The sequence below is a fragment of the Crotalus tigris genome, unplaced genomic scaffold (genome assembly GCF_016545835.1).
Source record: "Crotalus tigris isolate CLP2741 ecotype Arizona unplaced genomic scaffold, ASM1654583v1 scf7180000017551.9496454, whole genome shotgun sequence".
NCBI classification, from domain to species: domain Eukaryota; kingdom Metazoa; phylum Chordata; class Lepidosauria; order Squamata; family Viperidae; genus Crotalus; species Crotalus tigris.
In genome coordinates, this window is record NW_024096469.1 from 467391 (window position 1) to 611569 (window position 144179).

At 38.9% G+C, this 144179-nt stretch overlaps 4 protein-coding genes across 16 annotated transcripts; 2 read left to right on the top strand and 2 right to left on the bottom strand.

Annotated features, from left to right (window-relative positions):
- The first annotated feature begins 8250 nt into the window (after positions 1 to 8250).
- On the top strand, positions 8251 to 39359 carry PRPF4B (pre-mRNA processing factor 4B). Of its 9 annotated transcripts, XR_005556609.1 has the most exons (19): positions 8251 to 8406; positions 11117 to 12310; positions 17599 to 17769; positions 18379 to 18531; positions 21204 to 21285; positions 22754 to 22964; positions 24753 to 24826; positions 25213 to 25303; positions 25503 to 25650; positions 27079 to 27216; positions 30675 to 30828; positions 32931 to 33045; positions 33887 to 34038; positions 34326 to 34412; positions 35556 to 35651; positions 36222 to 36356; positions 36915 to 36960; positions 37461 to 37545; positions 38289 to 39359. XR_005556609.1 is itself a non-coding variant. In XM_039342688.1 (17 exons), exons 1-16 carry the CDS (start codon positions 8363 to 8365, stop codon positions 36321 to 36323), a joined length of 3012 nt encoding a protein of 1003 aa, XP_039198622.1. In that variant the 5' UTR covers positions 8251 to 8362; the 3' UTR covers positions 36324 to 36356; positions 36915 to 39359. The 9 variants fall into 9 exon arrangements, 4 of the variants coding, with proteins under 4 accessions (XP_039198622.1, XP_039198613.1, XP_039198600.1 ...); XR_005556608.1 differs by having other exon boundaries at positions 37461 to 39359; XR_005556602.1 differs by having other exon boundaries at positions 35556 to 37545; positions 38289 to 38334; positions 39181 to 39359.
- A 3090-nt stretch (positions 39360 to 42449) lies between these two features.
- Positions 42450 to 73432, bottom strand: FAM217A (family with sequence similarity 217 member A). Of its 4 annotated transcripts, none has more exons than XM_039342720.1 (7): positions 73302 to 73432; positions 49895 to 50003; positions 48627 to 48690; positions 48496 to 48521; positions 46053 to 46121; positions 45853 to 45932; positions 42450 to 43673 (listed from the first exon to the last, which is right to left on the bottom strand). In XM_039342720.1, the coding sequence occupies exons 1-7, from the start codon at positions 73316 to 73318 to the stop codon at positions 42845 to 42847; spliced, it is 1194 nt and encodes a 397-aa protein (XP_039198654.1). In that variant the 5' UTR covers positions 73319 to 73432; the 3' UTR covers positions 42450 to 42844. The 4 variants fall into 4 exon arrangements, with proteins under 4 accessions (XP_039198654.1, XP_039198645.1, XP_039198661.1 ...); XM_039342711.1 differs by lacking the exon at positions 73302 to 73432 and adding an exon at positions 52018 to 53098; XM_039342727.1 differs by lacking the exon at positions 48496 to 48521.
- LOC120307721 (uncharacterized protein C6orf201 homolog) lies at positions 61089 to 74594 on the top strand. Its single transcript, XM_039342766.1, has 4 exons — positions 61089 to 62386; positions 68985 to 69165; positions 72957 to 73202; positions 74042 to 74594. The coding sequence occupies exons 1-4, from the start codon at positions 62116 to 62118 to the stop codon at positions 74094 to 74096; spliced, it is 753 nt and encodes a 250-aa protein (XP_039198700.1). The 5' UTR covers positions 61089 to 62115; the 3' UTR covers positions 74097 to 74594.
- Positions 73215 to 99186, bottom strand: ECI2 (enoyl-CoA delta isomerase 2). 2 transcript variants are annotated; one of them, XR_005556625.1, is made up of 11 exons: positions 99028 to 99186; positions 90028 to 90190; positions 89620 to 89718; positions 86584 to 86766; positions 81654 to 81723; positions 80267 to 80369; positions 79216 to 79336; positions 77957 to 78046; positions 77014 to 77157; positions 73947 to 74060; positions 73352 to 73487 (listed from the first exon to the last, which is right to left on the bottom strand). XR_005556625.1 is itself a non-coding variant. In XM_039342748.1 (10 exons), the coding sequence occupies exons 1-10, from the start codon at positions 99099 to 99101 to the stop codon at positions 73332 to 73334; spliced, it is 1203 nt and encodes a 400-aa protein (XP_039198682.1). In that variant the 5' UTR covers positions 99102 to 99186; the 3' UTR covers positions 73215 to 73331. The 2 variants fall into 2 exon arrangements, 1 of the variants encoding a protein (XP_039198682.1); XM_039342748.1 differs by lacking the exon at positions 73947 to 74060 and having other exon boundaries at positions 73215 to 73487.
- Between the last annotated feature and the right edge of the window lie 44993 nt (positions 99187 to 144179).

Genomic DNA, 144179 nt, shown 5'->3' on the forward strand with positions numbered 1-144179 from the left:
TTCATTAATCCTGTCATTTCTCATTACAGTCAGGTATGTACATGCTAGAAAAGCATAGCAGTATTATGGCCAAATTAACATGACAGCAGACAAAAGGCATCATACATATAATTGCCTAATACTTTAAGATTATTGCAAGCTTCTGTCCAGGATTGCACAAAGATGGCTCCTAAAATCCCACTGATTTCAACTAAATTTAACCAGTCCACTCATATATATGACCACTATCTCTGTAAGCGTCATACCAATTGCATCTGAGTCAACCCCAGACCTATGCAATCACATGACATTGATTGGTTTTGAGAGTGGGGCCTTTTTTATCCTATGCTAGTTTATTTACATGAGCACCCAGATAGTGTTCTTTTTGCAGTGTTATAATACTGCTAATTTTGTGAGAATCCCATTCTCTCATCAGCAAGAATTTAAGATGGAACCTGAGGATGGAACCTGTTGCCTTCCCACTGGGAATAAAAGGGAGAAAAATAATGAATACCATCTTCTTCCCATTTAAAAAAATAATGCAAATTTACTTTCTAAAAATGGATGTAAACTTTATGTGTGTATAGGAAAGGTTCTGAAGCTTTTGCCATCTGGGAAATTTCTTAGTTTTTGTGGAACTTATTTCTTTATTGCAAAGGAGGTACAGAAGTTATGTGTGTATACTATACATACTGTATTTGTACATGTGTATTGGTGTGTGTTTATATAATGGAAGACAATCCCAAAGAAACTCTGGATCTAATTGACAGAAAGACTAAACCAGTGGTTCTCAACCTTTCTAATGCCACGACCCCATAATACAGTTCCCCATGTTGCGGTGACCCCCAACCACTTATACATCACTGGGTGCCAGGGACGTGGCCAAAGAAAAGGGGGAAAAAATGGCTGACAGCCTTGTTTGGCGACCCCCGTGAAATGGTCGTTCGACCCCAAATGGGGTCCCGACCCACAGGTTGAGAACCACTGGACTAAACTATACTATATTTATTAAAAGTGAATAATTAGAAACAATTAAAATGTACTATTTCAGTAGCATTACATATAGCAGTGGTGGTGAACCTATGGCCCTCTTCAACCAGCTGCCCGCTAACTGGCCAAGGTTCCACATGGGTGGATGCATCCCAGCACCCATGCGCCCGCTGGCCTCTGTGTGCAGGAGCCGATGGTGTCAGGCAGCCGCCGCCCTGGCCCCTACCTCACCTTTCCCTGTGACAATGGCACCCCGCCCTGCCTTGCCTTGCCTCGCCTCACCCCACAAGACAAGCCTCCTGCCCACCGCCTACCTGCCAGAGACCCCCTGGATCTCCCCCAACCCTGCCCAGCCCCCATAGATGTCCCTCCCCACGAGCAACATCAAGATGATCACACCCACATTGGCCACACCTACCCAATCTGCCATGACCACCACAGCCACGCCCACCTAGTGGGCCACGCCCACCTGGCACCCGGTGATAAATAAGTAGGTTTTGGGTTGCAGTTTGGGCACTCGGTCTCTAAAAGATTCGCCATCACTGACATATAGCATAAAAACATGCATTTGCTGTATACTGTATTGTTCCACACTTACATGAACTCAGATCAAATTCTCCGGCTGTTCTGCTCCTCCTCGTCACAGTCATATTCCCTGTGTCTGCCTGCCTGCCTGCCTGTGTCTGCCTATCATCATCTATTTTCTCTCTCTTCCTCTATTTATATTCAGTTAGACTTTGTGAACAAGCTGCTAGGATGGATGGAGGTGATGAGAAAGAAGTACAAAATATATTGTCTTCTCCAGAACTGTCTTTTCTCAAAAACAGCTCTGCTTTCAACAGTGGCGTGAGTGAGGCTTTGACGTATGAAAATAGGTACTTCAATTGCCTGCTGAAACCTGTGAATCCAAGAATGGCTGGGAACAAAAAAACATTTTCTTAAAAACCTACAACTTCACTTTTGGGGGGGCACTTTAAAAAAAACTGTTGACTCCAAGCTGGGGGAATCAAATGATGGAACCATCTCTTTTCGCACAACATTATGACTGATCTGACTGAACTGCACTATTTTGGCAAATCATGGGAAAGACAAAACCATTGCTAGCCATTAAATAGACATCCCTCCTCCAGGTAAATGAGAGTTGTAGCTAAGTACTTAAGTGTGATGACTGAAACAGCGGAAGGAGGATGGAGACTAATTCTCCATGACCATGTTTTTTCCATTCTGAAATTACTCAGAAATCCCCACTCTTAGCTGCAATTTCATGAGAATAATAAAATGTGCACTGAAATGTCTCAGTGCAAACAGGACTTTCCACAGGTACATAAAAAAACTGCACCATGCATTTACAAAAGGGGGATTAGATAATAATGTTGCAATGCAAACTTGTCATTTGACCCCTTGTGTCAACAGTGTAAGGGTATAGCCGGAAGGTCAGGATTTCTTTATCATAGAAAATCCAATTATGAAAAAGCAGAAGCATAGAATATTGCTAAAATGGTAATTATGGAATATTTATCAGAGCTGGTATTGCATTGAATAGAACAGGATGCTTTAGAAGCATTTTGGGGAATAGATACACAAATTTCCTTTCCTTCTGTTATGCAATTTTCTCTCAGGCAATTTTCTCAAATCCTTTGGAACATGATCCATCTTTTTTTTTAAAAAATATATACTCCTCGAACTTAAAAGGAATGTCTGAAATTTCCAAGTAGAATTGTTGCCCAGATGAGAAACCTATTTCAATTTTTTTTTTGCATCTGTATTTCCAAGATCACCCTGTGCTGTTGCCCATTCAGAGATGCCACGCGGCGCAGACTAAACTTTTTGTGGTCTTGCTCCACCTTTCAGTGTTTACTGTGAGTCTATTTTTGCTTATGATTCTCCTTCAGCTGAAGCTCCCTTGCCTCCTCTCCCATTGCAAATCCTCCCAGCAGATTTGATGCCTTAGCAAATAGCAAAATTTGCCTTTCTTCTTTCTGACATGAAGGGAGTTGACCAGGGAGGCCTTTATAGGAGCTACATTTTTAAACAAATAGATTTGTTTGAGTACAGCAACAGTTACCCTTGAGGTTATTTACTTTATAAAAAAAACTTTAGTGATGCAATTGTAGAAGAGAGATTGCTTTTAGCTGCATACAAAATGTAGTAATTTCAATGGGAGTTTTTTTGTGTGTGTTGTTACATTAATTTACACTAAGAAGGAAGTGAGCAGACTGAATGTAAGCAAGATTAGGCTGAAAACAAAAACATTGATTTAACAGTTCTCTAATTTCCAGTATGTAATTCCTTTGCCTCCATTCAGAAAGGGATATCAGGCACTTCCGGTTCCAGTTCGCGGCGACTCCGGTCGTGTACAAGAGACTTGTCTCCCCACCTGCTGTGTTTCCTTTGCCGGTAGACCCCGAAGGGGTTGAAAGTCGCCCTGGAGGGGCAACCATTGAGGAGGGGGCTTGCTGGTGACTGCGGGAAAGCGGCAGCTTCTCCCGCGGCCCCAGCTGATTCCTTAGGGCCGACGGAGTAAAGATCGGCCAGTAAAATGGCCGACCACTCAGCTGCACTAGCCGAAGTGAAAAGAACAGCTAAGCATGAAGAAACCACTGCGGAGAAATCTGGGTGAGATTTTTTTCCCTCCCCCACCTATCCCCAACTATTTTTCCTGTAAAGAGCTTGCTTTTTGGATGACTTCCCTGTTCTAAGAAAGCGGCATCTGTCTATTTGGGGAAAAATACTTTAAAGAAAACTACAGAACAGCACTTATTATATTTTGAACTTTTTGGATATTGGGCATCCCTGGAAAGATTTGTAATATACAGCATTATCTTACTTACTATACTGAAGATATTTGCTTTTTTCTGTCTCTTTCTTCTTCATTATTAATGAGATAAAGGCTTTAAACGTGCAAAGAAAAATCTTTCTATAGCTCACTGAGGACATCTTGTGGTGAAAATATTTACTGCAATTGTAATGTCTCTTCTTTGGTGTTTGAAGATGGCTTTGACCTTCAGAAATTAGCAAGAAGAAAAGATAAAGGCTTGGAAACAGCTGTGGGTTGTGTTTGTGATTTAAAAATTGTGGAGGTGGATGTATATGGACTCTTAATAGTTTCCACAAAAAGATTAAAAGACTCTTTTACTATGGAAATAGTAGACTTTTACCCACAGCTTGACTATGAGCTGATATTGGAAAAAATATTGGAAATGACAGAGGAGATGAAGTTATGGAGAAAAACTAAAGATCATTTTGCAGAACCACAGGCTGAGTCTCAAACTTTAAAAGATCAACCTATAGGCCAAGAAGAAGCCTATATGCAACAGTGTACACAATTTGAAATGGAAGAAGAATTTACTGATCAATTGAATTCTGGACTGGATTATGAGCTGATATTGGAAAAAATATTGGAAATGACAGAGGACATGAAGTCATGGAGAAAACCTAAAGACCATCTTGTAGAATTACAAGCTGAGCCCCAAATTTTAAAAGACCAATCTACAGGCCAAGAAGAAGCTTATATGCAACAGTGCACACAATGTGAGATGAAAGAATTCACTGAACTTTAGAAAAATTCTGGACCCAACATCCCAGATTGAGACTTTAAATGACTACTTTATAAATCAACTAACTATTACAGAGGAGGATATTTCACAAGTACAAACGATGGAGAACTTTGAAGATCCAAAAATGACTATAAGTGAAGTACTCCCATTGCTAAAACCAACAGGAATTGACAGCCAGACGCGATCAATTGAAAGTTATGACAACTTGGATAATCAAGCTGAAATCATAATATGGAATAAAATGGACTATATTGCCTACATGAAACTGGAAGAAGGGGAAGAGAATTTTGATCAGATCGATTTGTTGATAAACACTACTACTCAAATACTGAGGTTTGATGACATAGATGCAACATTACGGAAACCAGTTTGGTATAGAAAATTAGCAGCACAATAGGCAAGAAGCCCAAACTGACAAGATTAGCTCAGATAAACAAAACATCTAGGATTTGCATTTCCCCCTCTTGCCTGAAGATCCAGCCATGACTCCCTACATGACCCCATAGGAATCTGGCAACAGCCATTAAAATATTAAAGGACATATTCTTATACAAGAACAGGCATCTCAATCACAAAGTCCCAAAGAATGTATAAAAACCCACCCACTCTCACCCCAGAAACATGCTGCTGTCACTGAAGTTTCTAGCTACCAAATAAAGAGACTTTCTTTCCTGCAGCCTGCCTCCATTTTATTTCAGCGTCTTTCTCCCGGCTTGGAACTGGACCTGATTTTTCCTCCAATACATGATATTTCATTAAATGACAAAATAAAGTGTTGTGCTTGTTGGACTAAGTAAATCATAAGCACAGGGAAGAGTGCATTGTAGCACTTGTTACCTTGCCAATATGTATGTTAGGTAGTCCTTTGTGGTTGTTAGCTTCTGGAAAGTTCCCTTAACCTGCCATATTTCTCCCATGGTATAATCACACAAAATCCCTTTCTCTTTTTTCTTTGTTAACATTGATATTGTCTGAACTGTAAATAAAGTACGTTTGCTTATATGACAATGGGGTAATTCTTTCAGAGGTTCATTGGCTCAAGGAGGGAAAGAGAAAGGAGAGAAATGACAATTCAAAAAAAGAGCTGAGACCAGTTAAAAGTAGTAAACGCAAGTCTATCCAATATCATTCTTTACCACATCTTTTGCTGCACTTCATAAAACAAGCCACACAAAAATTATCATCCTGCAAGCTCCACCCCTTTCATATATGTACTGTATGCGATATCATGACATATGTATAAAAGGAACAGAAACTGTTTTCATTATTTGCCTCTTGCCCTGCTATACAGTAAATAAATTCTTAACGTCAGATAATACTTTTTTTTTATTTGAGGAGTTACAAAGTTAGTGGAGTTTTACAGGCTTTGTTCTGAAAGAACATTCATTCATTATGAAGATGCTTTTGTCCCTCTGAATTCTCTTTGAATGTCTTGTGTGCTAACTGAGCATAATAGAAGTAAATATTAGCGTTGTAAAGAGACAACAGCTATTAAGACTAGAAGGACACTCCAGGAATCCAATTTAGACAACTAAATGCAATTTGTACTCTGCGTTCTAGCTTCTTTCTTTCCTTTTACAGTAAATTGAACAAACTTAAATATTATCAATGTAATTTTACAAAATCCTGTATGTTCCTGTCTGGTTTTATGGGATATTTTTCTTCCCTTCCTTTTTTTCTGTTTTCATGTAACAAAAATTGAACTTAAAAAGATAACAAGCCTGTTATCTTCTGAATACATATTTTAAGTGAATAATATAAATATACATAACATGTGCATACATATGTAATGCTTGTATAGATGAATATACAAAGCACTATTGTATCCTGGAATTTCTGAAAAATTCAACTGCAGCTGTTTTAATTAAAGAACCCAAGTGCTAGATTTAGCTCAGCGCTGATTCTTCATCCTCTTTCAATCATTCCTTTATATTGGAAAAACAGATCAGGATACTCTCTAAGACAGTGGTTCTCAACCTTTTTAATGCCGCGACCCCCAACCAGTCGTAAGTCGAGGACTACTCAACCGGTCGTAAGTCGAGGACTACTCAACCGGTGCAGCACCGTTTGCAGAAGGGGACTTTTGGCGGGCTCAGCAGGGCAGAGACAGCCTGGACATTCCTATTGGCTTTTGAAAGCCAATAGAATTAGACTCTATTCAAGAGAGTCTATTCTATTGGCTTTCAAAAGCCAATAGAATAAACGGGAGTAGCACAACTAAGGAGAAGGGGAAAAAAATGGCGGACTGCGTTGTTTGGCGACCCCTGTGAAATGGTTTTTCGACCCCAAATGGGGTCCCGACCCACAGGTTGAGAACCACTGCTCTAAGATATCATGCACACAAGATGATCCAGGGCAGAGAGGGCTTTCCAGCGTTTTCCAATTTAGAAATCCAAAATTGCATGCAGGTGAAAAACTGCCTATCAAAGTTTTGACAGAGAGAGTAGAAATTGCTTCAGAACAGGGTTCTAATTAATTTTTATATCAATCTTAACACAGCAAACTACTGTTAAAATTCAGTTTTTTTTAAAAAAAATACGGTTTATGATCCAAATGCGCATTGCATCCATGATTTAATAAAACAATTAAATTCATGATTTAATAAAATCCCATTAACTTTTGCTGAATTCTAAGCATCACTTGTGCCTTCTTCACAAAATAAATTTACTATATATTTGAAGAATATATAAGCCCAAAACACTGAAAACACATCCTACAGACAGAGCTGCTAAAAAAATACTAAATTATTTTATGCTGTGTCAATCCAAGGGCCTTTGCAGTTTTACTGTATTCATTAATCGACATTTGTGATGTGGTTGCTGGGAGTCAAAAACAACTTAATGACACTTTAAAAAAATACTATCACTTCAATCATCCCTGGACTAGGTAAAGACTGATCAACCCCTTGAGACGATAATCAGCAGCAGAAACCTTTGTTACTAAAGCATTGTGTTGGGGATTAAATTCATGTTAACTATACCACTATTATATTTTGCTTTGCACATGACTTATGCCTGTTGCTAGAGTGTGTTCTTTATAGATGCTCCCTATAAACAGAATGTCCCATTATTGCCCAGGATGTATTAAAAAAAAATACATATTTTCTAGCTTTCTGTTTTCATTGGATCAGGGTTGCAGGAACTGGATATGGCCAGTCTAGAGAAAAGGACTAGGAATGACATGATAGCAGTATCCTGGCATTTGAGGGGCTGCCACAGAGAAGAGGGTTATTCTTCAAAGCACCAGAAGCCAAAACAAGAAACACTGGATGGAAACTAATCAAGGAGAGAAGCGACCTGAAATTAAGGAGAAACTTCCTAAAAGTGAGAACAATTAAACTATGGAACAGCTTGCAGTCAGAACTCGTGGATGCTTCATGACAAGTCTTTGAACAGCCATTTGTCTGAAATGATAGGGTCTTCTGCTTAAGCAGGGGCTGGACTAGAAGACCTCTAAGATTCTATTTCTATTCTGTTCTGCCATATCCGGGGTAAGAACATTCATAATTATATGCGAAATAGAAAAATGCTCAACGGCGTCAGGGGGTATTTTGTTACATCGGACACGCCGCACTTTGTCACATGAACAAAGAGCCGGAAGTATAGTCACCAATAAACCCATAGTCGTCCGATCTCCTATTCCTCGGAAATTAACCCCCGTCTCCAAGCTCGCGACGTTTACCTTATTTCCGGTTTCTGAAAACGACCAAACAAATATTTCCGCCTTCCCCTTCTGTCGCCCTAGGAGGGTTGTGTTCCTAGTGCGCATGCGCCACTCTCCAACCTCCACACCGGGCACTGAGCGGTGGCGGCGAAGAAGGAGTTTGGGAGTTCAAAATGGCTGCCCCGACGTTGGTGGAGTTGGGAATGCGGGGGCACGGGTAAGGCTACTTTTTTTAAAGATGAAAACTAGGCCTGGCCTTGTTAGCCACGCTTCACTTACGAGGAAATGGGAGGAAGCAAGAGGCGAAAAGCGAGCGGAGGGCCTAATACGCGCCATCGACGAGCTGTTATAACGGTCGCGAGGCGGCCTGCCTCGGGCCCGACCCCGGAGTTCTCGCTTCTTCTCAAGTACGGAGGCCGGCCTTCCCCTTTGCCCGGCCCGTCATCTTTAGTCATACGGTTCAGACCTTCCTGTCGCTTTATCGTTTCTCTGCTTAACTGGGAGATGAAGACCATACAATATTTGGGAGTCTCGGTCAAGTCTTTGCTTTCGCCTGCACGGGCTTGCTAACTTTTAATGCCCTCCGCAGGATCTTGTGATTAGAGTGGAGGGGGGAGGGCATGTAGGAGAGAAACGACTCTCTGAAAAGAAAGTCGTCTTTGTACTCTTTAAATCTTGTGTAGAAGCATGGTGCATGCGTGAGGCCCTTTCTAAATATATCCCCAAATGTGTACGTACAAATGCACAGAAGGAATGATCTTAACGAGTGATCGGCCTTTTTCTTATATATAGAAGAAGGATGTAACAACAACAAAAAATCAAGAGCAAGTTACATGTTCATGTGCACACTTATTTCAAAGTAAATTAAACAGGATTGAGGTAAATGGGACTTGGGTACAATGGAAATGAGAGCCTCCAGGAACTTAAAGAGGGGTTTTTTTGTTCATCAACTGTAAGACTGATATATTGTATCTCTGTATTTTGCTTTTCACTGTTTATTCTAATGTGCTTTAGGTAACAGTTTGCTTGTAAGTGAGAAATATTACTCTTTATGGAAGTTTGACATAAATTGTATTATTCCCTGTAAACTATAGTGGACTACAATAATGTTGTGTAGGATTAGAGGAATTTGATACTTCTCCATGATTAATTTAACAAGTTACATTAAGACACAACAAGTGTGTTAGAGACCAGTGTATATTATCCCACTTACCATTGGCTATAATGTTGAAGATTAATGGAGTTGGACTCCAACAGCATAATGAGTTGGCTAGTATTAGATTCTAAGGTGCTTTGTGCACAATTTTATGGATGAAAATTTGCCAAATTCACTTAAATTGACTGGGTTTCTATAACTATAAACAATTTTAGATATAAAGATGACATACTAAATAACATTTTGACAGTGAGATAGTATAGTGTCTAAATGTTAAACTTCAGCTTCTTTAAAGTTCTATTCCATTTGATTAGACAATTGATAAATACAGTGAAACAACTGCAAATGCAATGAACCAAATCTGCATTTAGACTTCATCCCTCAAATAATGAACAAATTAGTTTCTAATCTGTCTGTACAGTTGTTCATTCTGCACGTGCCTTGGTGTTTTTCCTTTGCACATATTGACATTCTTGTTCATTGTTCTTGAATCACTCTACATCTAATATTTAAAGATGGAGAATGGCAGAAGAGATCCTGAACTAAGCAGCACCTTCATGTCTCTTTAGTGCTCCTTCTGCACCTCCTCAGTGATACAAAGATGATCTCTTGCTCCTCACCACTTGCCTCTTCAGCTTCTTTTCCATTCCTTTGCCTATTGCCCTCTGTATCCCTCTCCAGCCCATCCTGTAGCACCCCATTTGGATTTTTTTTTTAAAAAATCAACCTAGACTGATTTGTTTATTAGACATAAGTCATTTTATGCATGGATAGTGCATGCTGAATTGGACATGTTTACACTTATTAAATTAATTGCTGCTTTCTCTTTCAAAGCTAGATTCTTACTATTGTTTTCATAACTTGTGCCCATCATTTGGTCAAACAAAATTTATCTGAGGGCAGGATGGCATAAATAGAATATTTGGGAGAGGGAATGCCTATTCATTTCCCTTATTGTTTTCTCAAGTGGTAAAGATATTGATAAAGTGAGATTTCTGATTTAAAAGGGTAATCTAGATATCTATTCTAGTCCTTCTTTAGGCTTGAAAGCCAACTGGGTGACTTTGGGCCAGTCACTTTCTCTCAGCCCTCACAGCATTGTTGTGGGGAAAATAGGAGAAGAAAGGAGTGTTAGATACATTCTCTGCCTTTAGTTGTTTATAAAAATAATAAAAGGTGAGATATAAATTCAAAAACTAAAAACTGATGAGAAAAATGTTATAAGAATTTTGTAAACCATGTTTCAATATTAGAAACAACAGATGAATAAGCAGTTAAATCATATGTAGTTGCAAAGTATTTTAAATATGTCAGTCTTTTGGAACAATCACCTGTAAAACAAGCACCAGACATCTTAAGCGCCAGGCTTTTCTGAAATAGAACTTATTGATTCCAGAAAACTTTCCATTGGCATTTGTTAAAGACTGGTCGGAGAATATTTTTTACTGTCACAAGATATCAAACCTGATTCCCTGGCATCTCATTTACTCTTTGTCATTCCTGCTTTTTGTGTGAAATTCTAAATATTACATCCATATAACTGGAAACAATTTCCACCCGTTTTCTGCATATTTTTCCATTTGGATTCTATCATATAACATTCATTTATCTAAACAGTAGAAATGAATATATGTATGTCCAGCAGATCATTTTGCTATCTCTGCCTAAAAATGATTTAAATTGTTTAAATATCTTAAAATTGATTGGAAAGTATAGCATATTTTGTTGATTTAAATTTATTTAAATTCTGATTTTTGAAATATATTTACAGAATTGAAGAAGCTGATATTTCTGAGCGAAGTGCAAATGGAGAAAATGGAGATATTTCAGAAGGAGAACAACCACAAATTAAACATAGTCGACATAAAAAAAAGAAACACAAACATCGAGGCAAACATAAGAAACATAAACATTCTTCAGAAGAAGATAAGGACAAAAAGCATAAACATAGGCACAAACATAAGAAACATAAACGAAAGGAGGTCGCTGATATCTCTGATAAAGAAGATGGGCCAGCAAAAAGAACTAAAATTGACTTCTTAGCTCCTCTAGAAGATTTAGAGAAACAAAGAGCATTATTAAAAGCTGAACTTGAAAATGAGCTAATGGAAGGAAAGGTTCAATCTGGGATGGGATTAATATTACAAGGATATGAGTCAGGTTCAGAAGAAGAAGGAGAAATCAATGATAAGGTGAGAAATGGAACTAGATCTGCAAATAAATCCTCAAGCGTTAAGGGAAAGCTTGAGATTGTAGACAATAAGAGTTCAAAGAAACGCAGTAAGAGCAGATCAAAAGAACGAACTCGACACAGGTCTGATAAAAAGAAAAGCAAGTCAGGAGTTGATGGTATAAAAGAGAAAGCTACTAGGAGTAAATCAAAAGAAAGAAAAACTAAAAGCCCATCTAAAAGAACAAAATCTCAAGATCAAATAGGAAAATCAAAATCTCCAACCCTCAAAACCCGCTCCCAAGAAAAAAATAGGAAATCAAGGTCTCCTCCTGAAGATAAAACTAAAGCAGAAGATAAGATCAAATCAAGAGACCGTAAAAAATCTCCAGTTATTAGTGAAAATAAAATTAGAGATCGTAGCAAAAGATCCAGGTCTCCAATAGAACAAAGAAGCAAATCCAAAGATAGACAATCAAGATCGAAAGATCGAAAATCCAGGAGATCTGAGACTGAAAAAGAAAAGAAGCTCATCAAATCACCTTCAAAAGATATGTCATCAGGTAAAGAAAACAGGTCTCCTAGTAAAAGACCTGGTCGTAGTCCTAAAGGAAGAAGTTTATCCCCAAAACCACGAGATAAACTAAGACGCAGCAGATCACCTCTGCTTAATGATCGGAGATCTAAACAGAGTAAATCACCATCTCGAAATCGGTCTCCTGGTAGGAGAGCAAAGAGCAGATCAGCAGACAGAAAAAGAAGAGAATCAGAAAGGAGACGTTTTTCTTCTCCCAGGTAATACTAATGAAAAAATAATAATGGTTTAGATCAGGGCTTTTCAACCTTTTCACCCTTTGTACCACTTTTAGGATAAGGCAATATCCGAGTACCACCAGTCGCCTATTAAGGTGTCAAAAACTTGATGACCCAAAAAAAAAGGGAAGAAAGTGATAAAGTACAGGTACAGTTCGCTTAGTGACTGTTCAAAGTTACAATAGCACTGAAAAAAGTGCCCCCCAAGCCACAACCGAGCAAGACGCCTGCCTGCCTACCCGGCGGCGCTCTTCCTCCTGTCGGACGTTTCCATTGTTGTGAGCATTTCTGTTGAGGATTGGCAGCGGGGGTGGGGTGGGAGTGTGTTTGGTTTTTATTCCCCCCGTCTGCTGGGTGGTTGCAGCAGGTCTTGGTCACTTCACATGACCCTGGGACACTGACCATCATAAGTATGAATCAGTTGCCAAGCATCTGAATGTAAATCACAAGACCCTGGAGATGCTGCAACATTCCAGCTGATCGGCACTTCTTCTGGGCTTAGCAGTAGTGCCAGGATCAGCGCCGAGCTCCAGCTGGAGCCTGGTGCTGATCCTGGCGCTTCTACTGAGCCCTGAGAGCCCTGAAGAAGTGCTGATCCTGGTGTTTCCGCTGAGCCATGACAGCCCTGCAGCCCCAGCCATCTCTCACTCAGGCTTGTGCGATGCTGCCACTGGTTCAGCTCATTCCCCTCCCCCGCTACCACTTTTCTAGGATGGCTGCGTACCACCTGCCAGGTGCCATTGTACCACATGTGGTACCCGTACCACTGGTTGTAAAGCCCTGTTATATTGGAATATAAAAAATCAGCAAAATTCATATCACTTCCTGGCTGTTTATTGTATTTCAAGCTGTCCATGAATTTGTAGAAGATGAATTCTGGAAGTACCTAAAGAATGTGCAAAATAAAAAATAAATAGTTACATATATTTGATCTGGCATATATCAAGATGGAAGCTGTAAGAAGAACACTAATTTATTATTTCTGGGTTTTCGTTTAACAATTACATTTGTTTATAGGATGCAATAGAATGGGTGAATTGGCAGTCAATAGAAAACCTTAGAAAGTGTAAGCACATTATTTATTTATTTTTGTAGTGTCAGTCTGACTTGTATTACTATGAACTGACTCATTTTCATTGATTTCTGCTACAGTGCTATTCTGTTATTTTCAGTAACAACTACTTGCCTAATGGCTACTATACAAAAAATCAACAGACTGAAGATAATTTTGTATAAGAATATATTCTGCTAATCAAACTCAAGAAGCTGCATATCTATGGCAAGAGTCAGTTTTCATTGAAGGGATTAAGAGAAATGTATATCATATAACTGTCATCAAGTCTAGTTATGTTTAAGGTATCCTAGTTAAGTTTAAGGCTATGTCTAAGGTAACTTGTACATATATTAGGATGGGAAGGATTTTTTTTTTTTTAAGAAATCAGGATAAAAATCCTATTCTCTTGCCCTATGCCCCCAGTCAACAAAGGTAGTGTAAAAGATTGTAGAAAGGATAGGCTGTGATGTCTGCATTGTGCTAGTTTTCATATTTTTGTGGGATTCAGTGAATGCAAATGGTTATAAAGGAGCTACGGTACTCTTTTTGATAAGGGCAAATTGCAGAGGCAGCACAATTCAGAGAATAACAGAGGTATCAGAAGCACCTGATCTGGTCCTAATTGGCAGATAAATTGCTAGGTTGTATGATAATCTGAGGTGTGGTTGTATTGTTCAGAACGGAAAAACATTGAATATAGTAATAAATATATTTGTATTTTGAGAATTCTAATTTGACTGACATACCTTTTCTTAGAGAAGACATTAGGTTTGTCCTCTTTATTCCTCTGTATTTGTAGTTTATAAGCAAACTGTAAATGGATTAGATAACTATAGTTTAAATTAAAATATTTTTAATAAACAATCCTCAGGCTGCTTAGTAAATTGGAATCTAATTTTGTATTTGTGTTGCTGTACTTTTATTTTGGGAGTTAGTTCAGTGATATCTGTCAATATGTTTACATTAGCGTGCAGTCTTTGAATATATTAATATGTCTTCTGCATTTTAAAATGCAGAATTTTTTAAAAGAATTTCAAATTCAATGGAATTCATTTCTGTGTATCTTTAATTGTTGTGAGATGTAATTCACAAAAGTACATGAAAATACTGTGAAAATCAGTTGAAGCAACAGATTCTTAGATTTTGAATCTTTTGACTGAGTTTTGGTGAGGCATAGGTACAGAGTCAAATCTAAAATACTGAGTTGACATAAAACTTTCATATTTAACAGAAACAATATCAGTAATCTTTTAATTATAATTTAAGATTTTCATGAGTTTGTGTGGATTATAAATAACCATAAGAAATGCATTTTATCTGTACGCTGTTTGTATACTTTTATGATAACTTTTAAATCAGATTTTATTAATTTGTTATTAAATAATTAAACTGGGAAGAACTGTTGTGACACTTACGGATTTACAGAAAGGAGATAAATAAGAAGGGATATGATTGAGGTATACAGAATTATAGATAATGTGAATAAAATAGATAAGAAGAAGCTATTTTTCCTTTCCCAAAATTCTAGAATCAGTATCATGAAATTGAATACTGGAAGAATCAGCACAGAGAAAATAATTTTTTTAATCCAGTGCATAATTAAACTTAGAAAATCATCAACTTGAGAGTTGTACTAGCTATCAGCTTGGCTGGCTTCATAAAAAGGATTGAACCAATTCATTGAAGTTATAGGAAATAGGGCTATTAACCTTGGTGACTATGTGACTGCCTCTCAAGGTCATGTGCTGTGTGGGAGATTATTAAGCTTCTTTGCTCAATTGGTTGGCTGCTGTAAGAAGAAACTGCTGGATTAGATGGGTCAGTGTCTGATTTAGCAGGGCGTCTCTGTTCTTATGTTGAAGTCCATTTCACAAATACAAGAAATTTGGATCCGATTCACTAAGTTTAATTTACATCTAAGCTACAGTAATGGTTAAGTACAAAGTAGTCATAAATAAACATAATCAAATGCTTAAGGTATTCTCTTGACTAGGATTATAAATTATATAAATTCCTGTAGAGGAAGAAACTTCTCAGGGATGAGAAGCTTTTGAAACTTGGGGAAAACAAAATGTTCAGGCTTTCCTTATGTCACATTTTATACAGTATGATTAAGCTTAAGTATACTGAATGTGAGAAAGCAAGTTAGCGTCTGTTGAATTAGTTGCAGTATTGCTAGAGGCAATAAAATAGGTGAGGATTAAATGTAGACAGCAGCTAATACTTTGCTAAAATTTAAGACTGCTGAAATATGTTGCGTAATATATGAAGGAAGTATTATCTGATTAGGAGATTAAATTTGCTCATAATGATATGCTTTGTTTATTGCAAGAATCTTTTTCCTAATTCTCGTGTAAGTAAAATATTATTTTTACATTGACTAGTGTACTACATTTTAAATATAGATGCTACTTTTGTTCCATTTATGTCTTGAAAAGTAGTGGATAGAGTTCACACTTTTTTGCTTATATAAATATACTATATCTTCAGAATCATGTATATTGGTGAAATGCAATGCAATATATTGACAAAAAAGAATAGATTTCTTTGCTGAGGAAAACAAAATATGTGATAGTTAAGGAATGTTACTTTTTTGCCCCCTCAACCCACCCCTAAACTATATATTGGGATTTACCCTAAACAGCTTCTTTTTTAAATCATTTTTCTAGGGAAACGAAATTATTTTAATCATTGTAAAGCTATCATAATAGAGTCTGGCTTTACTTTCATAGCTTTAAAAAACCTTATTCTTAACATTTAAAAATATTTTTCTATAATTATTTGGATAACAGTGGAGCCTGTTGTGCATTTTCACTTTATTATTTCCAGACTAATTTTCCAACTATAATCTGCAATTAGGTAAACTAAGCAGGGATTCTTCCTTCTGTTGCCCATTTTTACTAATAGCCAGCAGGGTAGGAATAAAATCACAATTGGAAGTTTAAAATATATTGTGAGTAATGATGGAATAAATCCATTGCTTGAGATTTAAAATACATGTTAAAGGGAACTTTCTAGTGAATGTTGTGCAGCTTAAATGCATATACTCAGCAGTTACATTTTTTGCTTAGTCTCTGGCTGGTAGAACTTGGTCTTTCTCTACCTGGACCTTTTGTGCAGGTAGGCTCTAGTCCCCAATCTAGGTTTCTGGATTGTAAATGCTCCATTTGAGAAGCTTCTCTTAAAATAAAACTGCTGATATAGATCCAGCCTCTCCATCTCAGGATCAGCCAATATTGTCAGGCTTTCTAGATTCATTTTAGATTGTTAGCCACAAGTGTCCTCTATCAGAGTCCTCCTGTTTCTTTTCATGGAGGTCTGTTTTTTCTTAATCTGTTCAGCAGCCTCCATAAGGTTCTGCTTATCAGCTCATTAGAACAAAGTGATTGTTTAGTTGTCTGGGTCTTCATGACAAATTCACAAAGAGACATACTTCCTCTGGTCTGTCATACACATTAATAATTTTAGTATTGTTGGCATCACTGTAAACGTCAAAGAAAGAATCTATACCAGCGGTTCTCAACCTTTGTGTGATGGCGACCCTTGTCACACGGACGCGCCGCGCATGCGCGCCGCCGCCCCTGAGGGGGAAAAATGGCGGATCGCGTTGTTTGGCGACCCCCATAAAATGGTCGTTCGACCCCAAATGGGGTCGCGACCCATAGGCTGAGAACCGCTGATCTATACAGTAGTGATACCTTTGCTTTATATGTTTTAAAAATATGTCCCCCTTTTCCCCTAATACCTACATAAACACTAGTGCAGAAGGTTCAGATTAATGTATATGAAGATGCAGTTTAAATATTTCATGCAAATTTAGGTGCTGATATATCATGTTGTTTCATTCTTTAGAAGTAACACTGTCTTTAATGTTATTCTAGATCCTTGGTTTTAGAATGTAATATAGGAGATAAGTCTTGAGTTATATTTCATTCCTTGTCAGTTATAAACATACCTCAAAGCTTGTGAAAAACCTTCCAGCCTGATAACCTTTAAAGCTTTTGAACTACAATTTTGTCAAAACTCAGATGGTTAATCATCAGAGAAGATGAGATCCTAAGTCTGAATTAGGTAACTAAATCATCCTATTCTTCAACATTTTTCTTCTGTTTAAATTCATCTGTTAAATATTCTTTTCTAATTTAATTCAGATTGAACTTTTAAAGTAGCTTTTATCTAAGATTATAGTTCCTTTTTCTTTTTTACCTGTTTCAAGAACACGAACTAGAGATGACATCCTCTCTAGAAGGGAGCGATCAAAAGATGCCAGTCCGCCTAGGTGGTCTCCTTCAAGAAGAAGATCCAGGTCTCCAATTCGACGAAGATCTCGCTCTCCACTTCGACGTAGCCGGTCTCCAAGAAGGAGAAGTAGATCTCCTCGAAGGAGGTATATAATCTGTATAGTTTATAAGCAAAGTAAATACTGTACAACATTAGGGGGTGGATTCTCCCCATCTGGTTTCCACTTGCCATCACAATAAGTTTGTATTGCCCCTCTGAAGCAGATTGTGAGAATGTGGAATGCACTGCAATAAGGAAGAGTTATGTTATCTTTTGTTACATGATGCAATACTGTATGCTATCTGTACGCTAAAAAATAACGATTCTTTTCTAGGTGAGTTTACTTTTTCCAGTTTCTTAGCTGAAACTTCATTTCAGATTACTCTATATTCCTTTTACCAGTAAATGTTTGAATAAAAGTACATTATCCTAATACGGTTGGCAAAATAGATAATGGTTGTTAATCTAGATGTTTTTCTATAGGTTCTGCAGTTTCTGATTGTCTGCCACACTGTACCTGAAAATTTTTGAAAGACATCATGATACCCTGGTGTAACAGCTATATCAGAAAAACTTTACTATGGTATCTTTATCAGTGATACATATTTGTGCCCTCTTTTAAATAAATTTTAGCATTTGAATTGTAAAATAATAGTATCAAACAAAATGAATATGTTAGTTATAAAAGTACATATTTTGTTAAATCCATTTTCAGAGACAGAGGTAGACGTAGTAGATCTCGTTTGAGAAGGCGATCTAGGTCACGAGGTGGCCGTAAACGACGGAGTAGGAGCAAAATAGAAGATAAATTTAAGGGAAGCCTTTCAGAAGGAATGAAAATTGAGCAAGAATCTTCATCTGATGACAAGTAAGTATTTCAATATCTCATATATAGTGTGATACTCTGGAATGATAAGACGCCTTAAGTCATTGGTTCTCATCCTTTTTAATGCCGCAACCCCCAACCGGTCATACGTCGAGGACTACCCAACTGGTTGTAAGTCGAGAACTACCCAACTGGTTGTAAGTCGAGGACTTTCCCTGCCTGGGAGCACTGCGCATGCGTGGTGCCGCCCCCTGTGCCGGCCAAGGCATAGCTGGCAAGCGGCAGAGATGGCGCAGGGCGACCACCGGCTGGGCCACCAGCTGGCCCAGCCCAAGGGAGGTAAGGCACCCGCCGGGCCCCACGCGCACCAGCAATCCTCCCTGCGCCCGCCGGCCTCCCACCCCCCACCCCTGGCCCTCTTTTACTTACATTTTTAGTAGTTGCTTAACAGGGAGGGGTGGAAACTTCCAGACAGTTTGCCTTCGCTGCAGACAACTTGCAGCACCGTTTGCAGAATGGGGCTTTTGGCAGGCTCAGCAGGGCAGAGACAGCTGGACAATTCCTATTGGCTTTTGAAAGCCAATAGAATTAGACTCTCTTCAAGAAAGTCTATTCTATTGGCTTTCAAAAGCCAATAGAATAAAAGGGAGTAGCACAGCTAAGGAAAAGGGGAAAAAATGGCGAACTGCGTTGTTTGGCAACCCCCGTGAAATGGTCATTCGACCCCAAATGGGGTCACGACCCACAGGTTGAGAACCGCTGCCTTAAATTGTGAGTTTAAGCTAGTATGTAAAGTATCTTGTAATGGATTTGCTTCTGTTGCATTAGTCCAGTGGTGGCGAACCTATGGCACGCATGCCAGAGGCGGCCCTCGCAGCCCTCTCTGTGGGCACGCATGCTGTCACCCCAGCCCCGCCTCTCCCTACGGGCCCCTCCTCACCATCAGCCCCCCTGGAGGAGAGTCGCCCCTGGGCGCAGCCCACATGGAGCAGCACAGCCAAGTACATAGCCGGGCAACAGGATAAGACTGCCCTCGCACCCCATAGCATGCAGATGATTCTGAGAGGCATGGGCGGAGGGCGTGGCTGCCATGGCGCTGCAGGGCTGCCTGGGTGATCTGCGGCAGACCATGGATGCGGTGCATGGCCCTGCGGTCGGCTGGGGCAGGAGACAGGTGTGTGCAGAACAGGCAGGGCGGGAGGTAGAGCGGGGGTGGGGGGCGGATTTTGGGCACTCGGTCTCTAAAAGGTTCGCCATCACTGCATTAGTCATTATGCTGTTCCAGTGTGTTGTTTTTTTCACTAAGATGGGATAGAAACATGGTAGAGAAAATGATTTTTTTTCAGTTATTTTAAAACTCTAGAAACTGGATTGGTATTGAAGTGGTTTAATAATGTAACTGAATATTTATATATTAACTATAAAAAGTCCTGGGAACAGGTGAAGTACCAGATGATTGTAGGAGGTTAGATGTCTGTATTGATACCTTGGGAAAACGTTAGAGTAGATCATAAGGAGAGCTCTTTGTAAACGCCTTAAAAGCAGTGCAGTGGTCGGTATGGATCTGTCAAGAACAATTCTTGCTAGACTAATGTTATCTTACATTGACCCCCCCCTTTACTAAATTCTAAAAAAATGCCACAAACTGAATATATCTTGATTTTATCAAAGATTGATCAAAATATTAATAACCACTGTGTTTACTTTGCGACTGCCCCACAAAAAAACATAAAATAGGGTTATTCGATTAACAACTACCATAATTCCAGGGTAAATTACGGTCGTAAGTTGAGGACTATCTGTATAAGGGAGACTTAAAGGTAATCAGCTTAAGGTCAAAATCTCTACTATATAATGAATAATTTGGTGTGACTTGTAGTGGTTCTTTTTCAATGTTATAATGAACATTGGACAAAAAAGCCAAATAATGTTATGCTCATAACTGAATTGAATTAACACTGACAGAATATTTTTTTCCTTCTCCCCTCACTTCTCAATATTCTAAGCTACCTAAATAATAGAATGATAATAATTTTCAATCATAACACACAAATGTTTATGTATTGAAGTAACACAATATATTAAGATTTGTAATAACATAATAAAAAAGAGAAAATTGGTATTGCAACTTTCTAATAAAATGTTTTTTTATATAAGAAGCAGTGTTTTTTTAATATTGTAAAAATTGCAGAAATACAGAATGATCTTTGCACATTGTTGATCTAAACTTTTTGCACTACGTTAAAAATTGAGGGAAGGTATGCAAAATAATGATACAGAACAGGCAGGGGCCATTCTTTGTGGTTCCTTCTCCCATATGATAGGAGGAGGCTCCAGGACCACTAAAAGGAGATACAGGTCCTTCTTGTGATCTCCTCTAAATTCCAGTTCCTTGGAATTCCTTAAAAGGAAATAATTCTTGTCCATAGAAGTGTAGAACTTCCTGATAGTGTTGGAGTTGAGAACTATCAAAGTGGACATGCATCCATAGTGGAGAAGATCCACTTTCTCCTCTAACCAGCTTTCTTCAGGAAGAGTTTCTAATTAAGAAGTTTTTAAGATACGGTAAAGAAAAATAGCTGTTGCCTGACGACAGAGATGAAATTTTCTGTGAACTTCAAGCCAGGAAAGTTGAATGTTATTTTGGAAATACACATTCTTGTATCAGTACATGTACTCCTGAGCTGTCAAATTGTTAATTTATATAATAATAGCCTTGAAGACTTTGATGTTGAAGAAGAAGATGAGGAAGCTCTAATAGAGCAAAGAAGACTGCAGAGGCAAGCAATTGTGCAGGTTTGTTATATTGCTATATTCTTTTCAAACCAGACTAAAGTTTTAAGTAGGCTTATTGGAAGAAATGTCATTTACTTGCGTCATCTGGGAACTGTCCAGAGTTTGCTATAAGACGGGCAGTTATATGAATGCTTTAAATAAAACATTTTATAAATTCAAGATGTCATGTAGACTAGTTTGTAATTGTCAGGTGTTAAAATAGTCATACTATTCAAAGTAGTAATGGCTCTTGCTGATGTTTGTTAAAACATTTATAATGTAGATCCTTTTTTAAAAAGGTGACCTTTCACAAAAGAAATCTTTGCAATTAATGAAAACTGAGAAATTAAACTTATATTACTATTGTATGTAGAGCTAGATGTCTACCCATTATGGATAGAAAAGAAGCCTATTTCCATGTTGAATCATTGTCTTATTCATTTTATCAAGACATTAACTCAACCAGCTGCTATATGTTATTGCAACCAGTGGAGTAATATAGTGAGCTTCATACTCACTATATACTCACTATAATATAGTGAGTTCATACTCGCTAGAATGTGTATAGATACTAAAATGGTCTTGCATTTCCAAACATTTTCTGACATAATTAGTTGCTACTGTGATCTGCCCACATATGTGGCAGCTGAAAGGAAAGCAGTTAAGAAGAAATACACTGAAAAAAGGGCTTGCATAGTAAATGCCAGGCTATTGTATACAGGAGTATACAGTATTAAGTGGATTTCTAAGTCTAAAATTGGCTGAATGGATATTTATTTGTTTTATATATCAAATTTAGAGACCGCCTATCTCGGTCACAGAGTGACTCTGGACAGTATACAACTAAAAATAAAAATAATATATTTTAATAAGAGGAGGCAGTTGAAACAAGAATAGAACAAAGTTAAAAGTCAGGGGGAGGGGGTTTTAAGGTGCTAACAAACTTCAAGGTTGTGTGCTCTAAGTGAGTTGGAAGAGCCAGCTATTCAAACTGTCCAAAAGAGTATCTGCTAAAGTAGAGCTTTAAAGCACATAACTAACTCCTTGATTTGGACCTGGAAGTGCAACTTACATAACAAAGAATTACATGCACATCCTGGGGTGCCCACATTTGCATTTGCAACCACATTTTGAACCAGCTAAAGCTTCCAGATACTTTTCAAGGGTAGCCCCATGTAGAGTGTATAGCAGTAGTCCAAGTGGGAGATGACCAGGGCATGAGTGGGTGAGAGAAGGGCCTCCCTATCCAAGAAGGGGCGTAACTTGTGCACAACATGAAGTTGATTTGTTTTTTGTAGCAGACTCTTAACTCTTGGGAGGTTGCTGTTGGGCCTCAGGAACTCAGAAAAAACAGAGATATAAAATACGGCTATATAGTGCAGGAGGGGCAGTGAATAGAGTCTTTCATAATGCTGGAGGAAATGTAAATAGCATTTCTATTTATCTCATTAGCAAATGCAATATAAATTATGGCTTTTTTCTTTTTTAGAAATATAAGTACTTAACAGAGGATAGTAATATGTCCGTGCCATCTGAACCAAGCAGCCCTCAAAGCAGTACTCGCAGTCGTTCCAACTCACCAGAAGGCATTCTTGAACGGGTAGCAGCTGATGTTAAAGAGTATGAACGAGAAAATGTGGACACTTTTGAAGCCTCGGTGAAGGCAAAACACAACCTCATGGCAGTTGAACAAAATAATGGTAACAATTAGAGTTTTTAATATATTCTGAAAGAATAATTATCAAACTATCAACAATAAGATATTTACATTAGGACAGCTAAGTAAAGCAATGTATGTTCTTACTTTATAACTGAATATAAACAATATTTTTGTTACTTGGAGCTAAATAGAAAATTAGCTAAAACATTGTGACTGAAGCCACTGATGGATTTGAGATACTCTAGACAAAATTATATTCATCTTGATAAACCAAGTTTGTAGACTTTCAAGATTCCTGTTCAGTCTTTAGCACAATAGATGAAGTCTACTATGGTGCTGAAGAGACTTCTGTTCATGCAGTGTGATTTTCTCCTTTCAGTCTTCTCCCCTTCTTGCAATTTTTTTGTCCTCAAAAATGTTCTGGATGGGAATACCTCTGAAGCACGTTTTTGTGGCATATAGGGTTGCAAAAGATAAGGGAAACTGCTACTTGTTTCTCTTAGAATTGAACAAATGAATTTCACCTAGTTTAATGTCACTTAATACAGTATGTACACAGTGTACATATTATATCTAAACAGCACCATGTATTAGCATTTCAAAGTGTATTTAATACTGTAATAATAAATATAGTGTTGTGTGTTTAATATTAAGATTTCTTACAGTTAAAGGAAAAGTAGAAAATTGAATTAGATGTTCATCTCTCTTAGCTGGTATGAGTATGTCAGCTCACCGTCATCCTTATATCCTCAAAAAGCAGAGAGACTCTCCCATATGAGTGATAGATTGATGTACATTACCTAGTTTTATTGACCATATCTGGGTATATAAAACATCCTGCTCGTTTAAAAATAAGATCTAGAAAACCCATGCTCCACTGGGTCATTGTTTCAGAGAACTTCGTTTCCTAAACAGAAACCAAATGACCAAAAGCAGGCAAAAAAGCAGTGGGAGCAGGAACAATTTCCAACTTTCTGCTGGCTTGCCCATTGAGTTTCCTTGTGGGAATCTGGCAGAGAATGTTGAAAACCTAACCCTCCCCTTCCCGACAGGCAGGTAAGTGGCTGCTACTAAGGGGGGGGGGGGAATGGAGGGATTGCGAGACTGGCTGGGAAACTATGATGGAACATTGAAAATGAAGAATATGTGACCACAGCAACACTGCAGCAGCAGCCAGGAGCACTGAAGTAGCCACAGGTTTTCCAAGTTTCATTCCCTTGGGAGTCATGTATACAGGATTAGGGGCACATTCTGTAATTTAGCCCATTTGAGGTGCCTTGGTTTAAAAATTGTTACCCTATGATGCACCATTTCGCACAGTTCAAGATAACGACGAGAGCTTTAGTAGTTTATACATTGCAGATTTTAATTTTGGTATTTCTAAAAGTCGAAACTGTGTTTTGTGTAGTTTAAGCTGTAAGAAAAACTGTTTGGGGGATTCAGCTCTTAATTCCTATCATTTCTTGAGTTGAGGTGGCACAACTTTCTCCGTTCAGAATAGTAAAATTAATCATCTTAACTTTGGTGCTAAATGAAAAGCTTATTTTTCAGTCATTTCAAGCCCATAGATTTTAACTGACCATTTTGGTAGTGTTTATTTATGGACTGTTGGTTTATTTATGGATTGTAATTGTGTATATGTCATCCAAGATGATCTCAGATTAGTTTGTGTGTGTGTGTGTGTGTGTGTGTGTGTGTGTGTGTGTGCACATACACGTACGTATGTATATGTATGTGTGACACAACTACAGCAATATGTATTATGTACAATTGTTTATCATTTCATTTTCTTTCATTCTAAGTCTAATTATATGAATATTTATTTAAGGTTCATCTCAGAAGAAAATCACAGCTCCTGATATGTTTACAGAATCAGATGATATGTTTGCTGCATATTTTGACGTAGGTGCAGTAATAGATATATTTTATCATAGTTTTTAAAATGCAATACTGTCCTAGTGAAACAAATATATAAAAACCTCTTAAAACTCACTAAATTATTTTTAGAAACCGTTTAGATTATGGTTCATCAACCATCTTTGTTGCAGTCTTGAAGGGGTTATTTTCAATTTCTCGGTGGCATATAAATTGGTAAATATTAAAATATTTTTAACTTTAATTAAATATGCAGTGGTATTTTAGTAGAAGACAATGTGATAGTGTAGGTTGCTTAATATTTATTACAAGGGTGCAATTAATGCATGCTTACGTTTAAGCCATATGTTTTGTATTCAGTTATTCAGATATTTAAAACGTGATGAAAAAGCTTAAAGAAGTCTTTATTTCAGAGTGCACGTCTTAGAGCCGCTGGCTTTGGGAAAGACTTCAAAGAAAATCCAAATCTCAGGGACAACTGGACAGATGCTGAAGGATATTACCGTAAGTACAGCCGCTAAATTTCCTTTACTTTATCTGCTGAATAAAATTGGTAAATTAATGTGTTTCATTATTAAAGTGTCTTCACTCTGCAAAACTAATTTGTGTAAATTGCAGTGCTCCCACCAGTTCTTGTGCTTTGTTTTGAACATACAAGGCATCTTACATGCTTTTCTTTTCCATTCCCTCCTCCCCCTTCCAGGTGTTAACATAGGTGAAGTGCTAGATAAACGCTACAATGTATATGGTTACACTGGCCAAGGAGTTTTCAGTAATGTGGTTAGAGCCAGAGATATGGCGAGAGCAAACCAAGAAGTGGCTGTGAAGATCATTAGAAACAATGAACTTATGTAAGTGAGAAGTTCAAATGCTTTCAACTGTATTGAAACATTCGATAACAGTAGCAAATGTTAACAAATATAATGGAAATTCTGATGAGCAGGATTTGTTTATTTAAAAGGTCACGTTTATCAATTATATGTATAATTAACTGAAATTAATAGATTGCAGCTGTTAGGTTTAGTCACTAGAGAACAAGGGTTTTTCATATACTCCATGCTTAAATCATTAATATATCAAATGTTTTCCATAATTTAACAAATAGCATGTGGGAAAATGGGGATTATTTGGCCTCTAAATATTTCTGACATTTAATTTATTCGCTAAATAGTGATTTAGCCACGTTATAGGAAAAATTGAAATGGTCTCTATTTCCTTAACTTCAGTTGTTCTTTATATTTAATTTATATGGTATTTGAAGGGAACCTTTGGCAGCTTTCTTATCTTTCTTAGTATTTAAGCCAGAAATAAGTGATTTCAAAATGCAACAAAAGTAAGATGTTAGTACAGGTGTGCACCGAATGGAAGTTATATTTTGTTCCAAGCCTGCAATAAACCATCAATCCTAGAAGCTTGGTTGAGCCATATTGGGTCAATTGCAGTTTGGCAAATTGAAAATGTGTTGACTTTTATGGTTATTATTAATTTTTCCCCAGAACAAGTTGCAGTGGAATCCTGCTTTAACTGTACAGGGCAAGTGGGGCAACACTAGTACATATCTTCCTCTGCTATCCTCAGCAGCTTCCACCAAGCCAGATTTCACTGATCTGCTTCCTTTACCTTCCAGTGTCTTCTTTCCCATCACTCCCACATCTATTGCCACCACTCGTGCTGTGCTCAGTAAAGAGCAGATTCTCAGCATGACATATCTCATTAGCTTTCCTACCCTTACTTTTGGCAATTTTCTCCTCCCTTCTCTGTCTCCCCTCAATAGCAAGCAATGCTCTTAGCCTTTGTTTTCCCTTCCACTTAATCACACTGCCACCTCTATCAGGAACAGCCTGTTCTCGTTGATAGCCAGAATAAAGCAGTCCTATTCCGTTCTATGGACCAAAAAAATGTGATGTGCATTTTTTTATCTCGGACAATTTCTATGCTTAGAACACTGTGTGCCTAAACATTTTACACATCCCCAGATTTTGCTACATATAATAGGGAAAGAATATATAAGAATTAAGATGTTATTTCCCATGTTTTTGCCCATGTATCTCTCATGTGTGCGTGTGTGTGTTTCAGAGCAAAACAAAAAACAAAACAAGTGTGCCCAGAATTTGCATTTTTATTAATTGATTTGGTTTTGAATGGATATGAACTTTAAATTTGAAGTTTTTGAAATATTGATGGAAAACTATAACATTGAAAATTACATGATTGAATATAGATGGAATAGGATTTTGCTTTTTGTGTTCTATTATTGTGATAAATTATATTTTTTTCAGGCAAAAAACTGGTTTAAAAGAACTGGAATTCTTGAAGAAGCTCAATGATGCGGACCCTGATGACAAATTTCATTGTCTACGTTTGTTCCGACATTTTTATCATAAGCAGCACCTTTGTCTAGTATTTGAACCTCTCAGGTATGTATCAGAAAGTAAACTTAACCCATTTAAAAATAAATTTTTATAAAGCTAAAACCTCTTCATTCATAACATACTGATTTGTGAGGTTTTACACTGTTATAATGCTTTAGAAATAGTTATTCCCCCAGTTTAATGATGATTATTATATTTAATAAATATATTTGAGGTTGAGTATAAATCTGTTCATGTATTCACAGTTTAAGGGTATTAACAGTTTAAGGGTCATAATAATTTAAGAGAATTTTAAGTCTTCAACTTATTGATTAATATAGAGGATATTATCATAGGCAGTTTTAATCATTAGTATTATGTAGGAGACAATAAATGCTCAGTGGTTATAATCACTTTCAGATTTTAGTAGTTTTTTATCTAATAGTTGTAATACTTGGATAATAAAATATTAAAGTAGTGAATTCTGACAGAGAAGAAACTAGTGGAAGACATAAAATTTCTAATGACATTTGAAACACTTAACATCCTCTCATTTCTGCACAAATATAGAAGCAGTTTGTCAATTTGAAAGGATAATTTGTTTTTTTTTAGCATCAAATTTCTGCTCAATTTCATTTGAAGTGGACATTGAAGAATAACATTCTGCAGTTGCTAAGAAACATCCATACTGTAATTAATGCAAATAAGTTTTCATAATCACCCATCTGTTGCTTAGCTGCTTGGTTTTCATACAAACCCAGTTAATGAACTTAGCACACCTGCTCTTTTCAGTGGTCCTTTGCAAGTAATTTGAGGAATAAAAAACACTGTAAATGGTTTAAAATATATTTAGACCAAGATTTAAAAAATATTATTTTGCAGAAAATATTATTTAATTAAAATATTATGTTTTATTTTGTAAAAATGAATTTTGTATATTAGGTTCCGTGCTCGTGTCACAAAAGATAAAGTATCTATCACATTTGTACAGCTGGCCATCTCGCATAGTATCCATTCATTTATTACAGTCCACCCTGCCTACCAAAAGTTCCTCTTGTGGATTAATTGACCTTGCAGTTCAGCATGAAATTAGTACAGAATAGGGAAAGATTTAGCAGAACTAAAGATGGAAAAATCTCCTGAAAGTTTGAAGCAATTGGGGGGAAAAGCCTTTCCTCCTAGAAAAATAAGTAAAAACATCCTAATATGTACTATCCTTTTAAAAAAAATCAAAATGCATACAGATATAAATCAATGCTGATACCATTATCTATCCCAGGGGTAGGCTACCTTGGCTCTTTTATGACTTTTGTGGAATGGCTCAAGAATTCTGGGAGTTGAAGTCCACGAGTCATAAAAGAGCCAAGGTTGCCTATCCCTGGTCTATCCCATTCCCAGAGTAGTGGAGCCATTTTGAATAGCATCATTTTATACATTCTGAGTTCTTCCAAGTGCTGTGATTTAAGAGAAACCTCCCATATAGCCAAGCGCAAGATAGTTAATGTTTCCAATATTATGGGTTTAAATTGAGTGGGGATGATTCAGAATGGGAGGGTTACTAGGATAGTTCACAGTGGATAACATGCTTACTTGGTGAAGAAAGGAGAATGACTGTTGCCATGAATACTAGTAATGCCGCTTGATATTATAAGCTGTAAATGTGAAAATTGCTGCCAGTACTGGTAGGTATCATTTAGCAACCACAATTGAGAACAATATCTGTACTTACAATCCTGTTTCAGCTTTGCTTTGCAGATCTGCGAAGATCATAAATGTGGACATCGGTTGCAGTTATTTTTTTTTAATCACTGTCATAACTGCAGATGGTCACTAAATAAGGCAGTGGTTAAACAAAGCCCACCTATGAATTGCAGTGTTGTATTTTTGTATATGTAAACTCTACATAAAGTAGTCCTCGATTTACAACCATTCATTTAGTGATGCTCAAAGTTACAGCGGCACTAAAGTTAAGTGACTTATGATTGGTTTTCACACTCATTTGTTGCAGCATCCCCATGGTCACATCATCCAAATTTTGGCGCTTGGCAACTGGCAGGTATTTATGACAGTTGCATTGTCCCGTTCATGTGATCACCATTTGTAACCTGGCTCCCGACAAGCAAAGTCAATGGGGGAAGCCAAATTTGCTTAACGACTGAATAAGTCACTTAACAGCTACACTGATTGGCTTAACAACTGTGGCAAAAAGGTCGTAGAATGGAGCAAAATTCATTTAGCAACTGCCTTGCTTAGCAACAGACATTTTGGGTTTAATTGTTATAAATTGAGGACTACTTGTATTCTCTTGTGCTCTATTGATGTGTGTGTGTGTTTGTAGATAGAAAGACAGATAGATAGATAGAATGCTTCAGCATGCATCTAAAACTGGAAATTTATTAGTTTTGTACAGGTTTGTTGGACATGGTTTCTGCATGTGTATCCCATAGGTCCTTTGGTTTTTAATCTTCGGAATACATTCAGAATTGCAGGCCTCTATGTGTTTCTCAGTGTTATGATTAAAAACAAGCCACTTGGGCAGTTTTTGTATATGTCAAAAATAATCAGGAAGAACTTCCACTGCTTCTACTGGCTTGGGGGACAGGGGGAATAAAGGAGCAAATAACTTGTTCTCATTTCCTTTTTTCTACGGCTGGAATTCTCAAAGGACTTCTGGGAACTCTAGATGCAGAACATTTGAACTCTTGAATTTTATTTGCTCAAGTAATAGTCAATGGACAATGTTCAAGTGCAGACAGCTCTCAAGTAGTTACGATAGTAAATGAGCTTGGCAATTACAGTCAAAAGTCATGACTGTTGTAACTGGACCAGATTTTACAATCTTTTTGTGGACGTCATTAGGCAAATGCTGCAGAAATTAAGTTATATTTTTTTCTGGAAACTGGAAGTAAACTCTGGGTTCTGGAAAAATTCATGGGACCGTGAGCTGCTATAAACAACCACAAATACTTTCCAGTTGTCAAGTGGCCAGGTCACGGACAAACCTTATAACTTTGGAACTGGGTCATAAGTAGCTTTTGGAGGTCTATCATAACTTCAAGCAATTGCTAAGTTAACCAAGTCGTAAGTTAACTACTTGTAGAAAGTTGTGCTCATTTTGTTGTGAACTTGAAACAAGCTATGTAGTTTGCCATGTGTTTGCAGGAATTGAAATGATGTAATCTTTCAAATTAATAAATTTTAAAAATCATTTTATGGAGTAAGGTATCAATAGCAATATATTAACACTCTCCTTATCTATCTTATTAGCAAATGTTTCATAATTCCATTCTAGTTTTGTTACCATTTTATCAGAAAAAAAGAAAAGAAAGGGGATCCCTCCAGTGTATTTCCAGTGCGGCTTTCTATCTCATAAGAAGGAAAGCAATTCAGTAGGGAACACCTGGAGCAATCAGAGGTGTTTTTCTGCTTGTGCAAAATATTTATAAATCCACTATGCTATAATTTTAACAAGTACTAATTCCTCTTTCTATCTCTTTTCAAAATTTCATTGTATTGGTTCTCAGCATGAATTTACGAGAAGTTCTAAAGAAATATGGAAAGGACGTTGGTCTCCATATCAAGGCTGTGCGATCCTACAGTCAACAATTATTCCTGGCATTGAAACTTCTGAAAAGATGCAACATTTTACATGCTGATATCAAACCAGACAACATTTTGGTAGGTAATCTCAGTTATAGTTCTATACCAGTTTCTTTGAAGAAAACAGAAATAATATTTATGTTAATTTTCAATTTCTATGAGAATGAAAAACCTTTATCTTGCAAAATATCTAAAGATGATATTTTAATATAATAAAAAGATACATTACAATTGACACTTGGTCTAAATTTAATGATTATTCTGTAAGTTATTTAAAATAACTTTTGAATGATGGTTCTTCCTCCATTAGCTGTAGTATTACAGCTGAATTGTCATATCAGTTGCTCTCATTGCCATACTGTCATTGACATTGTCTCTGTCTTTCTCTCTCTCCCTCCCTCTCTCTCCCTCCCTCTCTCTTTTTTGCACTACCAAGACAATCTAGGATTATCAGTGTGTGTCTATCTGTGTCTCGATAGTCCAGTGATGGCAAACCTATGGCATGCATGCCAGAGGCGGCATGCGGAGCACTCTCTGTAGGCAGGCGCCATCGCCCCAGCACACGTGGTCTCTAAAAATTCTCCATCACTGGCCTAAGGCCAGCCAGCCTGGAGCTGCCATTGGGGAGCCCACCATCCCACCCACCAGAGACCCCCTGGATCTCCCCCAACCCTGCCCGGCTCCCACAGGTGTCCCTCCCCATAAGCAACATCATCCCGGCCATGCCCACCCAATCTGCCATGGCTACTGCAGCCACACCCATCCAGTGGTCACACCCACCCAGTCTGCTAAGCCCACTGTAGCTGCACCCACTGAGTGGGCCACACCCACCTGGCACCCGGCGATACATAAGTGGGTTTTGGGTTGCAGTTTGGGCACTCACTCTCTAAAAGGTTCACCATCACTGCGATAGTCTTTTAAAGATACTTGAAAGAATCCTTTTTTCTACTTGGGTTATTTTGATCCAAGATGATTTTCTTACAGATGCAGATATGAGCGCATATACTCCTATTACACACCGATTATTGTTTTTATTTATTATTTAACTTATTTGCATACTTAAAGTATAGTGTACATGAAGGAATTAATATTCACAGTGAAGAAATGATAACAGTTCTTTACATTGAAAGCTGTATATAACACTTCTACCCACTCTTTGAATAGTTCTGCAAGTCAAGCGCATATGAAACAGTGATTCTTATTACTTTCTGCATCTATAAAATAAGGAGCACCTTCTATTCTTGGTAAGAATAGAGGAATATATTTTAGAATATATTCTTGAAAATCTTAATAGGACAAAAACATTTTATATGTTTAAAATATCTATTATAAAAATATGCTAAGTGTATTGATTATAAGCACTTTTAAATTTTAATTGTATATTGTATACATTGGTTAATTTAATAAAAATTCAGTCTTTGGGTGTGATATTCGGCCTCCTGCATATTTAAAATGTCTTGTAGACTGAAATTAGGATAATGGTTATCCAAGAGTGGCGCATTCCAAAGAAACCCCACTACCACCTCACCCATTTTTTCCTTCAGATTGTGCACATCACTCTTGGGGGAGTCCAGAGGTTTTACTAGAAATTAATCCTTCAAAACAGAAGCAGAACATAATGTTCTAAAAAAAGATATCCTTTTCAAATGTGCACATTATAAATTGCTTCTTGTTTAGAGAAGTATTTTCAAGAAAACTGCTGGACAATTCCTCCAAAAAGAAAAAGAATTGGCATAGGCCAAAGGAAGAAGAGAATGTTTGAGTTTTCTAGAGTGTTATTTTCCAATAGCTGTCAACTTTCTACACCTCTTTTGTATAATGTTAATTACCCCAAAAAGAGGGATTTCTAATGAAAGTGCAGAACTTTGATCAGATGATAAAATAGAAGAGTATTTTGCCCATTGTATTTCAAAATGGAAAATGTGGAATGGCTTATGGTTTAGAGTATTGCGACTTCATTTTTTCCGTTGAATTATCAAATGCATAAAATTCCACTTGTTTTCAATAATGTTGCTGCAAACACCTCTTTAATAGGAAATGTATCACCTTTAATATATGGTAACACAGTCAACTTCTCAATATTTTGATATCCATATCTATACGCACGCATGCGCGCGCACACACATGTACAAATGGACCTTGCTATTTTTATCCATCATTATTGCTTTTGCTTCTTTCAGGTGAATGAATCAAAAACCATTTTAAAACTTTGTGACTTTGGATCGGCTTCACATGTTGCTGACAATGATATCACACCGTATCTTGTTAGTCGATTTTACCGTGCTCCTGAAATTAGTAAGTTGATTTACTTTGACTTTAGCTTCAAATTATTAATTTAGATTAATTTAACTTTTATTGGAGTGTTTTGATTGATACCATTGGTGCGATATCAATAGGTATGATCCTTAATATGAAAATGTCTTTAGAAATTGGAATTTGAAGCTTAGATTACAGCTGAATTGGAAGGTAGGGGCCACTTTAAAAAAATCTCATGGTTTGGGGGTTTGGCCTATCTAATCTCGTTAAGACTTTTTTTTTCCTTTGTTGAGAATTATGCCACCATTTTTGCCTTTTTTTCTAAGGATCCTTATTTGTTTTTCCCACTCTTTTTTTTCCTCTTGGTTAATTCTCTCCTCACAACTTGATTCATCTATCCTTTTTGGTCCTTCTTTCTGTTCACTGGAGAAGTCCCTGCATCATCCAATATACTAATATCTGCCTGAGACATTAGGAATTTAGCATGGAACTTTGCATGTGTGTTAACGTATTCTTATTCATCCTGCTTTTTCTGATTGAATGAAAGTCAGAGATGCATATTTGAAACAGTATAATGTGATTCAGACTTTGCTACATCATGCAGTAGTATTTTTACCCAACCTCCTTTCATGTATCACTTAGCAGTTGATTTTACAAACAACAGTATTTCCGTCACTTATTTGTAAATGACAAAATAAGGACGAAACTTGAGGAAAATTACTGTTAGTGACACAAAGACACTTATCTGAGTTGATAACATACAGAAATACTTTAAATATTATAATTATCTTTTCTGCCAGGCTGCTTTTAGAAAAAATAATGACATTTATTGTACTTTAATATGACCAATAGCTTGTAATCTAAAATTGTTCTCCTTCAGTTATAGGCAAAATCTATGACTACGGTATAGATATGTGGTCTGTAGGCTGTACATTGTATGAACTTTACACTGGGAAAATATTATTTGCTGGGAAAACCAATAATCATATGTTGAAACTTGCTATGGACCTCAAAGGAAAGATGCCAAACAAGGTAAAAAAATGAAATCCTTGTAAAAAATCAACAAAATTAGGTGGGTTTTTTTCCCCTTGAAATATCCAATACTTTCTGGAAGGATGGGATAGACTTGCTTCAGTTTTCTGGAGTTAAACTTATAGTGTATGACAGAATGAACAAAACTTCATTCTAAAAAAAAAACGTACTGAAGTTCATTTTTGTGTTCACCAGTCATTGAAGTAAATGTCCTCTTGGGTTTACTGTTTGTAGGATAAACACTTAAAGCTACATTTTAAAAGTTTTTTTAATGCTATTATTTCCAGATGATCCGAAAAGGGGTGTTCAAAGATCAGCACTTCGATCAAAACCTCAACTTCATGTACATAGAGGTAGATAAAGTAACAGAAAGGGTAAGTAATAGTGTAAGCAAGATTGCTTTCTACGGCATCCTTAATTAAAATTTTGCATGAAGGTGTTAACTTAACGGTGTATAAGAATCTTCCACAAACAAGGGTCTTTGGTTTACAGAAAATTGTGAGGTATAATAAAGAATTCAAAACATACTGGGTGTGCCTATGTTATTAGAAGGGTAAACCTGAACTGACCAAAAAATGTGTTTGGTTTGTTGCATTTATTTATGAAAGATCCTTCTGTCTTCTTCATGCTATTATTCTTAAAGTTCTAGGTTTTTTAACCCAGACATTATAGGAAACAGGTAGCTATGTCTCTAGCCTACAAGGAAATATACTTTATGTTATGGTTCTGCTCCTGAAGTTCTAATGCTGCACTTAGACTCTGAAAACATTTAAGATCCAAGGGGAAAAAAAAGATACGTTAAAGTCTGGTTTGTAGCACCGGTTCTCTATGAACCATAGTTCTGTAGAATACATTTGGAGAGAATAAATTGGAGTAAAGAGAACGGATTAAAGGCCCAACATATTAGTCGTTTAGGGTTTAAGCAAATACAAGGAGTCCTCAACTTACAACTGCAATTGAGCCCCAAGGTTATGTTGCTAAGTGAGACATTTGTTAGGTGAGTTTTGCCCCATTTTACAACCTTTCTTGCCACAGCTGTTAAGTGAATTAAGTTAGTAGCACAGTTGTTAAGTGAATCTGGCTGTCCCATCGACTTGTCACAAAATGTCACAAAAGCTGATCACATGACCCTGGAACACTACAAGTGTCATAAATATGAACCAGCTGCCAAACTTCTGAATTTTGATCACGTGACCTTGGGGATGCTGCAACAATCATAAGTGTGAAAATTGGTCATAAGTCACTTTTTTCAGTGCCATTGTAAATTTTGAATTGTCACTAAACGAACTGTTGTAAGTCGAAGACTACCTGTAGTTATAATACTGTGGAAGTTTTGTTTTCCCCTTCCTGTTCTTCCAATTAACAACACTAGGACCACGGTACAGTTATTATTGGCGAAAGTGTTTTGCTTTCAAAAGCCAAATTTCAAAAACTCTTTAACTGGACTGGCCATTTCGTATTCTTGATCATTTTACTATTATTTTGAAAATAAACGCTGGATGCCCTTGTCTTGGTAGGAAAAAGTGACTGTGATGAGCACCATTAATCCAACAAAGGACCTGCTTGCAGATTTAATTGGGTGCCAACGCCTCCCTGAAGATCAGCGCAAAAAGGTTCACCAGTTGAAGGACTTGTTGGACCAGATCCTCATGTTAGACCCAGCTAAACGGATTAGTATCAACCAGGCCCTACAGCATGCCTTCATCCAGGAGAAAATTTAAATCCAGTGAAGATATTCAGAGGGTTTGAATAGTTAATATACAAAGACTGATGAAGTTTCACGCAATTTATAAATGTACATATAACATATAAATAATTCCCCTGCAAAATTGAGGAAGAATGATATATTTCAATTAACACAAAGGTGGATTATTTCTTTTAGAAATGTTAGAGTAAATCTGTTTGTCTCTCATGTGAAGATTTTTTCACTGTAGAATTATTTTAATTGCCAAGACTGCACAGGAGTACAGTGCTAAAATATATGATTGCAGTTCCTCTCAATAATACATGCACACATGCGCACATGGACTATATATATATATATATACATATATATATAAAAAAAATCTGTGATGAAATATCAGTAAGACTGGGTGGTTGATTTTGGTTTTTAGGAAATTTGGCTTCATTTTTGTTTCTGAAAAATGGCCAGCATAAATGCTGTTTATATTACATTTTCCTAGGTGTGTGCGTGCAGGCCACAGCAGCATGCCCTTGGTGTAGTCAGTGCCGAAAGGGGTCTGTTCCTTCTTGAGCCTGCCCACAGGGATGGTCTCCTCTTTTAAAGCAGGTTGCGTACAACTTTCAGTACACTGAAGGTAAGCTAAACCATCAACATCACTGGTGTTTAAGATGTTAATTGTACTGGATCAACTGACGAACAAGAGTCGGTCACTTTGTAGCAGAATTCCCTGCATGCTTTATAAAGGAGATATACCTATATATATAAATATATATATATATATATATATATTATTTTCTGGCATTACAACTGTGGCATAATTCCAGCTTGTGTTTGATCATCACATTCAAAGGAGAAAAAAAAGTGGAGGAGTATGCACTTGATGGAGAGAGCGCCTTCAGTGTACTGTTTATATTACTTTTTTAAAATATCAACTTGCTACATAGACTTTATACTTTTTGTTAAATACAGTTCACGATGGCATAAAACCAGTACTTAAGTCATTTTCATTTACTAACAACAAATGCTAAGCTCTGGTTCCAAAAGTCCTTATCTCCTCTTGGCCAGATAGAAAGCACCACAATTAATTTTTTAGCTGTTTGTATGTCATTTGAAAATGTACTGCTTTATGCTAAAGGTGTTTTCATTTGTTCATTGTTTTCATTATTTGTGATCATGTTGTCTTTCAATACAGGCATAAACCTTCCACTCTTGAACAAAGCAGCTGCTTTTTAAAAGCGGTAATTGCTTCTTTACCTTTTATTTCTTTTGTAAATGAAACTTTAAGAAATGTGACTTTAAAGTGTTGTCTCTTGCATAAAATAGTTGACATTCACTTATTGTAAAGTGAAGATTGTTCTGCTGCATGTAAAGTGGACCATGCAGATTTCTGTATGTTTTCGGTATGCATCATTAGATAATAAAGTCTTTTGTGAACAAGGCATTGGTAGCCCTTTTTAAAAGATTTTTGTCTCCAGTGTTGCCGACTCAGGTAAACCATAAGAACTTTCTTTTTTGATAGTCCTTTAATTGAAACAACTCCTAAAAGATAGGATCCCCTGAAAGAAGTTTTAGATTATTAATTATTGACAATTCAGTATAAATGCCCCAAGCCCCCTGCAGATATTATCTGCTTTCATTGTTAAGAAATTTATTCCTGTAGGTTATTGAATTAGATGCAGGTTTTAACTAATGTTTGTGCTGTTTTTCTTACTTTTCCTTTTTGATGGTGCTGAGAGAGACAAAGGAAAGCAAGTCACAGGCCACTCAACGCCTACTCCAGGGGGTCTGGTTTGCTGAGACACCATCTTCACCTTCCTAACAAGGTTATTTCTGACAGCATGTGTAGATAAACATTTAGCAACGACTTAAAAATAGTTTGTTCATCATGAAGATACCCAACTGAATCAATGTTTGTCAACCCAATATTTTTATTAAAAGCAGTTCATACAACAGATGAGTCATATATGTTGCCTAGCTAAAACCTAGATGCTTTATAACATTTTGAAGTTTGTAAGTAGGATTTTTTTTTTTTTAATCCGAAAGGCATGTTCTTAAAATGAAGTCGTATTTAGTGCAGCCAAACCTATTGGTTTTCTACTGGGATGCTTCCTAGGAGCTGTTCCCTACTATAATAGAACAACAAATTGCAACAGTAGTTGATAATATTATCTATTTTGAACCTCAACGCTCTCTCTCTAATGTTACTTAAAAGTAGTAAATGTGATTATCAACTTATTTAAAATGTTTCTTGTTTGTGCAGGAAACAGAAAGCAACTTCACTGAAATGAAGATATATATTACTTAATAGACTTTTGCACACACAGTAAAGGGGCATGCTGTTTTGACAATGCTATCAGCCTCCCTTGCGCATCTAGTGGCAGTATGACACATGTCATAAAATGTGATGGTCTTCTCCATGTCCCTGCTTCCAAATAATAAAGACAGTTGTCATGGCAATTCCAATAGCAGCTACATCCCACACACACACTTATGGCTACAAAAATTGTAAACTTTCCTTAAAAAAAACAAAACAAAGTTGCTTGTTTACTTATTCTTTGTGTTATAGGTGCCGTTCAAATGAAGATGATGGCAACCAGAAGACATGAACAAAGGTTTCTGTTCTCTAAAAGATATGCAAAACATTCTTACGTATTTTTTTTAAAAAGTTCTTTTGTTCACAGCTGACAAATATAGTCCTCGTTTACACTTTCTCATGCTGGCAGTTCTTAACATAGTAATAACTGTTGTGATGTTTTTTGGTTTTTGTTTTCTTTACAAAAATATGTTCAATTTTTGGATGATAAGATTTTTATTGTAGTAAAACTGAGATAGGCAACTGATCATATTTTAAGTCTATTATAGTCTCTCCATGCACACATTCAAAATATAATCAAATGCTGTTATAGAATTGCCGACATACTGCTTAAGACTTTATAATGGTACAGTTATAGAGATAATATATTAAAAGTATATTTGGGCTGCCAACTATTAATACTCTGTGACACTCTGTTAAAGTGACATAAATTCAGTCCTTTTGTATTGTTTTAAGCAACCCAGTATGTGAATCTGGATGTCTGTATGAAGAACCATCTGGATTCTGGTTTTGTTAAACTCTATGCAATCGAATCCAATCCATACTGTACTGGTAGTTCAGTTTCTGCCTTGTCCACCAATCCTATTTAGATATTATGAACAAGGTGGTTTCACATGGAGGCCTATCTAAGTTTAACAAAAGATCCTCAAAGTGAGGTTGTGAAGAAGCATAAGTGCTGTTTAAAATTCCTAACTTCTGTAATAGTATGTTAGAGTTGGAAATACATTTTAAGTACTGTATGCTTTATTCTGTTTATTGGTACTTTGTGCTACTGCATAGATTGTTATAATAAAAAATGTTTAGGAACAATTTTGGTAAATGATATTGAATATTCTGCTAATAATATGTTTCCCTTCCTATATAGGGTAAGTGAAAAATTTGTGACAGAAATTTACGTGGCTTGATGTGAGCTCAAGAAGCTGAACCAGTCTGAAAATTCAAGATGATAATGTCTTTGCCACTGAAATTGACAAGCTGTAACAGAGTTTTGAATCAGCATGAAACAGAATTTTTCTTTAATAAAGTTTTATTTTTTATTTTTAACATTGCCTCTGATAAAGCTTATTTTTCAGTTTCTTTGTTTATTCTGTATTCTAATAGGTAGTAATTCAGTAACACTTTGTATCAGCAGCCTGGTAATACACTACCAATTTATTAATGGATGATAAAGAGGGACAGGTCATGCTGTTGATTTACTGTTTCTCTGGTGATTGCTCCTCCACTCCCCAGTGAGAGAATTGAGATATTTTTTTACAAACTAATCATGCTCTCCAGCTCACTATTCCTTAATCTGTGCTCCGCCAGTATTTATTTATTATGTTTGTGCTGTCTCCTTTAGTCAGGAGTTCAAGGTGCACGGCATAAGGAATATAGAATAGGCATTCCTTTCCTTTGGCTTTACAAGAACAAAAACAACCTTTTGAAATAGGTTGGACTGAGAGAATTGTTGCCCAAAGTTGCCCAGTGAGTTTCAGTGAATAAAGATGGCCTAGAACCTGAGTCTCCTTGGAGCAATTCAACTGCATGGGCTTTGTGATATACTGCCTAAACTTTGTGACACATTTGGGAAATTTTGGAGCTGAAATCCAAACACTGGGAAGACTCAAGGTTGTTAACTGTCGTTTATATAAGTTCTAATAAAATGGAATAGATTTTGAAAATAAATTACTGTTTTCAAAAAGTACTAAATAGCAACTAAGTACCTGAAGAAAAATATGCCTGAAGGCCAATCTTACTGTATAAAATTACATTTTTATATAGATGGCAAGGCTCAGTAGAAACAAAGATGTGACTGTGGTATTGGGTCCCTCAAAATGTCAAAGAAGCTTGTAAAAGGATGCAAGCATTTTAAGAAGGTGAGCTTGTCTTTCCAAACATCTCTACTGAATATTTTTTTAAAGCACGACAGTACTATCTGGTACAGGATTCCAGTTCATGAAACATGGAACATCATCACAATGAATTAAATGTGCTATAAGCCGCCGCCTTTAACATTTTTCTAATACTCAACTTGAATACAAAATATAAAAAAAATATACTGCTTATAAATATTGGAGGTGTTTTGGGTAGAAATTTGATGACATGGCTCTTTAGGAATTTTTAAACAATTCTCCACATAGCCTTCCAACATGGCCAGTAATTAAGAATGCCGATAGTTGCATCTTGGCAACATCAGGAGCACCAGCTATGTTCTCCAGGTATAGCAGTTAGGTATAGCAGTTAGAAATTTCTATTTAATTGGAAGGTTTAAAGCCACAACACCTATCTTCACTTCCTGTGTATCAAGTCTATTTAAAATTAACTAAAAAGACCCGGCTCTATTATTTTTCTTTGTGTAGAAATTATTATTATTGCTGTCTATGAAAATAGAAGTAGTGCAATACTGTGAAAATAACAAGTGCTGCAGAATTCACATATGAACTCATGTAGCAAAATATAACAGTGCTGAATGAGTGACACTTATGATAGGTTCTCAAAGTTCCAGTTATTGTAGCACCTCCACAATCATGTGGTCGTGATTTGGCAACTGGCTTGCAGTAAAATGGTTGCAGGGTCCCAGAATCACGTGATCGCCACTTGCCATCTGCTCAAGGTTGCAAGTCACTTTTGCCAACTTTTCTCCCAAGGGACTTGCTATGGATTACAATAGCGGGCCCCAACCTTTGCGGCTTGGCAGCCTGGCGCTGGGGGAGGGGAACTAGCGGTGGGCCAGTGTGCACGCGCATGTGCACAGCTCAACTTGCATGAGTTGTGGGTCAGCATGCAGCTCAACTTAAGCAAGTTGAGCTGTGCGCACACTGGCCCACTGCTTACACAGCCCAGTTGTGAATAGGCCACTACCCAGTACTGGGCTGCAGCCTAGAGGTTGACCCCTGGATTACAAATTCCCAGGGATTTTGTACTCCATAGCATTCTGCAACACTAACCAACACACATGCTGTAGCGTTTCCACAGCCCCCTTTATGTGTGCCATAGTGCTTGTTCAAGGTACCCCCCCCCCAGCACTCATTCCACCCTGTTCTTGCCACCTGCCTACAACATTTCCTGTGGCATCTGCACCCCTCCAGCCATTCTTGCCTGGAATTCCCACCTCTTCCTGCAGTTCTGAGGTTACAACTACAGCCAGGACTGCTGGGATTGCCACCCAAGCAAAACAGTCACATGGTATTGCACTTTGCAACCACATTGCAAGCAAGGCAATTCTGGTCCCAGTTGAAGTAGCCACATTTAAGGCTACAGGTAATCCTCGATTTATGACAACAGTTGAGCCCAAGTTTTCTGTTGTTAAGTGAGACATTGAGTTTTGCCCCATTTTATGACCTTTCTTGCCACAGTTATTAAGTGAATCATTGCAGTTGATTACTTAGTAACCTGGTTGGCAAGTGAATCTGGCTTCCCCATTGACTTTGCTTGTTAGATAATCACAAAAGGGGATCACATAATCTTGGGACACAGCAATGATCATCAGTATGAACCAATTGATAAGCATCTGAATTTTGGTCATGTGATCATGGGGATGCTGCGAAAGTTGTAACTGCAAAACGGTCATAAGTCACTTCTTTCAGTGCCATTGTAACTTTGAACGGTCACTAAATGGACTGTTTTAAGTTGAGGACTACCTGTACTGCAAAAGTCTGAAGAGCACCGTAATTCTAATGAGTAGCAAAAAGGCATAATATTTAGTTTTCTCTAGGAACTAAATACGTACATTCCCAAATAGAGAGTAGCTGTACTGGAAGTGCATTTATATAGACTTAATGATTACTGTTCTTCATACACATTCAGTATTAATTTCTCAGAATGCAGAGTTGCATATTCACTGTCATTTGAAGCCTACAGTATGTGTGTTCTGGGTCTATGCTAAGCATGCCTTTGTTGAAGGCATTCTGAAACAATCATAGGATTTAATTTGATGTGTTCTTAATTCATTATTTAAAACCAAGAATTTGCAGATGCTTTTTAAGCATTCCTGGGTTCTCTCTGTGCTCAAAGGCAGATTCAGAGTCACCTAAGGGTCATACAGATATAAACACTACTAAGAGTCAACAATTTTAAAGAATTAATACACGGGTTGTAAAATGATTCTAAAAAAGGAATAACAACATCTGGTCAGTAAAGCAATAACACTTTTCCTCAAATACAGCAATTTTTATTCTTCAACTTAATGTTTTATTTCCTCTTTAAAACAGAATGAGGCGATCACTAAGCTGCAATATATACCTTTCAGATGGGCTGTGATTCTAGATTCATAGAGTAGTCCAACACAGTAATGTCCATGCCACCTGTTTTTGCTACTCATTTGGACCGTCTCTTTAACAATAATGTCTATCATTTCATCTGTGGAAACGATGCCCATGTAGCTCATCAAAGAACATAATCTTATGGAAGAAACAAGCAACTAAATCTATTGCTACAAAAATGTTTCTGTTCAAGAATCTAGACACCTCATTCCTATTCACCTACCATCATCCCTTAAAACATGTTTTTTCCCCTTAGAATGTTGATGCATTTAAGTTATTACATGATGCTTACGACGGCTTTGAGGATGAACGCATAGAGGTTGCAGAATTTTTGTGACTGTGAGAGTGTTGACAAGTGCATTTTATGTCTCTTTCTGGCCTAAACAGGCAACATAAGCAATCAAGTGGCCTTGGCTGTTTTGATTGGTGTAACTCTTTTGTAGAAATTGAACGATTGCTAGCAGTCGCAGCTGCAGAAACAGCCTCTTTTTTCTTTTCTCTTAAGATAGTTAAGTGCTGTAACCTTTCCATTTCTACAAGACGCGAGACAATTTTATCAAGTGAGTTATTAAGTGGTGGATTTATAGATGATTTCCAACTATCTGATTTGGATAAGGACAATTTTTTAAAATCCAAATTATTATAGGGTGAAGGAAGAAAATCAGGGTATGGAAACTTGTCGTTTTCAAGTAAAGAGGGAGCATCTTCCTGGTCCATGAAAGGGTCTGTCTTTATGTTAAGATTTAGAGTTTTGAAATATTTCAGCAAAGCTATATTTCTTTTCTCACTCTCGGTCACTTCCTGTTCTTCTACCAAAAGCTTCTTCTCTGTGTGAACACTTCTTTTTTTCAATTTCCATTTACTTGCTGAATGTATGTCATCACTACTACTATCCGTAGCAAGGTAAGAATCTGAAGTGATAACTTCATTGGTCTTTTTGAGAGAGTCTCCATCATCTTTTCTGCAGTTTTTTCCTAATGTGGTCTTCTTAGTTTCTGAATAAGAAACAGGGTGATATCTCTTTGTAAAAGAATGTACCTCCGGATTAGTAGTGGCTAAATGTATAAGACCATCACTGGAGCCAGATGACAGTTCTGCATCAGGTTTATTGAAGTCTCTGAAGAGAAAATGAAAGAAGCTGAAATTGTACTTTATACACTGTCCTCCTGCAAAAAAAAGCATCACCAAATCTGTGAAAAACTACAATTGCATCTGAAGTGCCACACAGAATAATCTGAAGTAAGAGTGACACTTATCAATTACATTTTTCCCAGAGAGGGCAAGAATCAAGCACACAAGTGACTGGAAATATATGGTATCCCATCTAACTTTATCAAAGTTCACGGATCAAAAGAACTCTCTGATCACAGGGCAGGATGCTGCTCCAGTCACCCCTACAGATACCCCCCCCCCATAAAAAAAACATGACTTGGCAAATCTGAGTAACTCTTATCAGCAAAATGTTATGCTTGTCTGTCACAATAGCCAGGTCAGAGAGCAACTTGTTTTTCATTTTTTTTAATAAGGTAATTGGCCTCTCTAAACAGCATTGCAGGATAACAACCTAGGGATACTATAAAGAATGGAGGAGAAGTCATAAGGGAATAATAATAATAATAATAATAATAATAATAATAATAATAATAATAATAATAATAATAATAATAATAATTCAAATTCGCCATTAGTCAATTGCAAAAGTCGCCCTTACTAGGAACTGCTTCTATCTTGCGACAATATCTGTAATACCACCAAACATCCACATCTGCCTATCCCAGGTCCTTGGGAAGGATAGGTAGACAAAAATGCCAAATCCAGTCTGAACATCTGGCTGACTGTGCGATGATTAATAATAATAATAATAATAATAATAATAATAATGATGATGATGATGATGATGATGATGATGATGATAGGCTCCTTGGGTGCAATCCCAAAACAACTGGAGCACCACTTGAACACCATTGGCATTGACAAATTCGCTATTAGTCAATTGCAAAAGGCGGCCTTACTAGGAACTGCTTCCATCCTGCGACGATACCTGTAATACCATCAAACATCCACATCTGCCTATCCCAGGTCCTGGGTAAGGACTCGATAGGTAGACAAAATGCCAAATCCAGTCTGAACATCTGGCTGACTGTGCGATGATCCATAATAATAATAATAATGTTTGGAGAGACTTTGGAGGTCATCTAGTCCAACCCCCTGTTCAGGCAGGAAACCCTATACCATTTCAGACAAATGGCTGTCCAGTCTCTTCTTAAAAACTTCCAGTGTTGGAGCATTCACAGCTTCTGGAGGCAGATTGTTCCACTGATTAATTGTTCTAACTGTCAGGAAGTTTCTCCTTAGTTCTAGGTGGCTTCTCCCTTTGGTTAGTTTCCATCCATTGCTTCTTGTCCTGCCTTCAGGCGCTTTGGAGAATAGCTTGACTCCCTTTTCTTTGTGGCAGCCCCTGAGATATTGGAACACTGCTATCATGTCACCCCTCGTCCTTCTCTTCATTAAACTGGACATTCTCCTCCCTTACTGCCCCAGTTATGTTTGAACATGATTTCAAATTTGTGCTCAGTTAAGTTTACTTTTTTTCTTCTTCCAGCAGTGCTCTAACATCTTTTTCTACTGCTTCAACTCTTGCATGTCACCAGGATGAAGGGAATTGCTGCAAGCTTGCCTAGAAATTTCTTAAGGGCCCACAGGACACCAAATAGGTACAGAAACCACCCGGGCTGAGTCATCTTAATCAGGCTATTGGTACTGTGGAGATCTTGAGTAGCCAGTTTCGTCTGGACTAGCAAGTGATTTGCCCTCCACAAAAGATATATATAGAAATGCCCCTCCTACTCGACTTTCTACATACCAGCTCTCAAACAAAAGTGATTGTGTGAATAGTCACCAATGGAGACCCTAAACTCCCCAATTCTGCTTAAACTGGCCCTGAGAGCATGGCAATTCAAACTGCTCAACATAGGGACTTTTAAGATTGCTATTAATTATTAACAATTGCTATTAAGAGTTAACATTAATAAATAGCAGCCATTCATACAGAGAATTGCTTTTCTCAATGTCTATCATACTTGTTTTTTCGCAATTAATTTTTTAAAAAAAAATCCTGTTGGCATCATTTTGCACATACCAATCCACTCAGAAAAATAATTTCCAAAGAGTGTTTTAAAATGAGTTCAATGCTTGGCAGTTTATTAGTGAAGATGTTGAGTGGAAAGCATCTTGCTTGTGCCCTCATTCTATTTAATTTCTTTTTTTAAAAAAGAAAAGCAATATATTTTTTTTACCTGCTCACTGAATTATTGTCTTGATTAGGAATATGGTTCCAGGAATGGAGTTGCCTTTGTTTGTTGCTATTGGAATTCAGCTGAAAAATGCAAAACAGTTTTAACAAAAATACGATTGGTATGCAACTTGGAAAAATAGTTGAAATTTAAGCAGTTGAAAGTAAATTGCATTATGAAAGAGTTTTGCAAACTTATACTACCTGTGCTGTCCTGGAATTTTTTGACATGCTAAGAGTTGTCAACTGTTCAACTGCAGCTTTATAGTGGTCCTATAAAAGAACAGAGTCACTGTAATATTTATAAAACAAAACATGCATTATAAAATGCAGTAACTATTTTGAGCTATGTGTTTCATTGTAGTAATCAGTGCTCAATCATTGCAGGGTGCAAATATGGCTGACTGCCTTCGCAGCGTTTATTCTTTTTATACAGTCTTCCAAGCAGCAAAAGTTTAACATGGCAATAGCATAGCAATAGCATTTCATTGGTTAAACTCCTTACCAATCCTTAAGGATAGAAAGCCAGAGGTCCAAAACAGGCTGCAGTTTGTTGCAACATCCTGTTGGTGTAAGCTAGCTGATATCAGGCAGGTGAGGTCATTGTACCAGCCTGGGGTAGTTTCCCACATTACCATGGTGATGTGAAGGGGTGAGATTATGTAGAGAGAAGAGGCAGGCTTTGGAGGGGCAGTTTGCTGCTCACGACCTCTACCTGGCCCCTATCTCTACATCTCATCTCAAGCCTGTACATAATTCCACGTGTTGGCCTGTGAAATTCCACAGATGTGCAACTCATACTTAAATATTTTTGTGGACTTAGCATAACAATTGTTGCTGAAATTGTTGGACTTACATACAAACTACAATAATTGCCTATTTACTGGTGAATCAGCTTAACATAACCTTAATACCAATGCTAAAACAATTCTATCGCTAAACCAGAAGGTTCCAATCACAGAATGTTTTGAATGGTGTCCAATATGATTCCTTGCCAGCTGGCCAGAAATTATGATGAAAATAAGGCTGAGTCTTTTCATCTTCTTCAAAGCTTCCCTTTGCTCTAAATTCCAAACAGGACTGGGGGAGGGAGGGGGGCATGCAAAGGCTTAGAATACATTGGACTCTTAGTTTCTACTGCTTATCTCCATCCTCACCCCACCTCTTTGGAATTTTCCAGACTTTAAAACAGTTGGCCTCAAAGGCTAGCATACAGACAAAGAGGGCAATAAAATATTGGATTCACAGAAAGGGAGAATTGATACGACTCCTGGGGTCCAATAAGAGGAAGCAGGCTTCAAAATAAACATGCATGGGACTAGTATTTCGTGGAAGAACTGGAAAACCAAGATTTAAATGGTTTAGAGAACACTGACGTCAATTCACACCTGAATAATGTATGCAATACTTTCTTTGAAATAAAAATGTCCCACCAATAATCTTGCAGCTGTTATAAGGTTCAACATCAAATTAGTTTCTTTAACATCAACATCTACAATAATATCCAACAAAAATAATTGCGGAGTAAACTTAATCTTTTTCTTAAAAATCTTTTGAATATTCCACCAAATCTTGATCCAAAAAGCTTTAATATCTCTACAAGTCCACCAAATGTGGAAATAAGTTGCATCTAAATTTCCACATCTCCAACATTTAGGCTGTAAATTCAGATACATGCGGGACAACTTTTGGGGATCCAAATGCCATCTATAAAACATTTTATAAAAATTTTCTCTCAAATTTTGCACTTGAGTAAATTTTACATTTCTAACCCAAATTGTCTCCCATGTATCTAATAAAATCGGCTCTTGAATATTTTGCACCCATTTGATCATACAATCTTTAACCAACTCTGTTTCAGAATCCAATTCTATTAAAACATTATAAATTCTTTTTATATGAGCTCGACTTTGATCTTTAATCTGTTTTACCAAATTCACATCCTCTAAAGTAATTCCAACCTTTTGATCTATACTCCACCTCAATAACGATTATAATAAAACTAAGAATATACAATATTTTCTTGCTTCAACTCATTTAAAGGCTTTAATTGCCAATGCTGCCCAACCAAACTAAATAATTCCTTATAAGAAATCTTATCCAAATTTACTCCCCTAGATACTCCCTCGATCATGTGTCCTGTAGGAAGTAGAATTTGTTGCCTACTTTGGAATGGATACTTAAAGTGTCTAATTTAGCAGATATGGCGAAGATCTCTGCCTATTTGAAGGACCATTCACAAGAAAGATATATTATGGTTTGGAGAAGATGGATTGATTATATTCAGAAGAAATATGAAATTGAAAAGTATTATCTTGCTTTTGAGTAGATTTTAGATAATTATTAATAGCTTTAATTATATTATTATTTTTGACTTAATTTGTTAATATTTGTATTGATAAGGAGTTAAAGTGTCTTATGGTTTTGATTGATAGTATAGTTGGTTTATGTTAGTTGGATTATATTTGTTTATTCTTTTGTTTTACCCTGTAATCAGCTCTGGGAAATGGGGGGAGGGGGGAAGGGGTGGGGGGGTTTATATTGTAATAAATTTATAAAACTTTTAATAAAAAAAAGAAATAAAAATGTCAATTTAGCATAGGTCGCTATAAGATTATTAAAGGAGTTTAATATTTTTTGCCCTTACCTTGTAAAATGTGCTTGTAAGAATGCCTGCAAAAGACCAAAAGTAACCTTTATTTATCTATATAAATTGTTTTGTAATTTCTTAACATAAAGAACATCTACACTCGAACGCACCTCCTGTGGAAAGCTTACCTTCTGGTGAATGAAATTTCTTTTCAGCAGAACAGTCAGTTTCCAGACCACAGACATATGATTCCTGTAATTAAGTTCATGTTTAGTTTTACTAACTGCATATACATAAACTATACATTTTACTTGTATTATTTTGGTAATAATAATACACAGTTACCATCCACAGTTACCCTGAAGTTTGTTGCTCTAATAAATTAAACATTGCTCCAATAGCTAAGGTGCATTCTGAAAAGCACTAAACAGTTCATTTGAGCCACATTTTAGGAAAGGTTATTTTAGAATGTAGAACTAACCCTATTTAATTATATCATCTTAAGTTTCCCTCAGGTTGAGTTTGACTCAATATGCAGACATGTCCTTTTGGGGGGTAAGAATACAGAAATGGTTTGCCATGGCCTCATTCTGGATTTTCTTTTATTTTTTTATTTCCCAGTCTAATTACATATAGGTAATTCTATAAATGGGAGAGTTCAAATGTGTGATAATACGTGTGCATGTAATTACGTTCATGTGCATGTAAGTCACATGAAATACAGCATATAAATGAATTTGACTTATTCTTATGAATTTATTCTTATGAATGTGACAAAATATTTTTTCAATCTTAATCTTCATTTTATTTATTTCTTATTTATAATTTTTCTTGCTATCAACAAATATTCAACATATGGTATGTGCTTCTGAAAAAAAAGTTTTCTTTAAAAACAATGCCCAAACCTTCAGAACAATGTGCTTGGTTCAGTAGAGTATAACAGTGCCTGCACTATAGAAAAGTATTCAGTTGTGACTACTTTTGTTCAATTGTGGTCTTGAGATTTGGGTATATTTTGCTTCTTCAAAATGATAATGAAGTATATTTATAAAGCCATACAGCACTTTGAATTCAGTTTTAGGACAGATGTTCCAGCAGATTTAGGAGTACAGATGTAGCATTTGCCTGCAAGTATTTAAAACAACCACATCTTTTCCTAGGATTATATGGCAGTTCTGGTGGGTAGCTGCGTGTTCCTAAAGCAGGGGTTCTCAACCTGACTGAGGAATTCTGGGAGTTGAAGTCCACAAGTCTTAAAGTTGCCAAGGTTGAGAACCCCTGTAAAGGTACAATCGCTTTGAGGACTTGTAGATAGCAGGTTCTTGCTCCCATGTGTTCTGAAGCACTATAGCTCTAATTATATGACAAACCATCCATTTATCATTAAACAGCAGACATGGTATAGAATGGGTACTGCATATAAGATTAGATTCATTTGATAATGAGATTCATGTACCTGGTGAGATAAGGTGCTGATTGGCAGCATTGTCCCATAAATACCAGGAACAGCTTCTTTTTTTCCCTTCAGATAGGCAGGTTTGTCAACCCTGCTTTTTTCACCCAGCCTGTATGCAGATGAGAATTAGGAAAGACAAAAAATATATACCTCAGGATGAGCAAGAAATGAAAATAATAATAGATTGTTAATATAGGAACAAAGGACAGAGCTCTGCCAAATTATATTTTACAAGGTTTAACATGCCAAAGTTAAATTAAAAAAAAATACTCTGGAATAGTGAGAGGATATAGAGAAATTATGGACAGGAATGACAGACTGCAAAGCAACAGTAAGAGCAGTTGTTAAAGATCAAAGGGAAAAAAGGCAAAATTGAAGGTTTGGGTTTTTTATTCTCTAAAACCGAGATATTCTTTACTTTAGCCCTCTGAAAGAGACATAAGTCTTATTTCTTCAGGAAGAAGAAGCCGTTTCTATGTTTCAGCACAGTAGAGGAGAAAGTCAGATTTCAAGAATTAAAAGGGCATTTATAAAGGGCTATCAAAGTCTGGAAGTTATTTTGGAGAGAAAAAGAAGCAGAGCTCTTAGTGTTTGTTCTTAAAGGCAATAGTGTATTTAGGTGGTATAATGGATGACCAGTCGGGCTGTAAGAAACTTAAATGAATCAAGTACATCATAATCTTATAAATGATACCAAAATAGTGGGAGGATATATGTTTTGCCTTACAGGGACACACAGATGCTATCTAAAATGGAACATTTAATTAAAAGTGTATTAAAGGATTGGAAAATCATAACCCTGCAACAAAATGGCTTCTGTAAAGATATGCTGTTGCTTTCTCCTGAAATTGCTGAAAATAGATTGTATATTTGTTTAGAAATGAATTGGGAATAAAAGACAATATATTGTGTGAATGGTAGACTAAGTAAGTAAAAGAGTTGTGATAAAAGTACAAATCCTACTTGATTTCCTTGGCTGCTTGAAAGAGTGAAAAAGAGATTACTGTATTTAGAAATGAATTCATTCAGAAAAATTAGATTGCAGTGGTCATACTAATCGGAAGAGGCAGAGCTAGAAAAGAAAGGACAATATGGCATCTTAAGTACCAGGATAATAAACCAGCAGCCCCAGATATTTGGGATTATAATCCTTTAATATTTCCATGCTTGTTGGAAATGAGACTAGCTATACTTCCAAATATGCAGAAAGCACAAGGTGGCTTATCAGGTGGAAAGGTAAACCTTTAATTTTATAATATCTCTGTGACTATTTTTAAAACACAAATTATGAAATTAACTGGGATTAAATGTACTTTCTGACCAAAATACTTGTTTACATTCTCATTTATGTTTGTCTATATAGATGCATCTTAAATATGCATGCCACATGTAAAAACCTGAAAGTGGGCAGTATAATATGGAGCAGCTGAGATTAAATCTATTCCTCCTTACAACCCTGGTTGATTGGATCATGCTTGAAACAAGTGATCCTTAGACACACCACAACAAGAGATGTCAGTCTCCTGTCAAGGTAGTGGTTGAAGTCCCCTTTAAAGCTAGAGACAAAGCATTGTCAACTCCCACACATAGTGCCCTCTTCCAAGTCAGAGTCGCCAGCAGTGCTTCCTAAAAAACCCCAAGATTTCATGCTCAAACAAACCTAGATTCTACATACACACACACACAAGATAGCACAGAAATCGCCACACATCCGTTTTAAACTAACCTATTTTTACCTATTTAATCAGGGTTTCAGACTCTGAACACAAAAACTCAACAAAAAAACCCAACATTTGTATTAAATTTTTACCTATTTAATCAGGTTTCATACGCAAAAAAACCCCCAGGTTCGACACACACAAAAATAACAAAAACACAATAACTCAGTTTTAAACTAAATTATTTTTACCTACCTAATATTATGTAATGTATAGAAAAACATTAAATTTTAAAATAATATTACAAAAATCTAGAAACCTAGCTAGAGCAAGCGCAAAGCAAGGGCGGTCCGACTTGGCCGTAAGACAGGCAGGAGCACCTCTCGTTGGGAAGCGCGCATTGCTCGAAGCGCGCTTGTTTGGGGTGTCGGGGATGCCCACCCGGCCTTCGCCTGCGTTCCCTACCCTGGGAAGTTTGTGAAACTTCGCTGCGTTTCTTTCTTAGGAGGAGAAGAGGGCGCAGACCGCCCACTCGCTGGGTACATGCTGGGGTAGGACGCGGCGGAGCGAAATTTGGGCTTAGCGCCTTGCGCCTCGGCCTTCAGAGTGTGTTGCGGGCCGCTACTCGCCATGGAAATAGCTCAGTCGCCGCCGCAGCCTGCCAGGACCCTCGGGTTTCTCAAGGGCGAGGTGTCCGCCTGCTTCCTTCCCCTGGCGTCGCTTTTCCCCCGCGCCTCTTTCTGGCCGCTCGCTCTCTTCCTAGTCCTGATGGGGCGCATCCAGTTGGGCTCTCTCGGGAGAAAAGAGCAATGGCAAAGGGTAAACTCTCTCGGGCCGATATAGCCCTGCTCGGGTTGTGTGAAATGCTCCCCTCGCCTGGTTAGTGGGGTCATAATGAAGGCAACTGTAGTGGGCCTGACGCAGTGTGGAGATTGTGCGGTGAGAGATAGGATTCATTGCGAGCTCTTACAGGCGCCTACATCTTTGGGGAGCGATCTGCCTTTGGCAGGGAAGTCTTTTAAAGTCTGTGCCATAATCTTTGGGGGGGGGGGGGAACAAGACAATGTTTCGTTGTTTTTTCCTACAACAGATTAGCTCATGCTATTAGCTCATGCAAACCCGATGTAGATATGTCGGGTTTTTTTCCTCTCCTCCCAACTTCTTGATTTTTTAAATCAAAATGTCAGCAGCCTGGACTTTCTCCCTTTACCAAAAGCAGCTAAATAACAAAAGATAGAAGAACACTTTGCATGAAAAGGATCTGTAAGTAAAATAAATGCTGCTTTTATTTCAAACAAATTTGATGTGTTAGTGTAAGGTCCCAGTCCCTTGAACTTGAGATACCATATCAATCTAATCAGATAATCCAAGCGGAGACTTCTTCAGCAAGCAGCACTTTATTTGATCAAATTAAGCAGCTGGGTGGCCAACAATCTGGAATGCTGGCAGAGTTACATCCAGAAGTGCCACTAATTAGAAAATTGGTAGGATTGCTTTATAAACTTTGTTAGCCAATGAAAATCAGACAACAGAGCCATTACATAATAACAACAACAACAACAACAACAACTGGTGTGGTAGCTGATGCAGTACAACAGCATCTAGTTGAAAACAATCTCTTTCCACCTGAGCAGAAAGGAAACCGCCCCAATAGCAGAGGAACAATACACACACACACACACACACACACACACACACACACACACACACACACACATTGCTTACTGGTGTACACCGCTTAGAGAGTGCTTGCACTTAAAGCGGTATATAAGTCTCATAAATAAATAAATAAATAAATAAATGATCTTGGAAAACTGTAAGAAAAAGAAGACCAACCTGAATGTGGCATGGATTGACTACAAAAAGGCATTTGACTCTCTGCCACATGACTGGATAATCAAGTGCCTAGAAATAACAGGAGTCAGTAGAAACATCAGAAAATTTGTGCAAAGATCGATGGCACAATGGAAGACACAGTTGCAGATCAATGGTGAGAGACAGGGAGAGGTTAATATCAAGAGAGGAATATTTCAAGGAGATTCATTGTCACCATTACTATTTGTTATTGCACTGTTTCCTCTGTCAACAATACTGAATAACTCAGGACATGGCTATCAAATATCAAAAACATCTACCAGACTATCCCATCTCCTTTACATGGTTGATCTGAAGCTGTATGGAAAAACATCATCTGAAATAGAATCGCTGCTCAACACTGTCCGTATATATAGCCAAAATATTGTTATGGAGTTTGGCTTGGACAAATGTGCCACACTTAACTATCAAACAAGGAAAAGTAGTGAAAACTGAAGGAATCAAGATGCCCCACGAAAATAACATTAAGAGTCTGGATGAGGAAGATTACTAAAAATACTTGGGTATCCTTCAAGCTGACAACATCAAGCACACTGAAGTCAAGAAAAAGATTAGAGGTGAATACATCAAGAGAGTGAAGAGGATCTTAAAGTCCAAACTCAATGGAGGAAATACCATAAAGGCAATCAACACCTGGGCAATCCCAGTCATTAGGTACACAGCTGGAATAGTGGACTGGACTCAAGCAGAACTAAAAGCAATGGATAGGCAGACCAGAAAAATAATGACAATGAATCATGCCCTTCATCCACGCAGTGACATTGATAGACTTTATCTAGCAAGGCAAATAGGTGGGCGTGGAATGCTACAAGTACATCAGATGGTTGAAGAAGAAAAAATGGCTTTGGAAGAATATCTGAAGAACAATGATGAAGATGCACTGAAATTATTATATCAGGAAGGCTTACTAACTACTGGAGAGACCAAACTGGCCTACAAGAAAGACCAAATGAAGAACAAAATAGAGGCATGGGAAGACAAAGCACTACATGGCCAATACATTAAAAAATAGCTGGGAAAGCAGATATTAACAAGACCTGGCAATGGCTAAGAGCAGGAAAATTGAAGAAAGAGACCGAGGGACTAATTCTGGCTGCACAAGACCAAGCCTTAAGGACAAATGCATATAAAGTCAAAATGGAGAAGACAGCAACAGACAGTAAGTGCCGCCTAAGCAAAGAAGCTGAAGAAACAGTGAACCACCTGGTAAGCTGTTGCAAGAAGATTGTACAGACTGACTATAAGCAGCGGCATGACAAAGTAGCAACAATGGTGCATTGGAAGATCTGCAAAAAATATCATTTGCCTGTAAGCAAAAACTAGTGGGATCATAAAATAGAGAAAGTCATAGAAAATGATAAAATTAAACTGCTCTGTGACTTCAGAATTCAAACAGACAAGCACCTGCAACATAACACCCCAGACTTAACAATTGTCGATAAGAAAGACAAAAAAGTCTGGATAGTGGACGTGGCAGTGCCTGGAGATAGCAGAATAGAAGAGAAAGAACTGGAGAAGATAACAAAATACCAAGACCTACAAATAGAAATAGAAAGACTGTGGCAAAAGCAAGCAAGGGTAGTACCAATAGTCATAGGCTCCTTGGGTGCAATCCCAAAAAACTGGAGCACCACTTGAACACCATTGGCATTGACAAATTCGCTATTAGTCAATTGCAAAAGGCGGCCTTATTAGGAACTGCTTCCATCCTGCGACAATACCTGTAATACCATCAAACAACCACATCTGCCTATCCCAGGTCCTGGGTAAGGACTCGATAGGTAGACAAAATGCCAAATCCAGTCTGAACATCTGGCTGACTGTGCGATGATCCATAATAATAAAGTTGGAAGGGACCTTGGAGGTCATCGAGTCCAATCCCCTGTTCAGGCAGGAAACCCTACACCATTTTGGACAAATGGCTGTCCAATCTCGTCTTAAAAACTTCCAGTGTTAGAGCATTCACCGCTTCTGGAGGCAGGTTGTTCCATTGGTTAATTGTTCTAACTGTCAGGAGATTTCTCCTTAGTTCTAGGTTGCTTCTCTCTTTGGTTATTTTCCATCCGTTGCTTCGTGTCCTGCCTTCAGGAGCTTTGGAGAATAGCTTGACTCCCTCTTCTTTGTGGCAGCCCCTGAGATATTGGAACACTGCTATCATGCCCCCCCCCCTCCTTCTCTTCATTAAACTAGACCAGGGGTAGGCAACCTCGGCTTTTTTATGACTCATGGACTTCAACTCCCAGAATTCCTGAGTCAGCATAGCTGTCAGCATAGAGTCATAAAAGAGCTGAGGTTGCCTATCCCTGAACTAGACATACCCAATTCCAACAACCGTTTCTTATACGTTTTAGTCTCCAGTCCCCTAATCATCTTTGTTACTCTTCTCTGTACTCTTTCTAGAGTCTCAGCATCTTTTTTACATCGTGGTGACCAAAACTGGATGCAGTATTCCAAGTGTGGCCTTACCAAGGCATTGTAGAGTGGTATTAATACTTCACGTGATCTTGATTCTATCCCTCTGTTAATGCAGCCCAGCACTGTGTTGCCTGTTTTGGCAGCTGCAGCACACTGCTGGCTCATATTTAAGTGTACGCTCCCTTATTCCCTCCTTCAGTATATCCCATCCATGTACATGTTTCCCACACTTGCGTGAAATTTCTCTGGGGCAAAAGCTAATTACAAAACGCAAGAAAGCAACAGTTAGACTAAACAATTTCCCTTTGTTCCAGAACTCTTCATTAGAATGAGACCTTCAGAGAGAATTGGAAGAACAACTGCTGTAAGACCTTTCCTTAATCTGTTAGGGAAGAACTAAATGGGTCATTATGTCTTGATGGGGGTGAAGAAGGAGAGTGCAAAAGTTGGCATGAAACTCAGCATTAAGAAAACCAAGATCATGGCATCCAACCCTCTCAATTCCTGGCAAATAGATGGGGAAGAAATGGAGGTAGTGACAGATTTTATTTTCTTGGGCTCCAAGATCACTGCAGATGGGGACTGCAGCCAAGAAATTAAAAGACGCTTGTTTCTGGGGAGAAAAGCTACGGCAAATCTAGACAGCATACTAAAAACAGAGACCCTGCCAACAAAAGTGCATATAGTCAAGGCCATGGTTTTCCCAGTTGCAGTGTGGCTGTGAAAGTTGGACCATAAGAAAGGCTGAGCGCCAAAGAATTGAGGCCTTTGAACTATGGTGCTGGAGAAGACTCCTGCAAGTCCCCTGGACTGCAAGGCGGATCAAACTGGTCAGTTCTAGAGGAGACAACCCTGGCATCTCTTTAGCAGGCCAGATCCTGAAGTTGAAACTCAAATACTTTGACCACCTAATGAGAAGGAAGGACTCATTGGAGAAGAGCCTAATGCTGGGAAAGATTGAGGACAATAGAAGAAGGGGACGACAGAATGAGGTGGCTGGATGGAGTCACTGAAGCAATAGGCGTGAGCTTAAATGGACTCCAGAACATGGTAGAGGACAGGAAGGCCTGGAGGAACGTTGTCCATGGGGTCGCGATGGGTCTGACATGACTTCGCAATTAACAGCAACTAACAACAACACTTGGATGTCATCATTACAACTAATTCGTCCATTTACCAGCTTCTGGGGAATTAAGAACAAGCTTAAAGACAAACCAAAATCAGAAGGAAAGGTTCCTCTGGGAAAACTCAATTGAGTTCTTATTTACTTATTTACTTACTTACTTACTTATTTTTGTATTAAATTTATATGCCACCCATCTCACTGTTGAACAACTCTGGGGAGCTTACGTTGGCAAAACAATGCCTGCTCACAGCTCAGATCTCAATATCTGAGCAGTTCTCAGCCATAAAACATGAACTGGATGTGCTGAAAGGTGATACAGAGGGTTTATTTTCAAAAGCATGAAACTCAACTTTTTATGCTGATCAAAGCTGATGCTACCGATCCACTTAACCCTCTTATCCCAGGGCATGTATACTATTAAAAATCAAGAAATTAAGGGAAAAGTAAAACAATCTGGCAAAATGCCACAGTACCCAAATATTTGTTCTAATAACTCTGTAATTCTTGCTAAGGCAAAAGGGATAGACTTCACACATACTAAAGCATCCATGGTTGTTTCTAAGTATTTATATTCCCCCTTTTAAAACGTGCTGAGGTCAATATCCCTCTCTCTTCCCCCCCTTCCCCTATCTTTCTGTCTCTCTTTCTCTCCTCTCTCCCCCCCACTTCAAGTTGGCAAGAGAAGCAATGGTGGAGCTGATTCCTCACTAGAACTCCTATCACAAAGAGCTGTTTTGCATTCCTGGCAGTTTATGTCACTCCAAATATTTCTGGGTATCTTGTCCAGCATTCATACTTTATCCCTGGACTACCAGAGCCTCTGACACGGTATGGCAAGAGAGGCAGGAGGAAGAACAGAGCTGCTCCATGCCCCAAGGCAAAACACTGAAAGCTGGGCAATGTACGCTGGCATAATTTTCCTAAAAATTTGAGTCCAGAAGAAAGGGGCATTGGCCGCGAGAAAGAGTCCTAAAATGTTAGATCCAATCATATGTGCAATTTAGCATTAAATATTGCTTAAATTAACAGCGAGTCCACTAGCGGTCAATAAAATATTGCCAAAAAAACACAATTAGTTTTAATACTTTTAAAAGCTTTTATCACCATTTTTAAAACTTACATACAGTGTTACCAGAATATAGCTCATCCTTTGCAGCATAAAATTTACTGAATAGTGGGTTTTTTTTTTCCTCAAGATTAATAGACTGGAATGAAGTCAGGTGCCATAAGTAGTGCACGTTCCATGTTTTTCTTCTGAGCTTTTAAAAAACTTTTCGTCCAGTTGATCTTCTTCTTGTGCCATATCCATTATCGGACGTTGGCGATCATGTTGCCGATCCTGTTTTTATCAGCAGCCGCACGAAAAAGTGCTGCTGAGTTTTGTCCAAACCAATCCCTTAGATTTTGAAGCCACGATGTTCTTCTTCTGCCTGGACCTCGTTTGCCTTCACTCTTTCCCTGGAGGATTAAATGGAGTATGCTGGGTGTTGCATCACATGTCCGAAATATTCTAATTTTCGTTTTTTAATTGTTTTGATGATTTCCCTTGGCTTTCCCAGGCGGCTTATCACCTCATTTCTTGTCAACCCAGCTTATACGTAACAGCTGCCTGTAAATCCACATTTCAAATGCTTCTAGTCTCTTCTGATGGTCTTCTGTCAGAGACCAATTCTCTACTCCATAGAGCAGGATAGAAAAAATATAGCATCTGACAAGCCTGATTTTCAGTCTTGGCTTATGTCATGACTGCAGAAGACCTTTTTCATTTTGAAGAATGCTGTTCAGGCTTTTTCTATCCTTGTCTTTACTTCAATGGTCATGTCCCAGCTTTCATGTAAATTGAAACTGAGGTTGCGTGATCCTTTCAACTATTATTACCAACAGGTTTACCACTTTAAGGAGTTTGCGATAGTTTCTTTTGGAGGATAAAGTGATTTACGCCTTGTCATGTTTCCAACCAAACTTTAAAGAAATGAATATGTGGCTAAAAACTAGATATTTAACCAACTAAATCTAACCATATGTAATTTTGTTATAAAAAACCCCCACAAAATCTAAACTTAACTAATATTAAAAAACTTTAAAACTAATTAAATAACTTAGAACCTAGATAAAAAGGTGCAAAAAAAAAAAAAGATCACAAGACTAGAAAATTGATGAGCACTGAAAATCAATACTGTGAGTCTCTAAGCTCACTAAGCATCAGCTTTCCATTTTACAGTGTTAATATGTCATCAATCACCAGGACATTATGATGCAAAGTACAAAGTATAGATGCAGTCTGAGCAAAGCAAAATAAAGTGAAATTAGCAGTTTTTGTGACTTGAAAACTATGCTGTTGTTACTGTACGTTTATCAGTTATGGTCAATCTTAACTACATGGTCATATTTAGATAACAATGTTTAGTGCTGTAAAACACCAATCATTACATTATTTAGGAGAACAATACATACTAATTTTGAGAGAAGGCTGAAGCTCTATTCCACTAACACAGCAGTTCTCAACCTGTTGGTCGTGACCCCATTTGGGGTCGAATGACCATTTCACGGGGTTCGCCAAACAACGCAGTCCACCATCTTTTCCCCTTTTCCTTAGCTGTGCTACTCCCTTTTATTGTATTGGCTTTTGAAAGCCAATAGAATAGACTCTCTTGAATAGAGTCTAATTCTATTGGCTTTCAAAAGCCAATAGGAATTGTCCAGGCTGTCTCTGCCCTGCTGAGTCCGCCAAAAGTCCCATTCTGCAAATGGTGCTACAAGTTGTCTGCAGCGAAGGCGAGCTGTTTGGAAGTTTCCACCCCTCCCTGCTGAACAACTACTAAAAATGTAAGTAAAAGAAGGCCAGGGGTGGGAGGTGGGAGGCCAGCGGGTGCAGGGAGGGTTGCTGGCACGCGTGGGGCCCGGCGGGTGCCTTATCTCCCTTGGGCTGGGCCAGCTGGTGGTCCAGCCAGTGGTCAGCCTGCTCCGTCTCTGTCACTTGCCAGCTACGCCTTGGCCAGCACAGGGGGCGGCACCACACATGCACAGCGCTCCCAGGCAGGGAAAGTCCTCGACTTACGACCAGTTGGGAGTCGCGGCATTAAAAAGGTTGAGAACCACTGCACTAACAAGACACATGAGAAACTCAAATAACTCCTTAAATGAGAGCACATGTGTTTCTTTCAGCCAAAAAGAAATAAAATTGCTCCCCTCATCTAACAACAAGAAAACAACATCTCTACATGGAATCCATCTAAGAAATCTACAAATTCTGGATGTTGATCATGGCCATATTTATATTTATTTCAACAACTTTTACCTGCTCTTAAATTTTGCCAAAATAAGCACCAAAAGGAGGCAGTATGTGTGTGGGGGTGGGGGGGGGGGCAAAGCGTTTGCCAACAATTAGAGTGAGGAAGCAGCCCCCTCTCCTTCATTCCTCCTGACCACATGATCAAGAAGCAAACTTGCCTCAGCACACACAGTTGGAAACTTGTTGCAGTAGTTTGACCAACCCTTAGATTTGGGGAGATGAATCATCTTTCACATCTTTTGAAACCACCTCGGGTACCTATTGCAGTGGTTGAGAAATCCTGCATTTGAATCCAATGATTAGAAGTCTTTTTTACAAAAGGGAAGAGTACTAAAGTGTGGGAAATCAGCCCCCCCCCTCCAGGGAAGGAAATATTAAAAAGGTAGAATATTATATTTCCTCAAAGGATCTTAAAAAGGCAGAAAAACATGCCCAGTCTTTTTTTAATAGCCCCAAGTCGCCTCCCCCAAGCAGAAACCAGCTCTGTAGAAATGCAGGTATCATAATCCTTTCAGAAAGACTGGTACCAGGAAGCTTAGAGCTGATGGAATTAGAAAGACAAAGATCTCTAGAACTAACAACCCCTCACTCAAAAAAATCCAACACAGGACATAGCCATCAGCCACAGCCCTAGGGAAGCAGGATATGACCTTTAGGACATAATAGGATTAATCCACCACCATCAGAATACCAAAAAGGTACACTGAACCTCAGGTCAAAGTTCCTGCCACAGGAACAACTCCAAACACAAAAGCCCAAGAAGGTATAAAAACCCACAACTCCCTGCTCCATGTGGTCAGCTTTTCCAGAGCCATGCTTCTGTCTGGCTTTGCTCTTCAATAAACTATGACCTGCTTTCTTAAGCAGTCTCCATTTTGTTTATTCCCAGCTTGGACTGGAATCTGATGATGATTTTTCTTTCAACACAAGTATTTTAAAAGAACTAGCATAAATTGGTTTGCTAAAAAACAAAAGCTAGAAAAACATTTCAGTGTTTGTCATGAAATTGCATAAAAAGCTTCTTCCAAAAATTTTTCATCTACTTAATTAGGTCTTTTTTTAATCAGAGCCATGACTTTGCGGAAGAGTAGAGAATGATTTATGGGCAAGCACACGACCAAGGATGTTGTGATCTGCCTGTCTTTTGTAAGACTTTAAAGACTTAGTTTCTAGATGTTCACTTCACCTTCCTTCCCATTACCCCATGTTTTTATTTTTGTTACTTTATGGGAAAAAAACAGTGGTATGATCAGAGCTTAAATCACTGTGGACAGGTTCAAAGGACCATACTCACTTCCATATTGCCCTTATTTAGTCTCCTTCCAGTGTGGACATGTATATGTATGTCTCAACTGAAATCTGAAGTAGCTACACAATCAGAATTCCAAATGAAGTCCTATTTTTATGGAGACATTGTAGGATTTCTCTATGATTATGGAAAGCAAACGTCTTTATTTGTATGATACAACTCACTGGAGGAAGTTAATTTAACTCCAAACAGGATGGGGGGGGGGATCCGTTTGGGAGTAAAGTTAAACCTCTCTGGGTTAATGGGCTTATTCATTTGATCTGGCTTACTCATTGACATGTCATGTTAATTCTTGAAAATCCAGTTAATCATGTCAAGTCAGCAGTGCCATTAAGTATATTTTGATAGTATAGTTTCTGTCTCTCATTGCCTGTGACATCACATTGCTCTTATGACACCCAGATTACATAGTGGTAGGGGCAGGGAAAATGGCTTTTCACCACCAATATAAAGAGTTTGATAGGCAGAGAAAGTCAGGCCATTGTGTTTTATATTGATAACAACTGCTTTCCTTTAAAAACTATTAAAAAATCAATACTTTTCAGGATGTTTTTTTGGAAAAGATCTTGTCTTCCCCTCCCACAACCAGCCAAAAATCACCAAATATTAAGGAAAAGAAGCTTGGCTTCAAGGCTCAGGCCTGTGACAAAATCTAGTTTGAACTTACCATCATTAGTCAACTCTCAGAAGCTGAAACACTGTGATAAGATGGACGAGATAAATGAAGTATTCCTAAAGCTCTCTATGCTTTACAACAATTTACCTGATCCACTGAGAGATATATTGCTTCAATGTGCATGTGAAGATCAACAAAAGTGTAAGTTGTATTACATATATCCATTTTAGAGAATATTTCTACATAAAAATATGTTTGCCAATGTTTGTATAGATTGCAATTTCTCAATTTTAAAGAAACTTGACTACCTGTGAACATACTTGCTTCTTGGGATAGGAAACAGGTGAGGTAGAAAATCTAGCAGGTACAAAGTTTATTTTTTTTAAAAAAAAAATTGATTTAATGGAATCTAAAACCCACTCCAAGCCTGGAGGACTCTGTGTGGTGGTGCACAGGAATGAATAAAATCAGAAAACACAAAATCAAAGTTAAACTGAAGATAAGCATGCCACAACCAGTCAAATGGATCCCAATTCTCCTTGAAGTAAAACTTCTTTATTTCCAAAATATCAGCAAAGTGGTGCCTTTACATACTTTGGAGGGATGGGATGGAAATGTAATTCAATAGAATGGAAACTACCATAGGGGCACTGTCTGTCCCACATACTCCTATGTGCCTTGAATGTGAAGCAGTGGAGAGTTTCAGAAGGCTTCTCTGGATGACTGAAACATATGAGTGGTTTTAGGTCTGATGTAAGTGTTGCCTAGTTTATCCTCCCAATACTGCACCACTTAGGACAGGGGTGTCAAACTGCTGGCCTTCGGGCCAGATGCATCATAGTGAAACCGCGCCCACCCCATTGCCGGCAATGGAAAAAAAGTCGCAACATGTCGCGACATGTCACGTGACGTTGCGAGTTTGACACACCTGACTTAGGACTTTAAAGATAATGACTACAGCAGGATTTTCAGCTGGGTTCAGAAGCCTACTATGTCCCAGTGCAACAGTTTTAATAGAGGCACAATTCTGCACTGGCATCTCCAGAAATGTGTTGAAGCTTCAGAAGCAATTCAAAATTCTGCTCTAAGTAACATTTGGCCTCACTTGACTGGTTGTGGGATGCCTATCTTGAGGCAACTTTTTGCCTTTTGTTGATGCTGGTTATGATGTGACTTGTAACTTAGCTTCTGGATCATCTCCAAAGGCAGCACCATGTAAAGCACATTGTAGTAGCCTAATTGGGCATTCATAGAGGTATGAGATCATGGAACATGAAGATTGGTACTATTGCATTAATTTGGGGGTAAGGCAGATGCAGTTGTTATTATGGAGTTCATATCGACTCTAATTGGATATGGCTTAAAGCAAAACAATACTATTTCAAAATTGCATTGTTGTAGTTTTTATTTGGCTGACTTGGATTCTGAGATAGCGACTGCATTGAGTTTGTTTGGCCTGTCATAAGAGCTAACTTCTTAATAACTGCACTCTGAAAAATTGTATCTACTTTTAAATGCTAGCTTGAAGAAGAAAAAATAATGTCTGAAGTGGGATAAAAAAGGATTATATTTCAATAAAATTAATCTTCTCTTTCAAGGAGAGCTTTTAATAGTGCCCAACTGAAAAATCCAATTCAGTGCTTTGGAAGAAAAGATTAAGAGGTTTTTTTTAAAAAAGATTTAATAGCAGAATAAGAAAGAAAATATTTGAAATTAGACTGAAAAAGAAAATGGAGAAACCAACAGCAAATGACATTGAGTTATTTATTTTTTAATTGAAGGCTCTAAAAAGCAAGTTACTATAATCCTTCCTTTCCTGTTTTTAAATCTTATTTATAAATTATAAATTTAAGTTAGTTAAGTGCAGGTTAAAAAATGGGTCTGTTTCACATTCATCCTTAGTATATAATAAAAAAGCTATCATACAATTAAATGTAAGGGCACGTCCCTTCCTCCCTTCCTTTCTGTCACTCTGAGCAGTCAATAGCATATCAGCCAATTAAACATTCAATACAATTAAAAACCTGTTTTTTTTAAAGAATCAAGACACCCATTTTCAGTTTGTGCCAAAGGCACAATGACACAATTTAAAAAATGTTTTAACCAGTGCTTTTTCTGTAAGAAAAACAGTGCCGGAACTCACATCTTGTTAATCTTTTATTTACCTTTCACATGTAGTCAATCACTGTACACATACCCACACACGTCAGCTGTGTAATGAAACATAACGGAGCACACGACTACATGACCAATCACAAGCCGAGCAGTGTCACAAGCCAAACAACTGGACGAAATATGCACGTATTGGACTCGACACACAAGCAGCCCGCATGCACCATTTTAATGATTTTGCCTCCGATCTACTATGCTTGACAGGGAGATTCAAGTCCATGTGGACCAAACATCAAATTTTCAAGTTACTTTTAAAACTTGGAAAATCTGTCAAAAACAGGTGCCGGAACTTTGTTCCGGTGAGTTCTATGACAAAAAAAGCACGGGTTTTAACTTATTTTCAAAAGACTAGAAATGTAATGCTGTACTTCTAGAGCAGGGGTAGTCAACCTTGGCTCTTTTATGACTCGTGGACTTCAATTCCCAGAATTCCTGAGCCAGCTTTTCTAGAGGCTGGTAATTCCATAAATTGGAGGGCTACTGCTGAAGGGACTTGCCCTCTTGTTCACACCTGATGTACCTCTGAAGTGGAGGGATTGTCAGCAGGTCATTCTGCAATGAATAAATTGGGTGTGTAAATTCTACAATGGCAAGCAGATATATGATATATATATATATATATATATATATATATATATATATATATATATATATATATATATATATATATATATATATATGGTGAAAATATAAACTGAACACCAGGGTAATAAAAACTGTAAAAGTTTTTAATAAATTAAAACTATAAAAGTTTTAAAAAGCGCCAAGCTTTCGCCGTCACCTGCCGGCATCCTCAGGGCTGGCGCGCCAGAGAATGAGAAGGTCTTTTATAGGCGTGTCAAGGTTTGCGCCCGGCTCCTTGATCTTGTTATCGGGCCTAATTGGTTCAGCCGTGTGCAATTAACTTGTACTTCTTTTCTCTTTTTGGTTGCATTTTTATCCTCATCCATCTCCAATTCTCCCAACTCCGGATTAGCCAGATGGCAATTCCAGTTATTTCGGTTGCCTTTATGTTCTGACCTCCCCTCAGGCTCAGGTAGTGCACATTCCACGTTCCTTTCTCCACCGTATCTTGTCCGGTTGTTACTTTTAGAATGGCATTCATTTCCGGTCTCAATACTTTCGTTTTTAATGTGTCCGTCATCCTGATGATCTCGTAAGTTGCTATGGGTCCGGTGCAGCGTGGGGGGGTATTCCGCAAGGTGGAGGGGTCGTCTCTTATTCGTTGTCATGCCCAGCTGTCTTGCGCGTGTCCTACTCCGAGTACTCAGTCCAGGGGGTGTGTGTACAGCAATCAAGCCGCGCCCCTCCTGGTTGCAGCGCTCTTCCTCAGTTCTCCCCTTTTTTACGTTGTTAAAAGCATTCGCGTGTGTTCCATGGGAGTCCTCAGGATCGTCGGGTAGGGGGTGTGACGGCTCGATCTCCCGCACCCTGCCGCTCTCCGATATTCCCTCCTCCTCTATAACGGTGTGTGAGAGTTCATCGTCAACCACCTCCCGTGGTTTGTCCTCATTGGAGCTGATCGTTCCGGCTGCACGAGGGGGTCTTCTCCTCCTTTCCGGACCAACCGTGATGTTTCTTTTGATGTGTAGGCAGGCCGTTATGTTTGGCGGTTCACCCGCACTTCCACCTGCCGTATCTTCCCTCGTCTCCTCTTTGCTGTCAGGGGTCCGGACCTTGGTTCTTATCACCCCCCTGATCCTCTGGGATTGCAGCAGTCTCACGGGGGTGGTCGAGGTATCTCGCGATTGCTTTTCTTCCTCTGAATTACACATGATTTGTTGGGTAGTTCGGGTGCTGCCCAAGTTGTTATTGGGCCATCGGGGGTGTTGCTGCTGATTATTGGCACTCCATGATCTTAAGGCCAAATAGGACGGACATAGGTCAATATGCCTGTTAATGGACTTGCTGTCCGAGAGCCATGCCTCTCTAAGAAGGCGGCCCCCTTTGGTACTATCATTTGCCAATACACTGACGCCACTAAAGTTAAACTTTAAAGTTAAAGGAACACCTATGGGGTCGCCGATCTCCAGTGTGGTTGCAGAGATGGTACTCCAGCAGCTAGAACACATAGCGATGGCCCAGCATCAACCAAAATTTTGGGCCCGCTATGTGGACGATACGTTTGCGGTCATTAAGAAACGACACAAGACTGACTTTATGGGCGTCCTGAATTCGGTATACCCAGACATCCAATTCACCATGGAGGAGGAAGATCAGGGCAGTTTAGCATTTCTGGATGTATTAGTGCAGCGCCAGGTGGATGGATGTCTAGCTACCAGGGTATACCGAAAACCAACATGTACAGACAGGATTCTCCACTTTGGGAGTAATCACCCGATGGCCCATAAAGCCAGTTGTGTCAGGACGCTATTCAAATGGGTGGAGACACACTGCAGCACCGTCAGAGCTAAAAAGGAAGAGAGAAACTACCTCTTCCAAATATGTAGACGTAACGGCTACCCGGCCAAACTTATTAACCAGTTCAGGAAATCACCTGGACTCCGGAGTAACCCCGTATCTCAAGAATCCATGCCTCAAGCCACCACACGCATTGCCCTCCCCTACATCCATAATGTATCAGAAGCCACAGCTAGGATCCTGGCACCATATAAAATACAGGTGGCCCATAGACCCAACCAAACACTGCGGGCGGCAATAATGCGCCCTAAGGACCCGCTCCCCAGCATCGAAAGATCGGCAGCCGTCTATAGGATTGACTGTATGGACTGCCAATGCAATTATATTGGGGAGACTGCTAAACGCATTAAGACCAGGGTCCATGAGCACGAATTGGCAGTGAGAAGGAGAGATTGTCACTCCCAAATATGGGCCCACACGGTGGATCTGGGCCATAAGTTTAACTTTAGTGGCGTCAGTGTATTGGCAAATGATAGTACCAAAGGGGGCCGCCTTCTTAGAGAGGCATGGCTCTCGGACAGCAAGTCCATTAACAGGCATATTGACCTATGTCCGTCCTATTTGGCCTTAAGATCATGGAGTGCCAATAATCAGCGGCAACACCCCCGATGGCCCAATAACAACTTGGGCAGCACCCGAACTACCCAACAAATCATGTGCAATTCAGAGGAAGAAAAGCAATCGCGAGATACCTCGACCACCCCCGTGAGACTGCTGCAATCCCAGAGGATCAGGGGGGTGATAAGAACCAAGGTCCGGACCCCTGACAGCAAAGAGGAGACGAGGGAAGATACGGCAGGTGGAAGTGCGGGTGAACCGCCAAACGTAACGGCCTGCCTACACATCAAAAGAAACATCACGGTTGGTCCGGAAAGGAGGAGAAGACCCCCTCGTGCAGCCGGAACGATCAGCTCCAATGAGGACAAACCACGGGAGGTGGTTGACGATGAACTCTCGCACACCGTTATAGAGGAGGAGGGAATATCGGAGAGCGGCAGGGTGCGGGAGATCGAGCCGTCACACCCCCTACCCGACGATCCTGAGGACTCCCATGGAACACACGCGAATGCTTTTAACAACGTAAAAAAGGGGAGAACTGAGGAAGAGCGCTGCAACCAGGAGGGGCGCGGCTTGATTGCTGTACACACACACCCTGGACTGAGTACTCGGAGTAGGACACACGCAAGACAGCTGGGCATGACAATGAATAAGAGACGACCCCTCCACCTTGCGGAATACCCCCCCACGCTGCACCGGACCCATAGCAACTTACGAGATCATCAGGATGACGGACACATTAAAAACGAAAGTATTGAGACCGGAAATGAATGCGATTCTAAAAGTAACAACCGGACAAGATACGGTGGAGAAAGGAACGTGGAATGTGCACTACCTGAGCCTGAGGGGAGGTCAGAACATAAAGGCAACCGAAATAACTGGAATTGCCATCTGGCTAATCCGGAGTTGGGAGAATTGGAGATGGATGAGGATAAAAATGCAACCAAAAAGAGAAAAGAAGTACAAGTTAATTGCACACGGCTGAACCAATTAGGCCCGATAACAAGATCAAGGAGCCGGGCGCAAACCTTGACACGCCTATAAAAGACCTTCTCATTCTCTGGCGCGCCAGCCCTGAGGATGCCGGCAGGTGACGGCGAAAGCTTGGCGCTTTTTAAAACTTTTATAGTTTTAATTTATTAAAAACTTTTATAGTTTTTATTACCCTGGTGCTCATTTTATATTTTCATTATGAATATTCCCAGGGTTCATATTTTTAACCTTTTTAATCTCATATATATATATATATATATATATATATATATATATATATATATATATATATAATACATTATGTAATAATGATGTAGCTGGAGTTGCGCTTTGTAAGACTTAAAAGTGATGGCTAGTATTTTGAATTGAACTTGGAAGCTGAGTGGTAAGCAATATAGTAATTTCCAAATAGAAGCTACCCTGTGCTGGTAGGATTGATGTCCAGCACTTTAGTCAGCTAAACTTCCTGTGCTGTGCCAGCTGTAGCTTTCGGATTGCCTCCAAAGGGCAGCCCCACGTAGAACATGTTACTGTATCCAGCCGAATGGTGACCCAGCTATTCCAAACAAGACCAACAAAGGCACAGTTTAAAGGCCAATAATAAGCAAACCACCAGAGTATTTTAAATTGTAGACAATTCTCCCCTTCTCTTCAGGTTATAAGGTTTCCTACTTTGACAATTTCTCGATGAATCTGATACCTAAAGAGGCATATTGTTCGCCACCGCCAAATCATATGCCTCTAACAAAAAGAAAGGTTTCTAACCAGATTGCCAATCAACCTAGAGCTTTTGGAGTGTATAGAGACGATTTGCCATTAGCAACTATCATTGCAAGGTAAGATACAAATAAACAATTCTTTTTATCATTGCATCTCCTATACGCCATTCAGTCTCTATTGTTCTTTTTCTCTAAGTTTCTTCTTTCACCTGTTACTCCAAATCCCTATTACTTTGCTACAGACAATTTATTTTCTAATACCAAACAATATTAGAGAAACAGGATTTACTAACCTCTACAAAATATAGTATGACAAGAGTAGAGAATATTGATGTACAGCTTAGTGTTGAACTGTTGTGTCTGTGGTGTTTCTCTATGATTGGCTGTCTTTCTGCAGCGTTCATTACCAGCTAAGTATCAGCATCAGGGCGTAGAAAAATAAAGTTTGCTGACTGTTTACATGTAGTAGCTTGCCCTGCCAGTCTTGGTTGGAATATAGATTCTTCCTTGAAATTTCCTTGATTAAAGGACTATTTCTTCTTTCATTGTTTATCTGGGCTATTTTTTGTTTAATCAGATGCTGGTTGTTAAGGACAATGTTATTTGACTTTTTTTTCTTGACTTTTGGTTTTATCTTTTAAATGGTGCTTTATTTGTCTGTTGATGGTTGATTTATCACAATACAAAACTCTGAAGAATTCCTAACATTTTTGGTTTTGAGTGATATAGACGTTTCAGATTCTTCCTAAATTCACAGAGTTAATGAGTAGTATAGTGACTGATGATATCTTGAGCAGATATGCCTATATTAACATCAAGGCCTAATCCAAGAAAGATGAAGAAATGGTTAACGGATAAAGCTAAAAAAAGAATTTCATTTCTTTGCAGGATGAATAGGTTGGGGAATTGGTATGATGACAACAGTAGTAGATATGGGGAATGGATAATATTTTGGATCATAACATCACTAAGATATATACAAACAGGTCAAAAATAAGAATACTGTCACATACCGTTGTTTATTTTAATGGGTCATTTTAGTAAAACAGAATTGTATGTAAGAGCTTTGCAATTATGCTGGCTATTAAAAAATGAAGTTGTCCAATAGTCTTCCTCTTTCCCACAGAACCAGTCTGTCTTGGAATCTTAGTCTCAGCCCTCCAAGTCTTTTTTTTACAGCTCATAACAATACTTTGTAGGCACTGGGGGAAGAAAGGTTGTGCACTTCAGGAAGAAACACGCCTGGTAGTGGCCCCTTTAATATTTACCTTACTGTTAACATGGTGGGTCTATCAGCAACAATATGGCCTGTTAGGTTGAGCTGCCTCTTGTTCCAAGCAGCACTATCTTCCAGAAACTTGACTTAAAGCATTGAAGTGAGTAAGGCAAACCATAACAGGATAAGTCAAATTTTCACCAGGAAAATACTACATGTAGAAAGAGTCCTTCCTTCCTTTTTTCTGCATGTGATCTCAGTCTCGATCATACATCCATACTTATTCTTAGCCAATGACAACCTTGTTTGCGCCTTTTGTTCTCACGTTATTTTCAGTTTTTACTGTTAAAGAAGCCACCATGGAAAAAACCTGGGATATGTTCTTGGCTCTGCAATAAAATCTGAATGGCATATGTGCCAGCCATAATTTGTTTTTAAACCGTATTCATATGACATACTAATATGTCATAAAAACTGTGCAAAATACATCAGAGTATAATGAAGTTGTACAGGTAGTCCTCGAGTTACGAATGTAATGGAACCTGCCCATTCCATTAGTAACTCGTGGCAGTGAATCTCGTACCTCGAATGAGATTACTCCCTGCTTTCGCCCATGCATTCGCTAATTGAATGCGTGGGCGAATGCGTGGTTCGTTAACCACACATGAGGTATCTCAGGGTGGGGAAGGTCATGGAGGACCTAGTGATGGAACAGACTCCCAAGGCCTTCCCGGCCCACCAAGATACCTCGTGCTTCCCCCCCCCCTTCCTGCCACGCCAGACTCACTTATTTTACAAAAATTCTCTCTGCTGTGGTTTCTTTCCCTTTGAGGGAGAGACAATGGCTTGGAAATGCTTTTTGCGCTAACAATGGAAACTCCTGGGTGCTGTAATATCGTGCGAGTTCAAAAGAGATCACGGCCCCAGAAACTTCCATTCTGGGAGGGGGGGGCGGAGTATTTGCTTGCCTATGGGGCAAAGCATGGAATCTGAGTCAACCGGATGCAGGAACCAATACTGTCCATGGCCTGGGTGAGCTGCTTGCTCATATGTGCTGGCCTTAGTTTGAGGGCAGGAATGAAGCCTTCAACTGAGTGTGGAGGCATTGTGGGGCGAGTCCCCTTGCACCTGCATCCAAGCTGCTGGTGGGGGCAGCCACATGAGCAGCCATGATTTCCCCTCCCTCCCCACCCAGCCCGCCCTACTCCTTGCCTGACCAGCCGGTAGCACAATCCTAACTGCTTTCTCCTTGTCATTCTCTCAATTCAAGCGGCGGCAGCAGCTTGAGTTTCTCCATTCTGTCCGAAAGAAAGAAACCGGAGGTGCAGAGCAGGATTGCTCTCAAGAAGACGTGGGTGCGCTGCTCAGTCACGTGCCCCGACTTATTGAGAGAAATCCTGCTCTGTGCCTCCACTTTCTTCCACTTGGACAGAGTGGAGAAACTCAAACCACAGGTGGTGGCGGGGCAGCCACCTGAGTGGCCATCTCCCCTCCCCACCCAGCCTGCCCAACCTACTCCTTGCCTGACCGGCCGGTAGTACAATTCTAACCCTTCTTCTCCTTGCCGTCCTCCCAACTCAAGCAGCAGCAGCGGTTTGAGTTTCTCCACTCCGTCCAAAAGAAACCGGAGATGCAGAGCAGGATTGCTCTCAACAGGAAGTGGGTATGCTGCTCACTCATGTCCGCTGATGTTATTGAGAGCAATCCTGCTTTGTGCCTCTGCTTTCTTCCACTTGGACGGAGTTGACAAACCCAAGCTGCTGCCGCTACAATAGTTTTTATCTGAACGGAGACCTGACAGAGATTGGAAGCTCTGTGTGACTGCCAATGGGGCGCTTCAGAAACAGAGAGGACGCTCTGTTTCTGAAGTGCCCCACTGGCAGTCACACGGGGCTTCCAATCTCTGTCAAGTCTCCATTCAGATTAAAAGTGTTTCAGCGCCTATGGGGCTATTGAAAACGCAGGGATCTGCTGCATTTCCAAGGGTCCCCTAGGCACTCAAACACCTTTTGTCCGAAAGGAGATCTTGGGGAGATGGGGAGCTCAGTTTGTGAGCAAATGCAATGCTTGAAAACGCAGCGAATCGCTGCTTTTTCAAGCATTCAATTTGTACACAGATGGAGCTCCCCATCTCCTCAAGGTCTCCGTTCAGATAAAAAGTGTTCCGGTGGTGGAGGAAAGGAGTTTTTTTGGGGGGGAGGGGGAAGTAGCACAGAGTTTATGCCGAAAATGAGAGTTTCTGTGGTCCATGATCTTGCAAGAGTTCAGGCTCCTATTCTCTGCAAAAGAAGATGGGTGCCTGAACTCGTGCAATATTATGGCATCCAGGAGCTTCCATTGACTCACCTCTCCTTCAAAGGCAGAAATCGTGGCAGAGAGGAGAGGGGGAAGCAGTTGTGGGGAGCGGGGGGGGGGGGAATAGGATGAATGTTGCAGAGCCTCTGCAGTCATTTGTAAGGGCGAACAACTGCCATGGTGCTGCAACATTTATAATTTTCGGATTTTCTCATAAATACTAGGAGGCGCTTATCGCGCAACTTCAAACGAGCGTTAAGTGAACGCTCGTAACTCGGGGATTATCTGTAAAGTATTAATCCTTGTTGCATGCATTTGAAAAACAAATATTTGATAATCTTTTTCTAATACAGATAGTGCCATTATTTTGTTTTTTGTTTTCCTTTCTCCACAATAGATGGATACCAAAGACCATGACATTTCAATATGATCATCAATCAGCTGTTCAAGAGCTTGCAAATTTTGGTGATATTGAATCTCTTATCCCTTGTGGAAGACAAACAATCATTGTCACATTCAAAGAAATTCATTCTGCGTGCAAAGCAGTGAGTGCTTTCCCGCCTAATGGCCCGAACAGACATCTCCAGTGCATTTGGCATCATAAATTCATGTCAAAATACAAAATTCTAAAAGAGAAAAAAAGGTAAGCTCTAGCCAGAATGTAGGGACCATCTGGATATATATATATCCAAGGTATTCATTTAATGACAATTTTTGTAGTAAGGGAACAGAAGCAACTTACAGCAATTTATTTTGCATGATTGGGTAGGGACTAGAGTTTTGATTTCTTCTGCATGAAGCTCATTACAGCATTCATGCATTCTTCAGATAGCCATCTTTCGATGAGACATTCACATTCTTGAGAATTAACTTCGTAGAGCTTCTCTTTTTCCATGTTTCGCATTAGCTGCTTGGAGACTGCCAAAGTCTGAAGAGGTAAAGAAATAAACAACATCTGGTTAACATGGACCACAGCAAGCCCATTTGCTAACCCAGGATCAAGGAGAGGATTTAAGTCAGGGGTTCTCAACCTTGGCAACTTTAAGACTTGTGGACTTCAACTCCCAGAATTCCTCAGCCAGCTTTGCTGGCTGAGGAATTCTGGGAGTTGAAGTCCACAAGTCTTAAAGTTGCCAAGGTTGAGAACCCCTGATTTAAGTAGAGAGCTAGAGCACAAAGTCAGGGCCTGCCTTCTGTCTCCTCTCTGCTCAACCATTTTCCCTTCAGCTGATTTCCAAACCCCCCCAAAATCCCAAGTGATGGATGTAGGGAATAATTAGGTGCTTATTTCCCAAATTTCTATGCTGCATAGCTTTCTAGGGCAAGAATACGGTTGGATCACAAATTTACTTAAAATTACATGCATTATACATTAACAATGACAAACCTGGTTATTGTTTCATAAATGAAGCAGATTACATGATAGATTTTATCCATATGTTACTGAAGAAATTATAGTGGAAATTGTCTTTCTGTTTATAGATGGTCAACAGCTGTCCCTCTACACACAAGTGAAAATCAGCAAGAAGGTAATTAGGACAAATAAAATTGGTCATTCCATATCTTTCTGCCTCTAATACTCATTTCTCTCAGTATATGTTAAAATCATCCACAATACAAAAAAAAAATCTCATTTGTTTAGTGTCAAAAACTGCTGTAAAAGCTTTTTTTTTAATGAGATCTGTATTCTTTAACATAAAGAGTCTTTCATATAAAGAGTCAAGCAGCTATAACTATGGTTTAAATGCAACAGATTTCTAATTGCAATTCTCTTTGCCTCCACATACATACAGTCTTTCTCTATAAATACTTAGAAATAAGTTATAATTGGTTCTAAGAGATTTAAACCAGATAGGGCTGTATAGAACTGTAGCATGGATATAATTCATGGTTTGTTTCAAGGGTAAGATACATAGGCCAGTGGTGGCGAACCTATGGCATTGGTGCCAGAGGCGGCACTCAGAGCCCTCTCTGTGGGCACGCGCACCGTCGCCCCAGTCCTAGGCCTTCAGCTGGGTTTTATAAAACCTTTTCACTTTAGGCCTCTGCCGCCGTGTGCAAAAAAAAAAAAGTTCAATTAGTCAATTTCAACTTCTTGCGGGAAAAAAAAATCTTGCAAAGTTGGAATTTATTGATTGAACTTTTTAGTCCCACCCAGTCTGCTGTTACCACCCCAGCCATGCCCACCCAATGGGCCACACCCAGCCAAAGGGCCACACCCACCCAGCACTTGACGATGCATAATTGGGTTTTGGGTTGCAGTTTGGGCACTCAGTCTCTAAAAGGTTCGCCATCACTGACATAGGCCATGATTATGTCTGAAAAAATGTTAACAGACACAGATGCTTGTTAAATGGATAGTTTCAAGCTGTCACTATTATATACCTTATAGAGTTCCACAACAGAGAGATATAGCGTAAGTAAAATAATTTCTGACTGGGAAAGGATACAAATTCAGATATTTATCCACAAGTAGGATTTGCAACAAAATAAATGGGCAATATTTTTGTTATATTTATTATATTTCTTTCCTATTTTGTTGCTGGATCTCTACAACTTTTTCAATGTTCTGTGGGTACCAAGCTAATTCAGATTCAATGAGATGATTAAGGAAGTACCCTTACATTCCTTTCCTTCCCCCCCTCCCCCCGTTTTCTAGTTTATTTATTATCTTGCAACTTTCTTCTGGGCTTCCTTATACTTTCCCTCCTGTGAATGGATGATGGCATTAGGAATGTACGAAATATTCCAGTCTTACAACATTCCAAAGAAAACACACATGGCTCCAAGAACAAAACATTTGTTTCAAGTGGTGTCATTTCAAGTATACAATTTGTTCTGAAGTTCTTACAGGTAGTCCTTGACTTACAACTGTAATTAAGTCTGGAATTGCAGCCATAAGTCATTGCGGTTGTAAATGGAGGTATCACGTGACCAGATTTGAAGTTACAACTGTTTTTTTTACAATCGTCATTAAATGGAGGCCACAGTTGTTAAACAAATCTACTCCCCCAATGGGCATCTTATGCCAGAAAACAGAAGTAAAAGCCGGAAATCAGCAAAAAATATTGCAAATTATGATCATATGATTGTGGACCACTGCAAATGGTCATAAAAGTGAGCCAATTGTCAAGTGCCTAAAATGCAGTCTTGACCATGGGAGGTTTGTGACCCTCTCAGCTACAAAAACAGGTCATGGGTAGCTCTGGAAAGGTTTGTTGTAACTAACCATTTTTTAAGTGACTAGTTGTGAGTTGAGGACTACCTGTAATTTGTCCTTTTGTGATTAGGGGCATTTATTCTTTCCAGTTCAGCCAGTATGGCCACAGGAACCTGTCATGTTCCTGCTGCTTCTGGTTTACCTTGGTTGGAATAATATGGGATTGGAATATTAAGAGAAAAATAGAAGTTTAGCACAAAAAAGTTTGCTTACAGCTCCATCCTTGCTGGTATCCCTGGTTAAGTTATGGCTGTTGATATTTTATAAGCTGTTTACCGACCTCGGTAGAATGGAAGGCTGAGTCAATCTTGAGCCCCATCAGGATCGAACTCCAGGTTGTGGACAGAATTTGCCTGCAATACTGCATTTAACCACTGCACCATCAGGGCTCTTACTCATAAGGTTGCATAGACCAGGGCTTTTCAACCAGTGGTACAGGTACCACCTGTGGTACACTGGCACCTGGCAGGTGATATGTAACCATCTTAGAAAAGTGGCAGCGGGGGAGGGGAATGAGCTGAACCGGTGGCAGCACTGCACAAGCCTGAGCGAGAGATGGATGGAGCTGCAGGGCTGTCAGGGCTCAGCGGAAGCGCCAGGATCAGCCCTTCTTTGGGGCTGTCAGGGCTCAGTGGAAGCACCAGGATCAGCGCCAGGCTCCAGCTGGAGCTCGGCGCTGATCCTGGCGCTACTGCTAAGCCCAGAAGAAGTGCCGATCAGCTGGAATGTTGCAGCATCTCCAGAGTCTTGTGATTTACATTCAAATGCTTGGCAACTGATTCATATTTATGAGGGTCACAGTGTCCCAGGGTCATGTGAAGTGACCAAAACCTGCTGCAACCACCCAGCAGACAGGGGGAATAAAAACCAAACACCCCCACCCCCACTTCCAATCCTCAACAGAAATGCTCACAACAGTGTAAACCTCAGACAGGAAGAAGAGCACCACTGGGCGGCCAGGCAGGTATCTTGCTTGGCTGTGACTTGGGGGGGGGCACTTTTTTCAGTTCAGTCAAACAGTCACTAAGCAAACTGTTGTAAGTCAAGGACTACCTGTACTTTATCACTTTTTTCCTTTTTTTTTTTGTCATCAAGTTTTTGACACCTTGCTAGGCGACTGGTGGTACTCGGATGTTGCCATATCCTAAAAGTGGTACAATGGATGAAAAGGTTGAAAAGCCCTGGCATAGACATAAAGACTAATAAAATACTGATCGGTTGCTTTTTGACTAACCTTTTTGGGAAGATTCACATAAGCCTTCAGTCTTGCCCACACTTCTTTTTGGAATGTACTGTCAGGAAAAACCTCAGTCACAAGCCCCTGCGAACAGGCTTCTGCAGCAGTTAGCTTCTTGTTGAAAAGCAGCATTTCAGTGGCCTGATTAAATGAGAAAAGAAACTGCTCATTCTGACTTTCCACTAATTCTAGTGCATTTGTTACACATAACAAATAGAGCAGTGGTTCCCAACCTGTGGGTCGGGACCCCATTTGGGGTCGAACAACCATTTCACGGGGGTCGCCAAACAACGCAGTCTGTCATTTTTTTCCCCCCTTTTCCTTAGCTGTGCTACTCCCTTTTATTCTATTGGCTTTTGAAAGCCAATAGAATAGACTCTCTTGAATAGAGTCTAATTCTATTGGCTTTCAAAAGCCAATAGGAATTGTCCAAGCTGTCTCTGCCCTGCTGAGCCCGCCAAAAGTCCCATTCTGCACCAGTTGAGTAGTCCTCGACTTACGACCGGTTGAGTAGTCCTCGACTTACAACCCGTTGGGGGGTCGCGGCATTAAAAAGGTTGAGAACCACTGAAATAGAAGAACCATTCGGTATATCATTCATCAACTATCTTAAGGTTCAGTCACTGGCATATACCCATGACTTTGATAGGCAGAGCAGGGGTAGGCCATTTGGACATGACTGATCAATATGTGATTGTTATGTGGTAAGGAAGTTCCCCATGATATTATTACAGCTTTAGTATATTTTGGTCACTTAACTGTTCTGAATATTAAAATGTTATTAAAATACAGTCCTGATCATGCCCCATATGGCACATAAGTGCCCATCATTACATAAACTCATCCTGTTCTTCATTTTTAACAAATATTTCTTCTTGAACAACATCTAAGAGAAATTTTCTCCAATTCAATCATCAAGCAGATAAAATGTACACATTACCTTAGTTACCCCCATTATTTTGGGAAATGTGTATGAAGAACATCCTTCTGGACTTTGACCCAGGTTGCTAAAAGGAGTAAAAAATGTAGCCTGTGGGGGAAAGAAATATTGTCATCGTAGAGACTTTATTTTTCCTTAGAAGAAAGAATATAGCCATGTCATCTTCAAATGATATGATAAATATTCTTGTAACACTTAGCTCTAGCTGTGAACTTCTCTGATCCAGTTACAGTACAATAGGTATCTACAACAAGAGTAACTTTAATATGCACTGGATATTGCTGTATTTACAGGTTTTGTGTACAAGTGGCACAACTCTTATACTGAGATGTGTAAGATTCAATGATTCAGGGATGGACTATTATATGTCAAATCTTCTTTGAGCCATGCTATTCCAAATGGAAACTGGCAGTTTCCCTAAATTGGTTTAAAGTGCCCCTTGAAGTAAAAATTCTACTCAAATAAAGTAATATTATGTTCTTTAAACAAGAATTATCCACAATATTGATGTTATATAACGCTGCTTAAATGAAAAAGAAATAGTGTGATGGTCATTACATCTCTGTTATTATTTGATGGTGACGCTCCCTTGTGTTACAGGATGAGGTGCACATATGAAAACTGGAATTTTCTTTGTAGGAGTGTACTCTTCCAAGTTAAAGACTCTTTTTTTTCGGAGAAACCAGATGGTGGAGGCAAGGAAATTGCCATGTAGGCAGGGAGAAAAAAAACCATCCCTCTGCAAGCTGGCAGTGTTAAGAAATGAGGTATATAAGACAAAGAGTAAGAAAATCAAAAACAGGGTTGCATGAAGATGGAAGGAGAGAAGGTCTTTCAAGTTCTGCCAGAGATCTGCCAGTGAGAGAGGTACCTGGATGAGTAGGAAACTTAAGACAACTTATCAACAGGAAGGATTAGGGGACCTCGGCAACAGGCAAACTAAAACAGTACTGAAAAGGCACCCTTAGACTAAGTAATAATACAATGCAAGATCCAGGAGGTTCAGATGCAGGAGTTTGAGTTTTCTTTTTTAATTCCATGCCTATCGGTCTATATTCCTGCATTCCAGTATGACAATTTTCAGTAAAAAAAATACATAATTCAGTTTTATGGGGGGAAAAAAACCATATCTAGGATCTCACTATGCCATACCTTTGTTCTCCAAGTAGGAACTTTGTATCCTGAACAAATAAACGCTATTCCAACAAATGTCTCACAATAATCTAATGTTAGGGACAGGATTCAGGGTGAAAACTTACCCTGTCACTAGCATATACGATGTCAAACAGCCCAAGCAGAGTTACAGAGATCCCAACAGCTGGTCCATTTACTACAGCAATTAATGGCTTTGGAAAATCAATAAAATGTTCAACAAACTTTCTGCAAATAGAAAGGAACGGGAAACAATTTCCAAACAAGATAATATTTTGGAATGTCACAATACGTGACCAATTTTTCTGAAGAAAAAAAAAACCCTAACAATTTATTGGATTAAATTGTTCTGTGAGGTGTAAAGTGCCTTTGGTTTTACTACTATATCATTCTATTACGAAATGGGTGAAAAGTGCATCAGAAGATTTTGTGTAAGAAAAGTCTTGGTAATAATTAACTTATTTCTAGATCGAGATGTACAAAGTATTTGACAGATAATTCTGTGCTATGCACACAGAAAAGAACTAAGATGTTCATTTTGAATAATGGAAACTGGCTTCCTTATAATCTATTATTTACTTAATTGTTTGTATCTCATTTTGGCAGGTATTTAAGAGATAATTTGAGATAATACCTTTTCTTCCAAATTGTAAAATATTCTTGCGGCAGAAATATTTCTTAATTATTATTTATTGTTTGCCACCCATCTTGCCTCAAGGCAACTTACAACAACAAAAACAATAAAACCATGCACATACATATATCTAATACAAGAAAAATAAAAATAAAAAAGATAGGGAGAGAACAAGATGTAATTGACAATAGAAAAAACAGGAAAAAAAATACAAGACAGGTATTTATTGATGCAGAGGCTTCTGATAAAAACTAAACAGAAGAGGACGCTCTTTCCAGTTCTGATCACCATGCAACACTTGGTGCAATGATTTTCTATATTAACGTTATGTGCTGCAGGCATACAATTTTTATACTATTCAAGTATATACAAATGTGATTAAAACACTAATTTATCTATAGTTACAAGTCTATGCATATTTATCTATTGAGGAGGAAGTAATTGAACTTGATAGGTCTTTTTTCTCCTTATCATCCATTGTATATATTCATTATACATTTTAACAAAATGAAACCAAATCATACTTGAGCATTGCTCCACTATTCTTTGCAGACTCTTCCAGTCCAGCAGGTGAAACCTGGGCAAAGTTATTCAGGTCATTTCCACTACAGTAATAGTCCCCATTACCTATGTAGAAGCAAATTTTAAAAAAGAACAAAATTAATATACGTAGTCCTCACTTAATGGCCACAATTTGGACCAGCAGCTCTATTGGGACCGTACCCAACTTATGTTAGTTCCTCTGTGGTCATTACGCAAATCACCCGTGGTTGTTAAACATGAGGTCATATGACCACAACTTGAGGCATACAGATAGTCCTTAACTGACAAACAAAATTGAGCCCAAAATATCCATTGCAATAGCTACCTATAAATTCTAGGAATGCTCATAAATCTGCCTTTTCAGTATCTTTGTAAATTCAAACAGTTGACAAATGAAGAAGTTACTAACAGAGGACTGCCTGTGTTTGTATTACATTCAAAAAGAGCACTCTAGGCAGAACTAATCAATTTATTTTGAACAGGGTTCAGGATTAATTGAAGATTATTACACCCCACTGAAATCAATGGATTATTAACTTTACTTATTTATTTTTAATCCCACCTTTATTGCTTTATAAATAACTCAATGTGACAAACATATATGACGCCCCTTCCTTCTCCTATTTTCCCCACAACAACCCTGTGAGGGGTATTGGCTGAGAGGGTGTCTAGTCCAGAGTCACCCAGCTGGCTTTCATGCTTAGCTCTTTCCAGAAATCAGTAGTTAAATGGGGGCAATAATTTTGGCAGCAGTATGAAGCACTATCATTCTGAAGAATCTTAGATGCTGTTATAGCATATGTAACTATTACATCTAGAAAACATATTCTCCCCTGCGCTAACTCAAACTTGATTGAACAAGATAGCTTTTTGAATTGCTTTAAGCTCCTCCAAAGAGTAAATTCTAGTAATACCCCTGTCATCCATCCATCCATCTGTTTCAGCTTTCATCAACCTTGCCAAGCAGTCAGATTGGTTGTCCATCATCCACGTGCATCACTGATTCCTAATGTTTGTTTTAATGGTACAGTCAGTTTTTTGTGTATTTTCAAACCAACCAATTAGCTCTTCCTACTTACTTGCTTTCACTCTTCTGATAGCTGTTATCACTGAAATAGCCCTATTCCTCATGATTTTGCCTGTTTCTTATTGCCTTTTCTCCTAGGATTCTCTTTAATTTTTCAACATGCTGTCCTTCTGAAACCATTTTTAAACCTATGAAAATCCAACTATCCAACATCTTCACTTCTTTATTGTCAACTGTAAATTCACTATGCATACAGGCTGACACAATCTTGTGTGTTGTTGTTTTCCTAATATTTAACATTAGCACATTAAATTTTCACTTCCATGGTAAAAGCTAATTACCTGTAAGAACTGTTAGAACAGAATCATCATTTGCGGCTTCCTCAAGCGCTTGCATAATTTCATTGTACATCTGCAGAAGAGAATTAACAAACGAAAATAAATTCCCATTCTATAATTCAGAAAGTTAGAGGAAAAATGTTGGTAGCTACAACTACTGAATCCCCAGATCATCAATATCATCCAAAGACTCAAAAGAACAAAATCTTTTTTTTAGATCTACTGTAGACACAGAATGTTTCCAACCAATAAAATTGAGAATAATGAACAATACAGAATATCAAATTGTGCTTTCTTTGTGTTTTAGAATATGTAACATTTTTCTTATATGACAGAAATGGAAAGGTACCATGACCTTTGCAATGAACACATCCTTTCTTTTGACTATAACATGATGCAAGCTTCTGGTATGTAGATGACCACAGAGTCGAATTCTGTCAGTCAGATATTTGTACAAAGGCAATAAAATATAAAGCGCAACATTAATACTCAGTAAAAAAGTACAATATTATCAGCTTTCGAAAAGCTCCCTTTTCTTGTAATTTATTTCTGCTATTAAAAAAAGGCATCACATATCAATTAATCAATTTCCCATTTAAAATGAAGGGAATAGATATTTTTTTATTTCTCCGGGTTAGGGTTAAGGTCTAATTAACTGTAAAACTGGATGAATACTAAACGATTACATAAATTCTCAATTCTACTGCATATTGAACATTATAGAATTATAAACTATCTGAACTGGTTAGAGATATTAGAAATCATCCAGTCAATCAATCTTTTACTACCTAAAGGTTTTTATACATACAAAGAAAACTAATGATTATTTCATTATTTATTTATCATCTTGCTATCACAAGTGACTATGGATGGCTTATAATGCAATAAAATAAGAATATAAAACACAATTATAAATATAGGTAGTCTTTGACTTTCAACCACAGTTGAGCCCAAAATTTATGTTGCTAAATGAAGTATTTGTTAAGCGAGTTTTGCCCCATTTTAAGACCTTTCTTGTCACAGTTGTTAAGTGAATCACTGCAGCTGTTAATTAGTAATTTGTAGCTGTTAATTAGTAACCCTTTTCATACCAAGATGTAATATTCTGATTACAAATCCTAGCTGTCTAGTTATAAAAATGCTTCTATTTCTAACAATCTATTCTTAACCATATTCAAACCTCTAATCAATAATATAGCATTCCCTCTATTAGGTCAAAGCTTCTGTTTCTTTCAATCTTACTCTAGCTTTCTTTCTTTGCCAACTAACTTTCCAAGTCAGTACATTTGGATCATCAAATAATTCTTCCTCTATTTTTATATATATTATTTGGAACTAGAGAGACAGTTTGGTTAAAATGTTTTTGGAAGAACTAGCCCGTTGATATTCATTAAACCGCCTCCCTCCTTCTCAGCTACCCCACAGTTCTAATAACGACTTTATCTTCTATTCCATCAACTCTCCTTCCTTGTCATCCAGTGTGTTCTGAAACCTTGGTTTATAAAATGTCTTTTCCGTTTCCAATATTATCGTTATATCTTCTGAGTTTTCATTTATCTGAATCTGGTCATTTGTTGCCTCCTTTGGCTCATCAGAGTTTGTGTCAGCATTTTCTAGTTTTCCTTCTACTTTCTGGGTTGCTGGTTCCTTCTCTGTAGTTGTCTTCTGAGTTTGTAGATTTGAATTAGAAAATTGTTATTTTATCCCATTTGTGTTATTAGTGACCTGCTCACAAGCTAGAATAATTGTTTTTTGTATTAACTTCAGCATGGAGAGAACTTCTTTCTGTGTTTCATTAGTATTTTCTTGATGATATGGCAAGTTAAGACTGCTAGGAACAGATGTTAAAGATGATGTTTTACTATTTAATACTGAATGTGAAACATCCATTTTATTTTATTTTATTTTTATAAGTAGCCTTTACAGATTTATCCAACCGACTGTCCATTCCTGAATCTCCTCTAAGCAGATATAAGTAAAGTTCAAATTTTTATGTCCAATAAAAAAAAAATATATCCTTTCTGTCCAGGGAGAGAGAAGAATCTTTGAGGGTTGTTTAACAATCAAGATTTATAATCCAAAGTGTTCAAAAAAAAAAAATAAATCCACAATGCAGTTCTGAAAGTCAGTATTTATGTTCAAAATTCAGACAGGCCAAATTTAAAATGTTTATCATTTTTGCCACATAGATAAGCAGCCCCAAAGCCTGTTCTTTTTTTTCCTCAACTGTAATTCTCAATAATAAAATAGTTCCAAGGCTAGCCAAAATCTTATTTAGTTCTGGGCTTCAAGCCAGGTTTCTTTTAGGCATAAATAAGTTGTAGTGCTGTAATTCATCACTAGATGTCATAAATGCCACTTTCCAGTTTTTAGATCCAATACTTATATTGCAGCGGTTCTCAACCTGTAGGTCGGGACCCCATTTGGGGTCGAACGACCATTTCACGGGGGTCGCCAAACAATGCAGTCCGCCATTTTTTCCCCTTTTCCTTAGCTGTGCTACTCCTTTTTACTCTATTGGCTTTTGAAAGCCAATAGAATAGACTCTCTTGAATAGAGTCTAATTCTATTGGCTTTCAAAAGCCAATAGGAATTGTCCAGGCTGTCTCTGCCCTGCTGAGCCCACCAAAAGCCCCAGTCTGCCAACGGTGCTGCAAGTTGTCTTCAGCGAAGGCGAGCTGTCTGGAAGTTTCCACCCCTCCCTGCTGAGCAACCACTAAAAATGTAAGTAAAAGAGGGCCAGGGGTGGGAGGCCGGTGGGCGCAGGGAGGGTTGCTGGCACGCGTGGGGCCCTGTGGGTGCCTTACCTCCCTTGGGCTGGGCCAGCTGGTGGCCCAGCCGGTGGTTGGCCTGCACCGTCTCTGCCGCTTGCCAGCTATGCCTCGGCCAGTGCAGGGGGCGGCACCACGCATGCACGGCGCTCCCGGGTAGGGAAAGTCCTCAACTTACAACCGGTTGGGTAGTCCTCGACTCACGACCAGTTGGGGTTGCGGCATTAAAAAGGTTGAGAACCACTGTTATATTGTTAAACTTTTCAAGTCTTTTTCTTTAGAAAAAAAATAATAAAAGGGTCTTAAAAACACTTTTGGTCCCCAAATTTTCAAGCTGTAAGTTTATTTTAATTCCAGATAAGTCTTATAGGTTTTGCCAGTGTGCCCAAGTATTAATTCGCTGCTTTTCTTTTCTGAGGGAGTGGGGCAGAAATTCCCTTTCCCTCTTTCGGGGGAGGGAACACTTTGGGCAGATTTTCAGGAAGAGATCTTAAAATCATGAAGAAAGGATCAGGTCTCACCCAGTTTCATCTACGTTGCTGTAAAGTTGCTTGGTAGTGCTTGTTGACTTCTGTTTTCCACAGCCTAGGACTGGCTACACGAATGCAGCCAGTCTTTCCTCTACCAGTTTGGAGGGCTTCCTTGGATTAAATGGGGGGGGGGGGCTGCCACCCCCCTGCGATCAACGAGAGTCCCCTCCTTGCTTGCCGCCTGTACGGGGCAACTTTCGTCCCCCAGCAGGGTGAAAACAGACGGGAAAGACGGGGCATCTGCATCGCTGCGAGATCCCAACCAGAAATTCCAAAAATATTTGTCTTAAATCTTGTAAATCATTGTGTTAGCATGTAATATGGAGGAGTTTGGGGATATGCAGCAATGGAGGAGACAATGCTGAGGGCATTGCTGGAGGTTTCTGGTTAGACCGGTTTTGGATCTAACTAGATACGAGGTAATTAGATGGCAGTACTGATCCACTACCTGGAGGTTGTCAAGGAAGAAAAATACTTTGACTGAATCTTCAAGACAGAGTGGCTTTGGTTTTGTGCGCATAATGAGCCCAGGAAAAGTCTATCTTTAACTTTGAATAAGATTGTACTCCTCCTCTTTGATGTGGTTCATAATTTGGGAATTCTCCAAAACTCAGCTTCTACTTGAAGAGCAGATGGCAGCTGTGACTAAGAGAACCTCTGCACAGTTATAGCTTGTGTGCTACTGGAAATTCTTCCTGGAGCAGGAGGTCCTTATCAAAGCCACTGATGCCATAGTCACTTTCTCTTTGGAATACTTTCCCTAAATTTCATTCCCTTGGGAGTGATGGATCCCAGTATTCTGTAAGTTATCCCATTTGCAGTATCTTGGTTGAAAATTTTTTACTCTATGATACACCCAGATAAGGGGTACAGATAAAAGAGTTTAGTAGAATGTAAATATTATTAGCTGCCTAGAACTTACAGGAATGGGCATCAGAAGCAAAAGAAAATCAAACAAACTCAATTGCTTTGAGCATTTGGAGTTCTAAGAACATTTGGGTGGTTGTATTAAATGGCTGCTGAGATAATATTCATCAGTTATAGGTTACTGATTATATCAATCAGTGATTTCAAATAACCAACCCACGAGAATACTGCTTGCTGCTCCAATTAGTTTCTGTAACCTGAAAGACATTGTCTAATGAACAACGCAAATCTTTTTTCTTTTTATGGATAGATAGATACACTTCCAAACAAAGGCACTATTTGTTTTGTTTTGTTTTCTTAAAAAACTTATGGATAATAATAATTATTATTAACTCCAGACCTCTTTGTGTTTGGCAGTTTTCCATTTTTAAAATTCAAATAATTCTTTAATTATGAAAAAGGGGACAAATAGTTATCGTAATGGATGTGCGTAGCATTCCCGGTGAAATTTTGTAGATCCCAGGTGAATACAAAGCAACATACATGTGTACCTGATTCAGGAGGAAAAAAGAACCTAACAGAATGCTGGGGCAACTTTCCCTCAGATGTCTGGGGTGACTAGTAAACCTACACAGATAGCATTTTGTGAAATTATTTAAATCATTTAAAATTCATATTTTAAATGATCCCTAGATGGTTTTTTGAAAAATTGCTCCCCTTCTCTGTTTTTATTTGCTTCCAAACTACAAAATCTACAAGCTTTACCTTGACATTGATAGCGTTTTTCTTCTTTGGCCGGTTTAATACGATCTTTGTGATGTTGTCTTTAGAAGTAACCTCAAGTGTCTCATAGATGGATTTGCTACCAGGGGGAATTTCACTAACTGGAGAAGGTTCTGCAGGAACCAAACTCGATACAAGCTCAATGTAGCTCTGCCTGGCACTGTCCTGTAATGAGAAGTCAGTAGTTAAAATAGAATATATACTGTAAATATTCATCGTGATGCATCCGGCTCACGGGCCGACAGTTTGACACCCCTGATATAAATGATATCAAGATAGAAAATGTAAACCCATTACTTGGCGTTGCTATTAATTGATTAATCATCACGACTGCTGTTTATACTTATTTATTTTGTAGAGGCTTTTATTTATGTTTTTAAAATTGTTTAAACTGTTTTATAATTTTAGAATTGTAAGCCATCAGAGTCCCTTGGTTGAGTGGGGCAGCTATAGAGGTTGAATAAATAAAATGAATAAAAATAAACCAAGTGAAGGATTCAAAATTAGAAATGCCACATTTTATCTTCAACCTTTTAAATGTCAAAAAAGTACAAATCTACTTCCTATGGTTTTTTTTTATTATTAATTTGTATCTTTGGAAAATTCTTTGTTGGTATATGTTGAATGCTATTATTTCTATGGCTTTTTTTCAGAATTAGAATACAAATACTTTAAATTATTTTAAAATACATGCAATGTTGTTATTAAAAATACAATTTGCACTGCAGATCATAACGAAACAATTAAGACAGGTATTTGACAGGGTATAGCAAAATTGAGCATTTTAACATCCTATTAATTTCAGTGGCAAATTTCAACATTTCTTCTTCTCTACAATATTATGAATTCCTAGCAGTTGTGAAGCTATTAAATGGAATTATTTACTCTCAGTATGTGCTGGGGAAATGATTTTTTTAATTTATTATTTATTGCATTTTGAATCTGACTTTGAACTGAGTACTTTTTTTACTAATTCTGCACAGTGGTTTACATTCCTGAAGAAAGTGCATATTACCAATAGACGCTGCAATGGAAATTGGGGGGGGGGAGGCTATTCTGATGGTATATGGAGACATCAAATTCTCTCTCTGCCTTTTTGCAGCATAATTATACTACAGTCCCAGGATACTTCAAAATATTATGTGCTAGTACTTAAGACAGCAGAAAAATATGCTGGCATAAAATTTGCTGCCTTGTTTGTCATTATTTACCTGATTTTTATTCTGACTTTATTACTTTATAAATAATTCAAAGCAGTGCAAATACCTAATATTCCCTTCCTCCCCCTATTTTCCCCACAACGCTGTGAGGTAAGTTGGCTTGAGAGAGAGAGTGACTGGCTCAAAATCACCCAGCTAGCTTTCACACCCAAGGTGGGACTAGAACTCATGGTCTCCTGGTTTCTAGGCCAGCATCTTCACCTATTTTATCACATCAACGACTACTCAACTGTTGCTGTCCTTATATTTTTAATATAGGAAAAGTTAAATTGGTGGATTCCTCTTATTTTGTTATTTCTGCCATCAAATGTAATTTATAATACACAAATAATCAATAAATGTTCCTGAAGCAGAACACTCCGAACTCATGTGGACTGCTCTAATGTGCTCTACATTGAATTCCCCTTGAAGACCACTTGGAAATTACAGAAAAACTGCACAGTCTTTTGATGTGCAATACAGAATCCTTCATCAAGAAACACTCTAGATCAGGGCTCTGCAACCTTAAACATTCAAAGAGCCACTTGGACCCATTTCCCAGAGAAAAGAAAACACTGGGAGCAGCAAAACCTGTGTGCACATGCGCGCGCAAGGGTGGGGGGAGCTTGATTGAAGAGTTTAATTAAAAAGAAATAGAGGCTGCTGTGCATGAGTTCCCTCTTTCTCTCTCCCTCCCTCTTTCCTCTCTCTCTCTTTCTCTTTCCTCTCTTTCTCTTTTCCTTTCTCCCTCTTTCTCTTTCGTTCCTCTCCCCCTCTTTCTCTTTCACTCTCTTCCTCTCTCTTTCTCTCCCTCTCTCCTCTCCCTCTTTCCTCTCTCTCTCTTTCTCTCTCCCCCTTCCCTCTTTCTGATCTTCTGCTCACCTGGCAAGCTGGCTTTAAGCTGTTCTCCAACTAAGCTGACAGACATTCTTATTGGGCTGGCTCTCTCCTGCCCTCTCTGCTTCCTGCAGAGATGCAGCCAAGGAAGGAGCCTCACCCAATAAGCTTGTCAGCTCATGGGAGAACATGGTGAGGCCACTCTCTTTTTTACACACACACACACACACACACACACACGGGGGGGGGGGGCAAATGCCTCTCTCTCTGTGTCTGTTTCTGTCTCTCTCTCTCTGCAAATGACAGAGGAGGCTGGGAGCCGCAGAAGGCTCAAAGAGCCGCATGCAGCTCTGAAGCTGCAGGTTGCCGACCTGTGCTCTAGATTAATTTTGTTTCTAATTTAACAGAATTCATTCACGTTAGATCAGTTATGAATCTTTGTTACTTAGGAAAGATTTTATAATACAACCTTGAATAAAACAAGAAGTTCCTTTCCCCCTCCCCTCTGGTGGTGATCTTTTTATTAAAGGCACCATAGAAATCAACTTTTTCCTTTTGCTTCCTGTAATTTTGCATTTTTTATAAGAACCAACAACGTGTGTTCCATGGACATCTTCATATAAAAATATATGAAATAATGTAAATGGTATTTATAATATTTTCCATTAAGCAAAATATTTAAAATGGGATCTCTCCACAACTTTTGATATCAAGCAAAAAAAAGCTTGTACGAGAAAGCTATTTTAAAATTTAAGACTAAAATCTTGAAGCCACATACATAACAATTCATCATTTGTATAATTAAGTAACTGATGTAGCAATATCATCTGCATCTATTTATACTATTTGCAATCATGCAGATTACATATCTCAAATTATGTAACTTACATTATTATATTAATATGGATATAATGGATATTTGTTTTTAAAGGACTCCCCCCACCCAAAGTGTTAAACCAAGGTTTCTGAGAAGTACGCTTACCTGTGTCATACTGCCAAGTGAGTTCCAAGCATCCCATTTGGCTTTGTTGATAAAATCCAATATACTTGGTTTGGGAATATTACATGGGCCCACAGTAGCCTGTGTTAAATCAAATCAAGTTTAAAATAGTTAGATAATGATCAAGTGAAACTAAAACTGCAACTAGACTGCAAAGTATAAATTAATCATTTATTTTTATTCAAATTATGTCTGTTCTAAAACTAATATGAAACCTTCTGCTATATTTCAGGAGCAATTATTAAAAGTATAAAAACAGATTTGTGTGTGTGTGAGAGAGAGAAAGAGAGAGAGAGAAAAGAGAGGAGAGAAAGAGAGAGAGAGAGAGAAATAGTCCAGAAGTATTTTTCAAAAAATTCACACATTTAAGAAGGTAAATGGTTGGAATACCTGTTTATACAATCCATAAAGCTTCAACTTAATGTCATCGCTTGGCTCATCTTGCAAAAGGTTCACCTGCTCTTTGGCTTTCTCAAAATCTTCCTGACTAAATTGCATGGTAGAATTAGTTGTATGTAATTGTAGCACAGGAAAATAAACACCATGCACTTTACTGTGAAAAGAAAAAAAGGAGGAAAATAAGACAAATAAATAAAATAATAAAATAAAATAATAAAATAAAATAAAAACTGAGATGAATTGTCATATGCTCAATATCATTCACAGTCCCAAAGATCAATTTACTACAAAGAAGAGCTAGTACTGCTTGTAGCATAATTAAACTTTGATTAAGTTAGTTCTTATTCTTCTGTTAAACATCATGCTGTGAACTTCACTGTGATGCTACTAAAAAAGAATCTAGACACTGTAAAGATTTAAAAATCAACCACAAATAGAACATAACTTAGTTGGCTTTAGAAAGCAAAGGACAGGACTTCTGGTTCTGGTTTGCAGTGACAGTGGTCGTGAGAAGAGAGTCGCCTCTTCACCGGCCGGTTCTTCTTCGCTGGTAGATCCTGAAGAGGGTTGAAAGTCGCCTGGAGGGGCGACCACCGATGAGGAGGCTTTTTGGTGACTGTGGGAGGGTGGCAGCTTCTCCCGCGGCTCCAGCTAACTCCTTAGGGCCAATGGAGCAAAGATCGCCCAGTAAGATGGCCGATCACCAGCCAAACGTCACAAGAACATCTAAGCGTAAAGAACCACCATGGATGATCGGGGTGAGACCTTTTCTTTTCCTCTTTTCACCCTACTTTTTTCTTCCTGTAAAAAGCCTTTCTGGAATTATTTCCCTGCCTTGAGAGAGAAGCGTTTGTTTGCGAGGGAAGAAAAGCGCTGAATAAAATTACAGAATAACTAACTTGAATGACTATATTTTACCTGTATCTAGTCTGGAGTCCCCAAAAAACCCTATTACAGAGCTCTACTACCTGATCTAGTTTATATCTGGAGAATATTATTTTTTCTACTTTTTTTCTAAAAAAGAAAAAAAATCATTTTATTGGTGCCTGGGAAAAGATTCTATAACCCACTGAGGACATCTTGTGGTGAAATTTAATACTGCAATTGCCTGTTTCTGTTTGAAGTTGAGGTTGGCTATGACCTTCAAATTATTATAAAAGGGAAAAGATAAAGAAGTTGATGCAGCTGTTAGAAACTGTGGGGGTGGACATTGGTTAACTGTTATTAAATACAGCCTCCACTAAAAGATAAAAGGACTGCTTCTAACTATCATCGAAATGAAGAAACCCTATTTACAACTCAACTGTAAACCTATATTGGAAAAAATTCATGAAGCCACTGAGCAAGTATGCGCTAAAATAAAAGAGATTACTACAGAAATAAGAGTCAGAAACCCTACTTCAAACTTCCAAACTGACTTCTAGACTTCAACTGACTATCCTATAGGCCAAAATATACCAGAAGAGGAATTAACCAACACCAAAGAGGAATTTATATTACCTCATATGCAACCTACAGAGATTTTTGATGATCAAAAGGTAACTTTAATTAAACTATATACAACTCCAAAAACAACAGGAATTGATGCACAAACACAATTTACTGAGAATTATGACAACTTTGATAACCAACTATTAATCACAAAAGTGGACACAACTGAATGTCGTACTCAGCTGAACCAAACATCAAGACTTGAATTTTTAAAGCAACAAGGGTCTAATCACAAAGGAGTCAGGCTCCTAAAACAGAGGATGGGACGTCTTCCCTTGACCCAAATGATATCACAAGGAATAAAGAGAGATCTATTTGTTGAAATAGAGACTCTGTTATGGAAACCTGCTTGGCGCAAAAAGAAAGCCAGAATAAAACTGAAAAAGAGATCTAAAATTACATGTAATGGGTTAAAAAGGCCTTTTAGAGATACAGATTGATTTAAGATTTAAGACTCATACTTAGAAGCGAGAGGAAAATTTGTGATTAGTAGAATATATATGTGAAATAGAGTAAGAATGTATCTTTTGAAATAATATGTTTATTTTATGTATGAAAATTACCTTGTAATGGAATGAGAATAAGAAAATGGATTGTGATAATAGAAACTTTGGAGATTTGGACTGATTTAACAATTAACTGAGTATGTAAAGTTAGCAAGATGATATTTTGTGTAACAATATGTTTGTTTTAGTTATAATTATGTGGACGAGATTTAAATCTTACCTAATGGACTGAAATGATTTTTTTTTGTTTTGTTATAGAAATAGATTGACTGATAGACTATATATACAAAATAGAGTAGAGTAATATTTTTATCTTAAGTAGGATAACTATTTTGTAGTGGAAGAAGAAATAAGAGAGATTTGTGATAAGAGAAAAATTGGTAGTGATCAATGATTTATTAGATTAAGAATTAGAATATATCTGGAAATATTAGAATGTTATTGTCGGAATATTATGTGTATTTTAGAAGGGGTACCCGAAGTGCTAATAATATGTTTATTCAAGATTAAATTGGATTATGGTAATTGTAAATTAGTAAAGCTTAAAAACAGGATTTGGATCTACATAGATGTAATCTAGAAATGGATTAACCTAAATATACTATTTGAGAGAAATAGAGAGGGAATATTTAATGAATTAATTTGAGTTATATATATATATGACTTTGTCTTTGGATGATTGATTACCCCATCACCAAGGTGTTTCTTGAGCACTTTGATGTAAAAGTCAAAAAACCAATAAAACATGTTTATAAAAAAAAAGCAAAGGGCAAAACTATTTCTTCTACCTGATGTTACATATCTCTAGCTAGCTATTCACATACACATGCATAAATGAACAGCGCTATATGTACATGCTCACATATAAATACCGTATACTACTTGATGAGTTTCTCCAAATTGGAAAGGGGTTATTAGAGAGAGGCATTAAAAACTGTTTTTAATTTTCGGTGCATGAGGCCTCTAAAAATATGGCTGCAGAGCCATAGGATAACAGACTAAGGTGCTGGCAATGGCTTCTGTCTGAGTCACTATAATATTCCCAGATCCCACACCCCACCCCTGGGCAAAAAGTTTAGCCCAGGAACATTGAACTTAGAATAACTATGAGTGTTGTGTAATCACTAGTTATACAGAAGGCAGCAATGTTTAACTCTTTTCATACATTGGCAGGAAAGTCTCTAGAGTCAAAAATAATGCAAATATTATGGTTTGTCATTAAACAACCTTGTTTAATAATTTAATAAGCAACAAAGAAACATTAGTGCAAAACAATGTTTCATGAGAAACATCTGGGAAACAGAAGGATTTTGGCAGCTTAGATAGCAGTGTTTCTCATTAATCAGAATACCAAAATTTAATTATATTGCTTTAATGAGTTGTATTTGTTTAAGCTCATATCTAGGATAATGTTCTAAGAAGCCATCCCAAAGTTGCCCCAGTCCTACTTCCTTTTCTTTTCTCTCTTTTGTGAATAGAGATTTTACTTTTGTTCAATCCAGAGCACTTGTAAGTTGAAGACTACCTGTATACAAACTACAACTACTCAGTTGTCAGTATCTTGATTTTGCCTGCCAGTTTCCCTAGTGCTTACACATTCAGGCATTATAAATTGGGTTGAAATTATTAAGGCAAAGCACAGAGTTGAGCCATGTCTCTAAATTAGCCTGTCTCAGGTCATCAGCGCTGAGGAATTTTTATTCTTGTAATACGTTTTTGTAATAGATACGTAGGATTTCTCTTCTTTGCTTTCATCCATAGTTGGTTACCTTTTCTCTTCACTTCATTTCATTCTAGTTTTCTCTCCTTTCATTCCCAGAACTATCTCTACCCCAGACCCCATCTCCAAACCTCTCCCTCTTCTTTTCTTTTACTAATTTTGTTGGGTGATGTTCTGGATCAGCCAGTTAGATAGGTCTGTATGTTAGAATGTTTGGCATTTATAAGGTTAAGCACTGTCTCCTTAAGAGATGGCTTATGGGTAATGTAGTTTAGCTATTCACTACATACCATATTAACAGGTCAGTAGGAGGAGCTACTAAGTTTATCACAGGATATCCTGGCTACGTGCCAGTTTGGAATGTCTATATGAGATAAGCATGGGATCACTGGAGGACACACACAGTCTGAACCCACGCTAGAAATTGATGTGAAGGAATTATTGATTTTTACCTATAAAGATGAACAGATATGGAACATTCAGATGAAACTACCAAGAAATGTGAGTTCAGCAGTATTCCTGAATAAATATCTGTTTTACAATTATCTTTATTGAGTCATCTGTCTGTGCTTGAATTACAAAAGCATCTTGATTCAGGTTTCAGAATAGGTGACACAAATGAAAATGCAAAACTACAGTGTGACCTGCATCTTTCTTAATGCTCAGACATGTACAAGTTGTTTAAATTGCCAGAAACATACGGGGCAAAAGCTAACAGCTCAGACGTTTCCACCAACAATCACTATGGAATATTTTATAAATATACAAGTGGACTTTGCCCAATGCTATACTGGATATGTTTTCTAAATGGATTGAAACATAGTCAGCAGGAAAGTTAATGTTACCACTAAGTATAGTCAATCTATTGAGATATTTGCTTTGTGTCTTTGGTATACCGTTGTCTATAAATTCTATATAAAATCGCTAGAATAGAAAAAGAGTAGTAAATCTGAAAAGGAAGTATTGGAAAGACCCCAATATAAACAACAACTATATTTATCATTTTTTTAAAAAAAAGTCCTAGATTAGTTTAGATTTATAGAAACTATGCTTTAGATGTTTATTTTTGATCATTTTTAGATTCTTCTGGAGTTTTTAACTGTTGTGTTATATATTGCAAAGGGTCACATGTTGTGAAATGGAAGGGAATAAATCAATCTTCCTACTTAAGTGGACAGGAACTGGCATAAGCAATGTATTACTAAATTAATCTTTCACAAATGCATGGTTACCAATATACTATCAGAATTGCAAGAGGTGTAAAAAAAGAACTCTACTATTAAACAAAATGGCAGATTTCCATAGTTTACATGAATGAGTCTTCCTCCCATGGAAGTGAATGGCAGAATTTGAAAAAAAAATGCAAATCCTATTGTTACCATTGAGAATATCTTCAATTTATTCAGATCTAAGTCACTTCATCACTACCAATGTGCATGAAATTTCTAAGCAATTCTAAATCTTCCACCAGGTTGGAAACAGTGAAGACAGCAATTTAAAGGAGGGAGGGGGACATTTTCCTGGTTGGGATCATGTTTTTCAGGAGTTATGCATTAGACTGTTTTTACAGTATAAATTAAGCTTTTCTTTTCCTTGATAACTGCTTCTTAGAGAATGTTAGTTTTACAAAGTAACTGCCAATGATGAATATATAGCCTTCCAAGATTAAACCAATGATAATTTAAGCAGATTTTACTTGAATAGTAGCATGCATAACCCAACTGGCTGCAAGAGTGCATGAGTGGAACTGAGCAAATGTATATCCACTTTCTAAATACCCCTCTGATGACAGCAGCTGCCTGCATGGTTGGGGGACTATTGGCTTGGCTTATTGACTCAGTGTATACTGCTAGTGACAGAAGACCACAATTCCTCTGAGTAGGTCATCTGACCCCAGGGTTCTGCACCAACTCTGCTAGTTTTATTTGGAGGATTCTTATAAACGTTAAGTCTGGTATCTTGGGGAGGAGCAGGCAAAGAGAGTGCAGGAAAAAGACACTGAAACTGGCTTCCAGCTTTGCCTTCTTAGAAAAATTAGTATCAGATAAACAAATACTCCACCATGCTCCCAGCCCTTGGGGCTCATCCTTTGGGATGCCAAGGAAGTAGTGCAGACTGTGGACCAATAGTCACTATTTGTCAACTTATCGGAAGATTTATTGAATACATTGGTACTGAGAGCAGCTACAGAAGTAGGGGCACTGGGCCTCTTCCACAGTCACTGGCACCTGCAATCCAGGTGGCTCCTCAGATTTCTTTGGCCTCTATTGGTTGCTTGAGTGCTCCTATGATCCAGGGAGTTTTAGTATTGGAACCACCTCCACTACAACTATTATTACTTCTATCTATCAATTTCCACTATTTCTTCTACCTTTACTATTGTTACCCTGTCAATAGCACCTATCTTCACACTAATTGCAGCGTTGACACCTATGTCACCAAACTTTGATATGACTTTATGATAATCTCCCTATAAAGGAAGAAAAGACAGAAAGGAATTCTGGCATTACCAGTTCTAACTAATCCTCCTCAATTGCACTTTTATATTGTGTGTGTGTGTGTGTGTGTGTGTGTGTGTGTGTGTGTGTGTGTGAGAGAGAGAGAGAGAGAGAGAGAGAGAGAGAGAGAGAGAGAGAGAGAGAGAGAGAGAGAGAGAGAGAGGAGGGACCCAAAATCTTTCAGTGAGTAGAAACCACATTTGTAACTTCGAGCCAAGCTATATCATAAAATTGCACAGAAAATAATACTATTGAAGAAATTGGCTAAAATTGTTTGGACTTATACAATACTGAAGTTCCTATTCTATTTTAACATGAATGTGATGAATTGTGATAAAGGGAACTTTGGTCATTTAAAACTTGGAAATTATAAATATTAAATGTTAAATTTAAATATTAATGGGAAACTAATTAGGACATTGATTGTCTATAAAGACTGAATGTTAAAATAAGCAGGATATGTATAAGCTAAAAATTATTGATAAATGTAAGAATGTTATTTTTATTTAATTGATATAATAAGAATTGTATTAGTTTAAACATGAGACAGTAAATACTAAGGGGAAAAGAAAAGAAATATTTAATGTGGTAGTTTGAGACTTTTACCAAAGATTCTTGTATGTCATTGAACTTTCAATTAACTCAGCCGCCACGTTGCTTTTTAAATACTTAAATGTAAAATTAGAGAATCAATAAAACATTTAAAAAAAAGATTTTTGTTTTGTCAAGCTGCAGCCAATTCAACTGAACTTTCTGGATGCAATAATTTTTTTCATATGCGAAACAAAACAGAAACCCAGTTTGTAGCCCTAAAATTCTGCTAACAGCTGTCTTGGCTGAATAGTATGAAAAGAACACATCATACTATATATGTTCACACCTTAATCACAGTGAATGTAAAATTATATATACCTAATGATTGCACAAGAACCAATTTACATCTAATGCATAATTTGCACAAGAACTTACAGTATTACATGGCTGCACATGAACTGGTTCAGAAATCTATTCTGTGATTGTAAAATATATGCTAACTGCAATCTGTATGTCAATACAGATTCTATGCAGATATGCATATTTCATATATTTAAATGATTGAGTGGACAACCCTACATATGGCTAGGTCAGCATACTCCACATTTATGAGACTTCAAGCACTTACAATTATACACCCATGACCAGTTCATAGTTCAGTAATAGTATTGTAAAAACTGCAAAATTGTCCCTGGAATATACACTATGCATAGATGGAACAAAGATAAATCACTTAATGCTTCATATTTAGTACAGTATGCCCATGTAATTTTAACAGAATGGCCATCTAAAGTACACTATGCTGAAGTACATTTCATTTTTTACTGTTTCACAGTAAGATGTATTTTATTTATCTGGCTGCATATCGTCTATGAAAGAGATTACCGTGTATTGTTTCTAGTGTTATCTGTTCGCATGGTGTACCATGCAGAGACAATAAGGCACCTCATCCTAAAGTGGACATATATAGCTTTCACAACAGGTAGGACAACGGACTGAGAATCAGGCTCTGAGCGACTTAACTATTTTCCAAAGCACCTGAAGGCAGGACAAGAAGCAACGGGTGGAAACTAATCAAGGAGAGAAGCAACCTAGAACTAAGGAGAAACTTCCTGACAGTGAGAACAATTAATCAGTGGAACAGCTTGCCTCCAGAAGCAGTAAATGCTCCAACACTGGAAGTTTTTAAGAAGAGACTGGACAGCCATTTGTCCGAAATGGTGTAGGGTTTCCTGCCCGAGCAGGGGGTTGGACTAGATGACCTCCAAGGTCCCTTCCAACTTTACTATTATTATTATTATTAACTACTTAGGGGCACTGCTGAGATCAAATTTTCAAACATGTATGGTCAAATAAGTAACAGAGATAATTTTTGATCCCTGGATGTATTTGTAGGTTCATTGCAACACAGCAGCCAAAAACTGATGGGAGAAAAAGGGGACATTTTAAAGTAAAGAATGAACTATTCCTGCATCTTTCTATTGCCCCAATTGCTTCGACAGAGCTAAACTGGTCCAGGGTAACAATATCACCAAATGTTTCAGCGTGGTGAAATACTAAACTTGAGTAGAGTCCAAAAGGATCTGGATTCTACAATTCCACACTCTAAAACACATATTTAGTACATATACATCGGAAAACTTTTTTTCCAGCAGGCCACCACGTTTTAAACAATGACAATCTCAAAGAATCTCACATTAAATCTTTGGAATACGCAGCAGCAGTGCAACTGTCAGCGCTGTTTTTGCTTGTCTTATTTACCAATACAGATAAGTAACCTCTTACTCGCCCCTCTGAGTTACTTTTAAGCCAGCTCTTAAAAACACCCTTCTGGCATCCAGCAGAACTTCTTCCCCCTTTACTCCACGGTATTATGGAAAATAAAAATGACAGCACCTGCAAAGGGAAACACTTATTTGCAGGCAGCGCTAAAATCCAGTATCTTAAAACCAAGAAAGCTGGCGGCGATAAGCACTGTAATCCAATGTATTTGGAAAGCACCAATTCGGAGAAATCGGTTGGCACACAACGTACAGAATCATAACGCGTAAAGAAGCAACAGCGCTTAGCCGGATGGTGCGGAACAGCCCTCCCTAGTTTCTCTCTTCCAAGGAAGAAAATAGAAATAAATACTCGGGCACGGCTTCTTCTGCGGGGCCCAACTTATCCGCTTGAGAGCCGCTTTCTCTCTCCTCCCGCTGCCCTTTAGGGAGCCCTCCAGCCCCCAGGGAGCCGCTCTCACCTGATCCCACAAAGAGGGCTGCAAAAACGCAGCGGTTTCGGCCTCAAGAATTTAAGGACCAGAGCTCGGAACATACTCCTCCAAAAGTCACCCAAAGGGACTCCGCCTCCGACTCTCTCGGGCGAATAAGCTGACCCGAGGCTCGCGTATTTATAGAGCGGCCAAGCCCGCCACGGGGCGTCGTCGTCGTTGTCGCTCCTCCCAGTGTTTGGGGGGGGAGGTGGAGCTGGCAAGAGAAGGGGCGGGGCTTCTGGGGAGTACCATGGCGGGTCTCTCGGATTACGTGGCACAATTGCGTGAGGCTTGGCGCGCTAGCTTGAGGGGAAACGGCGGCGGCGGATCTGGGGAGCCCAGAAATAAGCAAATGTCTATGTAAACCTGGACTGATGACGTAGTTCGCTTCTTCCTAAAGCAGGGGTTCTCAACCTTGGCAACTTTAAGACTTGTGGACTTCAATTCCCAGAATTCCTCAGCCAGCTTTGCTGGCTGAGGAATTCTGGGAGTTGAAGTCCACAAGTCTTAAAAGTTGCCAAGGTTGAGAACCCCTGTCCGAAAGATTTTGTGGTTATTTTGTCAGTTCGAATGTCCTGACTTCATCTGGTCCTGTTCACGTGTAACATTCACCTGTCCACTTGAGCGAAGCATTTTAGAAATGTGGAGTCCATGGTGCTTTCTGGAACTTGGTTGTTGTTGACCCGTGTTTCATTCACCGATTGGATAAACGCCATCGGTTCTAGTTGGGTAATGAAACGTGTGAAACTAAACAGTCAAGCTCAGAGAGCACCAAGGACTGTGCTGTTCAGCCCTGAGTTACAGATTTCCCCTTCCATGGACTCTTCGAAGTCTTGACCAATTGCTGCCCCATAGACTACTGCCAAATTCTGAATAGAGCACCGGTCCCTAAGTTGGTGCTCTCCACATGTATTGGGGGTTCAGTTCTGATAATTGTCTGCTGGCCTGGACTGAAGATTAGAGGACAAAGATCAGCATTTGGAGTAGGCACTGGTTGAGAATTGAGCATCCTACTCAATTGATTATTGTAGACTGAGAACTTAATACTCCATTGTCTGTGGAGTTTCTATGTCATCCAAGTCATAGTTCTCCTAAAGATACTTTTTCACAAAGCAACTGGACTTGGTTTTTTTTTTTTTTTAAGATGTTTCTTCAAAGAGCCCATCTATATCAAAATTGAACAGCCCTCTCTCAACAGAGGGGAGGGATACGACATCATCTATCTCCAATCTACAACATAGTCCTTTCAACAGTTCCAAGAAGGCTTCACACACATTTGCACTAGGGTGACCCTGACAACACAGATAAGCCTCCAGGTGGCCTCAACAACTCTCTAAAACACAGGTGTCAAACTCAATTGCATCATGTGACGTATCATGACATATTGTGACTTTTTGCCTTTGCGGAGCTGGGGTGGGCGTGGCTTGCACATGACACCTCTGGCCCTCGGGCTGTCAGTTTGACACACCTGCTTTAAAAGAATGCAAATGACCAGCTGTTTAAAGCAGTGGTTTTCAACCTTTCTAATGCTGCGACCCCATAATACAGTTCCCCATGTTGTGGTGACCCCCAACCACTTATACATCACGGGTGCCAGGGGCGTGGCCAAAGAAAAGGGGGAAAATGGCAGACAGCCTTGTTTGGCGACCCCCATGAAATGGTCGTTTGACCCCAAATGGGGTCCCGACCCACAGGTTGAGAACCACTGGTCTAAAGAGTATAAATCCTTCCATTCCCCACTATCCAGTCAGAGCTGAAGAAGCTTGGATAAGAAACGAAATGTCTTCAAAGAAAAACAAGAAAGTCCAGTTGCCATGTGAAAAAGCATTTTTGGATTAATACTCCATTGAGTACACAGCCTTGAGGCAACCTACTGTAACATTTTTCCGGTAAAAGTGTATATAAGATTTTATATTAAGATAGTGCAAGCCCTTTCCTGGCTTCTCTGTAGGAAATCCAATTGAGTTAGAGGGGAGATGGTGTTGTGGTGATTTTAGTAGCAGGTATGGGCATATGCTTATATATTAGCAAGATAGGAATGGGAGTCTTTTATGATTCTGTGCATTTGGAAAGTTGCACAGGAAAGAGCTTTGATGTGAGCTTTGATTGGTAAATGAAACGTGGTAAACTGCTGTAGATTTTAATCTTAAACAGTTGAGTAGCTACATAAATACATAAAGTAAAATTGGTTGCATTAATTAGAGTCACTTTAATGTGGTGATTAAGGCCCCAGGATAGAAACTGAAAGTCTGTGAGTTTTGGTCCTGCCTTAGGTGCAAAGCCAGCTAAGTAACCTTGGACAAGTCTCTTTCAGTCCTTGGAAGAAGGCTGTGGCAAATCATTTCTAAAAAAAAAAAACCATGCCAAGAAAACTTCAGAGACATGTCCAGGCACATACTAAAAATTAAGCCTGACTTGGAGGCATATGTACTCCAATATATTAATTAGTTAAAATATTGAATACTTGAGTTTTGGCTCTGCAGAAAACTAATGAAACCCAAATGATAACATGTGTTTGGTATATATATGATACAGAGTTTGGTTGATGGCATCGTTATTTATCTATCACCTCTCCCATCCTCCTCTGGATGCTCACATTTTGGTTTTTATGGTACGATATGAAACAACATGGACTTATATCTCTTCCTTTTGATATAGGCAACCTTTTGGTATAGGAATGTGGAATGATGGAAGAAAATCACTATTTAAAGCCTTTTTTGCATATTATGAGATACTTTAAATGGACTGTATTGATAATATTGATGGAGTCACTGAAGCAGTAGGTGTGAACTTAAATGGACTCCAGAAGATGGTAGAGGACAGGAGGACCTGGAGGAGCGTTGTCCATGGGGTCGCGATGGGTCGGGCACAACTTCGCAATTAACAACAACAAATTGATAATCTCTGCATACATGTTTATCTATGATTAATTTTACCAATGTTTACTACATAAACCAACTATTAGATTGGTATAACATTGAGAAATTAAGGGCATTGACAGATTTGACACAATATGCTAATATAAAGGGATTTTGGCTTCTTTATGGAGCAATGTTAACTCAAGAAAACTAAAAAGTTAGGCAGGAACTAACTTTAGCTACCGAGAACAATAATGTCTTTGTGTCTATTTTATCCCATTAGAAAAGTGTTATTTTTAATGTCATAGCTTTTAAAAAAGGTTTTCAACTTTAATCATAACAAAACTAATCTTAGTTAAGGGGGATACTGTGCTTCTTTGGTTATCCATCTCCCAAACTCTTTGGCTATCCAGGTTCCAAACTCTGAACTAACATTTTGAATTGTTTTCTCTTTCACTATATTTCTAAGTGGATCAATGGATTTGTGTGTTGTGGGAACAACAAATAGGGTTCAGTTGACCAATTAAGTAACGTCAGGGAGGTTAAATGTAATGCCAAAGCTATTTGATTGAACTGATTCCACATAGAATGCTGTGATATGGAATCGCCTAAACTGAGTTTTCATAATAAGTTTCCAGACAAAGGAGCTAGGAAGAAACACCAGCTGGAAAATAAAACGATTCAATTGTAGAACTTATTTTCAAGATCTGATAGCACTGGATACAGCTTCCAACATAATTGGCTGTAGTAGCTAAGTCTCACTTTCTGCTGCTTATCTGGAATAGGCAACTCATATCATGAAACTTGGTCAATATAGCTGCAGGAGCTCATGAAATTCTAAGCAGTTTGCAGAGAAAATGGAGAAGGGGCTCAGTCTGTGTGGTCAAAATGGTGGGTTTTGACAATCAATATGATTGTCTGTTGCAAGAATATGCAGTATATATTGATTACTTTTGTAGTTAAATGAATGAAGCCTGCGGTGGGAACAGGGACATCCAGAATGGGTAATACTCAAATACTGTTGTTATGTGCTCTGGGCCATTTTCCTTTGTGACCAGAGGCAAGCTCGCCTGATCAATAACCAGCCAAGACACAGTGAAGGCCTTTTGTTTCGTTTATTGCAATAAGCGGGGAGAGAAGCTATCAAAACTTAGTTCTCTCCCAAGTTTTAACCCAAAATATCTCCTTCTTTTATTCATTCCTATCACCGGCCGCTACATCCCTCCTCTTTCCCCACTGGCTGAGGTAGTATGAGGTTACACTCTTTCCGACCGCCTGTACACATTTCCTGATAACATATTAAATCATATTCACATATACAATAAGAATAAGAAAAATTAGACATTTAAATGGTTATTTTAAACTCAGTATATATTTATGTCCCCATTTTAAACAATAAGTTCTTTTCCTGCTTTTCAGTTCAGTGTGCCTCTCTTCTTATCTTATTTGGCTTAGTTTCCTATTTTCCCATTCAACCTGTCCTTCCTGACTAACCATTTCCTTTTAAAAACTATATATATTTTTATGGCTTCTCTTCTTCCTTTCTCAGACCCAACTATTTTTGCCTACATATTTCCTTTACGTCCTTTCTTTGTTAACCTTTCCTCTTTCCCACCATAGCTTCTCTACTCAGTATATTTCCACTGCAGCAAATTCAATTTTAAATTTCTCTTTCAATATTATATTTTGAAGATCTTTCATTTACTTCTATCAAATCCCCCCTGTTGATTTTTATTACACTGAAAGGTCTTCATTATCATACTTAGAAAATCTTATAACCATTAACTGTATAACTTCTTCTTTTCCTAAGACTTTCCTAAAAGCTTTTCCTACAGCTTTGGTTAAAATAGATCCACATAAAGGAATACATTGCAGACATGCACAACACATAAGTCCTACAGCCACTAAAAAATTTAGGCCAAGAAACATTTGTCTTAACCATTCAGTGTTGGGAAACCAATTTGTTAGCCAACCCCAATCACTCCACATATTTTCATACTTTTGTTCAGGAGCTTTGGCCACATTCCTGATTCCTTTTGCAATATCCATTCTGCTTCATGATTGTCATCTACCTTTAAATCCCAGAAACAAATTTTTACCTTTATTTCCCAGGCTGTTATGGTGTGTTGTCTTCAGTAATATTAGAAGTAGAATCCCTCATGATTATTACACAGTATTTCACACCCACAAATTCATCCACAATTACAACAATAATATCAGATACAGCAGTGGTTCTTAACCTTTTTGAACGAATCGCCCCCTTGAGCCAATGAGGAAGTTGTCATCGCCCCCCTCCCCCAACATAACCTCTCAATCACAACATAGGAAATAATTCTTCAATTTATGCAAACACTTTTGTTGTTTTCTTTAAAATTGTCATCAGGACATATCGATGCAAATAATTTCTTTCCAGTCTTTTTCCCATATCTCCCATATTCTGGCTAATGGCGCTGTATGGATAGAGGCTGCTGCGCAACGCGCATGAAGATAAGTGATGCGTATTCACATATGTACGGCATTCTGTACTGAAGCTAGCTGGAGGAACATTTGAAAACACAATTCAATCCACTAATAGCGAGCGATCTGATGTTTTTGTACGACAGATATGCAGCGATTCACTGTATGAAAAAGTCTCAAAAGTGTCCCCAAAACTTCTCGCTCCATCGCCCTCATATCGCCCCCTTTTCGTTCCTTCGCCCCCGTGTCGCCCCTTTTCGTTCCATTGTCCCCCTGAAAAATGAAGTCGCCCCCTGGGGGGCAATATTGCTCAGGTTAAGAACTACTGAGATACAGCAATCACAGTGATAATAACAAAAGATATACATTTACCACTAATTCTTACAATATACAATTCTACATTTTCAGTTTCTAATGGTATGACTTCTGACTTAGTTATTCATTTTATTTGTAACAAACAACTTTTATTTCTCTGATGAGTCACCACCAACATCTTTGTTCTTCGTCTGGGGTCACCTGAAATTCTAGAAGAGATATTCAAAATAGGTAGGGGTTCTGGTCCACTACCCATTCAAGTCCTTTTAAACGTGGCTTTCAGTCCTTGTTCTGGAATAACCGTCCACCCTTTTTTGGGTCCAGTCACCACCTTTGCTCGTGTGTAGTGAGTCCAACCCTTCTCAGCCCTCCGGACAGCAGATTTAATATAAGGAACTTCCCTTTGGTTGTAGAAGTTTCTCCTTCCATTTACGATTCAGCACCCACTGTCCCAGCTGGATCTTATGGACTGGAAATTCCAAAAGGAGTTGTTTGCGCCACCAAGCCTTCCTGTCAAAGAGAAGACAGAGACGCCAGTACCTGTTCTACATTTAGCTATTTGTCTCCCTCCTTTGGGAGCCTTAACCCTTTATTAACCCTTTTACATATCAAACATCCCTCTGTAGCCCTTTGGGCTATCCCATAAATTCCAAGGGTAGCATAGGATTTCAAATACATTTCTACCTATGCTTTAATTCCGCAATGATTCCCCTCATATAGTTTTGGATCACCATTCCTGCAGTACCTTGTAATAACCACAGAATCCCTTTAAGACCATTTTTGTTGTTTGGTAATTATAAATCTACTATAGCCTCAATCCTTTTACTATCTATTTTCCTTTCCCCTTCAACTATAATATATTCTAGATATTTTACCTCCTTTCATACCAATTGGGCTTTATTTGCTAGATACTCTCAATCCTTTCTTCTGCCCAAAAGTTGCTTTCCCATTTCTTTATAATTCCCAGAATAAGATCTTACAAAACTGGGAAGCTACATAAAAATGTATTTGCTTCCACAGCTTAAAAGTGGAGGAAAGAAAAGAAAGAAAAAAAATCATTTGTCCTGTATCAGATAGACTATACTTGTCCATGGAAGCTCTATCAAAAATTGTCACATTTTTCTTTCTTTTCCCCCTTTCACCCTGATTAGATACTATGTTACAAAAATATAACTCAATAACCTTATTGTAAATAACACATTCAGGATTTTAAAAGGTAAAGCACATAGGCTCACCAGTTAGTATTGGGCCAACATTTCTGGAATGCCTTTTGTCTTAGGCAAATAACATTCAAATCACTCTTGTGGCAGCACATCAAAGAACACCAGGATAGCTAAGAAGACAAAAGATTGTCTCCCCCTTCCCCCACTCACTAAACCAGACAGAGTAAAAATTTATACAAAACTTTTGCTTGAAACAGCCCTCAGTCAGGAGGAAAATTTCCTTAACATTTACAGAAGTGGCTTGCCAAAACCTCCCTCCTAGGGCTGAACAAAAATAAACCAGCCCCAAAACACTCAGCCAACACTCATGGCTAAAGCAGGATTTGAACTCAAATCCAGCCTTGCAGCCCGTGGCTATAACCCTGTAACCAAATTGGTTTTCTATAAAGATTTCCCTCCCCCTCCTTGGCTCCAAGGAAAAGGAAAACAAATTGGACACACACAGTATGCAATTAATCATCTTTTTTTCTGCAGTAGCAAGGAGTCCCAAAGACACATATTTATCAGATTTAAATAAAACATCATAAGATTGTTCCTTTGACAAGAATACCCTCAAATGCATTATTAAGGATAAATCCAAACTAAAATGCAAAGGAAAATCACTGAAGTATGCCACACATACAAAAACAGAATACCAGAGCTGGATGGGACATTAGAGGTACTCTAGTCCAACCCCTTACTGAAACAGGAAACTCTATCCATTTCAGACCCTATCAATTTCTAACCTCCTCCCAAAAACCTCCAATAATGAAGCATCCACAGTTTCTGGAGGAAATTATCCCACTGATTAATTATTCTTACAGTCAGGAAATTTTACTCAATTTCTGTTCTTTAAAAACAAACAAACAAACAAACAAACATGCAGACAGAAACTGCCTCCCCCTTCTTCTTCTTCTTCTTCTTCTTCTTCTTCTTCTTCTTCTTCTTCTTCTTCTTCTTCTTCTTCTTCTTCTTCTTCTTCTTCTTCTTCTTCTTCTTCTTCTTCTTTTTTTTTTCTGCATCTCTTACTTCTCCAAGGCAGAAATTCTTGGGTTAAAAAAGTAACAAACTAAACATGTTTAAAAGGATTGCTCAAAAATTTCACCCTCCTTCAATAGCCCTTCCATCATGGGCTTTAAACCCATTCTTCCTTCCAATGTAATGTTATACTGTATCTGGTGAATTACTTCACCAGGGTTCTTTAAAGTCACCTTTAAAGGATCCATGAGTACCCCTCTTCTATTGCCCTCTTGGGCCCATATAAGAGGGTCCACTTTTCCTTGAGTTTCCTCACTCAAGGTCGTAATATTTACAATTATTTATCTTTCATTCCCCATAATAACAACCCCCAATTTACCAATTAAGTACCTCCTGGCCACATTGCAGCTCCCTTTAACCAATACAAAGTTCAGGTCCTTTTACTACTGTCTGGACCATAGCAGATTTAAATATTGTTGCTTTTACTACATGTCCCCAATTCTCTGATCCTTAATCTTCCCTTTCCCAATTTGCATTCCTGGAGGTATATCGTTTAGGGTAAATCTGGTGGTCCGGAATCCACGGAGTACACCCTTTCCTCCTCCAGGGATTCAACCTTTAAGGTTTATCAGGGGTTCCTAAAAAGCTGGACCAAAAAAACAGATTAGTCCCCTGATACCCCTAATCCTCAAAAATCACCAAATTTGCTAGTTCTTCCCCCTCCTTCCTCTTAGGGCATTCATTTTCCCAGTGTCCTTCCTCCTTACAAAAGGCACATTTATTTATTTATTTATTTAAGGACTGGGGAAAATTTTTCTCCTAGGGATTTATATCCCCTGGTGCCAACTGGCTGTCCTCACCCCCAGCCTGCCTTACTGATTTCCTGATTACTCTTCCCCATCCTCTTTGCAATAATTGAGCCATGATTTTTATCTTATCTTACGTTTATCTCTCTCCTCTTCTCACTTCGCATATACTTTCTGAGCCTCTTTTACCACTAATAAATCTTCTATTGTTTTAGTTTTCCATGTGTCTAGTTTCTGCATTTGTACCCTAATATCTTCCCATGTTTTCCATTGGTCCTAAAAACATTTCTAACCTGTTTTCCTACTTCAATAGGATCTTTTATTAGTTTGGGCAATTCTTTCCTAAATTGCCTGATTTCAAAACCTGTTAGGGGGAACAATTTTTTTTTCCCCTGGAGAGGGGTTTTCCCCTCTCCTGTCACCTTCCAAACTATAGGAACCTCAAGAAATACATAGCTTTCTCCTTAACTCTTTCACACAAATAGCAGATCAGAGTTCTCGCCTTTCATCCTGGCCAGGCATAAAACTTCACACAGCTTCTTTCTTTCTCTCTCTCTCTCTTTCCCTCTCTTTCATCTGATTATTTCCATTCTTTTAACACCTTCTATTGTCCTTCTAATTACTAAGAAACTAGCCTTCTTCACCCTTTCTTGCATTTACACCAGACACACACACACACACAAAATTCCAAATGCTTCACCCCAGGCAAAACAATCATTCTTATTTTCAAGGAACTTTTTCAAAGCCAATGAGCTCCATTTCCCAAATTTCCTTTTGGAATAAGACCTTGTTATTTTGTATATTACTGTTAGAGGGTCTTTCCCTCCCCTCCCCCTCTTTTAGAAATGAGTCAACACAAACCCCAAACACACAAATCCTTAAATATTTCCACTTTAAATTTCCACTTTTACTCTTTTGGGGCAACTTGTAGCTTGTTCTCCAGGCAGTGGGGAAATGCAAGGAGCGTTTCTGATAGACCTTAACCACTGCCTATCCATTCCCCACTGCTCTAAGCCAAGCTGAGAAGCCAGCTTGGCTTAGAGCAGTGGCTGGCCAAAGATGTACTTAGGCCAGGTATATATAGTAAATGCCTTGTTTAAAGCATTGACTTAAAATACTTCAACATTCTCCCTAAGGGATTCCCATCTCCCTAAGGGATTCATTCCAGAATGTAAATACCTTTCCTCTTTTTCCTTATTGGCCGACACACTGACCGGGGAGGTGTCCCTCCTCTTCAAACTCTTATTGCCCATTAACACCCCTCTGATAGATAGATACCCCTCTGGTATCTTACCTGTCAAGCTGAGTTGAAGTCCTTCCTTAGGTCGGCTGACTTTCCCTTAGGTTTTTACTGGGTCCTGGCTTTCCGTCTCGGGATCTCCAATTCCTCCTTGTTTGAGCAGGGGCAATCCAACCTTTAGGGCTGGGAAAAACTTACCCAGGTGCGCACTCCCCTTTTGAATATCCCCGGCTGCCAAAGATGGAACGGATGCAAATCCCGGAGGAGCCCCCAAGGCTGTTATGTGCTCCGGGCCACTTTCCTTTGTGACCAGAGGCAAGCTCGCCTGATCAATAACCAGCCAAGACACAGTGAAGGCCTTTTGTTTCGTTTATTGCAATAAGCGGGGAGAGAAGCTATCAAAGCTTGGTTCTCTCCAAAGTTTTAACCCAAAATATCTCCTTCTTTTATTCATCCCTATCACCGGCCGCTACAGCCCTCCTCTTTCCCCATTGGCTGAGGTAGTATGAGGTTACACTCTTTCCGTCCGCTTATACACATTTCCTGATAACATACTAAATCATATTCACATATACAATAAGAATAAGAAAAATTAGACATTTAAATGGTTATTTTAAACTCAGTATATATTTATATTCCCATTTTAAACAATAAGTTCTTTTCCTGCTTTTCAGTTCAGTGTGCCTCTCTTCTTATCTTATTGGGCTTAGTTTCCTATTTTCCCATTCAACCTGTTCTTCCTGACTAGCCATTTCCTTTTAAAAACTATATATATTTTTATGGCTTCTCTTCTTCCTTTCTCAGACCCAACTATTTTTGCCTACATATTTCCTTTACATCCTTTCTTTGTTAACCTTTCCTCTTTCCCACCATAGCTTCTCTACTCAGTATATTTCCACTGCAGCAAATTCAATTTTAAATTTCTCTTTCAATATTATATTTTGAAGATCTTTCATTTATTTCTATCACTGTTCAGGAATTGGAAACGGCTCCTAAGTTGAACAATGTGCCATCTTCGTATAGTATTTATGATGTGAATTAGTGACTCATCCAGATATAAAAAAACAGGAGTGCTGATTTACCCCCAGCTTATCAAGTACTTAGGAGGCGGGGGGGTGGGGGGCTTGGCAGCACAACAGCCAATGATTTAATAGCCAGCCATCAACACTCCAATCTACACCTAAAAAGCTACATACAACAGCCATCACATAAATACCACACACAAAACAACCCAGAACACACAGAGAAGTTCCCTGAGGGTGGGTTCCGGCATGATTCCGAAAGCTTGGAAGACAAACTCTTACCTACAAGCAATCAGAATGATAATCTATATCTTGCTTCCATCCTTCCACACACCCCCCCCCCCCGCATATCTTAGAAAATATTTACCTCTCATTGTCAGCTATATACTGGTGGTGAGCAGGTTGCTTTCAGTTGTCTAGAATTTCCTCCAGTGGCACTTTGGAGAAATCCAGCAAGAGAAAGTTTAGAAGAGAACATGTGTAGCTCAGGGTTGAACCATGGAGTCCTTTGAGCTCTCTGAGCTTGGTTGTTTTCTTGCAGATGTTTCATTACCAAACCAGGTAACATTTTCAGTGCACTAATGAAATAATCAAGCTCAGAAAGCACCAAGGATCCCACAAAAGGAAGATTGTGAAGAGAGTGTAGGCATATGTTTTATTTCATCAAACAATCCACAAAGGCCTAATAAATTCTTAGGGATTCCTTGCTTCTACCCATAGAGTTAACACACTTCAAAAAGGAGCCCTGCTTTATTCACAATTCAGTTAAACTCTCTAGCATAATAACAAAAATATGAGTTAGTATGTTTTTGTACTGCAGAAATGCAAGATAATCAGTTTGCATCCATCACTAGGAATATTTTAAAAAGTGAATTGTTTTTTTCTAAAAAATAATTAGGCATGATCTTATTAAATAGAGAAGAAAACCTATGTAACTAGAGAAAAAGTATCACTTTAAACAGATTAAAAGCTATGTGTAATTTGTTATGAGTTGTCAACATTTAGTATTCTGCAAACCTTTTTTAATGCTTATTTCATTCATACCCTACTTTTCTGCCTGTACCAGAAGGCTCATACAACAGAGCAACATTATGTTTAGGAATTAGAATATTAGCTTATTAAAGTGATGGTCTTAAATTAAATTTGGAATAAGTAAGACCCATTGAGCATGGTCGCAGTACGGAACTGTTGTGTTTGTTTGCAATTCTCTGTGAGCCATCTGGAATATCATCTTGCATTTATCACCAATTTCTCCCAACTTTCTCAAAGGTCAAACAATCTGCGTTATTTTATGTCTAAGACTGAATGCTGAAAGTTTGGGTAAATTTTGAATGCTGGTTTTTTTAATTGTTCAAGACCTACAGCTTGTTACCTTTATACCTTGCTGCAAACAAACTGCTCTTTACAGAAAAAAATAGTTGAAAACATTAGAACTTTCATGGTAGAAACAAAATCATTGTAAAATCAAGACAATCTAACAATAAAATAACTACAAACACCCTCAGAAAATATTATTTTTTGTGGCCTAATTAGTTTTTGAATATTCATATAAATTACTGGAGGCCACTGTGGAATTAATGTTTTCTAATACTAGGATGTTTGAGGTACAAATTCTGAGTAGGTGAAAATACGCTTTGAAAATATCTGTAATAAGTGTCAAAGAAAATTGAATTAATATCATTTCCTTGTTTTGTGTTAACTGAAGTATTAGCTGAACTTCTCTCTCACAGAAATAGAGCTCATTGGTGGAAAGTGCCCTCTTCTAGATTTGCATTTTCTAAGTTTTAACCAAACACATTCTTTATTGCAACATGGTTTAAATATGAGCAATGCATAGCTATAGGCTGAATATAATTTGGAATTAATACTAATTACCTCAGTCTAGAAATACTCATATTAATATAATAAATATACTATATATAATACAATAAAATACTAATTGCACCAGTCTAGAAACCAGGACACAATGAGTTCTAGTCCTGACTTAAACAAGAAAGCCAACTGGACCCAGTCAACCTAACCTACCTCACAGGATAGTTGCTATGGGGAAAATAGGAGGAAGAAGGTATGTTGAATATATTCGCCACCTTGACCTATTTGTAAAAATATTAAAGGTGAGATACAAATATAAAATAAAATAAAATAAATAAGACTTCAAAAAAAGAGGCTGTTTCATAATGACTATTCAGAATCAATAGAGACTGATGAAAAAGGACAATTTGGGGGCATTTAAGAACTGGGATGTAACAGAAGCCAACTGGTTCATCCATTTTGACCTGATATAATTGCCATTGGCAGAAAATAGCCGTTGCCTATTCTGCTTGATATCAGGCAGAGTAACAAGGCCCAGTATTTGGAGGTGGTCAATGTCTCTGTAAAATACCATTCTGAAAATTTCTCATAAAAATATGTTGCTTTTATGTATATATAAACATATAATCTAGGGTAAAAACTCCTCGGGCTCCCTAAAGTGAAGTCTCCTTCAGACTCACCAGGAATACAGTTATTTAATATATTTAAATCAAATGTTATTGTCAATAAATATAGTCTCTGTCCTCCAATGATAATGCCAGTATTCTTTTACTTCTGGGAGATCTCCCCATAATATGAAGAAAATGGGGCATCAAATTGTTGTAATAAAGCCTTACCATTTGATCCCATTCTGGCATTAAAATCACGTCAAAGAAAAGTAAAAATGGGATGCTGCACTGTTAGGTCACTAAGCCAAATTTCAAAACAGTCCCAAAAGTTATTAAGTGGTTCAGGGTTTATGAAAAATAGAAATTTTACTAGCTTGACTGGTAACAGAATGAGAGCAAGAATTCATTCATTAATGAGAGCAAGAATTCATATTACAGGTAGTCCTTGACTTACAGCAGTTTATTTAGTGACTGTTCAGAGTTACAACGGCAGTGAAAAAAGTGACCTATAATCGTTTTTCACACAACAGTTGCCACATTTCCATGGTCACATGATCAAAACTCAGATGCTTTACAATTGGTTCATATTTATGATGGTTGCAATATCCCAGGGTCACGTGATCACCTCTTGTGGCAAAACTCAGGGAACAAATGTCTCACTTAACAACAGATATTTGGGGCCCAATTGTGATTCTAAGCCAAGGACTAAGTTCAGCCAGATCAGGATATGCTTTGCATTTATTAGGGGTCTCAGCAGGAAACAGCAATATCATTGTCCACTGCTGAGTAAAGTAGCAAGATCTTCTTTTAGCTCTCCTCCAGTCTCTAAAGAACAATGACTTAGTCATTCTCAGACAGAAAAACAAAAGAAGCCATGATATCAGTTTCTTTCATTGAAACTGAAGAAAGTGCAGGGTTAAGTCATTCACAAAAGCAGTCTGCTCTCAGCTGTCCAAGGACATTATCTTCAGGCAGAAAGGCCAGCTCTTATCCAAGTTTTGTTTTGCAAGATTACCGGTGGGCAACATGCCTGGACTTGGATAGACTCAGCTGAGATGTTATTAGTATGTCTGAGAACTTGATTGGAAAAAAAAATGAAATAAAGCTAAATAATTTCTCATTTTAAGTAGCATAGATAGAGCTGTGCCTATATTAAATGAAAGCCAGCTGGTTGACCTTGGGCCAGTTGCTCTCTCTCAGCCCAACAGGGTGGTTAGTTGTGTGGAAAATAGGAGGAGGAAGATGCATTAGACATGCTTGTTGCCTTGTGTTATTTGTATAAATAATAACAGCTCAAGATAAATAAATAACATGTAAGTAAAACTGCACCCAGTCCATGGTTTTCAAGCTCACCTCAGAGAGAAATATGCAACAATAAGCTGAAGGAAAGGATTATTTTTCTGTCAGTATCCCAAACATTAGCATTCAGTCTATTATTACAAATGATGGTCATTTGGGATGATGGAGAAAATATTGCATATCTCTTGAATTGTTGATAGGAGTATGTTTGATGTTTGCTAGTCATTATGGGGTTACTTTTGCATGGCTGTAGATCCAGAGTCCAATTTATCATTAATTACATTCAATTCCTCATAAATTAAATAGACAGTAGTCTTCTGTTACTATATATTTCCTAGCCAGGAATTCTTCAGAGATGTAATCAGGCAGTTGATAAAGAAGGACTTTCTTATCCTGATTTTTAATACAAGGTTTTAATACAACAGAAGATGTTGAATCATTCTCACTTTCTGTGTTCTTTCCCTCCCACTCCAGTACTAACTCATCTTGTAAAATGACCAGGCAGTCATAACAATTATTTAATGGGGATGAATCAGTGACATCTGCAGCCTTGTTCCTGGACCAAGTCATCAATCCACAGCTGCTTCAGACTTTTCCTGGTGCTTATTTGTGTTGAGTTATAATCTCTTCTTCTTTCTCCTTCTCCTGTTATGAAAACCAATACTGAGGAAATTGTAAATTTCCTTTCAAGTGCTCACTGAGAATTAGGTCAATTAATTTAGTCTAAAATACAGAGACTTATAAAGTCTTTTAAGCAACTTTAGACTTCTTATTTGGGTTTATGTAGATTTTAATGCAAGAGTGAACACTTTACTCTTTGAGCAGAATTTCAACACTGAACACATTTCTTGAAGTGCTCAGTGCACCTTATAGTTTCTCTTCAGATCATACAAGTCTTCACCTTCTATTAAAGGCCTCCAAAATAACTAAGGAGATCAGGAAAAGCGCATTCTCCTCCTCCAGATCTTGATGGAAATCATCACTATGATCAATGTCCTCTCCATCCTATACCCAGGCATGAACTCTGACTGAAAAGGGTTCAGATAATCTACTTCATGGGTGTCAAACTCACCGCATCACATGATATGTTGCGACGTATTGTGACTTTTTTTTGCATTGCAGGAGCTGGGTTGGGCGTGGCCTCTGTATGATGCAACCAGCCCGTGGGCTAGCAGTTTGATAACCCTGTTCTCCAACATGAGGATAATCCAGGGGTTGGGTTTCCTGAAGTCCCCTCTATCCAATAGACTAAGTCTGAGAGTTAGCCACGCCTCCCGCTGGGCTGGGCTGTCCCAGTTCCAACTTAGTCTTATACCCAGCAGGCGCGTTAGTTCCCTCTCAAACGGAATCAGGTTTTTTTGCAATCCGTGTATTATCCTTCCTATTTCTGGTATATTTGGAGTTTGTCCTATCTATTTCTGTTATTCTGTCCTTTTCCAAATCCTCTTCCCCCCACCCCTTTTGCCTTATGAGCTATTTAAGCTCACAAGGCTCTTTTCGCACAGCAAGCCAAGCTGCAGCTCCGCTGATCGCTCTATCCGATCGACGGACCTTCGCGGAGCCCTCAACTTGCAGCTGGTCGCTGGGTTTCAGCCCAAAGATCACCGGTTTCCCCAGCCTGCCACGTGATCTGCGGCCGCCATTTTGGTGCTGGCAGCCGGCTGTTTACTCCAAAGGGTTTATTTAAGTGTTTGAGAGCAGTTTTTCCTCCTGCTGAATTTTCCCTGGGTTTCTCCTGGCCAAATTGAGTCGCGGAAGCTGCAATTGCCAGTTAATCGGCTGGGCTCTGGCCTGCTGGTTACCAGACTCCCTGGCTCACTGCGTAGCTAGCGGCTGCCATTTTGGATAGCTCATACAACTTTTCCTCAGGGGTTTTCTATACCCAGGATAGTTTAGCCAAACAATTTGTAGCAATCGGGGAGAAACGGTGGGGGGAAATATAATTCATCATTGTTCTTTACAACAATTTCCAATGTAATGTGCCTTCAGCCTACATTGCAGTTGCCTCACATGTGGATGGCTGCCATTTTGAGCAGCAATCTGTTCGTGCTGCTGGCGCCCTGTGGCCTTCCCATTATCAATCCAGCCACATCCACTTGACATTGTCTCTGGCAATATTTTTGGTGCCTTGGAAGTTTTAACACTTCCTCACTTGAAATTGTGGTTCTGCAATTACTACTCCAAAGGATTGTTGGCCTCCCACAACACACTGTGATTCACAGTAGCATTATCAGGAGCTTCACACTGGTTTTACCAGTTTTCAACAGTCATCTACTCAGGGCATACACTGTGGATCACAGTAGCCTTATCAGGAGCGCACACTGGCTTTACCAGTTTTCAGTAGTCATCAAATCAGACCTTACACTGTGGATCACAGTAGCATTCTCAGGAGATCATACTGGTTTTACCAGTTTTTTCAACAGTCTCCAATCAGGCCTCTGCTCTTATTCTCATTGAGATCCATTCTCAGTCCTGTACTGAAGGATCTCCAGCTAATGGCAGATGATAAACAGCCCCAGGTTGTCCTGTCTCCTACCAGCTCTCCCAGTAAAAAGAAATGTAAATCCTCCAAATTGGAGGCAGCAGGGAAGCTGAGAGCAAGGGCTAAAACATTGGCTAACAAACCTTCCTCCAAAGCGGCTGAAAAGGAAGCCACCAGGAGACATTTGGCCCTAGAGAGACAATTCTCAAAGGCCCAGAGGGAGACTTCAAGGGAGATTCCCCCAGCTCCCACTACCATGTCTGAGGGCGCCCTGTTTGGCTCACAACTAACCATGACTATTCAGGTCCACAGACCATTTTCCCCAGACATGGAGGCCCAGCAGAGGTCTATCAGTCCTATGGTTCCAGATCCAAGTGTCAGCTGGGTGGCCCCACCACCCAGTACTCAACCAGGACCCTCTGCCACATTCACACCCACTGCCGCTGGTCTCTGTCCCGAGGTTCCTCAAACAGTCTGGCCAGAGCAGTTTCAATCAATGCTCACTTAGGTCTTGGCACAGAGTATTGCCTCCTTACAGAGGTCCAAGCCTTTATCCTCCACTCAGTCTCATTCTGAGCCTCTGGAATATGCCTGCTCCATTGCCTCTGAGTATTCATCTCATGACAGAGAGTCATATTCGGATCTTGAGGAAACACGGGATCCGCCGTTGTCTGAGGATGAGGAAACACATAAGGAACGCTCTCCCTTTGTGGGATTATTTGCTCCCACATTATTCAGGTCCATTCTAGCTAAGGCCTCCGCAGCATCTAAGATTGCGCCCGAGCAAGAACCACAACCCACACCTTCCACCAGCCATACACCAGACCCACTGTTTTCTGAGCCGACCGTGACCCAAAAACATATACCGTGTCCCCTGTTTTTCATTAATACGGTAAATGGGCTAGTCTTAGTGCCCCCCCCGCTCCAGAGGTCAATGATAAAAAACTATTTAATGTGGCTCCGTCACTGTCGGATTTACTAGAGGTCCCGGTGGTAGACACATCCTTAACTCCTATCTTCTCCCTCTCCACCATACCAGATGATATGGCAGAGACATTGAAGCCGAAGGAACGAAAATCGGAGTTTTCTTTGCGCAGGTCACATCAGGCATCCGGATGGGCAGTGAAGGCTTCCACTTAAGCATCCTTCTTTTCCAGGCCTTCTATCATTTGGCTTCAAGAGCTTCAGGCCATGATTCCTCAGGAACAGGTGCAGGTCCACCAAACCTTGGGTAAGTTGCTTGCTACAGCAGAGTACACGGCGGATGCCACACTTCACGCAGCTAGATTTTTGGCCAGGGCAATTGCCGCAAACGTTTCAACTTGCAGGCTGCTCTGGCTGAAACAATGGCGGGCGAACTTAAAGTCCAAATGGCATCTGGCCACCGCACCTTACACTGGGGGTCATCTGTTTGGGGAAGTTCTCGATCCCTACTTCGTGGAAAATCGTGACAAGAAGAGGTTGTTAGTACACCAGGCCAGGTGGGCGGACAGGAAAGCTAGCCCATATTATTGAAAACAAACCTTTCAGAATACTTCGAGGATGGAGTGGTCTCAACCACCCTGCTCTTTCCCCCCCAGAGTCGAGCGTCAATCGGACCAGTTTGGACTCAAGGCCAGGCAGCAAGTTCAATCAAAACAGCCCTTTCAAGGTGCGGGGGGGGGCGTCCCTTTAGGAGGAATAAATGACTCCAGGGAGGGACCCCCCCATAAGTGGTAGGCTTTCCCTCTTTATTCACAACTGGGAAGCCACCACCACAGACATTTGGGTTCTATCCACCATAGAACATGGTCTGTCATTGGAGTTCCTATCCAGGCCACCAGATCAGTTCATCCAGTGCCCAGCTTCCTTAAACCCAACCAAGAGGAACCTCATGAATGAGGCTATCAATCATCTCTTGGAAATAAAGGCCGTGGAACCAGTCCCAGCTGAACAGATTGGGAAAGGTTTTTACTCCATCCTCTTTGTAGGGTTGAAGGTCTAAGGAGGATGGAGAGCCATTCTAGATCTAAAGAAGCTAAATACTTACCTACTGTACAAAAAATTCAAGATGCAGACGCTACAATCCATCCTGGCCAGCATCAGGAGGCATGACTTCCTGACGTCTATCGACCTCACAGAAGCATACCTGCACGTACCAATCCTTCTCAAACATCGCAGATTTCTCAGATTCTGTTACAAATCCTGTCATTATCAATACAGAGCTCTGCCATTTGGCCTGTCATCTGCTCCGAGGGTGTTCACAAAGATCTTGACAGTTCTAGCCGCCCACCTGAGGCTGGCTCCAATACGGATCCAGTGCTACCTGGACGACATTCTCATACAATCCTTGTCAGTTCAGACAGCAAGGGCGGATGTAGCCCTCACCATCGAGGTGCTTCAGAACCACGGATTCTCTGTGAACTTCCTGAAGAGCCAGTTAGTTCCCTCTAATCGCCTTCTTCATTTGGGGGCGGTCATAGATACAGAACAGTGCATGGTCTACCTGTCACCGGACCGCCAGGTCAGTATCAGGACACTGGTATGTCAAGTCCAACACAACCATGTGGTTCCCCTGATTACCCTCTCCCAACTATTAGGGAAAATGATCTCGTGCATCTCCATAGTGCCTCGGGCCAGACTGCACTCCAGGGCCCTATAGTGGTTCCTCCTCCCCTTTCAAAGGCGTAAACTCACAGTGAGGGTGCCACCCCTAATTTTGAAGTCTCTCCGCTGGTGGACTTCCCAAACGATAGCCGGAGGGGCACATTTCAAGGAACCGGCATGACTCACTCTCACCACCGATGCCAGCTTTTTCGGCTGGGGAGATCATCTCCAATCCCAGTTGGCTTAGGGACGGTGGTCCCGACGAGATCTGGAGCACAACATAAACTGGTTGGAGCTCAGAGCCATACATCTAGCATTACGGCACTTCAGACACAGGATGAAGGGGCAGCACATTCTGGTCCCCTTGGACAACATAGCAGCAAAAGCCCACGTGAACCGGCAGGGAGGCACCCGGTCCCAGTCACTTATGACAGAGGCCAGACTACTATGCTCCTCGGCAGAGACCAACCTCTCTTCCATCAAGGCGGCTCACATTTCGGGAGAGACAAACAGGCAGGCGGATGCCTTAAGCAGAGCAATGATAGACCACTCAGAGTGGCGTCTGCTTCCAGCTCTATTCGCAGAGACAGTGGAGAGATTCAGCCACACGGCTCTGGACCTGTTCACATCTCTGGAGAATTCACAACTCCCGTGGTTCTTCTCCCGTTTCCCGTCTCCGGGGGCGGAAGGAGTGAACGCACTTCGCAGTCCTTGGCCTGGGGGTCTACTGTATGCCTTTCCCCCTCTTCCTCTAATGCTGGCGTTCATACGCAAAATATTGGAGGAGAGGGCAGAGGTCATCCTCATTGCTCCATAGTGGCCGAGGCGTCCGTGGTTTGCCGACCTCGTGAGCCTTTCCATTTCGTCCCCATGGAGGATCCCTCCGAATCTCATTGTGTTCAGTCAGGGAGCTCTTCAACCCCCGGACCCGCAATGGCTCCAGCTAGCCACTTGGCACTTGAGCGGCAACGCCTGACTCAAGGAGTCTTACCCACCGAGGATGATCACCATGATTCAGGCCTCCAGGCGTCCGTCTATCAACAGAATTTATGACTCTACTTGGAGGAACTTTTCCGGCTGGTGTACCAGGAATAAAATTGGCATGTCTTCTGTCACTGTCCCAAATATTTTGGAATATTTGCTGGAAGGGCTTAACAAAGGTCTGTCGCCGAATACCATCAAAAGACAAGTAGCAGCTCTAGCTACGGTGCTGACATGTGACGATTCTTCCTCTCTAGCACATCACCTGATGATTCGCTCCTTCATTAAGGGGGTGACCAACACAAAACCACCCATGGTCCATAGATACCCCTCGTGGGATCTTTCATGTGTTTTACATGCTCTTACCAAGCTGCCGTTCGAGCCACTTAAGTCTTGTGGATTGAGTTTTTTGTCAATGAAAGTAGCCTTTTTGGTGGCAGTAACATCAGCCAGATGCATTTCCAAGCTGGCAGCACTCTCTGTCAGGGAAGATCTATGCATTTTTTGTGAAGACTGTGTAATCCTTTGACCGGACCTAACGTTCATTCCTAAGGTTAACTCCTTGTTCCATAGATCACAAGAACTCATACTATCGAGTTTTTGTCCCCGTCCAACTCACATCCTGGAGCACCTGTGGCACACCTTGGATGTGTGCAGAGCTTTAAGATGGTACATCAAGTGGACCTCTGCCTTTCACAAATCGGAGACGCTTTTCATTTCCTTCCAGCCCTCTTCCATGGGGCAGAAGGTCTCATCGACCACCATTGGCAGGTGGATCAAGGCCTGTATAGCTAAGGCTTACCAATCCAAGTCCTTGTCCATTCCTCGCCATATCACTGCTCATTCCACCCGTAGTGCGGTGACCTCAGCGGCTTGGGCGACTCAAGTGCCCATTAGCGAGATTTGTAGGGCGGCGACTTGGTCGTCTCCTTCCCTGTTTATTAGGCATTACAAAATGATGCCTCCTTTGACTGGAGGGTGCTACAACGTGTGGTGCCGTCCGGAGGGACACATGCCCTGACTGTTCCCCCCCCCATAGGGACAGTGTAGGCTTTGGTATGTCCCAATCCGTGGATTATCCATCCTCCTGCTGGAGAAGAGGCGTTGTCTTACCTGAACGCCTTTTCTCAGCATGATGATGGATAATCCACTCCCACCCCTTTGGTGCCTGTCAGGTCCTGTGTCAGGGGTAGGGGAACCAACATGTTGGACTTTGTCTGCTGCTTTGCCTTCGTTGGAACTGGGGCAGCACAGCCCAGTGGGAGGCGTGGCTAACTCTCAGACTTAGTCTATTGGGTAGAAGGGACTTCAGGAAACCCAATCCGTGGATTATCCATCATCATGCTGAGAAAAGGCGTTCAGGTAAGACAATGCCCCATCTACTTCATCCAGGGTGCTCTACAGATGATCTGTGACTGCCATGTCAATAACATTTCCAAAAAAGGAAGATTAGGTAATAATTATATGCAACCTGTTGCTGAAAGGCAGCACCCACCCACCCTCCTAGAGAAGGAAATATTTTGGGGAATATTAAAAAGACAGAATATTATATTTCCCCAAAGTAATAATGGAGAAAAAAATCTTAGGGGAGGCAGAAACAGCTCAAGTTTCTCCAGACAGAAACTGCGCAGGCCAGCTTTTAGAAATGCAGATTTGGGGCACACCATTCATAAGCAAAATGCTTTCAGCCTTCATGGGATTAGAAAAACAAAGACTCCTAAAATCTACATTCCCCACCCATTTCCAAGGTCAGGAACATGACCTTTAGGTTTAGGGCATAATAGGATTAATCCTAAAAGACACAAAGCCCACCTCATTGCACAACCCAGAAACATTTCCGCTTTAAAGTCTCAGAGCCCCATAAAGATCCATCCATTGACTCAGCCAGGTGGTCAGCTGTCCCAGAACCACACGGTGCTGTTGGTTCTGTTCTTCAATGAACAGAACCTTCTTTCCTAAGCAGTCTCCATTTTTTTTATTCCCGGCTTGGAACAGGACCTGATTTTTCCTTCTGACACTATGTTGGGGGATGGGATATTTATCAGGAAGTGATGTATCATTGTTTTAAGAACTAATAGCAAAATTCCCTCACCAAAAGAGATGTTGACATTGTCCCAAATCCACATTACCAGCTTGAGGCAGGCTAGGCATGGATCAAGCTGTGGCTGGCAGATGATAATCTTCAAGGGAGCAGTGTGTCTGCTTCCTCAGAGTTCAAGTCCAGAAGGTGTCCCAGGAATGTAACGAGAATCCAGTAACCACTAAGATTCCTGCCCATGAGGAATCAAGATTCTGCTGAATCCGAGTGATTTTTGCAAACTGCTGTGCAAATTGAGCAGAATGGCTCAGCAAGAAATCTTGATATTGATTTTTCCCTAACAGGGAATTAGTAACTTTAAACAAGACTCCTGGATGATAGCCTGTTGGTGCAATGATTGCTTTATTTTTGCATAGTTTATATTCTGTGTGGTGTTTTTACTTATACTGGCCACCAAGAGGCAATACATGACTGGTTTTTGGAAATCATCAGACCTACAAGTCATATTTATGGGATACAAACTCTTCTTATGAAATGTTTTTCCATTTAAAAAAACAATCTAAAACCATAGAATTAAGCTTTAAAATAAAACATGTAAATCTTAATATTACAATGCCAATTTTTAAAACATGGCTTTAATCCTGTTTCTGGTCACTGCTTTTTAGCAATATATTTTGATAGTCTAATTAAATGCTAAAATGTATAATAACTTTACTGATTTGACATTTTAAAGGCTATCATGACAATCACAATGAAATGCATCAGCATTTGGTACTAATTAAATAATTAGGGTTATGTTCAGATTTATTTTTTCCCTGCTCAAGGTAATGAACTTTTTTAAGTAGAATGCACACACACACACACACACACACACACAAGACACTGACACACACAATAACAAGGCATGGTATAGAAAATGAATTATATATCCACTACATCATTTACAGCAGAGTAAATGGTTATTATTTCTGACTAGGCATGTATCTGTATATTACTAAAACTCTCTTTTCTGTAAACTTTAACTGGGCGAAATGGTGCATGACAGGGCAAAACTTTTTCAATCAATTTACCTCAAATGGGTTAATTTACAGAATGCATCCATAATCCAAGACCAAGACTCCTATGGAATTTAATTTTTTGGGCAAATTTTATAAAATATTTTATAACAGCAAATTATTGTAAAACATTTTATGACATAATATAAAATGTCATAAAACAATTCCTGTGGCCAACTGCTGATGTTTGATGTGCTATACAGTTCAACCCGGGCTACTTTCAAGGCATATATGTCTCTGAATCATCCTCATCATCATTTTAGCCATTGTCTATTCACTGCAGGATGAAAGTCTCTTCTGCATGTTTCCAATCCATATGGTCCTGAGCTTTCTTTTGCCAATTGGGCCTGCGATACTTGCTGATGTCATTGATCCATCTTGTTTTAGGTCTCTTATATGGATCTTTTTATCAAGTGGGATCCATTCTATGACTGCCTTGGTCCACCTGCCATCAGTTCTTGCTAGGTGACCAGCCCGTTTCCATTTCAATGGAAATATCTCTGAATATCTCCCTGAATGTTTAAGAACTTTTCCAATACATTAGAAGCTCAGCCATCATTGAAGGCATTGAGCAATCTGGTAAAGAAATATCTGAAATTATGACTTGGTGGTCATCCCCCCCTCCACACACACACCTTCCCTGATCCACATGGCATCTCTCACACACATGTGCACCTTTCCTGACACTGCCCACCCACATGCCCTCCCCAACTCACATGGCATCTCTTGCACACCACCCTTTTCATCCAGTCTGGTACCTCTCACTCATCCACAACCTGCACCCCGTCATTCACTCCCACAACCAGCAGCAGATACTCACCTGCCTGCTGGCCTTGCACCTATGATTTCCTGCTGGCTACTCCGCCATCTTTCACAAGCAAAGTAAATGGCTGGCATATGCGAACAGTGTTGAATATTGATTCTATTTTGAAAGGTGTTTTTTCATACAGCTTCATGTAAAGGAGGTGGGGTAGCCTGGCAGATGTTTTTGATGTTTGATAGCCATGGCCTGGCTTGTTCAGTATTGTTGAAGAGGAATCAGTGCAACAATGAACAGTAGTGATGAGAGTGAGTCTCCTTGGAAGATTTTTCTCTTGATAATAAATAGCCTTTCCCAGTCTATCACCATTGACCAGCAGCTGGTCTTCCATTATGCCCTTGATCTTTGCACAAAGTTTGTGATGCTTCTACTGACTCCTGTTATTCCTAGGCACTTGATTATCCAATCATGTGACAAGGAGTCAAATGCTTTCTTGTAATGAATCCAAGTTACGTTCAAGTTGGTTTTTCCCTCTCTTGCAGTTTTGCAGAATCATCTTGTCAAATTAGGAGTTGATCTTTTGTTCCCTGCTGTTTGGGCAGTTTCCTTTCTACTCAGGTGGAAAGAGTATTATTATTATGGGTCGTTGCACAGTCAGCGAGATCTTCAAATTGGATGTGGCCTGCTGCTAATCAGTCCATGCTACATTCAGGTTTGTTCTTCCTTTTCTTGCAGTTTTCCAGAATCATCTTGTCAATTAAGAGTCGATCTTTTGCTCTTCTGTTGTTTAGGCAGTTTCCTTTCTGGTGGAAAGAGCTTGTTTTCAACTAAGTGCTGTTGGACTACATCAGCCTATTATACCAGTTAACAATTTGAAAGTTGTTGGTTAGTAGGTAATTGGCCTGTAATTGCCTGGTGCTGCCACTTTTGCTGGATCTTTCATTATCAGGTAGGTTTTGCCAGATTTTAGCTACTCTTCAATTTCACCTCCTTGCAATTTGTTGTTAAACTGCTTGGCAACACATGAGTGTAGACCAGTCAGATTTTATTATTATCTCTTCCTCTCCTCCTCTTCCTCCTTAGCAATTTACAACGTAATAAAACATACATGATAAAATTAACTCACAGCCTTAGCATATTAAACAATATGAAATTCATAAACAATTTTAAAAAACCCAATAAATGACAGTTATAGTACACACTACAACAGTTACAGTTATAATATGCAACATTACTCATTCGTTTTAAAGATACAACTAGCAATTGTAAGACAATATTTTACTTGAATCATTATCCATAAAAACTGATAATGACAGCTGACAAGGTGATTGTCATATACTTTGTAATGTAGCATTCTTTTCTGTGAATTATGCTAATTGAAGAAGATTAATATTACCATTAATTTTCTATGCTGGCACAGCTCCAAAATATATGTTTGGAAGTAGCACTCTAGAAATTAACTTGCTACTCCACAGTTGTTGTTGTTGTTTTTTACAAAGGCACATCTTCCTGAAACAAGACATGAATCTACCTGTATGTCTCATAGGCAGCATACTGATAATCGTGAAAGTGTCATACAGATAATCCTTGCTTAGCGACCACTCGTTCAGCAACCATTCAAAGTTACAAGAAGCACTGAATGAGACTTACAACCAGTCCTCAAAGTTGTGGCGCTTGCAGTCCTATCGTTATATGACTGAGCTTTGTGTACTTGGCAGTCAGTGCATACTTATGACAATTGCAATGTACCACAGTCACATAATCACCATGTGACATTCACAGCTGGCTTCTTACAAGCAAAATCAATGGGGAAGCTGACAAGAAGTCATAAGTCACGTTCATGTGGAGTTGCACTCAACAACCTCATGTGATTTGCTTAACAACTGCAACTGGGGACTGGTCTTGTAAGTTGGTGCAGTCATGCGATTTTTTGTTGTTGTTTATGTCCACCTTACTTAGCAACACAGTTGCTGGTCCCAATTATAGTCATTAATTGGGGACTACTTATAAATTAATTTGAAAAAGCAATTTTTCTCCTGTTCCATAATCATCAATACTAATCTATGCGGTTATAGACTGTCAAATACTCAAACATTATCTCCATAAACAGAAAGTTTCTATATTAAATTAAAAAAACACAAGTTATTAAATAAAAAAGCTACTAAGGAAATTATAAATTTTAAGTCTGACATGCTATGTACTGTACGCTATATTTTAAAAAAGCAGTGTTTGTCTATTAAACTATGTCTTTTAAAAGAAAGGTCTTAATTGTCACTGTAAGACCATATTATGATTATGTTTGGAAGAGAAATACATCACATGTTATTTATTTATAGCTATTTATTTGCTTTAGAAATAAATTTGCTTTGGATATAAAAAATACAGCAAAAAGGGAAAATAAAGAAAAAAGAGCATGATCCAAAACCATGCATATAAAAATAGCTCAATTGTGAACACAGCATTAAATTCTGACCATATAGAGTATTATTGATCAATCTTTTCATTCCTTCGGTAGAGAGTCAGTTCATAAGCTGAGAACAAACACATACGATCAATCTAAGTTTGTATTTTATTGTAAAAAAGTAATTGCCTTTTGCTCAATAAATCCATACTTCTTCGCATAAAGATAAATTCCAAATGTTTGATGCGTTATTCAGAATCATGCCATATCTTTAAAACAGATTATTTTCCAAAGTGGCCTTCCAGAAGCTCGTGGAAAGAGCTTTTTTGAAGAATATTTTGAAGATGGTAGGTAAGTGCAAACTGAGCTATTTAACTTTAACTTTGATTTTTTTTATAAAATATTTTTATTGTTCTATTGTAAGACACCAGGAGTTAGTACAAATTAAACCAGTGTAAGAACTTTTTAGAAGTCTAGTGTGAAATTGAATAAATAGTATATTCTTGTTATGAAGGATATGAAAATTATCATGCAGTCCCAAAAATTAAATTCCAACACCTAAAAGTTTTCCAAATACAAGAATTAAATTTAGCTGGAACAGTGTATTAGATCTAACAAATGTTCTAAAACTGATTATGTGACATCCCCCCCCCACACCCCCCCCCGCTAAACTAGTTTAAAACTGTTCAGAATATCTATGTAAAACCTCTGGAAGATCCTCAGTTGGATCATAGTACAGTTCTGTTCTGAGAAATGTGTTGCAGTTTTTTCTGTTGCAATAATATAATAAAATATTCCTAAAACATTCTATGTAGCAAAGAAACGCTCAACGTTTTATACAAATGAAACATTACATATGGGAAGTGGAATATATTTTGGAGGAGAGGAGGGAGATTGAGATTATAATTTTGATTATTTTTTTCAAGGAAAATTTTTTAATGCCTTTTATCTACTCATCCAATATTATTAGTCTTCAAACTGGTCACACTGTGATAAATTGATTGTATGCAGGATTTCCCCCCCCCCACTATTTGGACAACAGAAATGGCTGGAAATAAAATTTAAAAATGTATTTTTAAAAAAACCTATTTAATGTATACATATTTTAGTCAATAATAACAAAAAGGCAAAATCCACTGTATATTTTTGTGGAAAGTATTTCAGAGAAAACATTATTAGAATAAGTGGAAACTGTGCAAGAATTTGGAACACTGTGCACAAAATGAAAACTTCCCACAACATTTTGACTTTTCAACAAAATTGTTCACGGGAAGACACCAGCATGCCATTTCTCTGTACTGTATTTATTTGTTGGTAGGCTTGTTTTGTTTTGTTTTTATTACAAGTAGCAAAGTTTAGTTTTGTTTTTATTACAAGTTTAATTAGTCAAGACCGTTTAAACCTCATCAAGGATGCTTATTTTGTATACATTGTTGTAAAACATACTTGTATAAAATCAAAATAGTAAGCTAGAGTTAATTTCTTCTTTAACAAGAACAACCAAAAGCTTAATTTTGAACATGCTTAAAACTCAGTTCCTTATGCTTCTTTTAGAAGCCAGGATTCTTGCTAATTCTTGAATACTTTATTGCTGCAACTCAAAATTCTAATTGGAACCCTATAACATCCTATCTCCCCTGCCACAGTGGTTGAAAGGTTTATTGCCTGTGAAGCTGGTGATAATTGCTACTGGCTACAATGGTTATGTATTGTCGTTCACAACTTTCTTCCTCTTACAGCTGTCCAAGTTGGGCTGATGACTACCTTTCATAATTACACTCCCTTTCTCCTGCACACACCACCATTTCATGATCAGGAGAAGGAAAAGTTCTGTTGTGGAGCTGCTCCTTTAACAAATATCTTGCATCCCCTTAAGTTTGCCTAGAGACGGTGTTTAATGGTCAGGGATGACTTTGATAGGGCCTGTTTTCTAAAGATTCCAAAATAGAAATGCTACATTTGTCATGTTCCCAGGGAATATGAACTATAATATGGATGAATTTGTTTTGGGTTGTTTGCTATCGAAGTAGGCTAGTGCTTTAACTAGGTGTCATGGTTCCAACAGATGGAAGTCTTCAAAAGAACTTCGAGGCATTGTTTACCTTAAAGAATCTTTTATTCGAGAAACAAAGTATCGGCACTACATGGTTAAAGCCAAAAACTGAATTCCCCTCCTCTTAGCAAAGCACAATTCCCTCCTCCAATTAACTGTCATAAATCACATTCCCCAATTAGCTTGAAGCACTCTCCCCAGCTCTCCAGCCTACCAAATCTTTATCAACTCTGGGTGCAATAACCTTGGATTCCCATGGCTGAGTTATTATTGTTATGTCTAACTGGACTCTCATCCACATCCTCCCTCCCAGCATCAACTAACTCTAAAAGCGAAAGAGAAAAGATGGCTACATTTCCATCTGTTGTCAAAGCAAGAACATCCAATGTTAGCAGCATTGACACTAGGGCTGAATAAGAAGAGAAATGCCTTTCTTGGGCTTAAGGCTGCAAGTGGTAAGTGCTGATATCAAGAAATAAACATTGATTCAGTGGTATTTATGTACGACTGAATGTGCCCGAGATTACACCATAACAGTTAATGGTATTTGCGCAGAATTCCCCAACTGATTGCTAGTGTATATATTCGAGCTTTACCCAAACTTCTAAAAATGATAACAAAAAAAAAAAATCACAAATCCATGGTGCTTGCTTTAGGTGCTTTTATTTGTTTATCTTGAAGAGAACATTTTACTTGCTTAAATGCAAAATAAAACCATTCAGTAGCAATAAAAAGTGATATTTTCTTCATTTGACAGTATGAAAGACTGCAGAAGACAGATGCACCTTATAATAACTGAGAACATGCTGATCAGGAATTTTACAAATCTGCTCAAAAGAGCTTCAAACTAATTCTTGTGTGAGAAGTGAAAAAAGGAAACCTAAATATTGATTCTATCAGGGACTAAAATATGAGTGACAGAAGAGTAATTAAGAGCAAGTAATAAATCTAGTATAATGTTAATGCATGAAATATGGAGAACATAAGAACTGTATGCATATGTGTTTTCCTTGTCCTCGGGTTCTATCTGTCCATGTTAGGCAAATGATTTGAAGGCAGAAAATTTCATAAGATTTGAAAGATATTAAAGATAAATACCAGATACTTAGATAGCTTGGGTTGCATTGATTGATGACCACTGGTGAGATTGGAATGGAGTAGTGCATGTATCCTGGCTGTCGCTGATCTCAAATTTTAGTCTTATTAAACTCTGCACTCATACACACCCACTCTATGCCGATAACAAGCTTAGATTGCATTGTTATCTTGCAATCTGATAAACCATTTCACGAACTAAAACATAGAGATTACAGGTGGTCCTCACTTAACAACCAACCATTCGGTGACCATTCCTCATTCTTATGATGGTTGCAGTGCCCTGGTGATCACAGAATCACAATCTGGGTACTCAGCAACCAACTTGCAGTTAAGATGCTGCAGAATTCTACAGTCACACAATTGCTGCTTATGCCATTGTGACCTTCTTTGCCAGCTTCCTACCAGCCAAATCAATGGGGAAGCCAACAGGAGGTTGCCAATCACCATTGTTAAGTGAGGAGGTAATAAAGTTGTACATAATAAAAGTGTCAAGAAGAGAAAGGCTCACTGTATATGTGATATCATTTTATTAATCCTTCAGGAAAATAAAACGGCAACAACCAATGAATGGATTTCATCAGTTCCACGATGTATCCTATGGGTTTAAAAGTGCATGAAAGTGACAGTCGTGAAAAATAACTCACACATTCTCATGCCAGCCTTATTTTTAGAAATCTAACGGAGTTACATTTGACTTGGGTATCCAACTTGCCCAGATTTTATCAGTACTTTGGCATGCCTAACAGACCGTAAGAAGCTGTGACAATCTTGGTGAGTTATGGAGGAGACAATATAGGAGTACCAAGTTACACACATGGTATAGAGAAAACAGACAGGGAGAAATGTTATTCCTCATTATCAAATGAAGCTAAACTGTCAATGATCCACACAGTGTATAATTAAACTATGAAATATAATGCCATTCTTGTTACAAAAGTCACCAATTTCGTTGCTTTAAAAGAGATTAGACAAATCACTAGTGGATGAAACTGTTACTGGCTTCTAATCATCCTAACAGTAACCTTCAAACTCAGAAATGGCACACTTCTCGTATAAATGAATGGGAGGGCAATTGTAATAGCAATCTTGTTAGGGTCTTGCTGGCTACTAAGGAACGAAATGCTGCTGGATTCATTTCCAAAATGACTATGTAGAGCTGTTTTGGAAGATGCAGAAGCGCAAGTATAGCAACCTTTTTAAAGAAGAGGTAACTTTTTTTTAGGCTTGTGTACCACTTGGTTTTATTTAACCGTTCCATTTGTAAAAGCAGCTACATCTTTAATACAATCTTTACTCACTAAACAGCAACTTTTTTGAAGTTCATCAGAAAGCAAAAAGCCCATAAAAGAAATAATAAAACCTGGCTTTGAAGAGAAGCTATGCTCCCACTCCAAACATTTGGAGCTCCTCAATTGTTTCTGAAAGACTCATAGCTTTATTAGTCAGTAGTTAGAAATCTAACGGAGTAGTTCCTTATAAAATACGCTCAAGATAGTTTGCAATGCATATTTGCATGAATACCCCTTCTTGAAGGGGTTGAGAGAGTTAGATCCTTTGGAGGAATAATTTCATAGGCTTTCCGAAACTGTATATACTGTACAGACAGACAGACAGACACAAACACACACACACACACACACACACATACACACACACACACACACACACACCACAGAGAGAGAGAGAGAGAGAGAGAGAGAGAGAGAGAGAGAGAGAGAGAGAGAGAGAGAGAGAGAGAGAGAGAAAACATTAGGTGGAACTACCAGCAAAGCAAAGTAGTTACAGTATGTATGGAATCCCATGTAGGTGCAACGTGAGAGTCTTCAAAGAAGCTTCATCAGTCCCTGAGGATGTGCCTCAGTGCTTTGATGCCACTGCACATTGCCAAGCAGCCCTTTAAATAGTAAGACCCCACAATTTTGCAGTATCCCTACAGATCTGCCTATATGGTTCTTACCATTATGCAGCTATATTCCAAAATCAAGGTGTTTTTCTTTTTAATTGAATACTTTTAAACTGCATACTTTTAACTGAGAGAAAGGGGTGGTATTTGAACATTTGGTCCTACCGTAGGTTAGGTGGGTCAGGTAGATAAGCCAAAAGAGATGACACAAACTTGCTTCCATCCAAGCAGCTGGTCAAATAGGGGAGAGGCAGCTGAGAAGTGCAAACAGTTCACAGGCAGAGCAAGATTATGCTCTGGCATCTCTAGTTAGGACTGGGGAAAAAAAAACACTTTCCCGCTGTACAATTTGTGTATTCTCTGAAATTCACAGTTCCTACTTGAAAAACATATAGAATCTGTGACTCAGAAGGCTATTGCACACATCCATCCTGTCCTGCCAATTTCACCAGGTGGGAAAGCTCAGCTGATGGTCATTCATTCCTTACTTTCCCCTTGTCTGGATTTTTGCAGTGCACTCCACATGGAAAGTCCTAGAGGGCCATCTTAAAGTGACATCTGGCCCACAGTGCAACACTATGTGTAATTAGGGACACACTACAGTACACACATGCACCATTTCATGAACTGCACTAGTTGCCAATGGTCTTCTAGGTACAGCACATACAACACAGAGAATGCCATCCTAGCATGCATTGCCATGGTAAAATGATTGACAGGAACTCTGATGTTTTTAAACATATTGAACTCGTTTTTTTCCCCTAGTAACAAGAAGTTGGATATAATCACCGTTATTTTTGTGCTCTTTTGTGAATTTCCGGTATCTCCTGCATGTCCTTTCACAACAATATTCTTGTGATATTTACCTTCCTACATTGCCTGCAGAACAGATACAGATTAGGCCACATATCTGGTGGGTTTTTTTTGCTCTAGTCAGAGCTTGTAAATATAGCTGAACTCATGAGTGTCTGAATCATGAATGTGATCTTTCCAAGCCACAAGCTGGGGAACTATTACATGAACTTCAGAAAATTCAGTCTGGCAGCCTTGAAAAAGAATAATCAAGATGATGAAAGAGAGACGTGCTGTTAGGAACAGAGTTCAAATATTTTGCATTGCTAGGCTGAAAGAAGTCTTTCAATTACTTTTCATACATATAATTAGTTGTCTTTAATACGGAGTTCACTGGGCAATGCTGTTCTAGCAAAATGTTCAGGAAATATAGGGAAAAAAGCACCTTAAAATCTGCTGTACAAAAATAGAATTTGTCTTAGTACAGACTGGTGTCTTTAATATTTAAATTATAGCCAAATAAATTTTTAACAGAAAATTAATGTTTTAAATAATATTTTGTACCAATTTTATTCAGAAGTAGCATAATCTGAAGCTTCTGCCTGGTGCAAATATACCCAATGTTTATGCCATAATGCATTCTAAATAATTTGTGGTTTTATTCTGTATGTATTTATATTAACATAGTTAAATTTGATCTAATCTCAGGGAATTTTCTCAAGATTTCCTTGTTTCCTAGCCTTACTGTTTTGATCAATTCTTCTAATGTTAATAGTCACATCTGCTTTGTAAAATTTTCTGTGATTTTTTTTAAAAAAATTCTGAAATGTAAATTTTTGTTTCTAGAAACTATCTGGAAAGAACAAGGCTTCATACGTCATAGATGTCATTGTAACAAAATGAGATAGTGGATTTTGATAGATGTGTCTATTCAAAAGTAACTGCAGTAATGAGATTCAGATAAATTTGTATATAGGTTAACAATCTTTTGGAGACTAGATGTTCTTCATTAGAACCAGAAATTATTAATATATTTATTCAAATTTACTGGCTGCCCAACTTAATGGACTCTTAATAGCAGGCTTATTAAGTATAGTAGTACATACTTTTGAATAGTCATGCATAGGATTCCTTCAAAGACCCAAGAATGTATAATAGCAGCACATTTACATAAAACGTAGTCAATCTGTGTCCATCTCAGTGATGTTGAATTACAGTTCCAAGCATCCCTAAGTACTGATTATATTGGCTAAACGTGAAAGGCCTCCTATGCAGGTGCCCTGCTCTTGTTAAAAAGTAAGTTTTCTCTTGCTTATATATTGCTTTAATGGCAGCCAATTAGGAGATAGTGGGTTCTTTAGGAGTCTTGGGCAATAAGCTAAGATCATAATAAAATGTCGAAAAGGATTTCATAGAGAGTTACAGAGAAACATGTACCCTGTCTTGTTCCCGTCTTTTCAGTTTATCAGAAATCCACAATCTGCTAGCAGACAGGTTCCTGGAACTGGCCCACAGTTTTGCAATCCTTTTTCTTCCAGGATTGTAGATCTGTTCTGAGGTTCAAGCTACCTGGGGCTTTAGCCTCCTTTCCTAAGAGACAGGAGGTACAGACAATAATATGTAATAATGGTTTGATATCAGAGACTTGGTCATAACTTCAGACAGTAGACTTTTTAAGAGATATTTTTAAGCAAGATGGGATCCCTAGAAACCAATGTGATATCTCTGGTCAGTAACATGGGTACACAAATAATTGCCTTTCTGCCAAAAAAAAAAAAAAAAAAAAAGGGCATCATTCCTAACAGACAAAACCTAGGACTAGTTTGGTACCATCTCCGCTCAATAATCTGGGGACCCAGATAAGTGACCCTTTGCTAAAAATATTTTTATGGGAATCATTATTTTTTAGTGTTTGACCATTGCTCTTGTGCCTAGCTCCCCTCCCCAAACTCTGTCCCAGATGTTAAATTAAATTACATGCTGGCGTATTTTAATTATTACAAGTTAGGATACAGATAAAAGGCTCACAGGTAAGAGTGATTTACAATACAATGATGCAATCTGTAAAGCAGATTGCTAAGTAACTTTTTCTAAGCATGCGTGATGTCATGCTTTTGAAGCAGACCAGATGAGACACACTCCACATGCTTTATTGAAATAGGCTACAGTAATATACTTGTGCAAATCTGAGACCAAGCGAATCGGGGGTGAGTCATCCCGAGTCTCTTAATATTACTTCCCTTTTCAAAGAAATGAAAATTTAAAAATGCTTCTGTCCTCTTTGGTCACGTAATTGTTTCTGAATATTTATTTCCAGACTATCTCTCTGGCTCTCTATACAAGTAGAAGGGTTAAATTAAAGATGTATTGCCTCTGCTGGCTAAATATCTCTTGCTATACAAATATTTCTTATGCATTCCAGAGGGAAAAAAGGCTTACCTCATTAAGCCCATCAGTCTTCTGTAGTGCCACTTGCCACCTTTTCTTTCTATTTAGGTTTACTTTTAAGAATAAGTGATAGTAGAGGATATATTGGGGCCAGTGACCTTGGGATATCCTTGCCAGGTGCCTCTTTCTATGAAGTACAATCAACTACTTACTTTGGTCTGAGATCTACTTATTTACATAGATCTATGACCAAGAGGTGATAGATTGTTAGATAGAGAGATGCTGCTGCTCAATTGACTATAGAATTTTCAGCTGGTATAATTGTTTGTTTGAGAGATCTTAGCAGGATAACAGAACCATATCTGGACATGCGAGATGTAAATCAAAGACTGCTAGGAAGATTACTGAAAGTGAAAGTGGTGGATCCCTTTTGATTGATGATGGTGAAGGGATTGTTAGATTTGTTAAGAATGGACAGATGGAGTACTTGAAAGAATTACAGGCCAGAAAAGAGATATTTCAGTTTCAGTCTCTGGCCTGAATAAGCCACCGAGTAATCCTTAGAAACTTCAAACTGCAACGAGGGATGATGAAAGGCAGTGAGATGCCCAGGGTGCCATTAACTCAGTTGGCCACAAGAGGACAGAAGATGCGTGTGCTGGTCACTATTGCCCAAAGACTAACACACATTGGACACTGAGTTGGTTGAAGGCTCCACATCCAGATCTAAGACTGTGGATGTCTTACCTCCAAAATGGTTAATGAGAAAGGCGGTGACACAGGCAGAAAGTAGAAAAGAACCAGCGGAGGAAAAAGTTAGGTGTGAGGACTGCTCTGTGGCAGAGCAGGAAAGGAAATAAAGTGCTATGTTATGGTTCCGGCTAATGAAACACTTCAAAGAACTTCCAGGCATTGATTTTCCTAAAAGTCATTTATTGTTACAAAATGTTATGCACAGGCATAACAGAGGTAGGCCAAGATCTAAATTCTCCTCCCCTGAGCAATTAAATTATCAGCATGTTCCCTCCCTAAATTAGCAGTCATATAACACGTTATCCAATCAGTGTGAAAGTCAAAGGTTTCCTTCCACTCTTTTTCCCGTGCTTTTCCCCCCACACTCTTCTGCTCTGCATTAACTCTAAAGATACCAGACAGTTCTGCATATTGTCAAAGCAAGAATATACAGTATTTGCAGCGTTGACATGCTATGCAAAAACAACCCGCAATGTCCAGTTTATAGAGAAGTTCAGATATCTGCTTTGGTGCGTATCTGTGAAATGCTAGATGGGATCATTTCAAAATCCCCCAAAAGCGAGTTCTGGACTTTTGATGTCTTTAGGTTGAACTCCTTGGATACAAGCTGAGGAGTCATGATGTTGGAATAACAAGCATCAGAGGAAAATATAGTGAGACACGCTGGCAAGTTTTCTGCAAGAGAAAAAGGATTTGCAAGTTTATTTTTTCAACCTAGATTCCACTCCTTTTTGCCCAACTCGTCAAATTGTTAGATATCGTGCTGTGCAGTTGTCATTTGGTCTCTCTATTCATCCTTCACAAATGACTTTCTGTTTTCCAGAGAAACTGTGGAAGAGATGGTTGAAAAGATGGCTAAAGTGGCAATAGTGGGGGAAAATAATGAATACAATGAAGCACTAGTATAAACTCATGGTCCAAACCTACTCAATGGCAATAAGAGTAGTGAAGTATCAGTACTTCCCTTGGTTCCTGACCAGGTGCTCCATTCAAAGAGAGTTAAATCCTTAAAAGGAAAGACAGGTGTACCAAGGTGCCTGCAAGTTATTAGATTGCCTTGCAAGTTTTCTTATGGATGAAGTCAGTGATATGTACTTTTGTTTGGATGCTGCTTTGCCAATGTAAAGTGAAGTGAACAAGATTGCATTTTGCATTATGATTTGGGATTGGTTTCAGCTTGTGGAAACTGAGCAAGGAGATAGAGTTCTCTTTGGTATGGGCTCTACCACCTGTAAGCTTGATCCATGTCTCTCGTAGCTTCTTCAGGCAATGGACAGGCCATCAGGACATCTCAATGCTTATTTGAGGGAGAGTGTTAAGCCAATGTCTCTGACAAGATTATGTATCCTTTCCTGAAGAAGTCATTTCTCAATTTGGCCATCTTTGTTGATCTTCATCCTATACTAACTTCCCCTTTGGAATCTAGAGAAACTGAGTATTTTCAATCACCTACATTGATAGCTAGTATACTGTATATCATTTAATAATGAAGCTTATTGATAAAATTGCATGAAGGTTATCATCCTTTTTAATTTTAATAATACATTCTTCAGTTACTAATACAAGGAGGAAAAATTTTAGTAAGTCTGGTAGGGTATGAGGCTACTTTAGTACAAAAAACAGACCAGCTACAATATACAGTCAAAGGTATTCTATTTTTAAAAAATGTTATGCAGTCTCTAATAATACTGTTGCTATAACAAAATTTGGGGGCTGAAATATTTCATTTATGCAATTATGAGTTATTATTTCTGTTTTTTTGCTCAAAACAGATTTTTTGTTTAATTTTTCACCTTTTCTAATTCGTAACATTTTTTCCCCAATTTTTTTTTAGATAAGCCGGACTACCTAAATGTCATATTTAAGTTGAAGGTGTAGTTAGGTAACACAAACACTGGCTTTGCAAGAGTGTGAAATTGAAGTGTAATGTTATGCTTACATAAAAAATGAAAAGGCATAAGTGAAATACTGTGGATGAAAGATAATGCAGCTAAGAAATATTGTCCTGATCAGATGTTGATAAGCTGCAGTTAGCTCGATTTAGCAAAATCGGGAAGTATCCAGAAAGGAGGGTGAAGAGCAAATAGAAAGAGTTTGGGTAAAATAATAAGAGAAGCAACAACCTCAAGTGATTTGGAGTTTCACATAAAAAAAAACCCCTTGAAGCTGAAACCAATATAACTGTTGTTGCATATTCTTGGGAGAGTTCTGGTTTTAACCCAAATGCTTGACAAAAACACGGCTACCAGTTTCATGTCTGGGGAAACCAAAGACATTTACTCAGAGGTATGACCAAGTTAGCATTACATTTCAATTCATTTGTATTAAGAGTAAAAGGAGACAAAATCTCAAAGAGTAACCAAAGATAAAAATAAGGAAGGCATATGTTAAGTGAGACTAATAGAACATCATATTAGTTCCAATGTTTCATTTGAGGCAAGGAGATAGAATTCAACAATACTATAATTATATTGTTCATTGAAGTAACTCATTTAATCCACCAGTGATAGTTTTCCTGAAAACCCTGGAAAGGCTACCAAGAGCTACTGTTGACAGGTATTGCAGTTGTAACAAGAGTTCTTGGTAGTGCCACTGAATTATAACTTTTTTGTTTTGTGCTGAAATTTCTGTGTCCATGTATATCTAGTTAAACTTGGCATTAATCTGTGGCAGCTTTTACAAAATTTGTTGATGTGATGATCTTGAGAATGTCACTAACAATAAGTCTCCACATGAATTTGTACTACACATATGTATGCAAGTGGCAGTGTTACGATCGTTAAATAAGTGTCTGAAGGATCTTCTTTATGGCCATTTTTAATGTGCATTCCTCTAGTCTTTAAGTTGGCAGAAAAATATACAGGCATATTTTGTGCTACCCTAACAGCTGAGTCTAATCTGCTTTAGTAACAAGGCCTGTGAGTGGTCTTATCTTTATAGTTTCACTCCTGAACAATTTAAGGGCAGTGGCTTCCTTCATTTGGCTAAAAGAGGAAATTGGCAGGACTTCAGTTCCCCACTATACTCTATAAATGTGTTCCAAGGGAATGATGTAGCTGGCTGTGAGTAGTTGTAGTAGTCAGAAGTACTTAATGGCCATATAGTAGGCAAAATTGAATTGCTTCCCTCCCAAAGTAATAAATACAACCAGATAACCCATGTAGCATTGGGTCATTGCTTCAAGATATTTCCTTACCTAAACAAACAAACAAACAGAAAGGCCACAGGTGGGCAAAAAACCTGTGGGAGCGGGAGCAGTTTCTGACTTCCTGATGGCTTCCCTAATGAGTTTTCTTGTGGGAAAACTAGTACAGAGCATCAGAAATCTTTCTTCCTTCCCTTTCCTCCCCCCCTTTTTTCTTTCCCTTCTGGCAACTGAATAGCTGCTACTGGGTGCGGGAGGGAGGGATTGTGAGAGTGGCTGGGAAACTCTCATGGTATGTTCAAAAAGAAAATCATGTGACTGCTGCAAATGCCTGACCACAGCAGCACCCCAAAGCAGCCACAACTTCCCCAAATTTCATTTCCTTGGGAATCAAGGATCCCAGATTTTGGACATACTCTGCTAGTTAGCCATCTGAGGTACCTTGGTTCAAAATTGTTGCCCAGGTAAAGATTATGATAATAAGAGTTTTAGTAGTACATAAATAGAAAGCATGGCCACGCAAATCCACTTTTTGGAAGAATCAGCAGAAAACTTGTAACATATTCAATACATCTTTTAAATTGACTGGCCCATCCCTTTTCTGTTTAGTTTTCAGACAGATTGACAGGCCTTTTGAAAGACTACTACCAGTAAACATGTGTTCAATAACAAATCTAGTAGATTTCCAGTATATTGTGGTTGACAGGTCTCTTTAGGAATGCAGTTAGCAGGAGAGACAATATCCCCACCTGTACCACAGAAGATTTAAGATATCAAGAAGGGAAGTCAGTAAAGAGCATACCAAATAACTGTTTTTGAAAAGCAAAGGTAGGTGAAATATTTGTGTAATGTTTAAAAACTAAACAAGCAATGAATATATCCCCACTTGTAATTTATAATGTCACCCAGACATTGCTGTGGCAATATAAAACCTGTCTCTGTTAATGACGTATCACCATTAAAAATGCTCTATAAATTCCTAGTGTGGAAATACTTAGTGATAATACAATTATTAGGTACATGGGTACAAATTCTGGACAAAATGAAATGGAAGGACAAGAGGAAGGGCATATGTTCCTTTACAGGAATTGCAGAATTACCACTATTGTTAAATGCAGGAGAAAAAGGGGGGAAGGGGGGGGAGAGAGTGAAGCAGGTTGGACTAGGTTAAGAAAAGAATCTGAAACATAAATCATATCCAAGGTGACACTGATAACTTTTCAGCAAGTTAAGTAAACAAGGAAAGAAAAATCTTTTCACCCTGATCTTTTTCGCCCCTTCACTTCCGCTGTACTAAGTAGTAAGTCCTGAACTAGACATTTTAATTGTGTTTACTCAAGCATGAGTTTAATTTTTCTTCCATGCAGCCAGGATCCTGATAAATCAGAATTCTTGGTCATAGAAAATATTCTACTTAGATGAATGCACGTGGAATCCTGTTTCAAATCTTCCGATTTTACAGAAATGAAAGTCTGAGGCCCCATATTTCTCCCTCTATGCTCAGTTCGGATTTGAAGTATTGAGCTTGTGGTAAAACTGAGCTTATTCGGTCAGGAGTGACATAATGTCATATTCATTTATTTTGGAAATAAGGAAATTCAGTTTAAAACAGTTTAAAATGCCTCATTATCAATAATCTGCTATAAACATGGTTCCTTAGTAGCTTCAGGTCCATTTAGATGACACTACTTTTCTTCAGCCATTTTAATCCAATTTCAGGCCTAGCTTTGGAAAAGAAACTACCTTGATCTTGTTTTGAATTGAAACTTTGAGAAGAGAGCAGGACTACTATCCTGTTGATTCTTTTGGGCCTATCAGTGAGCCTTCGGAACCCATCAACAATAGTTTTTTCTGGATAAATGAATGGAAAATGGGAAGAATATGATTCCATTCCTATTTGGAGAGCATATTTGGATGTCTTGTGATTTTTCCCTTATTAGGTTTTCTCCCAGTAGCCCAGAGAACATAACTGTCAAAGATGTGGGGGATTATAGTTTAGCAATTAGAGGGCCACAATTTCCCCTACTGTAAGGCCTTCCTAGAAACTGTAAAGAAAGATTAGAAATGCTAAGTTCAGGATCTTTCAGCATACTTTTAAGTGTTACTTTACAAAAGTGGAAGTATTTTAAAAATACTTCATCTAGCAGGCCAAGCACGGGTAAGAAATCTGTATGGATCCTTCTTGCAAATATACGGTTTAGACCAGTGATGGTGAACCTTTTAGAGACTTCAGTGCCCCAAAACCGGCCTTGCCCTGTCCCGCCCCCCACTCTGCCCCCCGTCCTGTCTGCTTCACCCCCACCCAGCCCACCCGCAGGGCCATTCACTGGCTCCATGGCCCGCCGCAGGTCATCCAGGCAGCCCAGCAGTGCCATGGCGGCCATGCCCTCTGCCCGCACCCCGCAGCATTAACTGCGGGCGATGGGGCGTGAGGGCGAAGTCTTCTCCCCGCTGCCCAGCTGCCATGTCCTTGGCTGCACTGCTCCATGTGGGCCACCCTCGGGGGCAACTCTCCTCTGGGGGGGCTGCTGGTGAGGGGGCCGCCGGGGGAGGTGAGGCTGGGGTGATGGCGCACATGCCCACATAGAGGGCTCTGAGTGCTGCCTGTGACTCTGAGAAAAAGCTGTCAGTCAGAAACACTTGAGAGGCAGGAGGGCATTCCCCCTTATGTTTCATCAGATGGATTCAGAAGGTAAGATTTGCTTTGCTTAATGACACACTTCTCAAAGTTTTTGTGATTCAGTCCTATTATGATAGAATCATCTGGATGATTCTGTAAGGACTTTCATAATTTATCTATAAAAAAGAAGAGTGATCTATCATATAGAACTATGGAGCAGTACAATTATGGAACTTATAGAACAGACAAAAACCAAAGGTTTATTATACTTTACATAGGCAGGAAAAATATGACTAATTTCACATAAGCATGTTAAGCAATAAATCAATATTTTTTATGATTGGGCTTGCTAGTACACTAAACTTTAACCATGCTTTATATGCCCCAGTAGCTGGTTTATACTGTATATCATACTAATAAGCAAATTAAAGTATGACCTAGTGTGTTGTGTAAAGCCAGGCAATAGGTGCCTTCAGAGAGCCCCCATGCTATCATTCAGAAGCCATTGCAAGTTATTCTGCCTGGCTTCCTAAAATAAATATTTGAAGAGAAGCTAAAAAGACAGTAAAAGCAGTGGGAAAACACAGGTGGGTTCCAAATAAAAGATAAAGGTACCAGGATCCTTTCAGCCCTCATAAATTTCTATGATTGATTGGAGGCAGGAAAACTGCACAGTAAAAGCTTTTTAGGAAGTGCCCTTAAGCATTCCATAAATGTCCTCGCTCTTGTTCTCATGTATTGTTAAAATGTATTGGCTTTATTCTAGTTCAACAGCTGTTTTTAATTCGAGTTCTGTATTTTGCCTTGAGTACAGAGTTGGTAGTGTTCTATAAATACAGCAAATAAAAAATTCAGAAGATTCAGTAGTAAAATGCCTTTGTTCTCTTGTCTGGGAGCATTTTCTGTTGACCAGCTTTTCCATTCAATATTTTTGAATTCTCTTGAAAACGCAGCTGTAATTGCTATAGACAGTTTTGACTATTTTCATATCTATTCAGACATGAAGGTGCTATATGCATGGACATGTTTATCCCTTTGCAAGTCTAGAGGTCACACCAAAGAATTGCCAGCCAATCAGCACTGTCTTGAACAATTGCTGAGATTGATCAACCAATCCACTTGTCTTCCAGCAACTGAGTGATTTATCCTATCTCTTTGTTGTTAGATTTAAATCTTGCCTTTTGTTCAGAATCTCAAGGCAGAATAAATCGAGTCCCTCCAATCACCTGTCTGGTAAACTGGGCTGAGAGAGATTGGCCTGAATTCACTCAGGGAGCTTTCATGGTTGAGGGTGGAGTTGTCCAGGTCTCCCCTGTGGAACATCTCAAGTCTACACCTTGCTGGCTCTTATCCTCTCTATGTGGATCTGTGCCTAAAGCCCCACTTATCTCCCTTTTACAGAACACTAAAGTAATCCATCGACGGCGTTTTGCTGTGTGGTTTTGAAGTGGCAAATTTACCTAGTTTTCTAGACTCCTAAAGCTGTGGTGCTGGTAGTTCTGCATTTAGTGATTTTTAAAAAAGAAAATCACTAAATGGAGGCTGTGATGGCTCAGTGGTTAAAGACACTGGCTTTGTCAGCTGAGAGCCCAGGTTCGAGATCCGACTGCCGCACAATGGGGTGAGCTTGCTCCAGCTCCTGCCCACGTAGCGGTTTGAAAGCATGCAAATGTGATAGATAAATAGGTACCACTTCGGCAGGAAGACAATAGTGTTCTGTGAGCCTTGGCATATAGTTATGCTGGACAACAATACTGGCTCCCTCAGCTAAGAAATGGAGACGGGCACCGCCCCCCAGAGTCAGAAACGACTGACTCTGCTTTTATTTTTACTCACTAAGCAAACCCACTGCTGCAAAATCACAGGACACAGGAGGGAGGAAAGTCAGAAATCCCCTTCCATTAGCATATACCTCACCTTATCAGGCACAAGGCTTGATTCCTGGCTACATCTTGAAACAACCTTGGAATGCTGTTTTCAAATCCATGCACGTATTGCCAAACACCCTGGGGTTATACAGAAAATATTTGCCATTCGAAGCCCCGGTTATGACATGTGATCATGTCATCCTGCACCAGTGTTGAGATGGAACCTTTTTAAACAAATTTGATAGATTTAAACTTCACAGTTTGTCATATAAGTTCTTTTAAAGGATCCTTGGAATTATTTTTGGGAAGAGCATTCTCTGTTAGGAATTTTTATTTGTTTCCCCAGCAGGATTTAGTTGTACTGTAAAGATTTTCTGGAAAAAGGTTAATCTGGTTAAGTCCATGATTTGGTTTCCTTTGTTAAATGTTTTCTATATCCCAATAAAATTAAGTCCACAAGCAGCAGTCTCCACAGAATCTGGTAAAAAAAAAAGGAGGTTATGATGGTATAATTGAACACTTGTCTCTTTGGGATGTATGTGCAAAGTGCATAAAAAATAGGTAAAGCTTTGAGGAGAAAACAAACCCAGAACTAAGGAGAAATTTCCTGACAGTGAGAGCAATTAATCAGTGGAAAGACTTGCCTCTAGAAGTTGTAGGTGCTCCATCATTAGAAGTTTCTAAGACATTTGACTACTTGTCTGAAATCATATAGGGCAGTGGTGGCAAACTTATGGCACTCAGAGCCCTCTCTGTGGGCACACGTGCCATGCCCCAGAGATGGCAACCGTCCCTCTTCAACCAACCGCCCGCTAACTCACTGAAGTCCCACGTGACTGGATGCATCCCAGCACAGCTGGTTTCCCTCCCCCCATCCCATCCCTCCTGGCCTCGCATGCTCTCCTTTTCCCGGGCACGACCCACTGCATTGCCTCCTCAGCTGTCGGCCGCCGTCCAGCTCAGAGGTGGCTTCTCTGAACTGCTGGCAGTGGGCTGTGGAGCCCCAGCTGTGGAGCCGGTCAAGGAGCCGGCAGGCTGTGGCTGCTCACGGACACTGTCGCCCCGCATGCGCTCGCTGGCCTCTATGTGTGGGGGCCGATGGTGTCAGGCAGCAGCTGCCCCGGCCCCTGCCTTGCCTTGCCCTTGCCTTGCCCTGCGACAATGGCACCCCTGTCCTGCCTCTTCTTGCCTCACCTCACCTTGCAGGACAAGCCTCCTGCCCACCGTCCCACCTGCCAGGGACTCACTGGATCGCCCCCAACCCTGCCCAGTCCTCACAGACGTCCCTCCCCGCGAGCAACATCAAGGTGACCCCGCCCACCTTGGCCACACCCACCAAGTCTGCCATGACCATCACAGCCACGGCCACCCAATGGGTCACGCCCACCTGGCACCCGGCGATAAATAAGTGGGTTTTTGGTTGCAATTTGGGTACTCGGTCTCTAAAAGGTTTGCCACCACTGATATAGGGTTTCCTTCTTGAGCAGGGTTTGGACTAGAAGACCTCCAAGGTCCCATCCAACTCTATTATTTACTTCTGATTAAACATTCTGACAATCATCTTAGCTTTTTCTACACTTCCTGCAGACACCCTGGGGAGTTTTCACAGTAGCTAAGTCT

What these genes read in the sequence shown, in the direction of transcription:
- PRPF4B (XM_039342666.1), top strand. Translation starts at nt 8,363, where the DNA reads ATGGCTGCCCCGACGTTGGTGGAGTTGGGAATGCGGGGGCACGG. An exon ending in TCAAACCAGACAACATTTTG is followed by an intron (nt 30,829 to 32,930) that starts GTAGGTAATCTC and finishes TGCTTCTTTCAG; the next exon opens with GTGAATGAATCAAAAACCAT. An exon ending in TTACCGTGCTCCTGAAATTA is followed by an intron (nt 33,046 to 33,886) that starts GTAAGTTGATTT and finishes GTTCTCCTTCAG; the next exon opens with TTATAGGCAAAATCTATGAC.
- ECI2 (XM_039342748.1), bottom strand. Translation starts at nt 99,101, where the DNA reads ATGTTCCGAGCTCTGGTCCTTAAATTCTTGAGGCCGAAACCGCTGCGT. An exon ending in TTTATGGATTGTATAAACAG is followed by an intron (nt 89,719 to 90,027) that starts GTATTCCAACCA and finishes GATTTAACACAG; the next exon opens with GCTACTGTGGGCCCATGTAA. An exon ending in ATGTGAATCTTCCCAAAAAG is followed by an intron (nt 73,488 to 77,013) that starts GTTAGTCAAAAA and finishes TTACCTCTTCAG; the next exon opens with ACTTTGGCAGTCTCCAAGCA.
- LOC120307721 (XM_039342766.1), top strand. Translation starts at nt 62,116, where the DNA reads ATGTTTTTTTGGAAAAGATCTTGTCTTCCCCTCCCACAACCAGCCAAA. An exon ending in ATGTGAAGATCAACAAAAGT is followed by an intron (nt 62,387 to 68,984) that starts GTAAGTTGTATT and finishes CCTTCTCTTCAG; the next exon opens with GTTATAAGGTTTCCTACTTT. An exon ending in TTAGCAACTATCATTGCAAG is followed by an intron (nt 69,166 to 72,956) that starts GTAAGATACAAA and finishes TCTCCACAATAG; the next exon opens with ATGGATACCAAAGACCATGA.
- FAM217A (XM_039342711.1), bottom strand. Translation starts at nt 52,184, where the DNA reads ATGGCGAGTAGCGGCCCGCAACACACTCTGAAGGCCGAGGCGCAAGGC. An exon ending in GAAATTTCATTCACCAGAAG is followed by an intron (nt 48,522 to 48,626) that starts GTAAGCTTTCCA and finishes GGTCTTTTGCAG; the next exon opens with GCATTCTTACAAGCACATTT. An exon ending in GACAATAATTCAGTGAGCAG is followed by an intron (nt 43,674 to 45,852) that starts GTAAAAAAAATA and finishes TTTTCTCTTCAG; the next exon opens with AGACTTCAATAAACCTGATG.